Genomic DNA, 144,179 nt, shown 5'->3' with positions numbered 1-144,179 from the left:
GCCTCACGATGAGGAAGTCAACATGGATGAAGGTTCTTACCTTATAATAACGTCCACCTACATGACAGCCACACTTCTCCACAGAGACACACTCTGCTCCATCAAACAACATGTCGCCGTCACACTGGCAGCCCTCCAGTAAGGCCGAGGGAGCGGCTGAGTCCTGGAGGGAGGAGCAGGTGGAGGACGAGGTGGGGGCGAACAGCTCATAGTGACTCCCTGATGGACACGTCAACGCTGCAGGAACAAAAACAGATGCAGAGACTCAGAACTGAAGACATGGGAGGGATTTCTGTAGACTGGGTTCAGCAGCTTTTCTGGTTTCTGGTTTTGAAAGTTTGTTGATTTTATTTGTTTTTAAAAACTTGTGCAGCCTGACCAGAGTACAAACACCTGAGTGAAAAAACTCACAATCCAACATAATAAGAAACATTTATAGACATAATCTGTCAGAGCAATCATTCCATGCTGTTGGTAATGCAAAGAGAAAAAAAAGTAAATGATATCGCATTCAATTTTTTTCTGAGAGAATTTGATTTGAAAATCTATTTGGATAAAAAAAAAGAACTATATCTGATTATATAAAGAATTTATGTCTATAACTACCCACTGAGCTTACTGATATGTCATTCTTTTGATAAATCTATCTGCATTCAGCAGCGGTGATCAGCTTGATTTACACTTACGACAGAACTTGTCGCTCCTCCACTCCTTTATTTTGGCTCTGGCGAGCTGACAGGCGGTGACGTAACTCTCGATGTGTCGACACAGGAGCTTGCTGCCTCCTTTGTGCGTCGCCATCTCACTAAAAAGACAATGGTCACTTCTAATGTGCAGAATATGTAAAACATGCAGGGTTATGCTGACACTGTGGTGGGTAATTTGTCCTTACGTGACGCAGGTTTGGTAAAACTGATTTGGGTCTACTGTTGAGTGGCATTCCTCAAACGGGCCTGATGTGACTCTGATGATGTCACAGTCCTGTTTAGCCTGTGGAACCTCCTCCTTATCAGGCTCAGGACAGGCAGCAGCTCCACAGCTCACCTCACACTGCACGTTTTCGTCCTGTATGAGCCAAGCAGCCGCTGTATCCAACGCATCCTCATTGACCAGGTCATCAGACGGGTCGGTGTTGAAGTTTCCACAGAGACCAGTGGGTGCGCCTTGATAAGTGGATGGGATCCGTATATACACACTTCCCTTTGTGTCATAGGCCAGCTTTAGACCAAAGTCAGCTTCAACTGTGATGTGGCGGCCATTTTGTTGAACTTGAACTTTGCCCTCTTCCAGTGACCGAGGAAGGAAGACTCTGACGCCATCAACCTGAGAAAACATTGAAAGACATTAACAGTGGAGCTGCTTTTTATATTCACTCTGAGTCATGTCAGGAGCTGCTGCAGGTTATGAGGGCCAGTCCAGTCACTGTGAGATCACCTGGTGTGCTCAGCCTGACCTTGTGTTGACTCTGGTCTGTCTCTGTGTTAAACAGAGAAGTTCTTTTTGGATTTTACAGTTCGACAGTTTCATTTAGCAGACGCTTTTTCCCAGAACAAGGTACAAATATGTTTAATTTCTTCATTTATTCAAGACCTTCTAAGATCAAAGTGAAGTGAAATCACTCAGCTGTGCTCTCACTGGTTCAGATCAACATGTCTGTAAATAGGCAGATAATGTGGAGCTTTAAATGAAACCAGGAACTGGACTCCCTTCGCATCATTTTTTTATTCTTCTTTGCTGCGATTTGGAAAGTGCAGCGGAGGATTTAGGCAACAGAAAGTTTTAAATTCTTTCCAGAATCACAATGAAAAGATAATCAAAATTTAGACCTTTTTGTGGACTTTAATCAATTTACTCAAGTCCCAGACTGCTTAAAATATAAAGGGCAGACTTTAAAACAAGCAAATAAACAAAAAACAGAAAAGAAAAACAAAATCACAACATTGTGTTATTTTTTTTTCATTATCTATTTTTAGGACAGAACTCATTCAATCACCTCTATGAAGTACTGTACAACCTACAGATGTGAGTGTGTTTTGTATTCTGTGGCTCATCCCCACAAATATAACATCAGTCATACCTTAGCTTGAAAGGGCTTTCCTATTTCCATGGTGATTACTGAGCTATAAACGCTCAGTTCCACGCTGCGAGAGACAGACCCGTCTTCAGCAACTTTCTGTTGCAGTTTTACAGAGTAGGCTGGCATCTTTCCATTGTTCTCCACCGCTGACAGAGTGAACAGACAGTTTCCGTACAGAGGATACATCTAGAGGAGAAGATGCAGATTGTGGTGTTTTACTTCTGTTCTTAGGAAAACCAAGATGGCGTTGGCCAAACTACTAAACTGTAACAGGCTGGTCCTTCAACCAGTGGGTGCCATCACACTGTCGGGTTCACAGATCAAATACAGTATGTGGTTGTTACACTTCATCGTGAATAATGAGCTTACTTTAACCTTAAAAAACAAAGGTACTTCACCTGTCCGTCAAAGGAGCTGATGGTCCTTTCACCGCACACGGAACAGGAACCAAAACTTTTGGGCTGACAGGAGAAGGAGCCGTCTTTCAGAGCACACTCTTCATGTTCCGAACATTTGAACTGATGGTTACACTGAATCTGTCCTTCTGAACACACACACCGAGTGTCACAGGACTGTTCGGGGAAGAACACCTGAGGACAGAGGACAGGTGAGTGACAGAACCTGTTCATGCGTACATGTGTATTCACATATGAAGTACATCTCCAGGTGCAACACAGGGAAGGTGTTCAGCAGGTGTGTTACCTCTCCATTCCTATAATACTCCCCTCCGTACTCGCAGCCGCACTCTGCCAAAGGTACACATTCGTCGTTGCTCAGCAAGAAGCCATCGTCACACACACAGCCTTCTACGCAGTTAGCGCTTTCGTCACAGGCCTCAGGTATGGTGAGGCTGCAGGTCATCTGGCAGGCCTCGGGACACACCTCATAGTGACTGTTTGGAGGACAAGATGGAGCTGCAGGAAGTCACAGAGAGAGACTTTCAGATAAAATTCACAGAGACGATCAGTAGTTAAGATGCAGTTCAGTTGTCTTTGGCTTTTTGCTGCTTCAGTCATCATAACCCTCGTATAAGCTTTTAAAAGTCCACTCTTACTGGCTTAATTAACTAGTAACATAATAAGAAACATTTATAGACATAATCTGTCAGAGCAATCATTCCACGCTGTTGGTAATTCAAAGAGAAAAAAAAGTAAATGATATCACATTCAATTTTTTTCTGAGAGAATTTGATTTGAAAATCTATTTGGATAAAAAAACAGAACTATATCTGATTGAATAAAGAATTTATGTCTATAACTAACCACTGAGCTGGCTTAATTAACTCATGGCTTAATTAACTCATGTTAAAAACTGTAAAACAAAATATTATTAAACTGAGAAATATGAATACTGATAGATCGATGCACATAAAATAAAGGGATGACAGAAAGACAAATAATGGGTAAATGGATGTACAAAGAATGGATAAATGATCTCTGATGAAGTATGATGGATGTATGATGGATGAATGCATGAATGATGGATGTATGCAGAATGATTCTGCTAACTTACGACAGAAGTTTTCCTGTCTCCAGCTCCCCACCTTAGCCCCTGCTTCCTGACAGGAGGTGCTGAAAGCTGATAGGCTGCTGCACAGAGCGGAGGCGTGTCCTTCGTACATGCACATGTCAAAGGCACAATTTTCGAGGGACACCATGTAATCCAGTTCACTGTGACACTGACTGTAGAGACAGAGAAGCAGAGCGAGGACACGGACTGAAGATGACAAACAGAAATAAACTCCACAGAACTAAAAAAGTGTTTTTGGTCGTTACTGATTGATCAAATATCTGATGTTATCTGGTTACTGACTCCTATAATGTCTCACATGGCATTTGATTCTTCTCAGAAAGAAAAAGTATTTATTGTTTTAAAAAAAAGGAGAAGGTGATCTTCATTAGATACTGTGGAAAAAGGAGTCCTGGTATTTGGATAAAGTGTTTGTCAGAATTTAATTTCTTCTGCAGCTCTGTGTAATTTGCTCTCGTCTGGTGTCTGATTGTGGAGATGAGCTGTCAGTGTTTCTACTCTCTGCTGCACAGAGCTGTGCTGTGAGCTCTCGTTCTGACCAAACTCAAACCTCCACATACATTCATACTCCTATAGATGAGCCGGATGTGAAGCGTACACTTCTGAACACTATATTATTGACATGCTTCAAGACACATTTTATTAAAGAAAAAAAAAAACAGGTAAAAGCTTCACACTAACTTATGCCTGTATGTGAAAGATTTGTAGTGAGCAGTCAGTCTCATATCATGAGAGCTCGCTGATTATTAAACAAAATAAAACAGACCTGTGTCAGCGAGTCTTTTCAAATTTCAGTTATTATTCTCTTTAAGACAAATGTAGAAATAAAAAGAAATCTCAATTTCCCTTTTGGTAGAACCATTGGACAAGTATCTACCTGAAAGGTCCCTGTTTGTCGGAGATGATGCCACAGTAGTGCCTCTGCTGGTACTTCTGGATCGATGCAGGCTCACATTCAGGACATTTACCTCCTGGACAGTCACTGGTGCAGCCTCCAGCCGTGTCCTCTCCAACCTGTGTTCAATCACACCAACATGTGAGGGTATTCAGATGTAACTACCGTAAAACACAGAGCACATTCGATGCAGATATTGTAGATTTTGATTATTAGAGGAGCAGAGGATCACACAGTGAAGTTTAACTCTGATATAAAAGAAACACAAACCTTCCAGCTGCCTCCAAATTCATTAACGTTGTTTGTCAGAGTGCCGTCAGATTTCATGAAGTCATCAACTTTGTTGTCGTTAAAGTTTCCACAAAGGCCTGAAACAGAGAAACAGGAGACAACCACAGCAGTCAATAAAACAGAAAACTGCAGCTGCAACATCAAACAGGCTAACCACTGCACCACCATGTAGCCCTGTTGAAGGAACAGTTTAATATGCAATGTTAATCTGCAGTGAGTCACATCACACTCACCCACAGTCTCTCCAGAGTAAGAACCGGGCACAGTCAACTTGACGTAGGCCTTCCAGTTGAATTTGAGCACCAAACCAGAAGTTGTTGTTACCACACCGAACCAACCTCGTCTGTAAACACTAAGTTTCCCATCTTCAGAGGTGTATGGCAGATTGGTCACTTTACCATTCACCTGTGGTGGTGGTGGTGGGGATAAACAGCAGTATTAATTATTGAACACCTTTTTCCTGCAAGTTTAAGATTTAGGCCATGTCCACACATAGGGAAACTGCATATATTTCTATACGTTTACACCTGTTATCCACACGAAACTGCAGCTTTATGTTGCTAAAAACAATGTTTTCTGAAAACTCCAGCCAAAGTGAAGACTGAAAAAACAAACCGGAGGAGGGGGGTGCTCGTTTTTGAAAATACCCTGCTACGTGTGGACACGGCCTAAAATATCAGACGTGACCCCTTGAGTGACAGGTGGGAGCTGCTAGCTCTCAGATGTTATCTGAGCTGATTAAGCCACTGAACTTCTGGCCTTTGGGTTTTTGGTATTTGTGGGATTATTTAACAATCTCTCTGTGGGACACGTTCTTTTGTTGATGTACAAAGTTACAGCTCACAGTAGACAGCTCTCAGTGGAAAGCGTCTTCACAAGCAGCACAAGCGTCACTGTTGTTTTGCATCTTCACAGTTATTGTTTTTACACCCAGCACATACGTTGTGACAACAGCAAAATGAATTGGCATCATGTTATTCTCCAAGGGTGTGTTTGAGAAATTACAGAAACATTTCATAGATTTCATATTTCACCCCAACAGACTAAGTAGAACAAACCAATCACAGAGAAGCGAAACACATTAAAAACACTGATAAATAACTAAGCTTACCATTATCTTTCCTGGCATGGTGCGGCTCATGCTGACAGTGAGGTTTCCAAACACGGTGAGAGAGGTGGACTTGGTGTAGGACACCTTCGTGTTCCGCCCTCTGATCTCGTTGGTGACCAGAACCTGAAAGGGTTCCAGGTCCTGCTTGGAGTCAGGTTTCAACTTACTTAGGACATAGGTACATGTCCCCTGGAAATCCAACCGCCGCTTGTCTAAGGTCCAACAGTGGGGGTCTCCGCTACACCAGCATGAACCGTAAGTTGTTGGGTAACAGTCCCTGATCCCCTTCTTCACAGTACATTGCTCGTTCTCCTTGCAGCTGACATCTTTACACTTCATGAAGAGCACAGCACAATGTTAGATCACAGGGAAACAGCTGAACACAGAACTCATCAATAAACTCTGCTGTGCAGCATGTGTGTAAATAACTGCTATCTAGATATATTCAATGCTCATGAACCAGGATGTCGCACACACAGCAAACTGTAGTCTAACACACATCTCTCACAAAACCTCACACACGCACACTAACCTCGGCTTTCCCGTTCTTGCATTCACACCTGGAGGTGCAGGTGCTGTCCCCCCAAAACTTGGTGTCTGCTGGATAATACTTGCCCTGATGCTGACATCCACACTGAGCCTGAGGGACACACCTGAAACACAGAGCAAACACTGAGACCTCATTTTATGGTTTATTCTTCTCATTCCTCATATTCCCAAGGAGGCCATGTTCCTCTGAGATCTTTCTAAGGACATGAAGTTCAAATGTCTTCCATGTTTTTCTCATTTCTCTCGTTTGACCATTTTCAGTTGTGTAATGAACTCACCAGTTTTCCACTGATCAGCAAATAAAAAGAATGAAGTGTAAAAAAGGCCACCAAGACGTATTTCAGGCAAAGGCACATGTTTGTTTACCCATGAGCTACTCTAAGACCACAGCTAATATTAACATGAAAGCACTTGAGAGCTAGCACACTGCTACTGTGGAAATTATACTGTGTCCTGCACACAGAAAACACAGAGAGACCATCACTTTTAAGTTGTCTATAGCCTGCAAGATGGTTTGTTTTAAGGAGGCTTTTGTTTTATAGAGAGCTACTTTGAAGCCTGAGAATCATCATCATTAGTGGGTTACCTGTCCCCACTGAGTACAAGTCCTTCATCACAAAGACAAGCCTCCACACAGGGAAGGTTACAGGACTTCTCACTGTCCGGATCTGAGCAGGAGGCAGGACATGCTGAAGCACAGGGCTCATAGTGACTTCCCGCTGGACAAGAGGGAACTGCAGAGAAGACAGAGGGCATTGTTTTTTGTGGGAACCTTTACTGTTATGCAACAAAATGACCAGAGCATCCAGATTTTCTTTGTTTGTTTTTATCCTTTCATCTCAATAGACTAAAACAATGAAAGGTCCCACCAGGATTTCGAAAACCTCCAGTACACAGCTGGACCTGATATTTACTAATAAACCAGAGAGAATTACCAAAAGCTACAACTTGATCACAGGCTTGTCTGATCATAATATGACCCTGGTAGCCAGGAAGTTGACTAAAAATAGATTCCACCACTCCAAACAAATCGGCACTAATACTTTTTACTATAGGATACCAAAGTGTAACCAAACTGCATCTGACAATGAAATAAATGGACTAAGATGGAATGATGTGATCACCTCTGAAGACCTTGTGAGCTGTTGCAACAGTTTCATTTGTAAAATTAACTCTTTCAGGGAAAAATTTACTGTGGAAGTCCAGAAAAAATCTAAAAGGAAACACAATATACCTTGGCTTAATGAAAATTTAAAGAGACTTATGAAACAAAGAGATTCAGCTTTAAAAAAGGCCATTAAATCAAAAAGGGACACTGACATGATGATTTTCAGGGGCCTGAGGAATAAGGTGATCAGTGAGCTAAGACTAGCCAAATCTCACTTTTACCTTAAACTCATTGATAATGCTAAAAATAACAATAAGCTAATTTGGCAACAAATTAATAACCTTATAAGAAGGGAATCACCTCATCTAGGAGACCTACAACTCAAAGTTGAGGGGAATCTTATTCGTGACAAATTTCCTATTGCTGCTATTTTTAACCAATATTTTTTAGAGTCTGTAAGCAACTTAGGCAAAAATTTCAAAGAAAAGGAGTTGGACGTTGCTCCTGTAACTACTACAGATCAGGTTTTTAATCTGTTTCCAACAGATGCCACAGAGGTGAATAAAATCATTAGTTCATAAAAAAACCTCTAAAAGTAAAGACACTTTTAATTTTGACACAATTTTTGTCAAAAAACATAAAGATGTTTTTTCTCCACCTATTGCTCATTTAATCAATCTGTCACTTAAACAAAGTACTTTTCCCTGTATTTGGAAACGCGCAATTGTCAACCCGGTCTTTAAGTCTGGGGATCGTCATGAAGGCAGTAATTTTAGATCTATAAGTATACTGCCAGTTCAATCTAAGATTGCTGAGAAAGTTGTAGTCAAGCAGCTGACAACATATCTTAATACAAGTAATCTTTGCCTACATCCTATGCAGTTTGGCTTCAGACCCAATCACTCTACTGAAACAGCTACATTACATCTGATGGAGCAGATCAAAGGTCGACTCAACAAAGGAGGGGTGGTTGGGGCTGTGTTTTTAGATTTGCGCAAGTACAGTAAATCACAATGTACTTGTCTCAAAACTCTCTAGATTTAAATTTTCATCAGAGGCTCTGGCCTGGATGTCTTCATATTTATCTGACAGGACCCAATGTGTTAACATCTATGGAGTACTATCTGATGATATGAAATGTACAATGGGTGTTCCCCAAGGTTCTGTGCTGGGCCCTTTATTGTTTAGTCTTTACATCAATGATCTCCCACAGCAGTGTCATGGGATCGAAGTACAAATGTATGCTGACGACACTGTTTTGTTTACACATACAAAAACAGCTGAGTTAGCAGCAAAGAAGCTATCAGATGCCATGGAAAGGATCACAGCATGGCTCGACCAGTCATGTCTCAGCCTTAATTTAAACAAAACTAAAGGCATGTTCGTTGCCAAGACCAGTATGCAGCCTATCAACGCTAAGATTGTCATAAAGGCAGAGAAGATTGAAATAGTGAGTTTAAATATCTTGGCCTAGTCTTAGATTCAAACCTTAATATGAGGAAACATGCTAAGAAAATAATGAAAAACATCCAATACAATTTGGCAAACTTTAGACACATAAGAAGTTGTCTTTCAGTGAATGCAGCCAAAACTTTTATGCAAACCTTAAAGGTTTTAGATAAAAAATCAATGCAGTATCATCACTGTAAGATACTTGAGAAACACCATCTTTTGAGTTTTAAGAATTTCAGATGTTTTCAAATTTGTGCATGGTGTATAAGATTGTAAATGGCTTGGCTCCGCCCCCGCTGCTTCAGTTTGTTCATTTCCGCTCATTGGACTCCATAAAATCCACAAGGATATCTTCCTTTAGAGACTGCCATGTGCTGTTCCATCGTACTGCCTTTGGGCAGTCAGCCTTCTCTGTAAAAGCCACAACTCAGTGGAATGCCCTACCAAATGATATTAAGAACTGTGACTCCCTCATCAGCTTCAAAACAAAACTGGAAAACCTCCTAAAAGACTCTCAAACCTGTAATCATTGACTGATCTAAAGCAGTCTTAACTGTTGTATATTATTGTGTGTGCGTGTATGTGTATGTGTTTGTGTGTGTGTGCATGCTGCATGCATGTATGTGTGCGTGTATGTGTGTGGGTGTGTGTGCGTAAGCGTGTGTGATGTTTTAATTGTGACCTGCCAAGGGACTGCAGATGTAAACTAGCTCTAGGCTAACTCTGGTACAATGCATCAAATGGTAACATTTATGTCCAATATTGTACATGGTCCCTTTATAAAATAAATAACACAAAAAAAGTGTCAAAGACTGCTCATTTCCTGAGTCACTTACAGCAGCCAGACTGCTCTCTCCACTGTGCACCAAGAGTGACTTTTTTTGCCAAACAGGCTTCAAAGTAGGTCTGCATGCTATCACAGAGGGACTGTTTGGCACCTGGATAGGAAAAAAACACACATGAACAAATGTTTGTGTTTTGAAAGACAAAAAAAATAATGAGATAAGTAAAACAACCAAAATCCTAAAACACCAAGGTATCCCTGATTCAGCAGAACAGGACTGCCTTTGTTACAAGATTTTCAGAGAGGAGTTGCCTCACTGGAATTCAATGGAAATTAGTTCAGATTTAAAGGCAGCACCCAGTCACGCAGATGGTGGACTAGAGACAATCGGATCTCTGTGGCTCTAGTGCTCTTTTGCTACAGTTTTTTGTGTGCGAGTGCTCATGATGAGAATGTGTCTTCTTTTTGCAGACCTAATTTTGACCTTTTTTCTACACAAAGCCTAGTTTAGAGTGCTCCTAATGCTTTTAACGTTATATTTTCAGTGATATTTGTACCCTCATAGAAACAGACATCGTAGACACAGTCACTCAGGTATGCAGAGGGGGAGACGATTTTGTGGCAGGCTGCAAACGGTCCGTCCTCTTTGGTTATACGACCACAGCGTTCAGGGTCTCTGAAATGCTCCTGCAGCTGCACTGAACACTCAGGACAACTACCACCACAGTTATCAGTGCAGAACAGATCTGGATCATCCACCTTCCACTTCTTAATCATCTCCAGCACATCGGAGATCTTGTTACCTGCAAGATACAAAATGAATCTGTCAAGTCCTGGCAGTGTGAGTGAATGGCAGTGATTTATGAATACCAAACGTGAAACAAACAAGATGTCTATTCAAAGTGGGATTTAGCTGACGTTAATACCTCATTGTAGTTTTCTTTTCTGTCACCTCCTCACCTGTGGAGCTTGGCAGGTCGTCCTGTTTGTCTCCATTGTAGTCTCCACACAGTCCTCCCATGTGTTTGTAGAAAGAGGAAGGTACTGTGATATACAGCCTTGATTTCCAGTCAAATTTAACTGCCAGGCCAAACTCAGTAGTGAGGACAGCGTAGCTCCCACTCCGTACCACTTTGATTTTCCCTCCCGGCAGATTAAAAGGCAGGTGCAGAAGCTCTCCATCCACCTGGAGGAAACAACAAGTCATGTATGTTAACAATTTTCTCACCTTTGACACTGTTTACATGGTGGTCTAGAAGGATATGCATTTCTGACTGCTAAAAGCAAAACTATGATTCAGTCTACAAGGTATAAATTTTACAATCAAACAGTCATTTCTGTAAATTCTGAAGCTTTTTTTTTTTTTTTTACCAAACTGCTGATGACATTCAAAAACTCATAGTTTAAATAAATATTAAATTTAGTAATTCCATATGCACTCTTTTTTGTCTATTACTCAAAACATTACCAGTCTTATCACACAGCAGAGCATGCAGGTTAGTATCGGATCATGGTTGATACCCAAAGCCCAGGTATTGGTATCAGTAACAGGACCAGAAAAGCTGGATCGGTGCATCTCTAGTTGTAGCATGCCCTGTTTTGGAGCACTACATACTTGAATGTCAATACTCTTCCTAAACACTAGATAGCAGTGCTGTTAGTGTTTTCATCATAATGCTAGTTTCTTGCTCCTCTTTGTTGCCTACCAGTTTGTGCACAGGATTATTTTGATATCTTGTAATAAAATTATATTCTGAGAAACTGCATCAAAAAAGCCAGACAAAAATAGCTTTGTTCCCCTATTAACGAGCCCACAAATTACTGGTATAGTTTTGGTGTGCTGAGTTTACTAAACCACATATAAGTCACCTGAAAACTCATCATGAAAATGTTACTATAATGAAAACAATAGAAAGAAAAAGCCTGACAGAGACAGTCCAAAGGCAAACGCTGAATGCTGGAGTAGACCAGGGATGTCAGCAGCTAATGGTGCTTTCAGAACAGTATCCTGGGTGGCTGTTGTTTTCAGAAATAGCTCTACCTGCTCTGAATGATGTGACTGCCTCACACATTCAGAGTCTGAGCTGTCTGACGTCAGGGACATGAAGACTTCTGACATGAAGACTTAGCCCAGTGAGTATGCAGTTTGTTGGGTTGATATTGTCAAAATAAATGTGTTGGGGATTACAGTTACTGCTTGTTACAGGAAAGGAGTGTGTTACCTCTACTTTTCTTCTGTGTCCTCCGATGGTTATTTTGTGTCCATACACAGTGATGGTCACTTCCTTCACGAAACTAACCCGTTTGCTTCCTCTGTGGGTATTCTTAGTGGTCACATTGAAAAGAACAAGACCAGTCGCTGGTTTTGCAACTGTTGCCATAATGTAGGTACAGGAGCCCTGAAAGAGGTGATATTAGGTCATGAATTCCATAAACTGTGCAAACTTGGGGAGCTGTTTGGTAAGTTATGCTGGTTTTAGTCAGTGGAGGGAGTCATCACTGAACTTACAGAGCTTAACTGTACACAATCTGCCTCCAAATCAAGAAGCAAAAAAACAATATTATTTCACTTTTATATGGAGAATGGCGACTGATGTAGCTCTTCTTCTTGTGTCTACAGACACCTGGTTTATGACACTGTTTGGCTGTTGCTATAGGTTCTAATCTATATTTTTGAAACACAAACAAACAGGTCATGACTTAGAAGGCAGGTATTTCTAACTTCTAAAAAGGCACACTCTCTCAGCAGTTCCCATCTTACCTGGAAATCATAGCGTTTTCCATCAAACGTGACGTAGTGGGGGTCACCCGAAGCTGTGCATGTTGCAGTTGAAGTGTGGACACACTCTCCGTTCACACAAAGCTCCTTTTCTTTACACGTAACATCCTCACAGGGATCTTTGGTTGTCGGAGGAGTGGTTTCTACAAAAATGAAATGGGTGAGTGTGAATGAGCTGTTCTTGTTATTGCTGTCTGTCTCTGTCCTCTCTCTTTATGCAACCTTCTCTAGCTCTCTTTCTCTTTCTCTTTCTAACAGTCTCAGCAGATGTGTGTCTCACATGAGTCTGTTTCTGCCTGAGTTTTCCGCCTGTCAGAGAAAGTTTTTCCTTGCCACTGTAACTTCTTGATTGAAGTGAAGTTCTTAATTCATGGTGGATCAGGATGAGATCAGACTAAAACTTATCTTGTTTTAAAGTAAGTCTTTGTAGAACATGGCAGTAAAATCTATAGCTGCTTCTCTAAATATTTGTAATGAGTAAGTGCAGTGTAAAAAAAAGTGATTGAAATTGGAGATGTGAACCAGTTAGCTGCTCAAGTGAAGGAGAGTCTGGGTTTAGGAAATAAAGAGATAAATGGGTAGAAAGAAAAAAAACTTCAGATAGGAGAAGACAAGATATGTCTTGAGGTAAGTATCTGACCTGTAGAGATGCAGCCAACTGTTCCATCAACGATGAGACATTCCTCCCCCTCTTGGCAAATGTTGGTATCACAGGTCAGCACTCCAGACTCACAGGAACAGATCGTCAAACAGTCCTCAAACATTACTGATGTGCCGGACTGAAAAAAAGTGACTTTGGTTATACAGAGTTGATACCAGACATGACCCAATATGTCACTATTTCTAATACTACAGTAACTCTGAAAAGCAAAGCAACACCAGGCACAACCTGATCAAACACAGCAAATTAAATTGATGTGTGTAAAGGGTCTGGCACATTTCATCTCTGCACGTCGTTAACACTGTGAAAAAAAAGTCACTTGCTGGTAGCATGTTAACCCAGTCAGCTAAACATGGAGGATATTTCTAATATTCCACCCTGTCTTGCAATCCAGGCAGCAGGGGATCGGGTGAGAGTATCTCAAAGCTGCGGATCTCTACGATGTCACTTGAACCTGTAATTTAAGAGTTAGTGATAACAGGATGGACTCACCCTCACGAAAGAAAAACATATGTACCAATACATTTTTTGAAATGTATTGTAATATATTAGTGTATATTATGATATACATTGAATATCATATTGAGGGCACATAAACAATATATTATATATTCATGAAATATATTGCAATATATTGCAAAATATACAAATAATTGCCGCTTTCCATGGATTGCAATATATATATATATATATATATATATATATATATATATATATATATATATATATATATATATATATATATATATATATATATATATAACCTAATACACAACGTGATATTTTCCAATATGCTGCAATATATTTTTCTTTCGTAAGGGCAGATAAACCTCACCCTGCTATGATTCTAGTTCTCAAAACCACCTGCTCACCATATTTTTAAGTTTTGGGGCATTTTTAGGATAGATGAAGAGAGGCAGGAGCTGTAGAGAGTAGAAAGTGGGGGACCACAGCGTTACAGCTAAAACACATGGATGTGTCTCCAGTCTGGGTTGGCTATGTCATGGCATCAGATCAGAAAGGTTTTTATTCAAGTCAATGTGCCAAATTACACTGGATCCGCTCAGCTGCGGCCCTGCTGTGGCTAGTCCAGCAGGTCCCAGTTAATATGAGGTCATTCTATTTTTGCTGGATTCCAGAGCTGTGACGTGTCAGTTCACCATCGGAGCAGGACAGGGAGTCACACAGGGAAACTACCTTTTGAATTTTTCAAAATGAAACAAAACCGTGTCAGAACCAGACAGTGTCCAGCTTGACTTTAACAACAAACGGTTATAATGAGCAGAGCCGGACCAGGAGTCAACAGGTTTGAGGTTTTACTGCCAAACATGAATGAAGAGAGGCTTATCAATGGAGTGGGGAGCGCAGGAACTCCTTGGTCTCATGACTCCAGCTGTCGGTCAGTCAAAATTGAAAAAATTGTTATGATAATATTGTTTTTCTCAATCTTATGAACCCATTGTTGTGTACCGTCACACCCCATCTGAGAGGGTCACCAAGGCTCCACTGCCCTTTTTCCGGAGCATCTACCACTGTCCACAGGAGAGCTGCCTTGGTTTGTTCAGAAGTGTGAAATGCAGGAGCTGTTCTTTTCCCACTGCCTTCAATTCCTTTGTTTTGGGACTTTTTGTATCTTTTTATGTATTATATTATATATTATATATATTTTTTATTTATTTGGATTTTCTTTTTGAATCCAAAATCTCAGCACACCTGAAGGAACACGTGCGAAGGAAGACGGCATAACCCAAACGCGTCCACAAATCAAAGAAAGGCTCCAGCACACTGTATCGCTCTTAGTCATAGATTTATTGTTTCGGTCAGTGTGACCTTTATCAGACATCTGATGCGCGACTCTTTCTTTAATTTTTTGGCTTTTTTCTAATTTAGATTTTTGGCACACTTTGTGGACAGTTAAGAAATATTTTTATTGTACAGGGAAATATATTTTTTTACTGTGTATTTCATTAAAACTTTGAATCTTAAATCTTTTAATTATTGTACTGTCTAGCTGCTCTTTGTTATTCAACACAATTCTTTCCATAATAATCTCATTCATGCAGAGTGAAGTTATCCACAAACCAAACCATGCTCTGTAAGATTACAAACAATCAAAGATATCTCTGTGAAACAGTTCATCTTTGAACCTGATCATGAATGAGCCTCACAATGAGGAAATCAACATGGATAAAGGTTCTTACCTTATAATAACGTCCACCTACATGACAGCCACACTTCTCCACAGAGACACACTCTGCTCCATCAAACAACATGTCGCCGTCACACTGGCAGCCCTCCAGTAAGGCTGAGGGAGCGGCTGAGTCCTGGAGGGAGGAGCAGGTGGAGGACGAGGTGGGGGCGAATAGCTCATAGTGACTCCCTGATGGACACGTCAACGCTGCAGGAACAAAAACAGATGCAGAGACTCAGAACTGAAGACATGGGAGGGATTTCTGTAGACTGGGTTCAGCAGCTTTTCTGGTTTCTGGTTTTGAAAGTTTGCTGATTTCATTTGTTTTTAAAAACTTGTGCAGCCTGACCAGAGTACAAACACCTAAGTCAAAAAAACTCACAATCCAACATAATAAGAAACATTTATAGACATAATCTGTCAGAGCAATCATTCCATGCTGTTGGTAATGCAAAGAGAAAAAAAAGTAAATGATATCGCATTCAATTTTTTTCTGAGAGAATCTGATTTGAAAATCTATTTGGATAAAAAAAAGAACTATATCTGATTATTTAAAGAATTTATGTCTATAACTAACCACTGAGCTTACTGATATGTCATTCTTTTGATAATTCTATCTCCATTCAGCAGTGGTGATCAGCTTGATTTACACTTACGACAGAACTTGTCGCTCCTCCACTCCTTTATTTTGGCTCTGGCGAGCTGACAGGCGGTGACGTAACTCTCGATGTGTCGACACAGGAGCTTGCTGCCTCCTTTGTGCGTCGCCATCTCACTAAAAAGACAAAGGTCACTTCTAATGTGCAGAATATGTAAAACATGCAGGGTTATGCTGACACTGTAGGTGGGTAATTTGTCCTTACCTGACGCAGGTTTGGTAAAACGGATTTGGGTCTACTGTTGAGTGGCATTCCTCAAACGGGCCTGATGTGACTCTGATGATGTCACAGTCCTGTTTAGCCTGTGGAACCTCCTCCTTATCAGGCTCAGGACAGGCAGCAGCTCCACAGCTCACCTCACACTGCACGTTTTCGTCCTGTATGAGCCAAGCAGCCGCTGTATCCAACGCATCCTCATTGACCAGGTCATCAGACGGGTCGGTGTTGAAGTTTCCACAGAGACCAGTGGGTGCGCCTTGATAAGTGGATGGGATCCGTAAATAAACGCTTCCCTTTGTGTCATAGGCCAGCTTCAGACCAAAGTCAGCTTCAACTGTGATGTGGCGGCCATTTTGTTGAACTTGAACTTTGCCCTCTTCCAGTGACCGAGGAAGGAAGACTCTGACGCCATCAACCTGAAAAAATAATTCAAAGACATTTACAGGTGAGCTGCTTTTTAAATTCACTCTGAGTCATGTCAGGAGCTGCTGCAGGTTATGAGGGCCAGTCCAGTCACTGTGAGATCACCTGGTGTGCTCAGCCTGACCTTGTGTTGACTCTGGTCTGTCTCTGTGTTAAACAGAGAAGTTCTTTTTGGATTTTACAGTTCGACAGTTTCATTTAGCAGACGCTTTTTCCCAGAACAAGGTACAAATATGTTTAATTAGTTTATTTCATTTATTCACTAGCGTTTATTTTTATTTATTAATTTATCAAGACCTCCTAAGATCAAAGTGAAGTGAAATCACTCAGCTGTGCTCTCACTGGTTCAGATCAACATGTCTGTAAATAGGCAGATAATGTGGAGCTTTAAATGAAACCAGAAACTGGACTCCCTTCGCATCATTTTTTTTATTCTTCTTTGCTGCGATTTGGAAAGTGCAGTAGGGGATTTTGGCAACCGAAAGTTCTAAGTTCTTTCCAGAATCACAATGAAAAGAAAATCAAAATTAAGACCTTTTCATGGACTTTAATGAATTTACTCGAGTCCCAGACTGCTTAAATTTTGGAGGGCAGACTTTTAAACAAGCAAATAAACAAAACCAGAAAAGAAAAACAAAATCACAACATTGATTGTGTTATTGATTTTTTCATTATCTATTTTTAGCAAAGAACTCATTCAATCACCTCTATGAAGTACTGTACAACCTACAGATGTGAGTGTGTTTTGTATTCTGTGGCTCATCCCCACAAACATAACATCAGTCATACCTTAGCTTGAAAAGGCTTTCCTATTTCCATGGTGATTACTGAGCTATAAACGCTCAGTTCCACGCTGCGAGAGACAGACCCGTCTTCAGCAACTTTCTGTTGCAGTTTTACAGAGTAGGCTGGCATCTTTCCATTGTTCTCCACCGCTGACAGAGTGAACAGACAGTTTCCATACAGAGGATACATCTACAGGAGGAGACACAGATTGTGGTGTTTTACTTATGAAAACCAAGATGGCGTTGGCCAAACTACTAAACTGTAACAGGCTGGTCCTTCAACCAGTGGGTGCCATCACACTGTTAGGTTCACAGATCAAATACAGTATGTGGTTGTTACACTTCATCATGAATAATGAGCTTACTTTAACCTTAAAAAACAAAGGTACGTCACCTGTCCGTCGAAGGAGCTGATGGTCCTTTCACCGCACACGGAACAGGAACCAAAACTTTTGGGCTGACAGGAGAAGGAGCCGTCTTTCAGAGCACACTCTTCATGTTCTGAACATTTGAACTGATGGTTACACTGAATCTGTCCTTCTGAACACACACACCGAGTGTCACAGGACTGTTCGGGGAAGAACACCTGAGGACAGAGGACAGGTGAGTGACAGAACCTGTTCATGCGTACATGTGTATTCACATATGAAGTACATCTCCAGGTGCAACACAGGGAAGGTGTTCAGCAGGTGTGTTACCTCTCCATTCCTATAATACTCCCCTCCGTACTCGCAGCCGCACTCTGCCAAAGGTACACATTCGTCGTTGCTCAGCAAGAAGCCATCGTCACACACACAGCCTTCTACGCAGTTAGCGCTTTCGTCACAGGCCTCAGGTATGGTGAGGCTGCAGGTCATCTGGCAGGCTTGGGGACACACCTCATAGTGACTGTTTGGAGGACAAGATGGAGCTGCAGGAAGTCACAGAGAGAGACTTTCAGATAAAATTCACAGAGACGATCAGTAGTTAAGATGCAGTTCAGTTGTCTTTGGCTTTTTGCTGCTTCAGTCATCATAACCCTCGTATAAGCTTTTAAAAGTCCACTCTTACTGGCTTAATTAACTCATGGTAAAAACTGTAAAACAAAATATTATCAAACTGAGAAATATGAATACTGATAGATCGATGCACATAAAATAAAGGGATGATAGAAAGACAAATAATGGGTAAATGGATGTACAAAGAATGGATAAATGATCTATCTTGAAGTATGATGGATTGGTGATGGATGTATGATGGATGAATGCATGAATGATGGACGAATGCAGAATGATTCTGCTAACTTACGACAGAAGTTTTCCTGTCTCCAGCTCCCCACCTTAGCCCCTGCTTCCTGACAGGAGGTGCTGAAAGCTGATAGGCTACTGCACAGAGCGGAGGCATGTCCTTCGTACATGCACATGTCAAAGGCACAATTTTCGAGGGACACCATGTAATCCAGTTCACTGTGACACTGACTGTAGAGACAGAGAAGCAGAGCGAGGACACGGACTGAAGATGACAAACAGAAATAAACTCCACAGAACTAAAAAAGTGTTTTTGGTCGTTACTGATTGATCAAATATCTGATGTTATCTGGTTACTGACTCTTATAATGTCTCACATGGCATTTGATTCTTCTCAGAAAGAAAAAGTATTTATTGTTTTAAAAAACAGGATAAGGTAATCTTCATTAGATACTGTGGAAAAAAGAGTCCTGGTATTTGGATAAAGTGTTTGTCAGAATTTATTTAATTTCTTCTGCAGCTCTGTGTAATTTGATCTTATCTGGTGTCTGATTGTGGAGATGAGCTGTCAGTATTTCTACTCTCTGCTGCACAGAGCTGTGCTGTGAGCTCTCGTTCTGACCAAACTCAAACCTCCACATACATTCATACTCCTATAGATGATGAGCCGGATGTGAAGTGTACACTTCTGAACACTATATTATTGACATGCTTCAAGACACATTTTATAAAAAAAAAACAAAAACAGGTAAAAGCTTCACACTAACTTATGCTTGTATGTGAAAGATTCGTAGCGAGCAGTCAGTCTCATATCATGGCAGCTCGCTGATTTATTGAACGAAATAAAACAGATCTGTGTCAGCGAGTCTTTTCAAATTTTAGTTATTATTCTCTTTAAGACAAATGTAAAAATAAAAAGAAATCTCAATTTCCCTTTTGGTAGAACCATTGGACAAGTATCTACCTGAAAGGTCCCTGTTTGTCGGAGATGATGCCACAGTAGCGCCTCTGCTGGTACTTCTGGATCGATGCAGGCTCACATTCAGGACATTTACCTCCTGGACAGTCACTGGTGCAGCCTCCAGCCGTGTCCTCTCCAACCTGTGTTCAATCACACCAACATGTGAGAGTATTCAGATGTAACTACCAGAAAACACAGAGCACATTCAATGCAGATATTGTAGATTTTGATTATTGTAGAGGAGCAGAGGATCACACAGTGAAGTTTAACTCTGATATAAAAGAAACACAAACCTTCCAGCTGCCACCAAATTCATTAACGTTGTTTGTCAGAGTGCCGTCTGATTTCATGAAGTCATCAACTTTGTTGTCGTTAAAGTTTCCACAAAGGCCTGAAACAGAGAAACAGGAGACAACCACAGCAGTCAATAAAACAGAAGACTGCAGCTGTGCTCGGGTGTAGAGCATGTATGGTCCACACAGGAAGGCACCTGCCCAGCCAGGCGTTCAAAGCAGGGACCTTCTTGCTGTGAGGCAACATCAAACAGGCTAACCACTGCACCACCATGTAGCCCTGTTGAAGGAACAGTTTAATATGCAATGTTGATCTGCAGTGAGTCACATCACACTTACCCACAGTCTCTCCAGAGTACGAACTGGGCAGAGTCAACTTGACGTAGGCCTTCCAGTTGAATTTGAGCACCAAACCAGAAGTTGTTGTTACCACACCGAACCAACCTCGTCTGTAAACACTAAGTTTCCCATCCTCAGAGGTGTATGGCAGATTGGTCACTTTACCATTCACCTGTGGTGGTGGTGGTGGTGGTGGGGATAAACAGCAGTATTAATTATTAAACACCTTTTCCCTGCAAGTTTAAGATTTAGGCCATGTCCACACATAGGGAAACTGCATATATTTCTATACGTTTACACCTGTTATCCACACGAAACCGCAGCTGTATGTTGCTAAAAACAATGTTTTCTGAAAACTCCAGCCAAAGTGAAGATTGAAAAAACAAACCGGAGGAGGGGGGTGCTCGTTTTTGAAAATACCCTGCTACGTGTGGACACGGCCTAAAATATCAGACGTGACCCCTTGAGTGACAGGTGGGAGCTGCTAGCTCTCTGATGTTATCTGAGCTGATTAAGCCACTGAACTTCTGGCCTTTGGGTTTTTGGTATTTGTGGGATTATTTAACAATCTCTCTGTGGGACACAATCTTTTGTTGATGTACAAAGTTACAGCTCACAGTAGACAGCTCTCAGTGGAAAGCGTCTTCACAAGCAGCACAAGCGTCACTGTTGTTTTGCATTTTCACAGTTATTGTTTTTACACCCAGCACACACGTTGTGACAACAGCAAAATGAATTGGCATCATGTTTTTCTCCAAGGGTGTGCTGGAGAAATTACAGAAACATTTCATAGATTCATATGTCACCCCTACAGACTAAGCAGAACAAACCAATCACAGAGAAGCAAAACACATTAAAAACACCGATAACTAAGCTTACCATTATCTTTCCTGGCATGGTGCGGCTCATGCTGACAGTGAGGTTTCCAAACACGGTGAGAGAGGTGGACTTGGTGTAGGACACCTTCGTGTTCCGCCCTATGATCTCGTTGGTGACCAGAACCTGAAAGGGTTCCAGGTCCTGCTTGGAGTCAGGTTTCAACTTACTTAGGACATAGGTACATGTCCCCTGGAAATCAAACCGCCGCTTGTCTAAGGTCCAACAGTGGGGGTCTCCGCTACACCAGCATGAACCGTAAGTTGTTGGGTAACAGTCCCTGATCCCCTTCTTCACAGTACATTGCTCGTTCTCCTTGCAGCTGACATCTTTACACTTCATGAAGAGCACAGCACAATGTTAGATCACAGGGAAACAGCTGAACACAGAACTCATCAATAAACTCTGCTGTGCAGCATGTGTGTAAATAACTGCTATCTAGATATATTCAATGCTCATGAACCAGGATGTCGCACACACAGCAAACTGTAGTCTAACACACATCTCTCACAAAACCTCACACACGCACACTAACCTCGGCTTTCCCGTTCTTGCATTCACACCTGGAGGTGCAGGTGCTGTCCCCCCAAAACTTGGTGCCTGCTGGATAATACTTGCCTTGATGCTGACATCCACACTGAGCCTGAGGGACACACCTGAAACACAGAGCAAACACTGAGACCTCATTTTATGGTTTATTCTTCTCATTCCTCATATTTACAAGGAGGCCATGCTCCTCTGAGATCTTTCTAAGGAAATGAAGTTCAAATATCTTCTATGTTTTTCTCATTTCTCTCTCTCGACCATTTTCACAGTTGTGTAATGAACTCACCAGTTTTCCACTGATCAGCAAATAAAAACAATGAAGTGTAAAAAAGGCCACCAAGACATATTTCAGGCAAAGGCACATGTTTGTTTACCCATGAGCTACTCTAAGACCACAGCTAATATTAGCATGAAAGCACCTGAGAGCTAGCACACTGCTACTGTGGAAATTATATAATTATAAAATGTCCCACTTGGATTTGACTAAGCAAATAGATACGAGGCTCCTATTGGATAATTAATGCATTAGCAATTATCTTTCAGCCAGCCATAAGTTAATTAACCCCAACAGGTGCAAGAAATGCTTCTCTTTTCTCAAACAACCATGTGGAAAGACACATCCAGTGGTCGTAGAAAAGTTGTTAGTCTGTTTGAGAGGGTCAAATCTTTGGCATGCATCAAGCAGAGAAAACATCTAAAGAGATTGCAGAAACTACTAAAATTGGGTAAAGAACTGTCCAACTAGGGATGGGTACCGAATGTGATACTTTTACAGGTACCCATCCAAATTCTGTCAAAAGTATCGGGTACAGATTCACATAAAATCAAAAGGTACCATGTTTAGGTACCTAAACACATCCTTGTGACTATGAGGGAGTGGAAGAGTAGGAGATTTTCCATGCTGGACATGAACACAGCATCTAATGTTATATATTGAAGAATAAATATGCTAAAATGAAAAAAATAGAGATTATATTATTGAAAAAAATTGATACTTTTTTACCACATAAACACAAAAAAGTACCAAAAACTTGGTACTGTTGAGTACTGATACAGATTGCCAGGTATCTAGCATCGGTACCATATCATTTCAAATGTGAAAGGTGCCCATCCCTTTATCCAGTGCATAATTAAAAACTGTAAGGTTAGTGGGAACCCATCGTTTTTGAGGAAGAAATATGTCTGGAACAAAAATTCTTAATGATTGTTATTATTATTATTAGGGCCCGAGCCCCCGAGAATCGGGGGGCGAAGCCCTATTGTAACTGTTAGGATTCTTCTTCTTCTTCTTCTTCTTCTTCTTTGTTTCTGCCAATACAATGCCATTTTGCGTGCCTTTGGCTTGAAAAAAAGGCGAAATGACCTAGCCACAAAATTCAAACTCGGCGAAAAATTTATGATTCCACTGTCTCTGCAAAAATTCATCCCCCCTCGCGCCCCCTAGGGGCTTAAAACTGCAGCCCCTTGGTCTGCTTTCAGCTACAGCCTTGAAATTTGGTGGGTATAACAAGCATGCCTAGATGAACAAAAAAGTCTCTTATGACTATCGTGAATTCTCAACACGAACTTCGCTATTAGCACGTAAACATGGGATTTTCACGATTTGTAGCCTACGCATTTGAACAAACTAGTCCTAGGGCTTTTGTCACAGCAACTCCAAACTTGGCATGTGTATACTACACACATTGAACATTAATAATCATAGCTAAATTTACAGAATATTTTTCCGTTTGGCTAGGACACGGGCTCAAAGTTCGGCATTTTTCAACTTTGTCTAATCTGCACCAAAATCAAGACACATGTTCAGTGTTAAGCCCCGGACACAGCCATGTCATTATTCCCGCCAGAAATTACAACGCCTCCTGATGGCAATGGCCTGAAATTGCCAAAATTACGTTTATAGGCTATGTATTTCAATGAACTACTCCCAGGTTTGGACTAAGATGAACTCCAAACTTGCCTTGTGGAAACTACACACATTGAAGATGAACACTTACAATACAATTCTTATCATCTTGTATGGCTCGGCCACAAATGGCCGCCAAAGTTCACCATTTTGCTACTTCATGAAAATCTTAATAGCTCTCTTGTACAATGTTGGATCAGGCCCAAAATGCACACACATGTTAACTCTCCCATCTTCAACACATCCATATACTTCTTTTCTTCTAACACTACAGCGCCCCTTACTGTTAACAGGAACTCATGTCTTTTACTCTCTGATTTATAGCCTCTTCATTTTTGGCCATTTTCTTTTTCATTTAACTTGCAAATGTCTGGCACGCCTTCATAAAGCATTACAAATCAGCTCATGTCCTCAAGGTCAAGGGTGTGTCTATGGCACTAGCTTCACCTCGCTAATGTCAAAACACAGCAGGAAGTAGTACTAACTCAGTCATTTAAGGTCTAATTTCTTCCAAACTTCACACACACCATGAAAGTCCATCCCCAAACTCTTCTATAACCTCAAATCTCTGCTACTGCAATAGCGCCACCCACTGGAAATGCTTGATCATATTATTACATTCATTTTAACGTTTGCTCCAAATTTTACACACATGAAGTCACTCCCACTCCTGACTGCTGTTGACATGAATTACAGTGATAATGCTGCTCCCCCTATGGTACACTAATCATATCAACTATGCTTTCAATGTACCATGTATGCTTGCTTGCGGGGGAACAACCTCATCCATACACAGAGCTCTTGCTTGAGGCACATTTTGCTGCACTTAGCCCGCTTGGGAATTACCCCAATACGGACCATTTTCCTCGGGGCGAGGGCCCGTCATTGCTGCATGCAGCTATATTTATTATTGTGATTGGTGATCACTTAAGACTGCTCCTCTTGATTGCTGCTGTGACTCTTAGATTTCCCCTTGAGTGTATTCTATTCTATTCTATTCTATTCTATTCTAAAAAAAAAAAGCTTAAATTTGCTAGAAAGCATAAAAATTGGAATCTGGAGGAATGGGAGAAGGTCATGTGGTCTGAGTGATGGGCCATCAGGGTAAGAAGAGAGGCAGATGAAATGATCACCCATCATGCCTAGTGCCTACTCTACAAGCCTGTGGGGGCAGTGCTATGATCTGGGGTTGCTGCAGTTGCCCAGGTCTAGGTTAAGCAACAGTCTGTGCTCAAAGAATGAGGTCAGCTGACTACCTGAAAACACTGAATGACCAGGTTATTCCATCAATGTATTTTTTTCTTCCCTGATGGCACGGCCATACTCCAAGATGACAATGCCAGGATTCATTGGGCACAAATTGTAAAAGAGTGGTTCAGGGACTTCATTTTCACACATGGATTGGCCCCCACAGAGTCCAGACCTTAACCCTTTAGAGAATCTTTGGGATGTGCTGGGGAAGGCTTTGTGCAGTGGTCAGACTTTACCATCATTAGTGAAGGTCTTGGTGAAAAATGAATGCAACACTAGATGGAAATAGATCTTGTGACATTATGGCAGTTTATCGAAACAATGCTGCAGCAAATGCGTGCCCTATAGAAAGCTAAAGTCGGTCCAACAAAATATTAAAGTGTGTGACCTTTTTTTGATGGTGACTTTTTTGGCCAGCCAGTGTAGTATGTAGCTTGAGAATCATCATCATTAGTGGGTTACCTGTCCCCACTGAGTACAAGTCCTTCATCACAAAGACAAGCCTCCACACAGGGAAGGTTACAGGACTTCTCACTGTCCAGATCTGAGCAGGAGGCAGGACATGCTGAAGCACAGGGCTCATAGTGACTTCCCACTGGACAAGAGGGAACTGCAGAGAAGACAGAGGGCATTGTTTTTTGTGGGAACCTTTGCTGTTATGCAACAAAATTACCAGAGTATCCAGATTTTCTTTGTTTCTTTTTATCCTTTTATCTCAAAAGACTAAAACAAAAGTGTCAAAGACTGCTCATTTCCTGAGTCACTTACAGCAGCCAGACTGCTCTCTCCACTGTGCACCAAGAGCAACTTTTTTTTCCAAACAGGCTTCAAAGTAGGTCTGCATGCTATCACAGAGGGACTGTTTGGCACCTGGATAAAAAAAAAAAAAAAACACACACGCACACATGAACACATTTTTGTGTTTAGAAAGACAAAAAAATAACAAGATAAGTAAAACAACCAAAATCCTAAAACTAGTGCTGTCAGGCGATTAAAAATATAATCTAATTAATTACAGGACTTGTAATTAATAAATTGAATTAATTGCATTTTAATCTCATATCTGCTTAAGGTCCCAAAATAAAGAATTTGAATTTCAGGACATTAAAAGACATTAAAAAACATTAAAAAATAAGATGGGAACATATACAACACATTTTTAGGTACCCTGATGCATAAGGAACACATGAAAAAAGTTTTATGGTTCTATCTTTACAAAATCTACACAGTCCTGCACCTAAGATAAGCTGATTTGATTTTTAGGACGGATTTTTGCTTCTGTCACATTTTTACTCGATGTAGACTCAATTTTCACTGCATTATGAACTTCTATACTTCTATGAGGTCAGGAGAACCAGGGCTAAAGGCTACAAACTGTGAGGAACTATGTACAAAACTCTTAATTCAAGTTTTGGATCAAAGAAAAGTGAAGTATTTTCAGTTTACATGCTCTGAACACACAAACTGTTGCTCATTGGTGCAGAGCAGCCCCACGACAAGACACATGGAAGATGGAAGGAAATTTTCAAAAAATTCTTTAAATTTAAATACAGAACATATATTGATCATTCAGGGCTTGTTTAATGCAGTAAAGAGTGTAGAATTATCTGTTTTTTACAGAATTGAGCTAGAGCAAACGGTTGATTTTCTGCAGATTTTCAAAAAGGACGTGTAAATAAACGAGATGTGGACCCACTGTCGCTTCCCCCCGGTTTAAAGCATGTTGTTGACGTCAGGTGTGATACATTCAGGGACCGTTGGAAATTTGAAAATCTAATGAGAACACCACTTTTCCAAGTAGGACAAACGGTTTGTAAATGCCAGACATTTGAACATAAGTGTGTCTTTGAACGCCCCGCAGATTTTGGATCCAGATTAATCTGCGTTAATTTGATGTGTAATTAATTAATCTAATTAACGCGTTAAAATGACAGCCCTACCTAAAACACCAAGGTATCCCTGATTCAGCAGAACAGGACTACCTTTGTTACAAGATTTTCAGAGAGGAGTTGCCTCACTGGAATTCAAGGGAAATTAGTTCAGATTTAAAGGCAGCACCCAGTCACGCAGATGGTGGACTAGAGACAATCAGATCTCTGTGGCTCTAGTGCTCTTTTGCTACAGTTTTTTGTGTGCGAGTGCTCATGATGAGAATGTCTTCTTTTTGCAGACCTAATTTTGACCTTTTTTCCACACAAAGCCTAGTTTAGAGTGCTCCTAATGCTTTGAACTTTATATTTTCAGTGATATTTGTACCCTTATTGAAACAGACATCGTAGACACAGTCACTCAGGTATGCAGAGGGGGAGACGATTTTGTGGCAGGCTGCAAACGGTCCGTCCTCTTTGGTTATACGACCACAGCGTTCAGGGTCTCTGAAATGCTCCTGCAGCTGCACTGAACACTCAGGACAACTACCACCACAGTTATCAGTGCAGAACAGATCTGGATCATCCACCTTCCACTCCTTAATCATCTCCAGCACATCGGAGATCTTGTTACCTGCAAGAGACAAAATGAATCTGTCAAGTCCTGGCAGTGTGAGTGAATGGCAGTGATTTATGAATACCAAACGTGAAACAAACAAGATGTCTATTCAAAGTGGGATTTAGCTGACGTTAATACCTCATTGTAGTTTTCTTTTCTGTCACCTCCTCACCTGTGGAGCTTGGCAGGTCGTCCTGTTTGTCTCCATTGTAGTCTCCACACAGTCCTCCCATGTGTTTATAGAAAGAGGAAGGTACTGTGATATACAGCCTTGATTTCCAGTCAAATTTAACTGCCAGGCCAAACTCAGTAGTGAGGACAGCGTAGCTCCCACTCTGTACCACTTTGATTTTCCCTCCCGGCGGATTAAAAGGCAGGTGCAGAAGCTCTCCATCCACCTGGAGGAAACAACAAGTCATGTATGTTAACAATTTTCTCACCTTTGACACTGTTTACATCATGGTCTAGAAGGATATGCATTTCTGACTGCTGAAAGCAAAACTATGATTCAGTCTACAAGGTATAAATTTTACAATCAAACAGTCATTTCTGTAAATTCTGAGGCTTTTTTTTTTTTTACCAAACTGCTGATAAACATTCAAAAACTCATAGTTTAAATAAATATCAAATTTAGTAATTCCATATGCACTCTTTTTTGTCTATTACTCAAAACATTACCAGTCTTATCACACAGCAGAGCATGCAGGTTAGTATCGGATCATGGTTGATACCCAAAGCCCAGGTATTGGTATCAGTAACAGGACCAGAAAAGCTGGATCGGTGCATCTCTAGTTGTAGCATGCCCTGTTTTGGAGCACTACATACTTGAATGTCAATACTCTTCCTAAACACTAGATAGCAGTGCCGTTAGTGTTTTCATCATAATGCTAGTTTCTTGCTCCTCTTTGTTGCCTACCAGTTTGTGCACAGGATTATTTTGATATCTTGTAATAAAATGATATTCTGGGAAACTGCATCAAAAAAAGCCAGACAAAAATAGCTTTGTTCCCCTATTAACAAGCCCACAAATTACTGGTATAGTTTTTGGTGTGCTGAGTTTACTAAACCACATATAAGTCACCTGAAAACTCATCATGAGAATGTTACTATAATGAAAACAATAGAAAGAAAAAGCCTGACAGAGACAGTCCAAAGGCAAACGCTGAATGCTGGAGTAGACCAGGGATGTCAGCAGCTAACAGTGCTTTCAGTATCCTGGGTAGAACAGTATCCTGGGTGGCTGTTGTTTTCAGAAATAGCTCTACCTGCTCTGAATGATGTGAGTGCCACACACATTCAGAGTCTGAGCTGTCAGACGTCAGGGACATGAAGACTTCTGACATAAAGGGCTCTAATTTTGTGGCGCAGCGCAAAGGGCGCAAGCCTGGCGCAGCCTGCGCAGTGCTAATTTCGTGCAGCGCACCTCTGTGCGCTGCCAATTTGACAATTTGGTAGACCGTCTGCGCAGAGATGGGTGTGACGGCGCGCCTGGGGGAGTTGACGGCGCACCAGGGGGAGGTGTCAGCAGATTCATGTTGGCGCAGTGACAATTTTGTGCCAAAAAAGTCTGTGAAAGCTCGCCGGCTCCAACCTGGTCTATCCTCAGCGCAAGGCGGAGCGCACCCCACGCAGCTGTAATTTGGTGATAGGCCCACATGTGCGCACATGTCATCCAAGCCTCAGAGGCAGATTTCCAGAGTGTCAGGCACATTTTGATGCAGTAAACAATCACAGCAATCACTATTTAATGTAACTGTCTGAACCAGCATATACATTTGTATCTATATCAACTGTCCCAACACATCTGATGTCTGATTAAAGCCGTTTGTCAAAATGGAAAGTTAACCTGACTGCAGCTGGAAGTTTGATGCACATCTTACAATTAAACAATAAACAGCCTTAACATCTGATACTGAGTATATATCTGGTTCTCTCATCTCATTTAATTCAAAGAAAAGAGGGAGAGAAAAGACGAAGAAAAAACAGACAAAATAAATGTATGTCACTCAGGATTTACCCGTGATTTCCCATATTTCTCTGTTTTAGTCTTTATTTTTAACCTGATCTAAAAAGATGGAGTACATTATTGTAAGGAGGATGAGGTGGAGACACTGGGAGAGTATACAGTATATCACCAAAGGCTCTGCTTGGCGATGACAAACCAGGATTGCAGGTGGATCAAAAGTATTCTGAATGGATAAGCCAGCTGTGTAACTGCCTCTTAATTTTTTACTCCGGATAATGACAAAGGAACAGATTAAATCTGTCCAGGGAGCTGGCCCACATGGTGAGGCGCTTCTTGTCCTCCGATGTGCCCCGCTGTCCATTGTCCTGCTGCAGGCACAGCAGCTCTGACCGTCTCCGCCACCAGCACTCTGGTGCTGAGGCTCACTCAGACCAATCAGATGCTGCGCCTCAGTCGCAGGGCATTTAAAGGCGAGGAGAGGCGCTCATTTGATTGGTGAAAACAGCGCTCGGCTGTGTTAAACCCACTCACGGCTTTTCTCCTCCCTCTCTGCCATTTGCGCGGAGGGAGGTGTGGACGCGCAGCTCTGCGCTCATTTGCGCTGATGTGCGCCTGTACTGCGCCTCTCTTGGCACTGCAGGAAACTTGCAAAGTGCGCCGGTCACGCCCTGTGCGCACGGCGAAGGCCAGCGCAGGGCAGGTGCACCTGCGCCTGCGCCTGCGCCTGGTCTACGAAATTAGAGCCCAAAGACTTAGCCCAGTGAGTATGCAGTTTGTTGGGTTGAGACTGCCAAAATAAATGTGTTGGGAATTACAGTTACTGCTTGTTACAGGAAAGGAGTGTGTTACCTCTACTTTTCTTCTGTGTCCTCCGATGGTTATTTTGTGTCCATACACAGTGATGGTCACTTCCTTCACGTAACTAACCCGTTTGCTTCCTCTGTGGGTATTCTTGGTGGTCACATTGAAAAGAACAAGACCAGTCGCTGGTTTTGCAACTGTTGCCATAATGTAGGTACAGGAGCCCTGAAAGAGGTGATATTAGGTCATGAATTCCATAAACTGTGCAAACTTGAGGAGCTGTTTGATAAGTTATGTTGGTTTTAGTCAGTGGAGGGACCCATCACTGAACTAACAGAGCTAAACTGTACACAATCTGCCTCCAAATCAAGTCACTTGTACAAAAAACAACATTATTTCACTTTTACATGGAGAATGGCGACTGATGTAGCTCTTCTTCTTGTGTCTACAGACACCTGGTTTATGACACTGTTTGGCTGTTGCTACAGGTTCTAATCTATATTTTTGCAACACAAACAAACAGGTCATGACTTAGAAGGCAGGTAATTCAAACATTCTAAAAGGCACACTCTCTCAGCAGTTCCCATCTTACCTGGAAATCATAGCGTTTTCCATCAAACGAGGTGTAGTGGGGGTCACCCAACGCTGAGCATGTTGCAGTGGAAGTGTGGACACATGCTCCGTTCACACACTGCTCCTTTTCTTTACACTTTATGTCCTCACAGGGATCTTTGGTTGGAGGGATAGTGGTACCTGCAGGAAAAAAAAAGTTTTAAGGCTGAGTTCAAATGTTCACTTTTGATTCACTTATACAAGATTCAAATGTTTAACATTCTATTTAATGCTAGATATCACGTCATTTGAAATAATATTTTTTGTGTGTTTAGAGCTGTTTTGAATTTTTGGCAGTTGTACTTTACTTAACATGTTGACTTCAGCAGTCTTATCACTTTAAACTCAACATTTTTACTTATATTTATTTTGCAAGACATTGATTAGTTAACCCCAGCAGGGACAGTGTACAGCCATTTAGCTTAACCAGAGTTAGCTATTAGTTAACATACAAATTAAACCCCTGGGCAGCAGACAAAGACAATGCTTCTGTTAAAAACATCATCATACAGACTCACTACTCACTACCACTGTATAACTATACTTCCCTGTAAAACTAACACTACAATATCAAACGTTAAAGATTGGAGCACTTTGCCAAAACAACTACAAAACAATGCAAAATCCCTGTACAGCACATGTCAATGAGACTGACAAAACTAAATGTAACACTAAAACAGTTACACAGCAGCATCAGTTATGTGTATAGCAACATGCCTTAAAAACAAAATAAAACACCAACAGGATTAGAAAACAGATTTCATAAAATATTGCATGTTTACGTGTGATGTGCGAGTGATAGGGTTGATTCTAGCCTATTTTCACCCTGGACTTAAACTCAGCAAGTATGCAGAACTCTCTGATTTAACCTGGTGTAAGTTCCAGGGAACTGTTGCTCTTCGAGAGGGCAGATTTGCAGAATTCAGTCATTCTTGACTTTCATCTTGTGTGATATCTCTTTGAACTTTAGTATTTCAAATTTATTTTTGTAATTCCTGAATATGTTTAAACATGATGTCTTTCACAGGGCACAAACAAGAAAAATATTATACGAGTCACATAAATTTTCATGTAGCACTGTGGGGTTTATATTTAATTTAACAATCAGTGTATGAAGACTAGACTCCAGACTGTAAAACAGCACCTGCTCTCTTTAGATTCGTTTCACATGAGAAAAAAATGTTTTAGAGTGCTGACACGTGGGAGTACATGTTATCTTTTTTCAACTTCATTCTTATGTTTTGACTTTTCTTTCAGTTTAAACAACTCTGATCTGATCAAAGATGTCTGCTGTCTGTTAACCTTTGTCCTGACGCTATGACATTCTTGGTACTCTGGAGCGTGAGAGGAGAACTGCTGACCTGGACTGGGGGTGTTCTTTCCACTGGGGGTGTGGAAGGAACATTACCAGAATCCCTAAGGAGGAACTGGAAAGGGTTGATGAGGAGAGGGTGCTTGGGTCAACTTGACTGGCCTGATACCCAGCACCATAAGAAAGTGGATGGATTTGGTCTATCAGACAATATTTTCCCTTTCTGTTAATGTTTTTACTTTGTTGTCAACAAATCTGCATCATTTTCAGACAATTCTGTTGTTTGGGCATTATAAATCAGATATCCCACATCGTTTTTAAACAGTCTGGAAGTTAAATGTGTGTGTGTGTGTGTGTGTGTGTGTGTGTGTGTGTGTGTGTGTGTGTGTACCTTGTGAACAGACTCCAGCAATGCCATATCCATTTCGGCTCTGTCCACCATAAGCATAGACCGCAACTCGAGCATCACCCTTGACAATCACGTGTGCCTGCTGCTTCCCAGCATCCACATGAGACCACACCCACTTCGAGTCGCTTGTGTGCCAGTTTTGTACACTTTGACACGGTCCTTCAATACACACCTTCACAGTGCTGGCTGCCTCTCTCTCTGACACTATGGCGATTGTGTTTTCGAAGCCACTCATTGTCTCAACCCCCCAATCAGTGGACATCCTGCAGTTTGGTATCAGAGTGATGAGGAAGGGGTCATGTGGTTTGTTACTACTGAGGAGCAGAGTCATCACCTTCTTGTCACTCTTTATCACTACAGATTTTTTGTGACCCAGTTGTAAGATTGATGATTCTCCAGCAGTCTTTATAGTCCTGCAAGAGAGAAGGTTCAAGTTTAGAAAATGAAAAAGCACTGAGGTTGCTACTAAATGCTTTCTGCCACTCAGTGAAGAGAACTGCAGTGACACTGTCTGCCGCAGTATCACATGTATACCCTTTATTCAAAAGTAGGTTTAGTTAAAATGGGACCCTAAAAGTTTTATTAAAGCTTACTGAACTGGTTTCTTTATCTGTTAAGTTTCACTAACACACGCAGCCTTATAGCACGACCAAGTGTCATCCATCAGGCTTTGGTCTGTGTACTTTTTTGACTTTAAAACCAGGAACATATAACACGTCAGGTAGCCTGGTTTCTAGTAAGAAGAGAATTTTCTGAGAGTCTTTGGTAAACCCAAGCCAGTCTGCCCTTATTTTGAGGAGATGTTTATTCATTTCATTAATATGTGTTTGTAACACATCTACTTCATGTGTAAATAGAGAGTGAATAGATCCAGCAGCGTAGATGTCATGTGAATATTGACAGATAGAATTCTTGAGAGACTGATAGAAAAATCACAGAAGCTTTGACAGAATATAAATCATCATTTCACTCAACTCTTCATCTTTCCCGGTGTCCCTGGTGATCGTTAGCTTGGTGTTGTCTTCACTAGTGATGATTACTACATGGTTAGTCGTCTCTCCGGAACCAGTAGCAGGTACAACGTACTCTTTTCCCATTTTAGCCACAGGGAGGAGCTGATCATACACGTGTTCACACTTGGCACCCATATTAAAACACTGGTGGCCTGCTAACACAGCAACAGGCTTTTGTGACTGAATCCGAGTGCTTGTCAAACTCGTTTTACTTCGTATAAGATATGTGTCGTAGGGCTCCAGGGTGACTGTCACCGCCTCCCCTTTCTTCCAATCAACCCAGTTTTTGAGCTTTAGATCCTGGACTGGCATGATGGTGATTTTGTTCTGGCTGTCGCCGTTCACGATACCAACCAGACTGTCATAGTTTTTGTCAGATGGAGTGTAAACAATGTGCTCCGTGCCCAGATCGTCAACAGGAGAGACCACTGAGCCGTCACCTGTGTTCTTGCGGCGGTTGAATGAGACCACAGAGATTGGAGTGTTCGATGAGACTCGAACGGCTGACCTCTCATTAACAAAGGGCTTTTCCAGCTCTGCTTTAGATGGAAGAGAAACCCTTTGTGTTTCCCCAGCAGAGAGGGTCAGCTCTTTGGAGAACCCCAATGAAGCCACCTGCAGATGAATGGAAAGGCTTGAAAGTCACACACAGAATAAATACTCTCTCTATAGGAAAAGTTAGGTTTGCTGAAAGTAAAAGTTATAAAACATTTCTAATGGTCTTACAAAAGTTTGTCAGGATCTATAAATATTTTTTGAGAAATACAAAAACCCTACAGTAATTATCTGTATGATCTCAAACGTGGCCTTTGGAATATGCTTCCACCTGTTACCTCATATTTACAGGGTAAGCGATGGATAACTTAACTATTCAATAATGAATGCAACGAGTACATGCACTTTAGCTTTGACAGCAAATTCATAACTGTCCCATTTTCCAAACATGAAGTTAAATATTCAGCCCTACCTGTATGTGGACATTGGCCTCAAATTTCTGAGCGGTCAGAACCAGTTGCAGTTGGCGGTCTTTGTCTTCTATGACACTTTCCTGATAATTTGTTAAAAATGTTGTGATGAACTCTTTTCCAGTAGAACAACTGTGGCATACTGTAGAGAAGAAGATATTTTAACAAAGAAATGAAAAAAGAATAAAGTGTTGACTTCAAAGTAATTTGTTACTTGAGTATCTGACCCACCTGCTAAGAGTGCAGCAGCCAAACACAGTGTAAGAGGCCTTATATCCATGGCTAAATGAAGAGACAGTCAATGGTAACACTTTTAACAGAGGTTTTCATACATGTTTAAAGTTAGATTATGTGTTTTTTTTCTAAGATTCTCTTCATAAAAATGTGACGCAAATGAACTGTGCATTTTTATGTTGTGAAAAAGGACTTCTAATGCATTTTTGCCTGACCAATAAAACAGTTCACTGAAGTCAAATGAGAAGTAAGTCAATATGCAATTTTATATCTTGATACTTCACCTATTTTTGTCCCAATTCAAGGGAAAAATAAAGATGGAGGAGGATCCAAGTGCGAACAAGTGACAGAATTTTTCAAAGCAAAAAACAAAAAACATTTACAACGAACTGAGCCACAAGGAAGAAAAAGAAACACTGGAACACATAGGAATAGTGACATCAGGTGTATAAAGCATGAACTTGCAAGACAGGGAGCAGTGACTTAGTACACAGGAGGGTAAAATGCCATGGGTTGGAATTAAATGAGTGCATTCAAACAGGAGGGAAACACAAGAGCAGAAGGAAGAAGTAAGCCTGTCACCCAGGGAGCAAAAACTACAAACTACAACAGGAAACACAAGTGAAAAGAACACTAGACATGATCATAATGACACGATATGAAGGATAATTCATTACTCACAGAAACAAGCTAAGACACACAAGATAAATCAACCAAGGGGAAAAGGAAAACAAAGAAAGACTACAACACAAGGAATACACAGAACAAAAAGGACAACACATGGCAACTTTCCACATCAGCTGCTTTTTAAAACTGTTGTTAGACGAATATAAAAGCTGAGAGATTAAAAACCCAATCTAGTGAAATTCAAAACACATGATACCTTAAAACTTGGGGTATAATGACTTCACTTTTGCAAATTTAAATTTACTATTTTTGCCATTTACCACTGTATAGTCTTGAAGCCAAAATACCCCGCCATAGGCACGGCTACAGTCGTTGTGCAGCCAGAGTCAGCGCAGTAGAGGCTATGAGAGACTCAGAGAAAATCTGAGTGGAGCCGGGTGAAGAAAAAAAAAAAATTTTTTTTGAGAGTCTAATCTATTCTTGGCTCTCCCTCCCGACGTTTTTTACAATACCCCCCAAAAATGCACAACGTCAGCTGTCAGTCATCGTTAAAAGTGATGTATACCCTCGTTTTTAACCTCCTATTACAAATAAAAATGAAACTTTTCAGAAAAAAACAGGACCAGCCAAATGATATCTTCAAATCACCCCAACAATCAGATGTAAGAAACATTTCTACCAGGTGTATTAATTTTTTAAGTTTGACCACAGCCCATCTGGAATGACTAGATGTTTTTTTTTTTTAACCTGTACTGCAGCCAGTCACTAGGGGGAGCAGTTTTCATGGCAACCTCACTTCTAACCAAGCAATACCCCAAAGCATGGGCATGCGCCAAAAGCCCACCCACTTTCTGATGGGCCCACCTCAGACTTTTCTTTGCAAAATTATTTTTTATGCAAGTTAAAAAAACGATTTTAAAGAAGAATATAATAAAACTTTTTCACTTAACGCTCAGTTTGTTTTTGTTAGATGCCCTGCCTTTACAAAATGAGCCAAGTTTGACACTTTCAGCCTGTTGGTATTAAAAAAAATATGATTCATTCAGCCTGATGTTATACCGGTAGGACTAGAGAACGATTTTGGGAAAGGCTTCAGTCATTTATTCATCTTTGGTTAATGTTGCTGCTCTTACAGCCTGAAACACAAGGAAAGCTAAGGCGGCGCAGCGCATTGGTGCGCTAGAGAGCTGCACTTTAGCCGATACCATTTAAAGCCATTGCCGTCTGATGCACAAATTTGTCTCAAATATTCAAGGACAAAAAAGCAACCAAATCTGCTTCAAGACATAAATAGTAGCATATCTATATCTATATAGTAATGGTTATTTACTAACTTTTGTAATTTAAGGTCCCCCCAAAACTGAAACCCTGAAATCCTCCGGCCCTGCCCCACAGGAATTTAAACATACGCCACATCTTCTCCCATAGTGATAACACAGCTACCAGCTACAGCCATGAACGTATTTTTACTTAATATGAATTTAGAGACTATTTAATTGAATTATAAACTAAATAATAGAAAAAAATTACAGAAATTAAAATGTTCTGCTGATTCGAATGCATGAGCATTCAAATTTACGGTCAGGCCGAAACCAAGGTACAGTGTGCGAATGTTAAAATCCTCAAACTAAACCTTTCCATAGATAGTGGCGTTGAAAACGGAAACAGGAAGATTTCTACCCTGCGTATTCGTGACTATTCAATTAAAAATATCCATTGTAACGTCAGGTGAAAAGAAAGTTTGTATGCCGACGGTATCATCAGTCAGCTCTGCTTTGGAGCTTCGCTGCTGTAACGGGAAACACATCTTTTGACAATGGGTCGTGTATCACTCACTGCTGCTCACGGTTCGATGATAGTCGGTGGAGATGCTCTTACCAGCTGTGCTGCAGTTGACCTAAATGTAGGACGGGACCTGGCATCCAAATATCCATGTTGTTAAGCCTGTCCAATGATTAAGCTAAGAAACCAACGGTCCCCAATCCTAATGTTCACCGATACGATGATAACGGAAAGTAACGTTCAACTCCCCTCGCGTCCACCAACACGACGTTAACGGTGTGAACAGAAACTCAAGCGGCACGCGCTAACAGTAGTGTCGTTGTACTGCAGTTGTAATGCTAACTCATCCCAGTAGGCGGCAGCATTTCCCCAAGATCTCAGTGTCACCCGCAACAAACATAAAAAAAAGAATATGAACAGCTCCGTGCATTGTAAGAAGCAGAATGCAAGGTAGACTGGCCTATTGCTTGCTGAGAAGTTTTTCAGATCATTCGGACATACAGATATTTTTGGCTCACGTGCTTTTTCACGTACTACATACTTCATACTGCAAAAACAGGTTGTCAATGTAAAGTACGCAAGGGATAGCAAAACAACATAATAATTGAAATTTGGGGCCAGGACACGTTTTCCCTTTATGTCCCTTGATCACTTTGTCTAAATTATATGATTCAACATTCATAATTAATTCAAACCTCGTGCAAAGGAGAGTCAAAAAAAAAAAAAAAAAAAAAAAAATTAGGGGGAAACTGAAAGAAAGAAAAACGTACAAGTTAAATGCAGAAAAAAACAAAACAAAATGAGCCACTGATAAGTATTTGCAGGGTAAGACAGGCGCAGTTTTATACTTAAAAAAAAATAATAATATTGGATTTAAGACAAAGGTCTGTAATAATGACAAGTGTCTCAATATAGCTAACTTGCTGTCCAAAATTACCATACACAACAAAAAAGTAATAACTTGGTGTCAACTTCATTAAGAGGCCACACTGCAATAAGAAAACACAGTTAAGTTCTTCACATAAACAAATTGCCCCAATATACCTGAATCCACCCAATTGCTTGTTGTGTTTGTTGTCTGTGCAGCTTTAGTATTTTTAATTGAGCATTTTTAGTTACCACAAGTTGAAGGCATTCAAGGGACCAGCTGCCAAGTGATTAAAAGTCATTTACAATTTATCAGTATACTCCCTCCAAAACTGCCCAATTTCCTTGAAAGAACTATGTGTAACACTACATAGATTTAGGTTGATTAAGGCTGTTTATGCTTTCAGACTTTTATTTATTTATGTATTTTTTTTTTTCAAAATGGGTACCACCTTCTGAGTGTCTTACTTTACTTGTCTCTGTCTGTTTTTGTTTAGATTCTACTGTTTTGCCGTTAGTGTTCTCTGCAATGCTCCCCCCAGAAATCCTGTTTCACAACACACAATTCACAATACTATGAAGTCTGGATAGTTCCCTCACACAAAGTCCTTGAAAATATGAAAAACATGCTCTTACCATAGATGACTACTAACAGGAGTTTACAAATACAAAGACTCTGTAGCTTTAATCAACCTGAACATTAGGATTAAAAAGTGATAAGCATTATAAGAAGCTTTCGTACCTGCATTCGTACCTGCAGTGACCATGGGTGGTGCAAGGAAGGGAGGATGGTGGGACACTTATATACGAGAGAGGAGAGGGAGAAAAAAATCACAAGCTGCTGTTCTCCCATGGATGAATGAAAAGCATATTGGATATAGGTGTGCCGTGTTTGTGGTGTGGTTTCTTCAGAAATGACATAGTGCTGGTGCATAGAAAAGGTGGAGCTAGTGTGGAACTGTTTGAGGACTGTCACTTAGATGTCAAAAGTAATTAAAATATAGAGGAAGGCCCACAGTCACCTCTTAATCCTGTCACATGTCCCACTCATAACTCTGTTCTGTTCTCTGTTTATGCAGTTGTCATTTTGGACAACTTGAACTGGGGAGAACCCAATGTGGAAAAACAATAATTTAAATAATCAAGTATGTTATACACCAAACTGAGCATACTACAATGCATTAGGGTTAGTTGAACTTTTGTATGTTACTATTCAGTTTTCATAACAGAGTGCAGACTCATACATTTTTGCATAGTCTGATGTATTTTCCTCACATAGGGGTCTTTAATGAGTGCCAAAAGTTAGAGAAGCCCACTCTCATAACAACATGCCAGGCATTTTCAGGACTGAAAGCCGTTTGGCTCTTAGGCTCTGGAAATAGATATGCTGTTGCAATAGGTGCATATTGTGTTTAAGGATTGTCTTGCTAAAATATGTAGGTCTTTCCTGAAAATGTCATTTTCTGGATAGCCTTATGCAATTCACTAATATCATCTGACATTAATTGAATCTTCCAAGGTGTGTCAGCAACCCAAGCCATGCACTTATACATCACCATCAGGTATGCTGGCTTTTGACTGCTCACTGATAGGCCCCTTTTCTCTTTTGGGTAAAGGGCATGTCGTCCATGAGTTCCAAAAGGAATGTCATGTTTTTGTATTCAGTTGTTAGAACCTTGTTTGGAGAGGACAGGAAATGGATGATGTGCAGGAAAGGGGTCCTAGGCTAAAAGTGAGCTGAGGCTGCCCACTTTGTGGAAATGCAACCTTACCAGCAGGCCAAGACCGTGCCCAAGAATGTCAAATTTTGATCAGCCAAACCACAAGACAGGATTCCATACCCCCTCACTCTCCTGTAAACAGGCTCAGGCCAAGAGAACTCACAAAGGTTTCTGGATCATGTTTGGATTTGTTTCCCTCTTTGCATGATACAATTTAAACCTTCATTTGTTGATGCAGTGATGAACTGTGTTTATAGACATTTTGTGGAGGGAATTTGAGGTCATATGTGATTTCCACTACAGAGTCAGGCCTGTTTTAATGCAGTGCTGCCCAGAGTTGTCCTGAACTGATTTTTCCCCCCCTGAGTCTGAGTTTGAGTCATTTGGTTTTGAGTAACTGCTGATACTGAGTGTCGATCTGATACTTTTGTGCTCCCAGCTTCCGGTCTTACTTTGTGCTACCACATAACAGTAGTAAATACTAAGCTGTAATTTTTCCCCATTTGTAATAGAATATTACATATCCAATAAAAAATAATGAGAATGAGTATTTCTGATCCCTGATTGAGATTTAATATCATCTGATCGAGCCTGTAACCACATGACCATCCCTGATTTCAGATTGCTTGATCATCACATCCCTAGTGCTTGAAGGTCACAGCCATACTATTTTGGTTTTTGACCTTGTCCCTTCTGTTCAGAGATTCCTCCTCATTTTTTCTCAGTCCTTTCTTCACTGGGAGGCATTAAGAGCTGGGGTGTAGCTGCTTCTAGTGTGACAAAGGAAGTGTTATTTCAGAGCTTTGAAATACACGGCAAGTGTGTTTACGTCTCATATTGCGTTGAAATCAAATTGAATTTCAGAGCTGTTGTCTTTTGACTGTTGACTGTTCTTCTCGTGTAGACACTGCTTGAGCAGCAAGGTCTACAGCTGCTCCACACCCCAACATGCAACACACCTCAGCGAGGGCCAGCTCTGTACTTATTATTTATATTATTGTTATTATATTATTATGTCATCATGACAACAGTTCCTTAACAACACAGGGAGCATAAAGTCATGATGTCTCAGAAATTCTGATAAAAAAAATTCAAGCGCTAAATTTCCAGAAAACAGAAATCATGCAACACTTTTCAAGTCCCTTGCTCTTAAGTATTCAGTCTTTCATCAATGTCAGTTATAATGTCACTAGATGTATCAGGATGAATAACTGATATAAAAAATATACTATTTAGAAACCAATAAGGATTATGATCTGTTTCAAAGCCTGTCAAAGTGCTTTTTACTGATCAGTATGATTTTCTCCTTTCTGAGTTCCTCTTTTCTCTGAGCAGCATTAAAACATGTGTTATGCTCTGTCACACATATTCGCATTGCAGTACAAGTATAGTCTGTACCCATGTGTTTTTTTTTTTTAATTGTTAAAAATTTGGGTGTTCAGGATCACGGCATGTGCTGCACCTGGTGCGCACAGACAATTGTCTCTGCTGCGTGCACCTTTCATACCTCTTTGAGTTTTATCATTTGTTTTTTTTCTCCATTGTTACTCTGTTAGGATACCATGACGGTATTTCCTCCATTAGTCAGTCCCTGTTCGTAGTGACTCTTTCTTGAGACATGTTCTCATTGAGGTTTGGGCTTATTCTGTATCAATCTTATTTTTTTATTTCTTTGTTTTTGTACAGCACTTTGTGCAGCATTGTTCATTCATTCATTTATTTTCTATACTGCTTATCCTGTTCAGGGTCCCGGGTAGCTGGAGCTTATCCCAGCTGTCAGTGGGCAAGAGGTGGGGTACACCCTGGACTGGTCACCAGTCAATCACAAGGCTGACATAGACAGATAGACAACCTTTCACACACACACTCACACCTACAGACATTTTAGAGTGTTCAATTAACGTGGTGAGCTTGTTTTTGGACTGTGAGAGGAAGCCTGAGTAGTCGGAGAGAACCCACACATGCACAGGGAGAACATGCAAACTCCACACAGGAAGGCCCACAGACCAAGCTAGGAATCAAACTGGTGAGCTTCTTGCTGTGAGGCTGCAAGGCTGACCGTTGTGCCACCGTGCAGCCCCTGCAGCCCCTGCAGCATTATTGTGATATAAAAAATGCTTTACTTAAAAAGACTTGTTGACTTTTGGAGCACTTGTTATTATTTCTATTTCTTAAATCCATTTAATCTTAGCTGAAAAGTGGTTCCACATCAATCTGTTTCTGAAATATAGAGACTACACAAGCAGAACCTGCACTTCAGAGATAATTTCTTGTAAACTCTTCACATGCTTTGTATCCCAAATATCTGTTGAAGATAGAGGATTTGAAAATGTTTTATTTTTGCAGTTACACTTTTATTTCACACAAATTCATACCCGATTAGATGTGTAATTTCCAACAGAAGACGCTGTTTTCACTCCACAAAAACCCTACAGGATGCTGTCATCATTATCTCACTGAGAGAAGGCTCAGGCTGCAACGGGTCTGGCTACTTCAATTTAAGAGCACATCAAACAGGATTATCCATTAGGGATCACATTTCAGAGGGATTAAACTCTTTGCCCCTGAGGCTGTCATCATGCATGTGCTGTTAGTTTTCATTACCAGTGTTTTCTCAGTCACTTACATCTCCACCCACTGCTAAGTTTATTTAATGTTTTTATTTGATGTCTTTAACCACAAGATTAAAATTTTTACAGCAAACAAACCACTAACCTTTAGTCTTTAATTACAGAATAAATTGCGTCTTTGACTTATAACACCGACAGAGCTCCTGTCTCTCTGCACATGGTTGTTTGAGCACCTGAATATTAATTAATGAACTATTTGTAAAGCCATTTATTTTCATCTATTTGTTTATTCAAACAGGTTAAAAAACAAACAAACAAAATACAACAGAGGTGATGTATTGATGAGCAATGTAAAATGTATTTAGGTAGAAAAACAGAACAATTCAAGAAACAACTCTAAAAACATAGATCATCATACCTTGTTCAAAAGGGTGAAGGATAACACACACACACACACACACACACACACACACACACACACACACACACACACACACACACACACACACACACACACACACACACACACACACACACACACACCACTGATGTAAACACGACTGTTGCTCATAAACCTTTGCCCCTCAAAACAGCCCTGCGTAGGTCCGAAAAAAAAAAAAAACAATATGTTTGTTGCTCTATTTGTTTTTGTTGTTGTTTTTGTTTTGATGCATTATAGGTTACATCTGAGCAAATGCCACTTCAACCTAACAAATAAAATAAAACCTTGAGACTGTGGCAGTACTGGAAGACAACACAAAGCCTATGCGTGAAACAGCACCAATGTCCTGGTTTCACTGATGTATTAATAGACTGAGTTAACTGGAGGCCCATGCAGTGGAAATAATAAGTTAAACTTCTTTCCACTCCTTTTTGAAAATGTAAAAGACTGTAACTTAGGGATTTAAAATAGTACTATTATTATTATTACTACATATTTATTTATTTGATCTATTCTTCTTTCTTTTGTTGGCTGTTTCCATAACATTCTTCTTCTTCTACATTTTCAAAATAAACTTTCATTCATTCATTCATTCATTCATTCATTCATTCATTCATTCATCTACCACTTTTTCCTTTCGGGGTCACAGGGGGCTGGACCCTATCCCAGCTTTTTATTGGGCACAAGACTGATAAGAGAGGACCAGCTGAAGACTCTCAGCCAACTCTCTTAAAGAATTCACTCAGAGACCCCCTTCCACTGTCAGAATGAAGTGATGTAAGGATGTGCAGATAAACAAAAACATAAAAAAAGATAGAACAGCATTTTATTAAGCTAACAAAGCATTAGCAGTTAAATACTTTTGAACTGGACAACTCTGCAATAATAAAATAATAATAAGTTAAAAATTGCACGTGACCTGACGTCAATTTATTGTTATAAGGAATTTACTGAAGTAGGCCTTCAAGTGTCTTGAAGTGATAATAGCAATAATTTGAGCCATAGCCTACATGTATGCTTTTTTATTTTCCTATTGGAAAACATTTGTCTGTTAGTATTTTGACATTTAGAGTTCTGAGTATTGTTAACAGAGACTAACTGTGATATGTTTCTGTGATGATAGTTGAAATTCTGGTTTAAAGCAAAAGTTATATAAATATATGCTAACTGTTAGCATATTAATGCAATTACCCATATATATTAGCATCAGGCTAGCACTATTTTTTTGTCATATTGCTTTTGGTATATTTGGGGATATATAACATGTTGCATGTATAGAACAGGAACCTTGTGTGAACGAGTAAAGTACATTTCGTGTGTGGTCAGTTCTTCAGGAAAAATCTAAGTGGAAAATCCTTAATCAGAGTTTTCATGGGAAACTGTTATCCATTTGCTAAGCTAAGATTGCTGGGGCGTGAAATGAAAATGAGATCATTACACTAAACGGAGGTACCACCAATTCATGTTATGTTACTGGAGACTCGCATTTTATACATTCTTTTAAATTGAAGTGACACTATTGAGGAATCAGATTAACCAAGACAGTCAAAATGCAGAAAAATTGGGTGTGTCTACTCAATGTAACTTTGAAGACAACTTTTGTTTTGAAAATTTTACTTCATATCCTGATGTCACTTCATTCTGACAGTGGAAGAGTGGCTGAGAGTGGAGGTCTGCAGCTGGACAGTCTCGGAGAGACTCATACACCCTGAAAAGGTTGGCAGCCTATCATAGGTCTTACAAGTAGAAACACCCAAACATTCACACACTCATTCTTGTAGGCAGATTAGAGTGACCAAACAACCTGATGAGCATGCTTTTCGGCCATGGGAGGGAGTAAGGCAAGAGAGCTCTTAAATCCTCTGAGAGAACATGAAGATTCCACACAAGAAGGAGCCTGCCCAGCTGGGAATCAAACCAGGAACCTGCTGGCTGTATGGCAACTGTGCTTACCACTGCAGTCAGGTCCAGTAATTCATTTGGGAAGGACTGTGATGATTTTTTCTGAGATTTGAACCTTTTTTTTTTTTTGCTGAAGCACAATCAGAGAAACCATAATACTGTAAAAAAAATCAAATAACACTGAATGATGACATATGAAACACGCTCCTTCACCACAGCTATCAAGCAACACGCTGAATTTCAAAGTTGAAATTCAGTCCAAAAATGTAAAATAAGACATTGCAAAGATTATGTTACCGGAGTCCTGGGATCACTCGAGCCTGACTTGACTGTTATCAAACAATAAATAATAGGGAGTCTGATTTGGGTTTAGGTAACAGGAACTGACTTTGACTGAACTCACTGGTGACTTGGGCTTGAACACCAAGGATTCAGGACTAGGATTTGGAGACTACAACCCTGCTCCAGTGAAGTGGCCACTGACTTCTTTGAGCCCCATCTTTAGGGTCAAGGTCTTAACCTCTCTACATTTCATATCGTGGCACCAGGCTGCAGCTATTTTTTCAGATGGACAATGAAATGTATTCAAAGTGCCTCTAATATGCCAATTTTAATGGTGAGATTATTTCTCCGGTAAGCACAGAGGAGAAGATTTCAGTGCAAAATGTCTTGAAAATACCTCAACTTGTATAGAGTTCATGGTGCAATAAAATGGATTAGGACTATACACTTCTACGGTTTCATTTAGCAGAAGCTTTTGTCCAAAGCAATGTACAACACAAGCAAGAAATTAGACAAAAGGAAAAGCCTAGTTAGTGCAACAAAGTGCTACAAGTTGTTTGGCTGAACCAAAAAAAACCTTGGAGGCTTTTTTTTGTATTTCCTTTTTTCTGACGTTGAAGTTTTCCAAAGATTCTGACTTTGCACTCAGAATGATTTCCAAGATTTGTCTTATTGTTGTGAAAAAAAATCGAGAAATTTTAAAAAATTATTTGCGCCAGTTTGGTTTTCTTAAGTGTTTATTAACTGGGCCTTACAATAAAATTAAGTGTGCAATAAGTGGCTCTGAAAGCTGTGACATCTAATTGGTCCTTTATAACCCTTACTGGGGTGCAGGTGGCCTTGTGAGCTTTGTTGTGCCCCATGAGGTTCCCTTAAAACAACAACAACAACAACAACAACAACAACAACAACAACAACAACAACAACAACAACAACAACAAAACCCTACATTTATGTTTTATTTTAATTTACACTTCCAACTGGAGATGAGCTTCTCAGACTGAACTTGAAAACCTGCACCACTGTGTGTTGATTGTTTTCTGGGAACACAAAACTAATAGCTGTTGTACAGTGTGATCCAGTGCATCACAATGCAGCAGCCTATGGCTCAAACTCGTTACGTAACATTATGTGGCAATAAATAGTCATGCATTGCATCAGCAGTCCCCCTTTCATCTTTTCTGCTGAAAGACTTGGTTTATTAATTGTGGTTGTCTAAGAAAGCTGACAGGTTCTTCAGCTAACACCTAAAAGTAACACATGAGATGAAGAAGCCCACTGATTATTTACACGGCACACAACCTGACACATGGAAGTCTTCTTCAGAAGCTTGACATGTGTTTGCACAACGTGCAGAACAGAAAGAACATTTTAAAACCTCTATTTTCATGTGGTTTTCTGTTTACTGTTCGTACAGTTTTATGCAAATTAACAGTAAAACTTTTTCTCTCTGACATGGTTTGGACCCTTACATGTCTTTATTCATTTGGTGTAAGTTCTGGTGCTTTAGCGGTTCCTTTGTTGGTATTTTGTGCAGGGGTCTAGGCTTTTTATTGTTTCTGTGTTGCAGTGGCAGGAAGAGTGATGTGTGGAGGAGCCACGGTAACTACTCGCCGCTGCCCCACATCAGTGACAACGAGTGGCAGCTTTTATTCTCCAGCTCTGTCCCTGACAAGTAGCCAGTTTGAAACCAGCTAGCTGTGGTTTTAAGGCCCTCGTGTTTGTGATTTTTCCAGTGTTTAAAGTAGTATTTGCTAATCCTGTTTCTTTTTGCCTTCCAGTGTCCTCAACACTTCCCCAAGAGCCTCCACTGCCACTCTGTGACTCACTGGTGTTTTGAAAGACAAGATCCTTGCTCCATCAACTAAACCCACTTCACCTCCAACTACCTGTCTGTGCCTTGAACTCAGTCCACCTGGGTAGAGCCCTGTGCTTCATGTAATGTTGGTGCTGTGTTTTACAGTTAGAAAAACATCACTCAGAAAAGTTAACATGAGGTGAAAAACAGAACTTTACACTCTGAAACAACACATTTCAGCTATCAGGAACACTAAACACACTAAACAGGAAATTTCTATGTAAGTGGGTTATTAGATATGGCAGAAACTTATAATCTCACTAATAACCAAAGTTTTTTTGATAGTATGTTTACCTGGACTCTTTAGTGGTCTGTTTGAACTCTTTTAATTTTCACTTTTTTACTTTTATTAATTTATTTTACAGGAACCATGCAAAACAAAGAAAACTGTCAAGCTAGCATTAGCTATAAAGCTCTTATTCATCTGTGGTCCCAGGGCAGATGTAAATGGCATGCAACACAACTGATAAAAAAACATACTAGTATTCAAACAATACATACTGAACAATAACAATACATTTAAAATATAATTTATTTGTCTCTAGTTTGATGCATTTGAGGTATTAAATGGGTGATCACAGGTTTGTTTTTTCCTCGAGCCTTAATTTCAGTTGACTTTAAAACACACTGGGGCTTGTACAGTCTCCAAGTGAGTAGGAATTGAGTTCAGTTTATCTGCTGCTGTAAATGAAAATGCAGACTGCCAGACACAGTTTCCCTAAGTTTAGCTGAGCAGTCTCTTGCGGATGCCCTGGTCTGCTTAAGATTGTTCCTGCAGAGTAAGACACGTTGTTTAACTGGAGGTGGGGCCTGATCATGAATTAGTTGGTACATCAGACACATATCTACCAAAGAGAAGTGTCAGAGGCTATTAACTTATATTTCCTAAAGATGTTACAATGGTGGTGGCCCCTTTGTTTCTCATACAGAGTTTTCGATTATTTGTAGAGGGTGTACAGTAGTTTTAGCGTGGTTGCTCCAGCTTGTAACACAGTAGGCTAAAAGAGAAAAAGTCACTGACTTCATGTACAGTGTAGCAGTGGCCACAGGATCTGATGTCTGGATTTGTCTAAAGTTTATAAGGCTGGCTCTTAGATCATTTTTTGAACATGTTTCTTGAAATTTAGATAAGAGTTAATTGTTATGCCCAGAAATTTGAAACATTTATCAATCTGTACGACCTATCTGTTTACAGTTATAAGTTAATAACCGTAAAGGGGCTGTGGGGAAGTTTGAAAGTGATCTTGGAAAAGGCTCTCTTGTAGATATATGCCCGACCCTAATCCACACTTTAAAATGAGATTATCAGCGCCAATATTGGTTAATTTAAATACTGCTTCTGAGCTTCCTTATCAGGTCGAGGAAGACCAGATTGGTTTACAGCACGTCCAAGGCTCTATGACAACGCCACGCCAGCTGACCAAGTTTAGTAGTGAGAAGAGAGATCTGTGTTTTTCTCCGCTTGGAAACGATTTCTGTGATTAATTTTGTAGTGATGGTGGACACTGGGGCCTAACAGTCAGACAGAAAAAGGACAGAAGAGCAGAAGAAAGATAAACAGGAGAGAGACAGAGCACGAGCTAAAGGCTAAAGGGTTTAACTGTTTGTGCTAATGTTGATTCCAACCCACAGTCAGCAGTTATTCTGCAGTGGTCTGTTCAAACTTGAGAGTCTATCAATAAAATGAAGAGCGAGGTTACGTTAGCTCTGCTTGGTAGATGACTGGCAGGACATAGCTAACCAGGATTCACTAACTTAACACATTATCAACACATGTCAGCACTTGGCCGTCAGCGCTCTGTACGAGGGCTACTAAACTACTGAACGAATTGACAGTTTTCTTGTTGACACGTTAGCCTACAGATACACACCAGGCTGCTATTAGCGCTACATTTAGCCGGCTACTGCAGTGAACTGATAAATACCTTACCTTGTCACGTTGTATCCGGTCTTGAACAAAAAAATACTTCCAAAACAAACACACGCCTGTTTAAAAGTCACATTTTTTACGATAGTGTGCATAAGACTCCGGGTCAGAAGGTGATGAGGCAGTCTAATTAAAACAGATCCTCCTCACAGCATCTTTAAGTAAAAATAATGAACAAGAAAGGTCATACTTCAGGGAAATGGGTCAGAGCTTTGAGTGAACCACACCTTTTACAGTACCACAGACCACATATGTTAACAGATAATTGGTCTGGCATTACTCAAACATATAGCTAGTTTGAAGTGAAAGTGCACAGGTGGAGGTGACATGGCCTAAACAATCCTGTTTGTTGTTTTAGTTTTCCTCAGCTGACGTGGCGTCTGTTGTTTCACTGCACGTAAAACTAATATGTGTGAAAGGAGGAGCCGGGTAAGCCCACTGCTTTTATACACAAGGATACGCATAATAACGCAGATACACACTCTCTAATCCTCTTAATGTACTTTGAATTACACCATAAGTCCTTTATTATGTCTGCATCACATCGATGACAGGTTGCTGTTTACTCTGGATGTCCACGCCTTCACAGCCGCAAAGTTCTGCTGAAGTCACCCCAATCATTTTAAACACCCACACCCACACCCACACACGGTTTAGGTCTAATAATGTCAAATTTAATTTCCTTTGTGTGTTTACTGATGAAATGCCAAATGAAACGTCAGGGATAAAATGTGTCTTTGAACCCTTTGAAATGAGTTTTTAATTTAACAAACTATAAACCTGTTAGTATCAAACTTTTCACTTTTCAATTATTAGTTTAACCACAAACCTTTGATCTGACATTGCGTCAGGAATATGACCAGAAAAGAAATGAGATTGTGATAATTAATGACAAAATGATTAATTTTTTCTGTGGTGAATGTCTCAAACATCCACAAACATTAATCATCATAAGCCAAAGATTCAATGTAGTTCTGTCTGGAAAAGTACTTTTTGATGATGAAAGACTTACACTTGACTGTGATGCTACCTTTAGAGCACACATTTTAAAGTTTGTTATTCTCTTTTGTTTTTTTAAAAATATACATCTTCTTCAAAAGAAGTTTAGAAAAATTTTAGCTCAGTGCTTAGGCTAGAAAGCGTATACACTACACAATCATTAATGTGGCTGCTAATAACCTTGACATGATCTTTTTGATTGAGTTCATCAGCTGATTTTCTCATACATGTATGTTGTTGCTGCAAACTAAAATAAGACTGCATGTTTCACATCTTGTTTACGTTTTTACATATCATGCAACAATAAAAGAGGTCTGCAATAAATATTAAACAGACTTAAAAAAAAAAAAAGAAACCGATAAAAAACTGGTGAACTTGGAATCACATTAGAAACAACATTTGCAATAATAAAAAATAGACAAACTAGCAAGTGTTGAATAAGCACCATCACAGCAGACTAAAGAAACACATTGCTGTTCATACTCCTCTGTCGGCATCATGTGGCTGTGGTCACCTGCACAGGTGTCATGACAGCAGATGATATTCCAGTACTGTTTACACAGCTCAGCATGAGTGACAGGAAGCAGGCATCAGAAGAACTAGACTGTCATCAAAACTTTATTAGGACAATGGATGTAAAAATACTCCCATAAATCAATAAATAAAACACATGTGACACTTTAAGGACACCTGTCCCTGTGTGACGTTTGGTTGAGATGTGACTGACTTCTGCCATGTGTCGTCATGTTTTTATTTTTGATCAATGTCTTTTTATTTATTTTTTAAATACTATCACAGAGCGAACAACATGAACAACAAAAATGTAGGACAGTCGGGGTCAAAAGACACCCCTGTCCTTTCCCCCCTTCTTAAAATACAGGGTCCTCAACAATAGACACAGGAGTTGGCACTTGCCTGCATAACCATTGATTTTGATGGCTGCAGTCATGTGTCTTAGCATACTCTCCACCAGCTTCTGATGCTGCTCTGCTGTCACAGCAGCCCATTCCTGTTGCAAAAATTCAAACAGATCTGCTTTGTTTTTGGGCTTGTGGTTCTTCATTTTAAGCTTGATGATGTTCCTCAGGTTTTCAGTTGATTAAGATCTAGTAATTAAGCTGGCCAAGGCATGGTTTGAATGTCCAGGTTCTCCATCCAGGCTTTGACTGACCCTGCCGTGTGGTAAGGGACATTGCCTTGTCGGAAAATCCAGTCATTTGAGTCAGGAAAGAGTTTTCCAGCTGAGCCCTGTACGTGACCTGGTTCATTCGCTCTTCACACAGTTGTGTTTGCCCTGTTCCACCCAGACTGAAACAACCCCAGACCATCACTGATCCACCCCCATGTTTTACTGTAGGGGTAAGACAGTCTGGTTTGTAGGCTTCTCCAGGTCTTTAACTAACTAGTAAGTTGGCTGGAGTGGACGTCAACTCAAAACTGGATTCATTACGTAAGGGAACCTTCATCCAGTCATCAACAGTCCAATCCGTGTGATTTGTAGCAAGGAGTAACCTGGCCTTCCTCTGCCTCTCGTTGACAATGGGCTTCTTCTGTGCCCTGTGTGACCTCAGAACAGCTTTGAAAAGTTGGTTTCAAACTGTCATTGCTGAACAAGTGTCATTTCTTGACAGTTTCCACTCATTTTTAAGGTCACTGGAGGTCTGATGATGATTCCTGACACAAATACAAATGGGTCCATGGTCATCTTGTGTGGTAGAAAGACGTCTCCTGCCTCGACCAGCTAGCAATTTGGTAGTACCAGGCTCGGAGATATTCAGTTTATTGGCTTCCTGTCTCTCACTCATGTCAATTTCCAGCAGTGCCATGATGGCTGCCTTCGTGGCTTCCCATAATTCTTCATAAAATAAAATAAAGGATGAAATTTGAATATTTAAATTTGAGAAAAAAAGATTTAGTTAAAAAGATTGGTACACACTGAACAAATTTAGAAATTTAGGAAGTATGTTCATCTAAACGATGTTAATTTTTCCCCCTAAAGAGAAAGGTAAACAGTGTCCCAGATGTTAGATGGGCTCAGTAGATTAGCTATTCCCTTCTAAGCGGTGACTTTCCATCAGATGTTAACAAACTGTGGTCCTCAGGTTTTTTTTCTACTTGTATAGTGTTTTTGATAACTTTTCATTAAATGTCAAAACTCTATTAGAAATGGGGTTTTATGGATTGACACTCTGTATCATTGATACTGGATTTGATGCTGTGATTTGTCAGATGTGGAGCTGCATGACTTAATAGGATTCAGGCTGTTACCATCATTTTTCCTCATGTCCCTGATGTCTGTGTTTTAAACTATGCACACTTTGAGGAGAGTTAGAATTCACACATTGCAGATGCTAGAAATTTGTTGGGAAAAAAATCACTCAAACGTAGTGGAAGAAGTATAGCCTACTCTTGGTGTTCAAGTTGAACAATGTTACACATTACATAACTTCATCTTGATGCACAGATTTTTGTAAAATACCAACAAACATACAGAGATATGCAAGTCCAGGATGAGTGTGTCTCACCCAAACACCGTGGTTATGGCCCTGTAACGAGCTAATTCTCCCTGCTGTCACGTGCACGGCTGCACAATGCTGCATGGCTTATTATTAGAGGCAGCTGAAAGTCATGTGGCTGACTTATTCCCACAGGGAGAAACCGGGACCGTTACACACACTCCGTCGGTACAGACAGGAACAGAAAAGCTGCTCCGTGTGTGTTGATGACTTGAAGAAGCATTGTGACTCGCTGTTCTCGAGCTTTATCATCTCTCTGTGCTGATTCTGGACCCAGTATCACGCTGATTTTTCAGTCAGCGTCAACTGACGTCGGATTAGTGCGGTGAGCGTGTGACGTCAGTCGGGCTGGGTTTATTGTGGTGTAGAAATACTTGAGGAGCAGCAGACAGTGCCGGAGCAGATTTACAGTAAAGTAAGACATCATTATAAGCATTGATTTTATTTTTCACATCAGTATAAGCTATCCGTGATGTGATGTGATGTGAACGGATCTGAAGCTGCCAGTGATTTCATCTGTTATAAATGCTGAATAACAACGCTCTGTTGGTATATCTAGATTTAACCAATGCTGCTATAATGTTGAATCTCCGTGATATTTGCTGTGATTGCGATGACAACACGCTGGGAAATGTGAAATCTACAATATAGCCTAGAGGTGGAATATCTCGGTCAGTCGTCGTTTTGTTTTGCTCTCAGGATGATCAGTCAGAAGATTAATCCACGTGATGGCTCGGGTTTGGCTCCCGCCGGGCGCCTTCTCCCTGTTTCAGGCTCCAGCCGTCACTAGAGGAAGATCAGTCAATAAAAATCTGCCTCAGTACCTTTGTCCTAAAATAGATAGAGCTTCAGGAACAGTAGACCTGAAGTGAGGAAGAAGGAGTCAGAAGAAAAAGGAAAGGAGGGCAAGGGTTTTCATGTTTTACTGAGCTCGACTTTGATGATGAAACAATAGCTGTATTTTTTTTTAAGTGTTTGGATGTTCCATGTGAAATATTTATAAATCAAACATTACTAATAGTATTGAGAAATAAGTTGTTGTTTCAGCAATAAAACTTTCATTGAAAAGACACTAGAGTAAAGAGGTCAATAATTAAAAAAAAATTGTACATCTGTAATAAAGCATGAATTACTATGATGACAGTTGTCATAAACTGTAACCATGATGTGATTATGGTTGGACCTGTGATGCTCATAGGACATCAAATATTTATTGAACTATTATTATCAAATAGGGATGAAATAGTTACAGTGTGTATTTCATGTCTTTTAATAATTAGTGAAACAAAATATCATCAGTTAGTGCTGCAGCCTCACTACAAGGTCTCCGGTTTGATCCTGCTTGGCTGGTGGGCCTTTCTGTGAGGAGTTTGCATGTTCTCCCCGTGCATACGTTAGTTCTCCCCGGGTACTCCACCTTCCTCCCAAAGTCAAAAAAACATGCTCACCAGGTTAATTGAACACTCTAAATTGTCTCTAGGTGTGAGTGTGTGTGTGAATGGTTGTCTGTCTGTCTCTGTCTCTCTCGCCCAATGACAGCTGGAATAGGCTCCAGCCACCAGCGACCCTTAACAGGATAAGAGGTTCAGAAAATTAATGAATATATCGCTTTTCAAATCTTAATGAACCTTAAACTGAAAAGGTAAACTGTAAATTTTTAACTGTTACTAAAGTTTGTAAGAAATATGAGTTATATCAACCAACAAATAACAGTAAAAAGAGATCATGGTAACTTCTAATGGGGTCTCCTCTTTTCATTTCTGTTCCTTCCAAAAACATCAAAAAAGACAACAAAATCGTTAATGGGTTCCATCTGTCGAATTCATCCATCCATCATCCTTATATACAACTATCCATCCATCCATCCATCATCCATCCATCCATCCATCCATCCATCCATCCATCCATCCATCCATCCATCCATCCATCCATCCATCCAACTGTCTGTCCCTCCATCTAACCATTCAACTTAACAAAACTCCATCCAACCATCTATCCATCCATAGTAAATTTAAATTTAAAGTCTAACTCTAAAAAATGATTTAAATAAAAATATGGATATTTTCTGTAGATAGTTTATCTATTTTAAAATTGACGAGTCTTCAAAAGGCTCCAACATCAAAATCATGACCTAGAGTTTTAGTTCAGGAACTGTAATAACTGAGGAGACACCAAGCAGATTACTAGCAGCTCCCACCTGTCAGTTGGAGACAACAGCCACTTAATCAACCAATAAAAAACTGTGCAGTTGTGGTGGACAGAGGAATACACTTAAGAGACCCAAAGTGTTTTTTGTCCGTCAACATTAGTTTGTACAACAAAGATGCACACGTATTTTGGCAACGGAAGCAAATTTTAGCATCAGTAATTCAAACAAGTTAGTTTTCTTTAATCTCTGAATTAAACCTGGAAGCAGCATTAATAATGTGTGGTTAACAGGATTGAGACCATTTGAATTAAGAGTGGGAATAACAACTGGTGAACCTTCAGCGAAATGATTTAACCAGTGCTGCTTCAATGTTTAATCTTCCATGACAGTAGTTTTGACTGCAATAACAACACACTGAGATAAGGTTCGATAAGATACAGAGGTAGAATATCTTGGTCAGTTGGCGGTTGGTTTTGCTCTCAGGATGATCAGTCAGAAGATTAATCCACGTGATGGCTCGGGTTTGGCTCCATGTTTCAAGCGCCAGCTGTCACTAGAGGAAGTTCAGTCAGTAAAATCTGCTCCATTACCTTTATCCTAAAATAGATAGAGCTTCAGGAACGGTAGACCTGAAGTGAGGAAGAAGGAGTCAGAAGAAAAAGTATTTTTATTTGTTTTGCTCTGAGCTCCCTCTTCATAATGAAAAAATATCTATAATTTTTGAGTGTGTTACGGTGTGTTACCCCAGGTCAGCTCGCATCGAAGAGACAGAACATAATCAAACAGTCAAGAGTAACAAAGTTATTTGTGTTTATTGAGGGAAAAAAAGTATAATGGTGACCAGATAAAATAAGAAGAAACATTATTTAATAAGCCCTAACTAAACATTTTCCCCTTCCATCTAAAGGAAACTAAAAGCTGTTAGTTTCATGTGAAATTCTGATAAATCAAACATCACTGATGTAATTATGAGAAATTAGTTGTTGTTACAGAAGTTAAGAAACTATCAACAGAGAGACCACAGAGGAAAGAGGTCATTAATCAAAAATTGTATAACTGTAATAATTAAAACATGAATTACTATGATGACAGTTGTCACAAAAATGTTACCATGATGTTATTATGGTTGGACGTGTGATGTTCAAAGGACATCAAATATTTATTTAACTATTACGTTGGACAACTTGTGATGAAATTGTTGCGGTGAGTATTTACTGTTTTATAATAATTAGTAAAATAATTTATCCATCCACAAATATGAAACCATTTTAGTCAAAAATGCTCCTTCAGGAAACTTAAAAAAAGTGTTTTCCATTTGCTCATCCTTCCACCCATCCATCCATCCATCCATCCATTCATCCATCCATCCATCCATCCATCCATCCATCCATGCTTTCAAGCATCAACATGAGAGTGTAACTTGTGTCTTCTTCTCTTCCCATGGTAGATTTCAGGTCGTGTTTGGAGGCTGGTGAACTGAAGTCAGGATGTCCTACATGCGAGCAGACAGCAGCTGGTCCCAGCCTGGGGACTTCAACAGCCTCATTCAGACCTGCAGCTCGAACATCCAGAAGATCAGCCAGAACTGTGAGAGCAGACACTGTTCATATCAAAGTTTGACACCCCTCTGTAAGATTTCACTTTACTGAAGCTGTCCCTGTTTTCCTGGCAGCGGGTCAGATCAAAAATCTGCTCTACCAGCTGGAGACAAGGCAGGAGACCTCGGAGGTGCAGGAGAAGCTGTGAGTCCTGGTCTAGTTTTGTTATGGTAGATTAAGTCTGTGTGCTGTAGTTTTCACAATGTGTGTATGTATGTGTTTCTGTGCAGCCAGCAGCTCCAACACTACACCAACCAGCTGGCTAAAGAGACAAACAGACACCTGAAGGAGCTCGGCTCTCTGCCTCCACCACTGTCTCCATCTGAACAGGTGAGGTGACCAGGCTTTGATGTCTGCAGCACTGTCTTCTATGGATCAAAGTGTGTCAAACAAAAGTCTTCATTTTTTTCCCCATAGGTTTAGATTGTTAATCTCAAACAGTCTGATGTTTTTATATTTTTATTTTTAATCTGTGTTAGAGAGAAACTTTAAACTTGGATCAAGCTCAATATTTGTGTACTGCAGAGTGAGAGATATTAGATGTAAACCTGCATTAATGGGACATGAGATAAAGACACAGATGTTATGAAAATGAGGAATAATGTGTCCTAGACCACCTCAGAGTGATCACATCCCAGTGAATCCTTGGTTTGTCCATTGATTGTCCTTTGAGTAGATGTTATTGAAACTTGGATCTGAACGGTGTAATCAACTTCAAAGACACTGATCTGTAGGCGTGGAAAGTCTAACATCTCTTAAAGTCACGTGACAGAAAAATGTTTGTCAATTTGTCGGTCTTTCTGCATCCCCCTCATATAATATGAGTTGTGTCTTATGTTAACATCACCGTTAAACACCAAAGGTTTGAGTTTCTAAAGGATAGTGTTACTTTGTCACCCTTTAAATCTGGGTGCTGGTGAATTCTCCGCTAACTATAACATCACTGGACTGTTTAAGCTTATCTAAATGAGACATCATGGGTTTATTTGAGTGAAAAAATTAATCTTGTCAACATGGAAATAAACCTCATAACAATTAATGTTAGTTAACGTCACAGAGGGGAAATATAACAGTGTTACGCTCATGTTAGATGATTTTCAATGGCCTGAACATCAGGAGAAAAACATCTTTAAATATGTACATAAATAATACATTAGAGAAACTAGAAAAAATGAACATCTCTTCTCCTTCTCCACCCTTTCTCCTCTTCAGAGGCAGCAGAAGCTGAGGAGAGAGCGTCTGATGAATGATTTCTCTGCAGCTCTCAACAACTTCCAGCTGGTTCAGAGGAGAGCAGCTGAGAAAGAGAAGGAGTCTGTGGTCCGAGCTCGAGCTGGATCCAGAGGCCTGGTGAATAACTGAGCCCCAAAGACAGCGATCAAACTGAATAAATGACTGAACATAGATGAAAACATGAGATGTACTGACTTTGATTTTTCTCTTCATGTCTGCAGGGAGATGGAGGACACGTGAATGAGCAGCTGGTCACATTTGAAAAGTATGTTGTTGTTTTTCTCTTTTCCTTTTGTTCAACCTGTTTGTCATTCTCTGCCCACTGTGGTAGTTTTATTACCTGGGAATAATCTTTGAACAGATTAAAGCCTGTTGTTGAAATAAACTGATACATGCTGAGAAAAGTTAGAGGACATATATCGGGCATGTCTCTGAGACATGAGAAACACACTCTCATACTTCAAACAGTCAGGATCTGTTTGTTCTTACTTTTTTAGAAATCCTTAAAAAAGGGATCTGTGTTAATGTGATAATTTCAGTGAATATGTATATGAAAACTTATCTATATTCTAAACACTGAGTCTTAACAAAACAATGCAAAAATTGATATCTGAGCAAGTGTTCTTATTTTTAATAAAAAATGGTTTCATAAAAAAATAACACATAAACACTATCCCTATTAACAATGACTTTACACCACAAGTACCGTAATCGCACTTAGAGAAGAGAACTATCCCTTTAAAGTGTAATGAGTGTGTATGTGTGGTTGTGCAGAGAGGGTGAGTGGGGTCAGAGCCTGACTCAGACTGAGGAGCCTCCCATCACAGAGGAGGACCTGGAGATGATCAAGGAGAGAGAGACCAACATCAAGCAGCTGGAGGTATCAGAGGAGGCCCAGCAGTAAAATAAAAAACCCACTGTGACCTATTTTCTGTTCACAAGTTAACTCTGCTCTCTTCAGGCCGACATCATGGATGTGAACCAGATCTTTAAGGACTTGGCAGTGATGATCCATGATCAGGGAGAGACCATCGGTCAGTGATCAGACACTCGGATTAACAGATTTGATCTCTCAGACGTGAGCGTGCATGTGAGGCTCCTGTGTTTTGATTCACAGACAGCATCGAGGCCAATGTGGAGGGAGCAGAGGCTCATGTGGACCGAGGAGCGGTCCAGCTGCAGAAGGCCTCATACTACCAGGTGAGACACAGAAACAATACAGGAAGAGGTGAAGGAGAGGATACAGGTGTAAGAGGAGATCATTTTCCTATCTGAACATGTTTAGACCCAGATATTAAATGGGAAAAATGATACCTAGATCAAGTGTCTTGAACAGAGAATAATGTCTTAAAACAAAAAAACTTAACATGCAACTTACTCTCACCCCATTGGAAGGTTTTAAAACTCTTCAAAAACAATTCTAGCATCATTCCTGTCCTTTGAAATGTTGAAGTAAGACAGCCTGCACCTTGGGACGGATGATTTTATGATTTCTTGACAGTTATTAGAATCTGTTAAGCATGAAGGATAAAAATGAAGGTGAATCCACTGTTGGCTGAAGACTGATGATGTAAAAACGTGACCTGTGCCCTGTGTCTGCAGAGGAAGTCTCGTAAGAGGATGTGCATACTGGCCATGGTGCTGTCGCTCCTGCTCCTCATCATCATCATCATCATCTGGCAGGCCATCAAATGAGGACAGGCCCCCCCCCACTGCCAATGACTATGTGTGTGTATGTGTGATTGAGCAGAGAGTTTTTATGTATGTGTGCATGTGTTACAGTCCAATCCTAATCTCCACCCTCACAGACTCTGAGTTTGATCCTGAGTCCAAGTAACAGTAGGAAAAAACTAAATGTGAACAAAGCAAACATGAACTGTGAAGTCAGAAATCCCTGAGAGGTTAGATGATAAGCGATTACTCGTCCTGTTTTTCCTAAACCCACACACTGTAGCACCACACACCTGATGTCTGAGGGTCTGAGAGGGTTTGGTGCTCAGGACTCTGAGGGTGGAGTTCAGGAGTAGACTCATGAAAACAAATCACACTCTCTCATTTGAAAAATCCTCAGAGTAACTTTCACCTCTGCTGTAGGTCTGTGTCTTATGCAATGTTGCACAATTTTATATGCAGTAACTCCATACACTATCAACCCTGTGTGTTCACAAAGAAATGTGAGTGCTTAGTTTTCTTTTTGTGTCTCTGCATCTGTCACTGTAACAGTTTGACTTCATAACACCTGTTGATGATGATGTTGCACTGATGTAATGTCCCATTTTGTCCACCAGGGGGAGAGCTAAGCATGGTCAGAGACTGAGGTCTTGTACTATAAATGAGAAGTGCATGCAGTCCCAGTACAGCTGACGTGTTCATTGAAAAATTCAGTTTCTGGAAGTTAGTTAAGGAGCAAAAACGATGAAAAACATAATCTTTAAGTTAGAACTGGTCTTAAAATGCACAGACATCATTGATTTTTCTTTGGAAATACAAGCAAGTGTGTGAAAGTAAACTTTTGTATACCTCTATAACCAAGTCAATTTGTTTTTTAAAGCTTTCATGATATCTCCCACTAAAACCGTTATTTAAAATCTGTTTCTTCATATTTTATCTTGTTTTTGAAAGAAATAAACCCTATGTTGTTTTCTTCGTGGTACAAAGAGTTAAATTGTTTAATAACACATTTCTTGATATAAAGCGATGATTAAAGTCATTTACATGAGATATTTATCTGAATGAGAATTTTCTGTGAGATAATTTATAAACTGTAAAAAACAAACATTTATCATTGGGTATCAACTGTTTTATATTTTTTTTTAGGGTTGTGGGAACCTGGTGTTGAAAAATAAGGCCAGTGATGTAACTGTTAAAAGTTCACTAGAGGCTGACTCAAAGTGCCCTCGTACAATATGACAGGATATAATACCATACAGCAGGCAATAAAAGAAAATCCTCACCTGTAGTTGAACTCAGAATGATGTCTGACTCCATTTCATGCGGCGACATCAGACATGAAAACCTGTAGATGAGTGTAAGTGAAGCACACCTCACCTCTTGAGCTCAGCTGATTGCCTGGACAGTGTAAAATCAGCTCTGTAGTGCTCTCCTGGGCACTGAAGTGAAAACCCTTTCTGTTATTTAAATCTGAAAGTACATCTAGACTCTGCAGCGTTACCTGTCCCCCTGCCCTTTTATCTGACTGTATGTTGATCTGTATGAGCTGTTTATGTAACTCATGATGCTTAAATGAAACAGCAGATCACAGTGAGACGTCTGAATGAGCGTCCTGAGTGGTGACAGATTATCTCAAAGGTGAGTGATGAGAGTCAGGTGGGATGTAAGGATGCTAACATCAGGGTTGTCCTGGTTACAGCTGCCTTGTTGCCTTGGAGAAGTACTGAGTGGTCCTCAACATCTCCTTAGGACCAGGAGGTAAGGACACCCCCTCCTGTCATGATTCACTGAGGGACGTCTTATGTGAAGACAGACTATAATTAAGGTTAAGCAGCTGTGATGTCACCCACTGTTACACGGCTTGAGGTTGAAGTTTGGCTCTTTTGAAGCCGGAGGTGGCCATGTTTGGAGAACAGAGCTGAAGAGAATCAAAGGCTGACACACACTGACTCAAGAACTAACTGTGGGATTAATGGAGATGCTATTTCTGGCAGGTTTAAAACAGACTCATTTTCAAATTCATTATAGGCTACATTTAAAAACAACAGGGACACTACACTACATTTAAAAGAGACATTAAGATACTAAATTAATGAAAAGTCAACTTATCTGACTTTTGAAACTACTTGATATTAAATAAAAATATTCATTACCTCTGGGTTCTAGAGATTTAGAGCATAAACTCATCAGCAAAGTATTCACTGAGAGAATATCTGACTCCATCGCCTGTTGGTGTAGTCCTCTAAAGAGCCTTGGCCCACTGCTAAAGAGAGCACTGAACAGGGGGGTGGCTGAAGGAGCGCCTCAGGGGGCCCAGGCCCTGGACCCAACTGTGCATCTGGGGTATGACAGAAGCAGTTGCTCAATGATGTTGGTTAACAACTGTAAACATTGTTAAAAAAGAGATTCAAAACATGAACTCTGGATCATTGCCAAGGACACTTCATCTGTTACCAATGAAACAAGGCTGTGATTGGCTGAGACTCACCGACATCAGGTGTCCTCGTAAAGTTGAGTTTCATTGTGCCTCTTTGACTTTCTATGACATTCGTTCTTCTACAAAAAAAATAAAAAATAAAAAATCAGGCCCAAGTTGGAAGCCAAAGGGCCGGCAAGGGCCATATTATAACCAATATGATTGGGAACAAAGACAGACCTCGGGTCGCTGAGGACCCCGTTATAACTACCAATTTCTTCTTAAAATGTGACATTTAAAAATTCATGGAGAACAAATATATCTAGAGTTAAGTGTTAAAGACATCATTTGGATTAAAGAGATAACACTGACTGATGGATCAACCATTACAGACATATAAAAGCAATATCCTATTGATTTAGGGCAGGGATGGTAAACATCTTATACTGGGCGCTGGTCTGATGAAGTTGCTGTAAATGAAGAAAATAAAAGAAAAAAGATAAACCATGTGATAAAATGAAATTTTGAAAAAATACTGGGTTATAAATGTGTTACAAAAAAATAATTTCAATCTTTCAAAAATGTATTAAATGTCTGATGTGAAGTGTTTGCACTGTACACAGTTTACACAAATACACATTTGGAGCAGACAGGAAGATCAACAGTACATTTTAACCATGCTGATTCTGAAAACTGATAAATCACCTAACCCAGTTTTCTCTCAGTGTTTTAATGAAATGTGCTGGTCTCCTGTCTGTCTGTCTGTCTGTCTTAGCGCTTACATGAAGCCTTGAGCATCTTAACATCTCACAGAGCTTGTACCCTCGTCTTCCTCTCCTCCTCCTCTGGCCTTTAGAGGAGATGAAGTCCATGTTTCCTGAATGAAAAAACATCTCAAGGGGAAACCTTGGACAAAGAGTCTGATAAAAATCACCTGTCTGCTCTTTAAATGGGACAGGAGAGGACAAAACGAGGACAGGACCGCTCTCTATATTCTCTTTTGTTGAGGATGAACCCATCATCTGAGCCCTCTTTTCTTTCCCACTGTCGTTAAGACTTCAATACGTCATCAGATCTGCTCTATGCAGCTGATGGAAAAAAAACTCACAATGACTACAAGAGGAGGTGACAGGAGCTCTTCTAATGAGGGGTTTGAAGATGAAATGAGTTTCTATTGTCATGTGGAGGCAAATTTCCGGCCTCTTACTGGATATCTGAGGGTGAAAAGTTTTTCAAAAAGGAAGAGGAAGCATTCCTGTGCCTTCATCTTGACCATGCACATTTTCATTTCATCATCAGGTCTTTTTTTAAAGACTGATTAATGCTAGTCCACCTGATTCTCAGACTCTCACCTGCTGCCTACTTTCAGATATCACCCTGAAATCACCTCGCCCACGCACTGGAGCCCACTTACATCTCTCCACAGAAATCTTGTATGACACTCTGTAGCTCCTTGTAAGGACCTGCACCTGTTCTTCCGACTATTAAAGTTACAATTTTAGTCCGTCAGGGACAAACAAAAACTTTCAGTGGATACACACTGTGTGAGAAGTAGGGTTTTTGGCAGTCATTGTTACAGTGGATTGTGGGGAAAGATTTAAAGGAATTTACAGTCCAGGCAGATAACTGCTGTTCACTGACAGGAAACAAAGACTGGCAGCAGATTGGGAGCTCACTCCAATCCAGAGGCCAGGGTCAATTTCATTTGTTAAATTTGAAACATGATCAGCAAAAAGATAAGACTTCAAGAAGATAGCTTCTTCTCTCCAGTGGTAAAGGAGCTTTCCTGAAAAAAAACAAAACAAAAAACGACAACAATAACAAAATAACAAAAACAAACAAACAAACTAAAATAATAAAAAAAAAACTAGAAACAAACAAACAAACAAACAAACAAACAAACAAACAAACAAACAAACAAAAAACCCTCTGAAAAACAAAATGTCTCTAAGTCAGATATTTTCTCAGGATTCTAACTTTAGTTTAGAGAGGACAACAGGGGCGGTGTTGTGGGGCCCAAAGGTCCCAGGCCCACCCACTTCATAACAGGCCCACTCTAAACTTTTCTTTAATTTTTTTAATGCATATTTTGAAAAAAAAATCAGTTTAAAAAGAGCATTATAAAATGTTACAAAAAAAGTTATGAAACATTCAGCTTCATGTAAACATTTTCTTTGGAAAGACTGTAGATTTTTGTTTATTTTATTCAAACATGGTTAATTTCCTTGCTCTTACAGCTTATAATGAACTGTAGCGGTGCAGCCTACTGATGCGTTAGAGCGCCACTCTTTGGTCAGTACCATGAAGAGCAACTGCAGGTAGATACATCATACTCACAAAAGGGTTGTCATAAACTTAAAGAAGAAAAAAAGCAACCAAATCTGCCTTAAAACCACACATAGTGATAGTACTTAAATTAATGATCCCCAAACTTCTGTATCTTAAGGCCCAGCCAAAATTTGTCTGGCCCACCCACAAATGAATTCCTGGCTCCTTCCCTGGAGGACAAGATAGTGCATGAGCAGAAAACAAAGTCAGAGTAGGTAGTGACATAAAGGATAGGTGCTGTGGGGTTGGATTCAAACCCTCATGTTGCAGGAAACCTACACTGCTAAGCTACACTAACACACAAAAGAAGGAATTCAAACAGCCAGGTCAGAACTCCAAGGTTATAGAAGTCATTTTTGGGTCAAAGAAAGAGTCGCACACACCAAGAAAGACTTTCAGTTTGACTTTTTATATTTTTTTAATGTGGAGTTCACAAGCTGTAAATATAGAGTGTTATGAATGTTGGTGACATCACAAACTTAGAAGTCGGCCATGTTGGAGGCACTGTTACAGCTGAATGGAATTGAGCCTGTAAGCATACAGGATTGTTGTACTGCAAATTGGTAGATTATTGTCGGGTTTTTGGGTGCACTACTCTGTTGGACAGAGAAAAATATCTAAGATATATTCGACTACCAACAATGATCACAAATTGGGGTGAGAAGTGCAAACAACTGTCCAAAGAACAGAGGAAACTGTGGCTAGCCAAGCTCCTCTAGGGTTTCTATGGCAATATTCCAGACAACTCGTATGGGTCTCTCCCACCCATTAGCTGTAGTTTCTCACAATTTCCCTCTTCTTCTTGCTGGCCAAGTCCTCCTTGATAAGCTTGAGCATTTTTCAACATTTTTGTTTGCAGATGAGACATCTTAAAATCATATTTGGCCATGAACTCTAGTCTCAGTCCATTCGATTTTGTATATGCGTATCTCCAACATGGCTGAGCAATGAGGGTAATTGCCCAAATTGTAACATCAGTGCTAACACTACACAGAAACAAAAATGTACACTTGTTGAGAGCACACCTCTGCACAGCCTCTTATTACAGCACTGAACAACAATAAGGCTAATTTCACCCTTTCCTTTTCAAGTAGTGGCTAGTTAAGAGAAATGATAGCATAAGTCCAGTATGACTTAATGCACACAAGAATACTGTGACTCCTTTTTAACATATTAGCATATTCAGCACATTCATTTACAACTCAACAACTTAATTTCTGAACAACGTGCTTTAGGTAAATAAACGTATGACATCCCCACTCTGCTAGTGACCCACTGCTTTTACATCTGTGTGTGTTTGCAAATATGAACAAACAGAAACATAAGGACTCACTCTTGCATAGGTTTGGATTTGGGAATTAAAAAAAAAGTGTAGCTAGCTAAAACGTTGACTTCAAGCAGAGGAAGTGGTGAAAGTGGGTACAGATAGGTAAAAGTCTGCAAAGTCAGAACTCTAAGGTCAAAGGCTGTATTATAGTAAATGCATTTTGTACATATTGAATAAACACAATGTACATAAAACGTTAGATTTTTTAAATAATGATATAGATAAAGCAGCAGTACACATGAATATGTCTGTCTGGGACAAAAAGAGGAACTTCTCATGGACACACTTAGATCCGTCTAAGATTATGTTGCAGGCATTGAAGCCTGTTTACCTGCTGCAGGAATCTGAAACGTTGTAGACCTTTAGGTAATCAGACCCAAAGATTAGCAAGTAAATGAGAAGTTAACACATATATAAGGTTCAGGGTCTGTGTTGGGAATGATCCAGCTGACTTTAAGTTTGTTGCTGAGGATATTTTTACGCTCTGATAGCTGATATTTGTGGGACTAAACTCCAGCCCTCGTGACCAGATTCCTGCAACTGCTGCCCTGTTAGAGAACCCGGGTCTAAAAATAAAGGCACACCACTGGCAGACAACAGCAGGGCTCTTCTAAAGAAGATTAATTATTTCTCTCAGGACTGTGTATTAGAGGCAGAGAGGCGTCTGATTGGACACATCTGCTCCGACCACATACGTTTGATTCCCTGCATACTTCGTGCTAATTGGCTTCTTTGTATGTGTGGCTGTCCGAGCTATCAGTTTACACACTTGAAGCGGGTATGCACATGAGCAGACACACTCTACTTGTGTACTGTGTCACTCTTTCTCTCTCTCACACACACACACACTGTCTGTAAATAGCAGCTGTTGGATGTCTGTGAAGAGATAAATGCCTTTTTATGAATCTAATGAATGCACAAACACAGATCCAGGGTCATTCATGAGTCTTGTTTCTGTTTTTCTTCACTATGAAAACAGTAGGGGCATCAGACTCAACCTATATGTTTCTGAAATAATGTCAAATGTACTCCAGGGTCTGTCTGTCTTTGCTGCCCCAGATACATCAGACACACACTCTTTACCATCCAGGAAACACTCAAAGTCACCTTCGGCACACACACCAAGGGAGAGCTGCTTCTATTCTGGTCCATAAAGATCTCACACCTCCCACAACCCTCCACTGCTCTGATTAATGAGCAGGAATCAGTTCATCTGCTCAGAAACACGTCCTCTTATCACACTTCAGCTGAGGCCGACTCAGTAACATCACTTTTTATTAAACAAACTATTTTGCTCAAAGTGGCCTTGATCCATTAACAGCATCTCTAATCAAAACTACACGATTAAAATTGTGTCAGTCAGCTTAAAAAAAATTCCAAATTTAACCCTTTCAGTCCAGTCAGTGATTTGACAGCTCCCCCCTTGTGCACTATTATGTCTTTTGTTGGACACAAGGTGACTTTAATCTGACACCTGTAGTCTCATTTGCACTGTGGCTGCATTTCACATGATCATTTTGTGGGTTGCTACCTTTTTTAACAGGACAACTAGAGAGAAAGAGACAGGAAATGTAGGAACAGAGAAGAGGATAACTTACAACAAATAGCCAACTGAACAAACCCAGCCTCTGTACATGGGGCGCATGCTCTACTGAGACTGACTGTGTTTTGATTTCAATGTATCGCAAGATGTTGAATATTTGATTTTTTGTCTTTCTTTTGTTGGCTTCATTTTTTTGCCTTTGTGTTTGAGATTTTACCTCATAAGTAAATGTTTAAGCTCCAAAATCTGGAGGAATTTGAACAGAAGAGATATAAATTCATCAAAAGATTTGGGCCAAAAAAATAATTGTGCATCATTTTTCCTCTTGATCTTCTTGGTCTTGCAGTCTAATTGACAAAACACATTGCCCAAGTAATATTCAATTGCTAACAAGCCCATACAGCTCTGCAGTCTCTGTGCAGTTTGCTCTGATTTGGTGTCAAATCACTGATATGAACTGTCGGCATCTCCGCTCTCCGCCGCAGGCCATAGCTGAGCTGTGTGCTCTCTTTATTTACAGTAATGTGGTGACTCTCACCTGTTTTGGCATGTTGCGTTTGAATTTTTTTCTTGTTCAATGTACGAGTAAACACTTGGGTTAATAAAACCAAATTGTACACAGACAGGCTGCCAAAGCCTGCACCTGTGTGGAATGATACCAAGAGCACACCTGCTACCTCATCACATGAAGGATGCAAATAAATGAACTGATTTTAAAATAACCGAGAAAAAATAACATAAGTACAGCTCAGTATTTCAAGGGTATTACAAAATGATTCTTTATGACACAACATATTTTCACATCACAAGAAAAGGAATAATTTGCACATGAAATGAAAAATAAACACAGAAGTGGACACTTGTTTTTGGGTGTGCCACAGCTACAACTTTTTCAGGAGAAAAAATACATTTTGCTTTTTTTGTTACTTGTCAGTAAGGGTCAGGGGAGACTGGGTTTTGTTTTCACACTTTTTACCCTAGTGTGAACTGCTCATTATAAAAACTTCTTTCAATAGTCGTTCCTACATTAAATCGATCCCCATTGTGGGGGTGTTTGTCACACACTATGGGGTAGTTTGTCACAGTGCTATTGTAATGGGAAAAATGCTTTAAAAAGGTAAGAAGGCAGAACTTAAGATGGAAGCTTAATTGCATTGACAAGTTGACAAATACGTAACTCATCTTAACACAAAATCAACATGGGACATAAACAGGAAACATATCTTTAAGCCAGCATACTGTATATAACATGAACATGTGACGACAACCCCAAAGACAGTGTGAAAAGGTGTAATAACCAGTCACCTAGATCATAACAACCTAAGTTATCAATTTCCCTTCCCACTTTCTGAGGGTAAAAATTGTTTTATTAACGACCTACTGAGCAAAAGCCAAGAAGAAAAATACAGAGGAGCTGAATATTTACAAGTTGACATGAAAAACACTTAAAGCTTTCTTAACTCAAGTGCAGCTGTCTTACACCAGAGAAGACTATTTCTTAAGTTTCCAGATCACAATTTGAGAGACAGCACCCTCTGGTGGCCAGATATAATGAGTGTTATGTGTATATCTAACCCTGTTCTCCCCTACACCTGTGCACTCTGAGCTGACTTTTATCCTGACAAATTGGTCTGATTACAACATTAGAAACACGTGTTCAATTTTGAGAAGTGTAAAAAAATACCAGTTGTGTTCAAGTCCTGTTAACATTTTGCTGCCAGTGTTTAAAGTACACAAAGTACACCATCGTGTAAAAAGTGTTTCGTGAATGAATGCATATTTAAAAGAAAAAATACAAAACATAAACAAAACAAAAAACAATAAAAAACAAAACAAACAAAAGCACACCACCATTACCACCACCACCAGCAAACAACAACAACAAAAATCCAAATCAAAAAATACCCCAAAACAAAAAAAGAGTTTTGCAAATTGTTTAGGTTTGGCCAAAAGAGTGTTTGAAAAAAAAAAAAAAAAACAAATTGATAGCCAACCCTAACATAATGGAATGTATTTGATGGTTTATAACCATCTTCTTGTCTAACCTTGGAAAGTGTGCCAACAAACCCGGTCTCCCCTACCTTGTAATGGACCAGAGTCCGCATTATTCAGTGTGGACCTGGCAAAGATAAACACCTTGTGTCAGAAAAATGATTTCCTGGGTTCAAATTCTTTATTCGAACGGAACATAAATTTTATGTCTGAAGCTGCTCTGATCCCCCCTAAATAACCTCGGTGGGTTTTTTCTCTTGTAGTTTACACCCGGTCTATTCCCGGTGTCCCCTCAGCGCTCCCCTCTCAGGTGTCAGTTTCTCTCTCACATGGTCTCCGCGTCCTCCTGACTCCTCCTCACTCTCTGCTGGACACAGACGCACCATTCAGGACTCTTCGTGGTCAGACCATCAGCTGTTTTATTCCTCTTTGCTCAACATGGAGCCTCCGGACTTTGAGGCCATGAACTACACCGTGGACCCGGGGCCGCCGGGTTACCCCCTGTGTGAGGCGTGGAGGGAGGGCGCGGAGGGCTCGGTCTTCCACCTCTCCAACATCCTGCTCTTCTTGGGCTTCATGGGGGGCAGCGGGTTTTACGGTCTCCTGTACCTGTTCAGCTTTCTGACTGTGGGCTTCTTCTGCCTCACGCTGTGGGCTTGGTCCGACATGTGCACCACGGACTCGTTCCTGTGGAGCTTCGCGCTCTTCGGGGTGTGTTTGGGCCAGCTGCTGTACAGCTCCTACCGCCTGAGGAGCGTCTCCTTCGAGAAGGACTTCCAGGACCTGTACGCCTGCATGTTTAAGAAGCTCGGGGTGTCGCTCACACACTTCGGGAAGATCGTGGACTGCTGTGAAGGAGTCATCCACACTTTGGAGAAGGACCACTGCTTCGCCGTGGAGGGAAAAACCGCCATAGACAAGCTGTCTGTGCTCCTGTCAGGCAGGTGAATACAGCCCCGCCCGCAGGGGAGGGTCTCAAAGCAAACCCCACGAGAAAATCTGACACTTTTCTGCAGGGAAGTTAAATGTGACACTGAAAAGGGTAAACACAACATTTAACTTATCCTCACCACCACAATATACTCACCGTCTGACATGATTCACTCAGTGTTCATGACATCCTTCTTTTCAGTCTTTAAGGTGAAAGTGACCCCTGTCAAAGCTTTAGAGACAATTACCTTATAAAAAACGTATTTATTTTCCTTTTCACTGTCTTACACCACTTGAACCAACTTTATATGCTTTATATTTATATTCATTGAAAACTGTTTGTACAAAAGTTTAATCTATCAGGATGCAAAGAGTTGCTCCTCAGATATCAGTTTTAGGAGTGGATGAAAACAGCTCAAAGCAGGGTAAAAGTTTAAGATGTGGGCTGCATTGGTGCCTCTTAAAGAGACAGAAGCTCTAATGATGTCATCTGATTCACATCCTCCTCTGTTACCTGTAGAGCTGCTGTGGAGACACTAGCTGAGAGAAATGGAGATATTGCACTTTCGATACTCTTTCTTACTTTTGTTTTCTTAAATGCTGCGCCTGCGGTGACTCCTGAATTTCCCCTCAGAGATAAATAAAGTATTTTCTATTCTATTCTATTTACATATATTTAGCACAAAAAGTAAGAAGATTTAAATTTGGTAGATTATTTCTTCTTTTTCTTCTAAAATAAATCTTAAATAAATCTTAAACAAATCTATAATAAATGAATAAATCCTGGTGTAAAGCCTGCTTATTTCTCTTTAAATGTCTCTTTTATTTTCTCTGCCATGCCACTAGTCCTAAATATAGCAGGCTATTAAACTACTGTACAAACTGAGTTTAAAAAGTTTGATTGTTGTCATGGTTCAAACAACAGCACTACAAAACTATTGATAAAGGCGTTACCTCGTGGTGTGGGATCCAGTAAAAAGTTTTCTTGAACAACGAAAAGTAGTGTTAAAAAGACGATCAGACCTCCACTCATTTTTCCAAACAAGCTTGGTAAGTGTCATGTCTCTGTGAAAGTGTGAAGAAAGTGCTCGTAGTTGGCGGAGTCTTTATCCGCCAAACGTTTGCTTTTCCAGAAACTCCTCACAGTCCCTTTAAATGAATACATTTTTAATACGTTAATACGTCTTGTTTCTTGAATCAATGGAAAAGCAGAATAAGCTGTTTGGCATTGGCATAAGAGATTCGGCAAATTTCTCATGGCTGCAACCCTCATCCTCAGCTTGGCTGTTCATCCCAGACACGTCACTTATGTTGCTTCATTTATGCTTCATTTTGCTGTTAACATTATATTTACAATAGTTTTCAAGTTTTTTCAGCTTTCACACATCTCTACCTTTGACGGCGTTTTTTTTTAAAACATCACTTTCAGTGACCTAAAACTCTGGTTCTGTGTGAAAGTCAGGCCGGAACAGAGAGAAAGAAATACACTTTCAAAAGTACCCACATGAGGGCGGGGCCATGTCTAATGCCAGTTTACATCCAGACTGTCAGAAGGATACAAAAACAGAGCCAGGTCTTCAGAGTCATCATGGCCTATATTAGACGGAGACGGCAGAAGAACGTCCTGTCGATCTCATTCCTGCTGGAGCTCAGTTTGATGTGACTCAGTCTGTGCTCGCAGAAGCAGTGTTACATTTCGAACAGGTGACATGATGAGAGCTGAGACTGGCAGCCATGTTGGCATCGCTCACTCCTCAACAGATGGATAGAAGAGATGCATAATGGGGTTGTTCAGACCATACACTGTGTAAATCATTCTAATTATTCTAATCCTAGTCTCTTGGTTTCTGAAGAGGCGTCGTGAAGCTCAGTGATGTTGGCCGCCATATTGGAAACGATGACTCAGCCTAACTTTCCATCTTAGGCAAAGAGGTGGAGCTGAGGCTGACCTTTAGCCTCCAAGCAAACAGCTACAATGCACCCACCTGTCAGTCAACTCACCATGTGCATATGTGCATAAGTCTTCATTTTACAGAGACGGATGAGTATGAGCGTTCACACTTTGCATCTCCAGAAACCAAGCGATCAGAGCTCACCTTCCCACTCTGTATGCTAATGAACACAGAGCCTGGATCACCTTCACCAGCCTTAAAGAACATCGCTTGAAAAAACCTGTGATGCAGGGCAGGAGCACAGAGAGGGAGATAGATCTGCTGATGGATAACCAGAGTGCCAGGAACTAAGTAATAGATTGGAAAACATCCGTTGTGCAAATATTCTAATAAGTGCAGATCATTAGTTTTTTATATAGCACTAAGTCTGTCTTTTTTATCTCATATTAAAACAGTTTTTCTCTTGCTTTGGTTGCTTGGGCAGTTGTTATTTTGCCTTGTTTTATGGTTTATTGTTTTTTTGGGTTTGCTGTAAATGTGATGTTCAGTTTCCTGCTTCATATCTTTCTTTTGCAGCAGGTCTTCTGTGGATTTGATTTTGTTGATTTGAAGTTACAGTTATTTTTGATGTAACAGCCTGTTTCTCTGAATGGAAATGTTTAGAGGCGCTGCAGTGGCTTCATTTAACTCTAAGCATGACTTTGTAAAATCAAACCCAAGAAAGTTAAGGTGTTTAGATATGATGTATGTGTAACTCACTTTGGTTGTTCTGTTGGCATTTTACAGTTGTGGGCTGCTTTTTGAGTTTTAGCTTGTATTGGAAAGCAGATCAGTTGATGCTCTCTCTGTCCTGTTTCTTGTTGATGTTTTTCCTTGTTTGTCCTTTCATTTGCTCTGTAATGTAGGTCAGCAGCAGCTTGTTAGGCCATTAGTTATCTTTATTTACAGTCTGAATAAAAATGTGAACTATACTCAGGAGTCAGAGTTTCAGATTAATAAACATTCTGGTATATGTTGGTAGTATGAGCACTATAATGCACTGAATGAGGCCAACTCTGGCAATAATGATAAAAAAAGTCAGTAAATGTCTTTTAAAACTCAACTGTAGCAATCAATCGGAGTGAGAGGTGATCACATGTGAAGAAATCACTCTTTCAATCGGTGTACACAGCTGGCCTCTGTCATGAGTAAGGTAGGGTATCCAGAGCCGATTATAAATGTACAAGGTTGATGGAATTGATAAGGCACATAAATTTGGTTCAGCTTATCATTTCTTGGTAATTTCATTAAATTTTCAGGATTAAACCTCAGTAATACTTCGACAGACTGTCTCATTAGCCAGAGCTTTATTTATGTCTCATATCAGGTACTGGAATTGGTAAAGCTGATATGATACCCATCCTAAGTCATGAGGATTTATTTGTTTATTTGGATTCCCATTAGCTACTGCCAAGGCGGCAAAGACTCTTCCTGGGGTCCATTCATGTAAATCTGCAATTACAATAAAGATTACATCATTAAAAATCTGCAAAGGCAATACTTACTTTAAAGATAAGTGTTACTTCTAGAAAAAACACTGCCAAAACCCTGAATAGTACACAGAGTAAAAAGAGAGAGCAAAAAAAAAAAAATCTGTTCAGGTCAATATAATTTTTTGACCAATCCGGTACAGCAGGCTTGGTGTTTTAGGGGAAAACAGTCTGTATGGAGAGCAAAAACAGGCGGTCCAGCTTCTTGAGTTGGTAATTGGACCGTAAACAGTACAACGCACTGCAAAGCAAGTCTTTGCTGGATGTGGTTTATTGCTAGTTAGGTTTAAATTGATTTCAAATGATGGCTGAAAGTTCCCAACATGAATATCGTTACACAGCAAAACTTGAGCCCATTGCCCATATTTAAAACACTGCAATCCTTCTTTAAGCAACACTTCAGCCAGTGATGTCACAGCAGCTGTTTTACCACCTTATCTGTTAAATCAAAAATCTGCTGGTCAGTATTGTGCTGTTGTATTGGGTCAATGTTTTAAGGATTAATTAACAGCAGTTTTTCCATCATCCTCCTGCAGGATCCGTGTGACCGTAAACGGAGAGTTTCTACATTACATCTACCCATTCCAGTTCCTGGACTCACCTGAGTGGGACTCTCTCAGACCGTCAGAGGAAGGGGTGTTCCAGGTTTTTTCTTTTCTTTTTTAATATGTGCATGTGCAAAAATAGTTCATGCTAATATCTATCTATTTTATTGTACTAAAACAATCTGTAAGAGCATCAGACACATATGTTCATCCACTGATACACTAATAAACAAGAGGGTCAGCAATAATGTAGACCATTTGTAAATACATAAAACATAGATAGATGGTTGGTAAGAATAGATCGTGGCTGCTGGTCTGTAGCTGTGTGCAGTTTGCTCTTGAGTGTTGAACTGTCAGCATCTCCACTCACTGCTGTGATCTATTGATACTAAGAGCAGTGCTGTTAAATAAAGTTTACTTTTATTTCTAAAAGAGAAATTCTTGTTATGAAAACCAGTAGACCTGATTGTTATTTTGTTCCTCATTGTTTCGGTGTCTTCAGGTGACCCTTCGGGCTGATAACCCCTGCAGGTACGTAGCATGGAGGAGGAAGAAACTCTACCTGCTGTTTGCCAAACATCGCTACATTGCAAAGATCTTCGCACTGGTCGTGCGTAACGACATCGCGGACAAGTTGTACTCACTGAATGACAAAGCCTTCGACAGCTCTGGGCATCGCTATGATCTGCGCTTGCCCAGCTACTGCCACACACCGTCAGAAAAAACGGATGTTTTCCTGAAAGTGCCAACACAGGGAGGGCGGACGGCCTGAACACACACACACACACACACACACACACACACACACACACACACACACACACACACACACACACACACACACACACACACACATACAGATAAAACTGTCAAGATTATCTCTGGATTCACACACTGGGTAGCAGGAGGTGGCAGACTTTCAAACACATGGTTTAACATCTGTTTACATGTGTTTGCCTCAGCAGCACTGAAAACCCCAATTTGTAATCAGCTGGACTTAAAATTTGTCTGTCTCTGAGCTCTAACAAGCTTCACAGACAGGTGTCTGTGTTTTACATTGTTGTGTTTCCAGTTTTTTTTCTGTTTCTTTCAGTCTGATTTAAAACACTGACGAGTAATAGCACTTGCATCAGTTTCCACATGCTCTCAGAGCAGAGTTTGTCAGTGTGTGTTTGTGCGAACAGTTTTGGGCTCATGACAATGATTGTACTATTAAACACTTTATTAACTATGGATCATGCCTCGTAGTTTATAACTTCTTACTTAAATGTATTGATACATGATGAATGTAGATTAAAACAAACAGGCTGCAGCAGATGTCTTATTTGATGTGCAATAATGAGATGACAGTTCGTTTTGTGCCTCTTGTCAGTTTGACGTGATGTGAATTTAAAATGCATTTGTAAATAATCTTAAGTGTCCAAATGGTGTTGTGCAATAAATTATGTCTTGTCTAACTCTTATATATCTTGTGCTGTTTTCAGGACATGTTGTGATTGATCTATTATTGCAAAAAGTAAGACAAAGACAGTTTCACAGTAATGTTGATGTGAGGGTCTAAAAAGTATAAAGAAAATCCATCAAATCTTTGTTGCTAAGGAAAGTTTTTATTAAAACACAGTTCAAAACTGTTCATGTGCATTTCATGTTTTATATTACAGGAGACAATAAGGGCCTTTTATTTTTGAGTTTGGAAAATTTTTTATTACAAATTCAGCCTCTTATTTCAGAGATTCTTTTTAATAATTCTTTTTTAAAATGAACTTTTATCACAAGAACACAGTAACGGTTATCCAAACCTTTAACATCTATCAGATCCAGTTTTCTTGAGCACCCCAATTTTCATGTTGCCTCCTCTTGAATTTAGGGCAGGAATAATGTGGCAGCAGAAAACATCTAATGATGTAATCATCTGTAGTTATGCTAAAAACATATCTCCCAAAGCCAACCTTGATTGAGAGCACCAAACAAGACAACCCATGTGCACAAATTGCTGTTTCTCAATAAATCTGCTGCCACTGATGCTGTTGTTATCCTGGTTTATTCATCTCTGGGGGGTCCAATACCAAAATAAACCTCTATTTTTTAAATTTATTTTTTTAAATAGCAGATGTGAAATGCAACTATAAATATTTTTTGATTTTAGAAGGCTTTTCTACGGTAGCTGGTAGGTGTCAGCCAATTTGCAAAAGCAACAACTCGAATGCAAGAGCAAAAACACAAATGCAAAACCTGCAATACAAAGACAGTACAGCCACAAAGGAAGTTAAGAGAAAAGTTATTCTAACGGACACAGAAAATTTGTAAAAGGAAGTAAATGATTGTTTGTTTTTGACCTTCAGCTATGATAAATGTAAAATTATGCTAATGATATGGATTTATAAAGCTAAATATGAGATAACATATTTTTCTGGTAAATAAAGAAATATAAGTACTATAACGGATATCACAAGGTGAGACCCTGATGAAGCTTTATCATAGTTGAAGTTGAAAAAGAAAATAATTTACTTACTTTTGCAACTTTTCTGTGTAAGTTGGGATAACTAACTGTACTTCCATTGTGTTGTGTTTACATTTATGTTGTTGCTTTTGCATTCGTGTTGTAGCTTTTGCATTCGTGTTGTAGCTTTTGCATTCGTGTTGTAGCTTTTGCATTTGTGTTGTAGCTTTTGCATTTGTGTTGTAGCTTCTGCATTCATGTCGTGGCCTTTGCAAATCATCTGACACCCACCAGCCACTATACATTTCACTACCCTGCTATCAGTGTTTCCCTAGTGTTACCCTCTTTGGGAACCACTGATCTAGATCTCTGAAAACAATATGAATAAGGTCACATAAGGTTGCATTGCAGGAATCACGAGAAGAGCATCCGGACTTTCACAATTTGAAGTAATCTTGTCTCTGTGGTTAAAATGTGTCTGAATGAAATCTTTTATTGGACTTGAATCGTGGCATACCTCTCTGGTGCAGTAAGACTGGGCTGTTAGACTCTGAACAGGTTTGAATGTGCTCCTTTTTAGGTAATATGAATATTTACAAGCTAAACTGGTATCCCAATAAATGTCACCGCTGCACCCTAAACTATTGTCAACCAATGCTATTAAAGGTAGCAGTAGTGTTAGCTTATGTTTGAACTCTTCCAAACCAAGAGGAACCACTGTTCTTAAAGAAAGGCTGGAGCAGAAGTGTTGAGAAATCCAGTTCATCCAGAGTCCACTTGAAGCTGGCTGCAGAAACTCTGGAAACCCCATGCCCACCAAATCAAAATGGTCAGAGTGTACAGCATCAAACAAACACATTTACAGCCTGGTTCAAAAAAAGATCTTCTTGCTTTTTTTTTTTTTATCAGCACACACTGTATGGGTTGATTTAATCTAGACTCTTAGACTAAAGGGGTTTACATTATTCTGCACTGACCAAAGTTAGGTTGAGTCAGCTTTTCTAATATATCAATCCTATGGACTGTAGGTTTCATCACTCTGCATCTGTCACAAATTTATCAGGTCATGGTGGCTACATTTGCAGATGTGATACAGTCTGAGTGTCTAAACAAACAAACAAACAAAACAAACAAAGAAACAAGCAAACAAGCAAGCAAGCAAGTAAACAAACAAACAAATTAAGAAACGAACAAACTAATAAACAAAACAAGATGGGGACATATAAACTGTAGAAATTGAGGGTTTAAAAATTAAGACCACAAGTCAATGCTATTGCATATGGAAGCTCATTCTTGCCAGTAAAATAATTAGATGAAAAATAGAGAAAACTACTTAATCATTATAACCAGAAAACAAGATCCAAAGTCTTAATTTTGTCACATAATAATAAGATGCTAAGTCATTATATGAAACACTATCCTTCTGACTTACTATTATATTTATTTATTTATTTATTTATTTATTTATTTATTTATTTATTTATTTATTTATTAATCTATTTTTTATTAATTACTTTTTCCTCTTTGGCTTCCACAGTTTTTTTTTCCAAGTGGTGTCCATTTTTTTTTTAAGCCAAGACCAAGCAGCAATCACCATTCTGAAAATATGAGGCAATGCAGAAGAGCTATAAATCTGCAGTTTGTTGAACATCAACTTGAAGCAGGCTTGAAGTCAAAAAGCCACAATTTCACTGCATTTTTTTAATCTAATTTTTTTTATTTTTTTCATTTTTCATTTTTTTTTTTTTTTTTTTACTGCTGGCACAAAATGTATCAACCTAAATACCTCATTTCACAAATGGTTCACTTTGGGTGGGGGCGATGTTTTTTGTCTTAATCAGCAGTGTAGAAGATATAAAGATGACACCCAATCAGAGACTCAGCTCTACTGACTGGGGGCCAGACGTCCTATAGTTGTACGTGTGGAGCCTAAAAGCCTGCCCCATTTTCAATATTTCTGCAGTGACTTAGCTTCAAAACTCCATATCAGAAACACACGAGTGACGTCACGGAGACTGCGTCCGTTTAGTATACATGGTCAAACTCCTTTCCTTCAAGACAGACTACTTCTCACAATGAGCTCTTTAAATAGCTCATTGTAAATTAAGAAGGTAATTACCTTCTTTGATTAGTTTTTTAATTTGATCATAGATCTTTAAACTGTTTCCCTTCATATTGTGTCAATTAAAAGGTTTGAGTAAAACTTAAATTAATGTTTCCTATGAAAACAAAAGCAGTTCATTACTATTGGTAGTATAATACAGCGCCTGTGAGCAGTACCCGCTGTTACTGTGTGCTCTGTCTCCCCCTGTCGGCGCTCCGTGTCCCTGCAGGTGATCTGCTCACGCCTTTCTTGCCCATTTTAGTCTGTCCCTGTCAGCTGTGAGGAATGTGCGACGCACACTGTGCAGTCCCCCCATCTCAGGGTCCAGACTACAGCCTCCTCTGCTGCCTCCAGTCTTTTACTGGAACCATTCCCCCTTCTTCAGACCTTCATTCCGGCTTCCTCTGCTGCTGATCGGTGAGTACTGACACGTTTTCCTCTCCACACTTTGACGAGCAGTCAGAAAGTTGTAGCTGTGAGAGATTCCTGCTGTGAGGGGGCTGCATGTGTCCCCTCTTCTATTTTTACATCAGAGTCCTCCCAGAGCTGCACAACATCAGGCAGAGTGAGACAAACAGCACAGACTGCCACAGGACAACACGGCTGAACAAGCTGTTTATTAACAAAGATCTGAATATTAAGATGTTAGTTAATGTTTTATAAATATAGCTGGAGGAGAGCAGGTACAGATTTATATCTAAACAGATTTTTACCGCAGGCCTGATGTGACATGAAACAGGATGTTCGCTGACATTTCACAGAAACTGCTCTCCCAGATCAGAACTTTATAAACATGAGCAGCTCCTGTCAGACACATGAACCACATCTAGTTAGACAATGAATAAAATGATGGACATTATTGCTGCTTGGATATACAAATGAGAAAAACAAAACATTAAGACAAACAATGAAGAGTACACTTTGGAGGTGGAAGATTAAAGATTAAGATGTAATTGTCGCTCAAATTGGGGTGTTTTGATATTTTTTTTCCAGGGCTAGGCTCTGTTTAACACCATGTAAAACTATATGCAAATGACACAAAAATAAAAAGAACAATGACCAAATAGAAGAGCCTGTAATAAACTGAGTAAATATGTTCTTGACACCTGTGATGTCTCCTACTCACATATGGACAAACATGTGGCGACCAAACCTCACACCTCCTGACAATAAGATAACAGGAGAGCAGGCTTTGAAACCTGCTTAGTCCACATGACATTATAGTCCAGTAATAGATATATATTCATGTCTATTAAACCCACAAACAGAAGATTTTTTATTTTACATTTAGAAAAACAGGACCATAGTGATCAGTGTGTATTTTTGTGAAAGTATCATCTTCTATTTGTCATCCTGCTTTTGTCCTCAATGCAACCTCTGCTATAACTTTTAGGTGGATTCAACAACACTGCGTCTTTACAGTGATGTGTAGACTAATTCATCTGATTAAATCAATATCAAACCCTTTGTACAAATGTGGAAGATACGCAGTCATCTCCTGCATGAATGTTTTTAAGAGCCAAGGGGCTGAAACGATTTGCCTTGTAGAGTTGTGGGATGTCACACCTTTTTCACGGACTCAACCTTTACCTTGTTATTGTGCGCCCACAGGTGGGACTAGTCCACAGTGGATCAGACTCTCATGTATGCTTGAAGCAGGCATTGACAGTTATGAAAAGTTTGAGTCTTGTGTTCGTGTTTGTTACGCTTCTTCTCATTGTTTGTCCTCTACTCTTACACACAGCGCTGCAGAAGCTACACTGGTTAGCAGAGCTGTCAACCAGTCCTCTTTTTGAAATCAAAGAACTGACCCAAACTAAACTAAACCAGAAAAATAGGGGTGACTATTGTGCTGTGCTGTCAAACATAGTGCATTCATTTAAAAGCAGCTGTAAGGGTCTTTTAGTTTGTGAGGCTCACAACGTCCCCTGTGGATGAAGTATGTAGTGTTTAGAGGTTGATCTGATCCACTCCTTTGCTTCTTGCTCCACAAATCAGTCAGAGACGGAGCTTTGGGCAGACCTTGGTGTTTAAGGTCCACATCTGTAACGTGTCACGAACCAGGTCTTAATGTGATGACCTCATCATTTCAGCAAGGCTTTTGTAGGTTTCATGAAGATCTTGTGCAGGATCTTTTTTTTTATCAGTTTACAGACAGATTTGGGGATTTGAAAGTCTACATGTTTGGTGTGAACACCCAACACTGTTTCTTTATACTCGTGGTTATAAGCAGAATTACCCCTCTTTAAAAGCTTAATGTTGCTGAACAAATGTTAGGAGGCTACTTGTCTGTTGCCGGTGTCCCCTGTCTAACTCTTCCCCTGCTTCCTGGTCTCTGTGAAATGAAATGTGTTCAAACTTTGCCAATTAAACACCATGGTGTCATGAAAAAGAGTTATTGTTAGAGATTGAGACCATAAAATTATTCAGGAAGTGTTCAGAGTAGGAGTATTTTTGAACGGGGCTCCTCATAAGTAGAGAACACGGATCACAGCGATCCCGTCAGATCCAGAACTATCCATCTTCCTTCGGTCACGTGTCTTCTAACCTCGCCCTCCTCTTCAAGGTGACCCAGCTGCAGGATGTCCTCTACCCCGGAGCTGCCCACCCTCCCCTTCACCATGCTGTCCCTTCTCCCCTCCCCCTCCCCTGACATCCTGGAGCCAAACGCCACCTCCTGCCAGGAGTGGGAGCAGGCCCACCACCTCCTCTTCCATCTGGGGAACCTGTCCCTGCTGCTGGGCCTGATCATCCCCACCACCATGAGCCTGCACATGATCCTGCTGCGCCTGCTCCTCATGACAGGTCTGTCACTCCACACAGACCGCCCCCCCTCCATAGCACATGGCATTCCTGTGGCGATAACTGGAGCTGTGGGCACAAATAACACAAACAGGTCTTTTCTCATTGTGCATCAGAGTTTGTGGGTTATACAGAAGTTGAGGACCCTGTGGCTAGTTGATGAAGTTTAAACTAGAGGAGACAGAGATGAGTGAAACAGATGAAAGTGTGCAAAAGGCTCTGACAGCAGCAGATAGAGGACACAGTGTGTGGTGACTGGAAACAGAACCTCTACATGTTTATCTTCTGCTTGGACGCAGAGTGGGGACAGGAAGAAGCAGGAATTATGGGTAATGTGGTTGATATTTTGACAGTTCATTTATTTATGTTGTCCTCTGGAGCAAGCTGGCCCCTGAGGGTTTTTAAAGAAACAAAAACAGAAAGAGAGAGGAGAGGAGTAGGGGAGGAGGGGGGAGTAAATGATCAGGGAGACCAAAGCTCTCCTTAAAAACATCTGGCTGAGTATATCAAAAAACATTTTATATTGTTGTTGAATATTTTGATGCTTTGATTCTTTTCAAACCAATTGATTTTAGAAAATACAGTATCACAAACTCAAAGTGTAGAATAAAAACAGCTCAACCTAAAACTGCTGCAGGATACAGAGAGAGATCAAGATCAGCAGTGTTCAGTCACATTAAAAAGATTTTTTGAAGTGAGATCTGATCTGATCTGATCTGATCTGATCACACTCTTTTTCCTATATCAAATTAATCTGCTTTACTTTGACAAAAACACATATTTTCTGACAATACATACACTTCAATAGTACCTAAGGTCTGTTCTCATGTAGCCCCCAGCTTTTATCTCACTGTGTGTTAAATATGGCTCTGAAATGAATCATGTTCTAAATTGTGTATGTTTACATTGTCTGTCAAGGTAAAAAAAAAAAAAAAAGTTTATTACATAACGTCCCACTGAACTGCATCTGGGCTGTACATAGGCTTCCTGTATAAAGCTAAAGCTCTGTACATTCAGCAGGAACTCAACAGCTGACGTCTTTTAATGAATGAATTCATCATGATGTGAAAATCAGAGGACATGAGATAAGATATATTTGGGTCCAAAAGTGTTGTTTGGGTGAAAAAAAATCTGAATATGAAAAACAATCCTGATCAAATCCAGATCCTGATCCTGCCATAAAAAAATCCTGATCCTTTTTCCCCCATGTCGCCCCCTAATGGAGAAGCAGAGTTTGCTGATGTTTACACAGCATTCAACACTGCAGAATTCTGACCACTCATCATCTGGTATTAAGGGACAACTGAGGTTGGATTTATAAGTCTGTATTGATGAAACAAGATTGTATGAGTACGCTGAGGGACTGATCTTTACAGAAATCACTGAAAGAAATAGTTAACAAAGAGAGCATTCATATTTTACTTTAGCAGTTAGTAAAGATTTTGGTAAGAGCTGCTGGGCCTTGGTTATTAAAATTTTTGAAGGTTTATCTCACAGACATTACTGTCTGTTCACCTGCTGCTGGATGAAGAAATCTGATGGAGGAACAAAACTTTTAGCCCCATCAGTCATTAAGAGCTCTAAATTTATGATGATAGATTCTCCACTGCAAAGAAACTGAAATCTTATCAAGTGTTTTTTGTCTTATTTTCAGTACAGAATGTCTTTTTAGACTTGATATGAACCGCATACAACTGGCCAGTCCAGAAAAAATGTCTTGTTTCAAGTTTTTAAAGACAAAAATTAGGTCAGAATTGTTTGTAGAAAGTAAAAAAACAATCTGCCAATGGAACTAGAGAAAAATTACTTGATTAAAGACACTATTCTAGATTTAAGCACATCTTCAGATTTTTTATTTGTTACAACGAATCGAGACCTGTTTTTTTGTCTTTAACAACTTGAAACAAGACATTTTTCTGGACCGGTCAGTCAAATGTGACTCATATCAAGTATAATAAGACATTTTTTTACTTAAAATAAGACAAAAGCACTTAATAAGAGTTTCTTCCTTTTTAGGATCCATACCTAGCCTGTTTCTCTTTGATCTGTTATCAACCTTTGACCCTGCAGGCTGCGGTCTCTTCATCGCCTGGGCGACTCTGTACAGGTGTAACCTGGATGTGATGGTGTGGAACGTGGTGTTTCTGGTAGTGAACTTCATGCACCTGTTCTTCCTCCTCTACAAACGCAGACCTGTGAGTTCCACGTCTACATACGTCCATTCAGTCCCCTATGTGAAAGCTGTTCAGAGTTTCTCCTGATTCAGATAGAGACCTCAGAGAGGAGAAGAGGCAGAGACAGCTTCTTTAAAGGCTCAGAGTTGAGTGACTCTCACAGAGCAGCAGATCCTCCTGCTGAGCTTCTGATTTATGATAACAACATGCAGATCAAATCCACAGGACGTCACAGGGGAGTCAGTGTCAGAGCGGGGCCACAGATGAGCCGACGGTCACACCAGAATATTTCTTAATGAGACAGGAGAGCTGTTCCTCTGTCACTGCTCCCGTACCAGTCTCTGATTTCACATCTAGCTCGATGGCTTTACCGTCTCAAAGATGAATATCATGAATCTGTGTCTCTGCTCCCTCAGATAAAAATTGACAGGGAGCTGAGGACAGTCTATAGGCGCATGTTTGAGCCCCTCCATGTGAAGGAGGCTCTGTTTCAGCGGCTCACGGGACAGTTCTGCACCATCCAGACCCTGAAGAAAGGACAGGTCTATGCTGCTGAGGACAAGACGTCTGTGGATGAACGGCTCAGCATCCTCCTCAAAGGAAAGTACGTACTGTTAGCCAGAAACTGAACGCAGCATTTGCATGAAATTATTTTCATCACTGATGTATGTTCTTTGTAATTTCTGATGTCTATGTGCGACAGGATGAAGGTTTCATACAGAAGTCATTTCCTCCACAACATCTACACAAACTGCTTCATCGACTCTCCTGAGTTCAGGTCCACTGAGATGCACCGCGGAGAGAAGTTTCAGGTACTGACCCAAAAACAAAAGCAGACATCTTATTTACTGTCATTGCTTAACAAGTTATTAATGAACTCATCATTCAACCATGCTTTCTATCTTAACTTTGGTCAAAAAGAAGAAAAGGAGGTTAGAGCAGAAGAAAAATAAACCGGAGAGTGATAGAGCACGAGCTAAAACAGGAGCTAAACTGTTTGTGATAATGTTCACTCCAACCCACAGTCAGCAGTTATTCTGCAGTGGTCTGTTCAAACTTGAGAGTCTATCAATAAAATGAAAAGTGAGGTTACGTTAGCTCTGCTTGGTGAAACTGGAGTTGGTTTGAGCACTAGTAGGGCTAGGGATGGATAGGGATGGGATGGATACTTTTATAAGTACCAGCTGAATTCTGTCTGTAGTACTGAGTACTGATTCATGTAAAATCTAAAGGTAACATGTTTAGGTACCTAAACACATCCTTGTGACTGTGAGGTAGTGGAAGAGTAGGGGATTTTCCAGGTTGGATGTGAACACAGCATTGCAAGTTTATATATTGAGAAATAAATGTGTTAAATTGAAAAACTCTGAGATTTTATCATTAAAAAAATTAATATGCATTACCACATAAACACGCAAAAGTACAGAAAATTGGTACCATTGAGTACCGATACCAAATGCCAGGTACCGGGTATGAGTACCATATCGTTTCAAATGTGAAAGGTGCCCATCTGTAGGTAGGACATAATCTTGATTCACTAATGCTACATGTAACCGTGTTGTCTCAGAGTACCGGGCTGTGATTAGCATTAAACAGAGAGTCTGCTCACCTTCTGGACACCAACCTAAAAACTGAGTTTACAAAGTTTGATTGAACTACAAATAAACACATATCCTCATCACTTTGCATCCTGGGAAAAGTCAACTTAAACAAAGAAAAGTAGATTTAAAAAGATCTGCTCCCAAAAGCAAACACATGCCCTGGTAACAGTCACGTCTTTACGATAGTGGATGCAATTGCTCATGGGTAATGAAGTCTTTATGCCTATAAACAATAATGATTCCAGCCACAGGGGTCACTGCAAGCAACACCAAACAGATAGTCCCCACAGAGTCTTTAAAAATGCACCATCACCTCCTGTCTTCATCAGATAATAAAAAAGATTTTGGAAGTGGATTTGATAAAGACCTGGGTAATTAAAAGACTTGACCATGAAATAAATAAATTACAGATCCCATCCCTTGCTGTGATACTTCTGTGAAATTATGAAGCTGAATTATCTGCATGTATGAGTGCAGAGTGTCTCTCTGAATATCTAACAGACAGTCTCTCTTCTCTTTTACCTCCACTTTTTCACTCCAGTTTTTAAGTCTGAATTATTTTCCTTTGGCTTCCTCTGCTGACTGTCCATCTGCCGGCTCTCATTTATATACATTTTTATTCATGAGGTGCTGTATGTTGATCTTCAAGGTGTGATGTGGGCGTGTGCAATAAAGAGGCTGATCCATGTGTGCACAGTTAGAGGGTAATATAGAGTGTTAAAGTGGACATTGTGCACATGAAGCAGCTTTTAAACCCCAAAACATAGAATAGAATAGAATAGAATAGAAAATACTTTATTTATCCCCGAGGGGAAATTCAGGAGTCACCGCAGCATTTAAGAAAACAAAAGTAAGAAAGAGTATAGAAAGTGCAAAAAAAGTCCATAAGAAATTAGATGACGACATCCCGTCCACCACTCGTCCGCCACTCTCCAGCCCAGCCAGTCTCCACCTCCACAGGGTCCAGGACTGAGCCTCCCCAGCAGTCTGTTCAGTCTCTGTCTCCTGGATCCTGTCTGCTCACAGCAGGCGAAGCTCCTCCAATGTGGCGCCGGCGTCCGATGTCAGCTCCGTCAGGCTCGTCCGTGAACAGCACGATGCCGCTGGGTTAGCACAGCTAGCTCGTCCATCCCCTGGGGCTAGATCCCACGTTCCCAACAAGGATGGATGGAAGGACAGGTCCACGTCGTCACCTCCCAGCTCACATCCGAGAACCAGCACGTCGTCCTCACCTCCTCCTCCTCAGCTCGAGGGAAATCATCAAGCCCTACTCTAGTTAGCATTGACATGCTACAGGCTGCTAACAGCTAATTTCACATGTAAACAATGCAGCCATGGTTACATGTAGGATCTCCAGACAAACACAGGAGAAAAGTAGTAAAAAATACCGCCGAAGCCACAAAAAGTTTGGTGTCCGCGACCGACAATGAACCATACAAAGTGATGATCCACTCCCAATACAAAGATTACGAAAAAGAGACAAAAAAATTACAAGAAACGGACAAAGACGAGAGAGCTGCCGCAACAGGCAGCTACTTGGGTAGCGCCTAGCAACGGAATGTCAAAACATGTCACACAAGGCAAAGGTTACAGGTACCAAAGTTCATCTATCGAACTCTTTTACCTTTCACTGGATGAGGTTTTGATTGTTGATGTGTTTAGGTGACCATCATGGCCGAGGAGAACTGTAAGTTTCTCTGTTGGTCCAGAGAACGGCTCACCTACTTCCTGGAGTCGGACACCTTTCTGAACGAGGTGTTCAGGTACCTGATCGGAAAAGACATCACCAACAAGCTGTACTCACTGAACGACCCCACTCTTAGCGACAAGGTGAGTCTAGGTCTTCTAAATGTGAAACCAGACAAAGGAACTAGTGAGTGATTACTAATGAAGGTGATGATGATGATGATGATGATGGTGATGATGATGATGATGATGATGATGATGATGATGATGTCCCAGGCGGTGAAGAAGATGGACAGACAGCCCAGCCTCTGCTCCCAGCTCTCCATGACGCAGATGAGGAATAGCATGGCGAGCACCAGCGACACCGACGACGTCCTGAACCAGATCCTACGAGGAGGGTCAGCAGGCTCATCGCTGCGTGAGTGATCAGCCCACAGAGTGTTATCATGGGTTTAACAACAAAACACCAAAGTGGGGGGTGTGTGGGAGGTTATAACCGTGCTATGCTGAAAACTGGTTTATGGGTTAAAAAAAACCTCACAATAACAGCGATTAATTTTCACCAGTGACATCAATGCAGAAACAACCCCATCACACACATTATATCAAACCATTAAGCAGAAACTGTCTGTTGACACTGTGACACAAAAATGTTTCTGTTAGCATTCTATTTATGTTAGCTGAACAACATCTTGAATTACATCCTGTCCTGCAATCCAGACCACATTAGCAGAGCTGGTGAAAGCATATATAAGCTGCTGGACTCTACAAAGTCACTAAAACTATAAAGGTTGGAATTGAGAGCAACTCAGACGTGTAGCCCACCAACAGGTTAGTAACAAGACTGAGCATAAAGGACAAATATTGAACATTTATTTAACTAGGAGAAAACCTCATTAGGTTGAAATTTGATTTGGTTGAGTGTCCTAGCCAAGACAGCAGCTGTGAACAGTATTTGCCTTTTACTTCATCAATGTCATAACTCAGTATCATAATGATATAACGTAATTCACTGCCATGTTACCATGTAAAACTGATTAAATTTCTTTTATTTCTGGCATGGCAACAATATGCTTCTGTACAGAAGTGTTCACATGGTGTTTGTTAAAAAAGATTGGATATAACACAGTGTTAAGAGTGCCTCTGTACCAACTCTTTAAAATGTGTTCCTAGTATAAAATGAAATTCAACACATCATTTTTATACAGTAGTCAAATTTTTAGTTTCAACATTTGACATGTTGTCTTAGAACCTTTAACTAAGAGATTTATGTCTGTTGGCCTGTTATCAAACTATTGGTGTTGATTTTTTGATCAATTGAAACTTTGTCACAAATAAAAACAAGAACTTTTGGTGGACACTACCATGATCCATTAAAGATTCTCACAGCCTGTTTACCTGCCACTGGATGAGAGAGCTACCAGAACAGTTCAAGTCTTTATTTCTTCATTTAAAGCCCAAAACAGCAAAAAATGAGGCTTAGAGTTTCCCATTATGGCTTAGATCAGACAAACAACAATTCAGATTACCCTGATGGTTGAAAATTGACAGTCATTAAAAACACTTTGATGAGAAAAATGTGCAATTCTTCTTTCATTTTCACCCCACCTGGTGATTTCCCTCCGAGGCTACCTAAATAGAGAGAAAGCATTACATATAACAAAAAGGGAAGCTCTGGGAATCCAAACAAATGTCTTTTTGTGTTGTGGACTGACAGCAGTTGCAGAGGAGTGCAGCTCTTCAGGATGCATTAGAGCAGCTCTGTTTCTGCTCTGCAGAGGAGCTCTCAGAGTTTTAATGCAGAGCCTGTTAGTGCTAATGGAAACTACTCACCCAACTCCACACTCTCTGTTCACCCTCTCACTGTGCCCAATCAGGATGTTTATGGACACACTTTTCATAATAACCCTCTCTGCTCTGAATGTTAATGGCATGTGAACACTTGTGAGTGTGTTTGGATTTATTTTTTTATCCATGAGTGCCCATAAGCAGGAAAAATAACCAGTTGATGCTTGAAACTCAGTATGGATTCATTTTTATACACTCTATTTTTTATTTACTTTTAGAAAAATCACCAGGAACCAAGACCTCTGCTAAGATGAAACCCATTGCTGAAGGCCTGGAGGATGATGTTTTTGTGGAAACTGCTCCTGCTAAATCTGGTCACCTGGGCAGCACCTCCAGTGAAGAAGTTTAGACAGCACAGGCTCCACCCAGCTGTCTTCGTTTCACAGATGTATGAATATCTTCCTTTGTGTTGGCTGAGGAGTAAAAAACCAATACCAGCTTTTTAATATTTCTGATATATGTTTGTGATTATCTCAACTCAGATTTCATGTCATATAGTTAAAGAGTGCTGAAACTTGAATTTTGTTTAAAAGCAGTGATGTCAAATAAGTGTCCGAAATTAGCAGAGCTTCGTCTGACCCTCTGTGATATGGTTGCACGTGTGTTAAAGTTATATAAGTTATATCAATTTACAATTCAAAAGAGATTATTTTTTCTTGTTGGACACACAAGTCAGATAAAGAGTGGAAAGGATGTCTCATACCTGGCCTTTTCATGTATTACTACACTGCAGAAACCGAAATTGAAACAAGTCTTTTTCTTATCTCCAGTAAAATTTGTCTCATTAGCCACATTCACCTGATGAGTCCTGAAAAATGTCTCAAACACCTGAATTGCTTTTTTTTGTATTTTGAGCTCCATTTTTGTCTTTTAATATCTTAGAATTAGACATTTTCCAGGACTTGTCAGATGATTGTGGCTCATATTGAGTCTGAGTTTTTGCAGTGCAATGCAGCCAATGAGATTTTTTTCTTTCTGCTGTGCTGCCAATGCAAGAGTAAGTTGTGAAATACAGTTGTAAGCAATTTCACACCAATAAACGCATTTTGTAAAGGATAATCATCAGCTAATGTATTTAAGTACCGCATTGTATGACATGTCATGATGTTGCAATGTTGTTAAAAACTGAGCACAACTTTTCTCCTTCCTCCTGCTACTAACTGTCCCTCATCTTAGCTCACCTGCAAAAGAAAGTCTTTCTCTCTGTTTTCTGAAACTCTGACAATGACCCAGCCTTTGACTTACTCTGCTCCCCCTTCTGTGAATGAAGTCAAATTTAAAAAATATGTTGGCTTGAATTAGTGACAATATGCACATAAGAAAAAAGCAATATAACAGTAATGCCACATGTATTGGCTAAGCCCCCAATCATGGCAGATCCTAGCTCCGCCTCTTGTGCAGGTACATGGGTCTTGAGTCAAGTTGCCCTTTCCAGAGTCATAATAAGTGCATATAAATGGAAAGGTACCTTGGTGCAGATGTTGCAGCCAGATGGATGCTGGGAAGACGTTTCACCTCTTTCGACTTTTATTTATATGTTTCATAAATTTATATTTTCTGCATCTCTCAGTTAATAACAACAACTCTTCTTCCTTCAAAACGTCTGAGTTGTTGCTTTGCCCATGAGTCACAGGCACTACTTTGTAATGGGATAAATGTCACAGTGCATATCATCTACATGGAGAAACATCATAGCTGTCATAGTGTGCAGAGTGTTGTGTTTGAAAGGGTGTTCATTTTCATTGTATATATGCATTTTTCTGTTCCACGAGTGAAACTTTCACAGAGAAGTTTCCTCAGTTACATATTCATTTTAAGAAGGTTGAAAGCAGTGCACGTGTGTTTATTAAACATGTAAAGAGAAATGTCTCTCAGTGAAATGTGTGGTTGAATTTCCAGATTTTACTGCGATTCACTGCTGTTTTACATTAAATGATAAAACTGTGATGAGTTATCCTCCCCTGTCTTGCCTTACTGCTGCTTTACTCAGCTTGAGACCTGGTAAAGTCAGGCTGATGTGTGCCGTTTGATTTGTAATAGTAGAGTGCCCCCCTGTGGCCAATAATGAGCACAACATGCTTGAGTTTTCACAGTTAAATTTTTTTTTCAAATGAATTATGAAACCGTAATTCATTAGCAGAATACGTTTAGGAAAAATATATTATCAGCAGCAGCGCGAGATGAAATTGGATGTACTTTCGTTTCATTTTGTATTTCAGTGAGGCTCTGGATTCTACAGCACTGCTTCTGTCTGTTCTTGCCAACTGAAAGTTGCAAAAATATTTTCTACCTCTTCTAATCAAACGATTGTGACTACGTGGTTTATTCTCTATGAAGTGTTTATCTTCTTAAAATTGTATTCATCAATCACTTCCAGACATATCACAGTGAGAAATAAATCGGAATTAATATTAATCTTTACCAACTATTTATTTTATTTTATTTTATTATTTTATTATTTTTATTTATTTTTTTTTAACAATTATTTCATTAGAAGTGGTAGAAAATTTTATTCCAACTTAATGGGCAACAGTGAGCGGTTCGCCTGGTTACATCCAGAACTACATTTCCCACAGTGCTCCGCGCGTGGTTGTCACCATAACAGGAAGTGGCAGAGACTGGATGATAGGGTTTGAAGTGTGAGGGCAGAGCAGCAGGAAAATATGAGTCTGCTGTAAAACAGAGTCGGTTCCCCCTCAGGCAGAGAGACAGCGCCCATGGACGGCTCTCAGGGACAACACAGCACCTAAATCCGCCCCGAGAGGCTTCCTTACTGCGGTCATCCCGGTGAACCGCTCACCTATGATGGAACGAGCGATGGAGCAGCTAAACGTACAGCTCAACCGGCTGACCCGTTCCCTCCGCCGGGCCAGGACCGTGGAACTCCCGGAAGGTAAGGAGCTCCGGGAGGGGCAAGGTGTTAGCTTAAAGACAGTAGCAGTGTTTTAATAATACAGTCAATAACACGGTCTCTGTATACACTCACTGGTACAAACACACAGTCTGAGGCTACAGGAGTGTCTGCTGGATTAATAACAACACAGTGTGTTCACAGCTGTGACTGAGGAACATGCAGGATCTGAGGTCCAGTGTTTGGATTTACAGTCTGACTCATGTCCATTTCCGCCAGTGTGATCAGACAAAAACAGGCTCTGAGATACGAAGATGAATTCATATTTCAGGACAAACATATTAATTTGGAAAAAAACCCTGTCATGTAATATAGACATTATGTCATGGTATACTAATTATTATACCAGTTTATAGCACAGAGATTAACTGAAAATTATAACTGTAAATATAAAATAAAATAAGATTAACCACTTTGTTGAAGAAAATTAAATTGATTAAAAGATTTTATGATAACAAATATAAATCTGAAAAGTGAGTAGTACTTCTAGACAGAGAAAGATAATGCACGAAAGAAAGAAAGAGAAAGAAAGAAAGAAAGAAAGAAAGAAAGAAAGAAAGAAAGAAAGAAAAACAATATAAAAAAATATTTTCAAACAGTAACATAATTTCTAAAAAAATTGAGAAATATCTCCAAATAGAGGGTAAATGTCTGTCTCCTAACATCTGCAGGGTTAATTTAAACAGGTCAGCATCAGACAAAATAAAACTGTCTTGACTGTTTTAAAAATAAGTGTGATACTCAGAGTTGCGTCAGTTATTGAGATAAAATAAACATTATTGAGCCCTAGCATGAATTCGCCATCAGCATGTAAAACTTCCTGTAACATGTAGAAACCTCAGACAGAACCAGACTCATTGATAACTGTCTGATGAAGAGATGATGATCCCAACATTTTTCAAACAATAGCTGTTGTTCCTCAAAATAACAAGAAACACCCTCAGATGTGATGTGTTTGAGTTTCTTTCAATACAAATTTTAATAACTTGATTTTTTTTTGTTTTTCTGTGTAGACAATGAGACTGCAGTGTACACTCTGGTGCCCATGGTCATGGCTGACCAGCACAGGTGAGCATCAAGGGTGTATTAACACTGCTGCTCTTTGATTTCATCATGAGGTAGAAAACATTTAGTTTTATGTTTCAGTCTCTTCATGTTCTGTGGTCTGTTACTCATGCAGTTGTTATATTCAGGAATAACTGTTGATTTGTCCCGTTTTGTCTCTTCTGTTGAAGATCGGTGTCAGAGCTGCTGCTCAACTCAAAGTTTGATGTAAACTACGCGTTTGGTCGAGTGAAGAGAAGTCTGCTGCACATTGCCGCCAAGTAAGAAACACGCCACTGGTTTAACCTTAAGACTGCTTAGCTGAACGTCTCAATCATTTGCTGTTGTGACTGAGCATCTAGTATAAAATATATTTCATGCCAAAAAATTAACCTGTTCATTGGATTAGATTAAAGTCACAAAAATAACAGTAGAATAAAACATTTTTTAAAACTTTCACTCCAGATCCTTTTTATTGAACTTGACAAAGTCTCTAAGAGAAATTCCTGAGCAAGTGTTAAACATGTTTTTAAAATAGAGACACGTATCAAGCAAAGCAACAAAAAAATACAAAACCCTTTAGAGCTGGACCATGAGAGGACCACTATTGTGTTTCTGCAGTTGTTTGTTTTCAGATGTAATTATCATTATTTCACCTGAATGAGGTGTGAGAGAAAGTGTGTGTTGAATAGGTTTTTGTATAGTCCTGTTAGAAGATAGACACTGAGAAAGTGGTGATAATTTAGTAGTTTTTCACTCTTGGTTATTTTTCGTTTTACCCACACAAACCTGAAATCAACACATTTATAAGAAAACATCCATGAAATAATAGACAGTTTAATTTCAATGCTTTGCTTGTTTTCATTTCATCCAGTTGATTCATTTCCCAGCTGTCAGAGAAATCAACAAACCCTTATCTATCAGAGGTGATTTAATGTCCGTGCAGTCAGCTGTTTTCTCTGTTTCCTGCTCAGCTGTGGATCAGTGGAGTGTCTCGTTCTGCTGCTGAAGAAAGGAGCTAACCCAAACTACCAGGACATCTCAGGCTGCACCCCGCTGCACCTCGCTGCCAGGAACGGGTACGAGCCTCACACACCACATCTGAACCCATGATGAGATCACTTTTTGTTTATGGTCTTAAATCTCCAGTGAGAACATTTTTCAACACCTCAGGTTCTCCAAATACAGAACATTTACCTTCCTCTGCTAAATTGTCTTGTTCAGGTGTTCTACTGTACAGTGACATGACACGCGTTCAGCTACTCACAGGGTCACTAAACCCTCACAACACTTTTTAACTAAAAATCCTTGGTATATGTTCAATTTTTATACATCAGTTAATCAAATCTAGTGCCAAATCCCCAAATCTGAGTGTGGAGTATTACAACATAGGTCAGAATCCTCCGTCAGTTCTCCTTTCATATTGGATGTGGGAGTATTAGAATACATCACACTTTTTATATTATAATATATTTTAACTTATTCTATTGGTTTTTGCCATGGACGTCATCTCTGTGACGTCCTCTTGTTTGTTTCTGAAGCAGAGTTTTGAAGTGAGGCTCTTCGCTAACAGCTTCACTGAGCTCACCTGGCAGTTCAATCAGCCATTCCTCTAATTATGTTAAAAATATTAACACTATTGAGTTTTAAAAATAATCTCCCACTCTTTACTTTTTGTATTCACAGCCATGTGTTTAACTCCACCTCCTACCATTTCCTGCTTAACTAGAAAAACACTCAGAGAGCGCAGACCTTCTCTGAGCATATTGTGATTGTTATGCAGCCCTTTAGTCCTACTTTAATGTTATACTCCCTTTCAGCAGACTGTCTGCTACAATTTGGTGTTAGCTGCAGGTTTGTATGATCATTTGTTTCCTGACAGTGTTAAAAATTATGATGACCAGTACATGTTTCATATTCTGGATCTTAGTATCCAGAATATTGCCAGGATCTGGATCGTTCTTTTACATCTGTCAGAAATGATGGTGACCTTGTCTTGTATTGTTTTGTAAAGCAATCCGACCATTTATGGTGGAGTTATATACACATCTGGTGAAAACAGCCCTATCTCACAGTGATAAAGAATCCTTTAAAAAAGTCCTGGATCCAGACGGTGATCCAGATCACCTCCAAAATGTAATCGCTTCTTCCTTATCACATTTTGAACATTTCCTGAAAGTTTCATCAAGATCTGGTCGTTACTTTTTGAGTTGTGTTATTCACAGTCAAACAAACAAACTCTCCCAAAAACCAACCTCCTTGGGGGAGGTAAAGATGATAACAAAAGATTTTATCTAAAAGTGCCTTTCTCAAAACTCAAGGTCACTTGAGTTCCACAAGTGCCATCCACAACTCTGGTTGTGGATGGCCTTACAATTAAGTCAAACAGAGTTAAGAAGATAACACAGTAAAAATAAGTAAAAACAACAAACAAAAGTAACATCAAGTGAAAATGAATCTGTGAGATTAGAAAATGCAGGGAGGAACGGTTGGGTTTTGAGCTTCGATTTGAATGAGGCAAGAGAGTCAAATTTTTGTTTTTCTTTTCTTTAAGTTTTTTAGTGGCTTTTATGCCTTCAATCAAAGAGGAGAGAGCAGCGGATAGAGCAGGACTCAGGGCAAGACCGGGAAGCAACATGAGGGAAAGAGGCCACAGACCGGATTTGAACTGGGGCCACCTGCATGAGGGTGAACCCTGTGGAGCACAACCCAGACCGCTAGGCCATCTGTGCTAAGAGAATCAATATGAGTGAGTTGGGGAGCAGAGCGTCTGAAAGCTCTGCTCCCCAGGGTGCTGAGATGGGCAGAGGGCATAGAGAGGTGTAGGGAGACAGGGTGCCAGTGTAGAGGAGATCAGATATGGGGGGTGAGATTGTGGATGGCCTTAGATGCATACAGAAGAATTTTGAAGGTGATTCTGAATTTAAACGGAAGCTAGTGGAGCTGCTTTTTCCTTTGTGTCTGATCTTTTGTTGTTGTGGATGTTGTCGTAGAGGATGAATACTACTAATCTTAGACGTAAGGCACTGACACATCTTGCTGTTTTTCCTCAGACAGAAGAAGTGTATGGGCAGACTGCTGGAATACAACGCTGACGTCAACATCTGTAACAATGAGGGCCTGACTGCTGTGAGTCCACTGGAGTCCTCCAGCTGTGTTTAGTGTCTCAGATCACTGTAAACATATGATTCAGGTTTGTCTGGGTCAGTGTCTGTGTGATGATTGTTAGTAAGGTTATTTCTTTCCTTGTGAACTCAGATCCACTGGCTGGCTGTGAACGGGCGGACAGAGCTTCTCCACGATCTGGTTCAGCATGTGACCAACGTGGACGTGGAGGACGCCATGGGACAGACGGCTCTACATGTAGCCTGTCAGAATGGACACAAAACCGTGAGACTACTCATTATAACAAACTACTTAAACAGTAATAAACAAGACCTGTTGAGAATATAAGGCACAGTTAAATATGTTTACACCCATGAAATAAACAGAAAAGATAAGGAAAAAACAGAGATTCTAACTAAAAACAGAAAGAAAAAAAAACCAAGTCAGGTTAGTTTTTTTAAATTCTACATAAAAACTTTAGACACAACTTACTTGCATCTAAAATAATGAGACATGTGACTCAGGAGATTGTTTTTGTCAGGAGTAACAGTTCATGTTCACTTGTTGTTTACTGTTGCTGTTCATAATCAACATCTAGTTAATCTTGTAGTCAGTAGGTGAGTTCAGTGTTTTCTAGCTTGTGTTATAACTGTTTTATTTCCTGTCAGACGGTGTTGTGTTTGCTGGACAGCGGAGCTGACATCAACAGACCAAACGTCTCTGGAGCCACGCCCCTCTACTTCGCCTGCAGGTGAATTAGTCTACAGAGACATAAAATATTCAAATTTTAATAGGGGCAGGGGACTTTTCTACCTCTTTAAAGGGTCATTCAAGTATTTTCAAGCCTGTGGCATTATTCAATTTTGATTTTATTTTTTGGATTTAAATTATGAACAGTTAAGAAAGTTCCTAATTACTCCAGCAGCACGCTTTAGCCTGCAGCTATGAGACAGGCTGTAATGACTGCATTATTAGAAAGGTAGTATTGGGCTTTTTCAGGCTTCACACAGTCCTTCTGGGCTCCCTGTCGTAGTTTCACAGAATTTACAGCTCAGATCAAAGAATTCTCATTTTTTTTTCACGAGTGTTTCATAAAACTGTGATTTCAGCCTCTGTCTGAAACGCTTCTTTTAGCTCCTGTCTCTCTAAGGCTACCTGCTCCACAAACCCCCTTCTCCCTGATTGGCCAGCTTCTCTGGAGGCATGTCAGGGGGAAAAGCTGTGGGCAGACCTTGGTGTTTGAGGCCCACTCCTTTAGTGTGTCATGAACCAGTTTAGAGATCCACATGCGATGACCTCAGCATCTCAGCAAATCTCATGAAGATCACATTTTTGTTTTAGGGCGTAGTGTTTTGATCAGTTAACAGAAAGATTCAGGGATTTCTCCAACAAATGTACATTTAGAGGTTTGAAAATATGCACAGGTTTAGTATGAACACCTATCAAATGTTACCTATGTAAAATTGTAAGTAGCCACAATGTGTAGAAAAGCATCTATATCAAATCATAGGTACAAATGTTTTCTAGCTGTGTGTAGTTCATCTAATCCAATGAAATGTGACTATTTGAACAGTTTGAATTAGGTAAACAAAGTCTGTTTTGTGTACACTGTGGCAACATTATAAGATGCTTCTGTAAAAATAAATTAATTACATCCATAACAATTGAAAACACTTTATGGATTTTTCCGGAAGAACAAGAAGAAAATAGAAAGTGGAAAGCAGTTCTTTGTATGTGCTTGGTAAAACAGAAAATTTTGAAGATTAAAGAATTTTAGGAAGTGAAAAAGAAACCCTTGTGTCAGGAAAACTGCTGTCAGTGCTGGTGAACTGACTATGTCTGGTTTTATGTTGTCATAATGAAAAGTACTCTACATTAAGAGTTTTTCTTCAGTTTGGCTAATTATCCTGTCAGTAAACTGATTGATTAGTTGTTGTTGTTTTTTTTTTTGGCCAGTTTTGATTTGCCATTGGGCTGGTGTAGATCTTTGAACCTGTTTTTGTACCTCTCTGCAGTCATGGTCAACGAGACACGGCTCAGATCCTGCTCTCTCGAGGAGCCAAATACCTGGCTGACAAAAATGGAATCACTCCTCTGGATCTCTGTGTGCAGGTGAGCATGTCATCAGGGCGTCATCCCCCTGTACCTGTTGTTTTTATTTACTCTGGTCACATGTGGTTACTGTCCCTGTGTATGTTTGTGTGTGTGTTTAGGGTGGATATGGGGAAACCTGTGAGATCCTCATCCAGCACCACGGCAGACTGTTCCAGACGCTCATCCAGATGACACAGAACGATGAGATCAAGGAGAACATGGTGAGGTCAAGGCCCCTTTATAATAATAATAATAATAATAATAATAATAATAATAATAATAATAATAATAATAATAATAATAATAATAATAATGATAATAATAATAATAATAATAATAATAATAATGATAATAGATTTTATTTGTAAAGCACCTTTCATCATGGGATCTTGAAATGCTACAGAGAAAAAAGTGAAAAGCTTTTAAGGAAAAGGAAAGGAAATAATGCCGCATATGCTGACGCCCAGCGACACCCGGTGACACCCAAACAGCTTGAAGAAAGCGCCTCACTCCATAATTTGAAACCTCCATGCTGCTCAGAGATGCACTCAGTCATGAGCTTTTAAGAACTGTGGGACGCCTCATACATTTAGAAAATCAGTTATCTAAAGGAAGTTGTTTTTCACACCAGAAAACTAAAACACAGTGTAAATACAACATTTTTATGTCTCCAACCTCACCTTCCTGTTCATGACTGAGGAAGAAATCAACACTTCAAAGATGATAAAGTATAGCTTCAGGGAAGCCTGTGGCTGCACATTCAGAAAAATTATGTTTCCTGCCAGAATGGGGGATTATAAAACAACAGAGAGAGTCGAACAGAGATAGGAAATAAGGACAAGTTCAGATGATCTGAAATGAGTCTGTGGCTTTCATTACCTGTGTCAAATCATGAATTCGTTTTCAGTATTGAAGTACCAGTGTTTGAATTGAGTGTGTCTTTGTTTGTGTGTGTAGCTCCGTCAGGTTCTGGAGCATGTCTCTCAGCAGAGCGACAGTCACTATCAAAGGATCTTAACCAGTCTCGCCGAGGTCGCTACGACAAACGGACACAAGCTGCTCAGGTATGTTTTCCAACATATCACTTATCATCATCATCATCATCATCATCATCATCATCATCATCATCATCATCATCATCATCATCATCATCATCATCATCATCGTGACACACAAACACTCCTGAAAGTTATCCTCCTCCTCCTCACTTCATCTGATATTAATCCACATTTACATTTGCTAACCACTTTTTCAAGTCAGGAGGTTCAGCCTTTTTCCAAATCCTCGTGATTTGCTTCAATTCTGTTATTCTTAGGATCCAATAAAGGTCCAGTTCGTTCTCTGAGATTCTGGGACGTATTCCTATTAGCAGAGTCTGTCTTTCTGTGTGCTTTACCTAGTATTTGTTCAATTTCATATAGGACTTCTGACCAAAGCGTTTGTAATTTTATGCATGTAAGGAAGATATGTAGATAGTCTGCATTATCTTTCCCACATTCTCTCCAGCAGCTAGCATTATTCTGTGTATACCTGGACATACCAGTTGGTGTCCTGAAAAACCTTACATTTATCTTCCAAGCATGTTCCTGCCAATATCGTGACTTTAGGTATCCGTAGATGTCTTTGAAACTTGGATTCCAGGCTCTCTGATTTTAAGTTTTTCCTGTTTTTTGCGCCCCCTGTTGACAGAGCCTCACTGTGCTGTCTTTAAACAGTCACATGTGAAACTCATCAAGGCTCTGTGCTGTGTATAAAGTAAAGAAAGGTCATATAGAGGCACTATTATTAATTTCAGACTGATTCACAACATCTCTAATCAACGTCTTTTCTGATGAAATCTGCAACAATCACAAATTTCAATCATCTCTGTTGAACACCTTCACTTTATCTGAATTGCTCCTGTCAGAAAACTTAATTTCACCTGTTTGCATCATAGAGCAGTGGTTAAAAGCTGGTGAAATGTTTGACAGTCAGTTCTTGTCCCTCTGTCTCTCCTCAGCCTGTCCAGCAGTTATGAAGCTCAGATGAAGAGTTTGCTGAGAATCGTTCGTATTTTCTGCCACGTCTTTCGTCTGGGTCCTTCATCCCCGAGCAACGGCAATGACATGGGCTACAACGGCAACAAGACGCCTCGCAGCCAGGTCTTCAAGGTCAGCCCAAGTTTATAGTCACAGGAAATGAAATTTGGAAGTGATGTGGGAGGAGATGGACTCCTGTAAACTTGTCAATATTTTGTGCTCAGCCAGAACAGTGTGACCTTCAATTTAAAGTAAAAAGGAATCGACACAAGACTTAACAGTAAACATCTTATAAACTTCTTTAAAATGCAAACCAGAGTTGTGAAAAAGTTTCAGAACATAATTTTGACAAACTAAAATAAAATTTCATTTCTTTCAGCCTAATTCAAAACAGATACAGGCAGTCCCTCTCTGGTGTAACAGTTTTCAGAACTCTCGAGCTGAGTAATGACACACTTTGTATGCATTAAAGACAAATCAATAAACCCTAATAATTACGGACAATTTGAAGTTCTCATAAATACTTGAGAATATAAAAAACAGGAATTTTTAAGAAATTCAATGACATAAAAAATTGAATAAATAAAGGTGAAAATGAATAAAACAAATCAAACACGACATTAAAAAGGAATCATTAGAGAATCATTAGAGAAGTATTCCCCAGCTCTCTAAACGTGTTTTGAGCTGTGCTGATTTTAACAATTAAAGATAGTTAGATTTCATGAGCAGAGTTGAATTAACATGCTCTCCTTTTAATGTTCCTAGTTAAATATACATGGCTTTAAGTATTTGCTAAATACACATCTTTATTTTATTCTCAATATATCCAACCTCCCAACACTTCTTCGAGTAGGGTTGTTTGAGTTTTTTTTTTTCTAATCAACGCCAGAGCTGAAATAAAAACATCCCACAGATTTCACACGTCATTATTTAATCTCTTCTACTTACAAAAGCAGCACGTCAAATATATCTTCTCTAAAATTTAATTTTACAAGATCTAGGTCATACATTTCCATTTCATTCATTATGCTGTTGTTTTGTGGACTATCTTGAAGTGATACTTATGGCTCACACCCTGAGTGTTACAATTTGAGCAGTCCCTGAGAAACAACTTGAAACTTTGTTTTTAGTGCCACTTCCACCTTTCCACCTGTTGAGACAGGAACATGTTTAGAACATGTGTGTCATCATCTCTTCTGTCAGCAACCCTCTATAAACATTTGTGAACCTAGGAGACCAGTTAATGGGGCTCAACAGTGAAATGTACCATTCTTGACTAATATTAGAAGATTTTTGATTTTGTGACAACATTTCACTTCCCCAACTTTAGAAACAGAGAATGAACTGTGTACCCGGAGAGCATTTTAAACTCACAACTGTCACTCGATGCTCATGACTGCATTATCCATGGACACTTACCAGATTGCGACAGACCAGGACGTAAACATGTGTCAATAACTCAGAAACCCTCCCAGACCAACAAAAATCATACAGACTGCTTAGTCTGAGACCTGGTTCATAATAAAAGAACTGGAAAACTACGCCCGGAGAAATGCACCCAATCACAATATTAATGGTTGTGTATTTCAGGGTTAATAGACTGGTTCATCATTCTTAAGGATGTCTAATGTAAGGGATTTTTGATTTAAAACAGTCTGATGCCTAACAAAACACAGTAGCATAAAAAACATTGTCTATAAGGAGCAGGTCATTATCAGGTTGGTATTCCTTTGCAAACATTTTGAATTTTCTGCTGTTTAAATGAACATTTCATTTGGGCTTGTAACAAGGTTTCTCTGCTTTTTGCAGCGAACATTTCATGCTGCAGATTTATGCACCTTCATACTGGCTTCATTTACCTGCACTGGAGGTTTCTGCTTGAGCCAGGAACAGAAACCTCCAACAGCTTCACTTTTTATGTTTTAATCCATTCAGAATGAACAATTAAAGGGATAATGCTTTGTTCTGGGATATTTCACATGAACGATCTGCACGTATTTGTGTATATAAACGTGTTATAGCAACCCCTTGAGGAGGATAATAAATATTGATTCCATTGGTTTCAGATGCGTGTTCCACTGAAGGAGGTAACGGTGGTCCAAAAAGATGGCTGTCCCTGGACAGATTCTGCTGTCCTAGATGTGAGCTTGTTCACACTTTTACCAGTAAATTTGAAACGTCTAACTGTGGAGTACAGACAGGTGACAAAAGGATGGGGTCTTTGACCTCACAGTGAGGGGGTGTGGAGGCCCTGCAGCACTCTCCACCACAGACACAAAAACACCAAATACAGCTCTGAAGATGCTGTTTCTCCCCTCAGCCGAGGTCATAGACTCACTGAAGCAGTTTTGTCGGCTTCTTCTCTAATTTGTCACCTGTCTGCACACGCACATGTTGAGATTTGGGAAAAATGATCTCTGGAACTTTTCTTCAGTCTTATAATCATTTCTGCTCACTGTTGGCAAGGATGTTTAAATTCACTCAAACTAAATAAAACTCTTCTTTAATTCTTCTCGAAAATGATTAACACCTGGGTACTGGAGGTGGTTTGGACTGTAAGGGGGTTTGAACAAATTCTCATGTTTCTATTCGCAGTTTTAATTAATTAAGTTTGTGCTTGCATTTTTTTCTGAAACAGCATGCAGAGCTTTTTTTAGTTCAGGCTGCAGCCACGGATACCAAAATGTTTATTAACCTTTGTTTCTTTTTAACTTTTAACTTTTAATTTTCCAGGGAAAATCTTTCTGCTGTCCAACCAGTAGCACAAAATCTAATCATAATAGCAAAATCTCACTAGAGAAGCTGTTATCACCCAGGTGAAATCCTTCTGCAGGAAAATAAAATCTGATAGTTCATTGAAATTGGTGATTCATTTTCACCTGCTCCTTTTTGAATAAATCAAGTGAAAAAACACTGTTTTTTCGTTGACTTCCATACAATCAGACTCCTGCAGGTTTATCATACTTTGGCTTCACTTTTCATTCTATGTCATTTTCATTCAAATTTTCATTTCGACAACTTCCCATCATCCCATTTGCCTTTTGTGTAACCATGAGGAAGCACATAAACCTAGTTCAAAGAAAACTAGGATATCTAAAAGTCTGGAATGATATAAAGTAGCAAACAGGCTCCAAAACAAAGCTTCGGTAAGGCAAACTAAACCAACGCTGACAAGCAGATGAACCAAAAGGAAACTCTCAGGTAGACCCAGAAAAAACTTCCTAATGAAACGAAAAACTACCCAAGGCGCTTTGAGGGTGAGCAGAACATTTTTGATGATAATAAACCCAGCTATAAAAAAACACAGTTTGAGAGATTTAGAAACTGATAAACAGCTCTGAGAGAAGGTAACAGACACACACTGACAACACAGGAGGACACAAAGAGAACCTCAGACTATCTGTGGAGGTGAGACAGTGAATCAGCACTGGTCACTGGACTCCAGTGCTGTGTCCCCAATCACCTACTTCTGCATTAACACTTTGTATATTGAGTGCATAGGTGTGTTCACACTGACAGTATGGAAAAACACAGTGCAGTTTGATTTATCAGCTGAAGCCCTCAAACGGTCAAAAAGTTGAGTGTGGAACAGTGGACACTTTTCACACTCAACAGTCAGCATATTGGCTGTGTAGAGGAAACAGTTATCGATGGATGTAATAGAAGAATTAGTTTCCGCTTAGTGCAAAGCTGCATTGTTTGATTTAGGACAACACTACTTGTAAGATTTCGTGCTCTGTTCCTGTAAGTGCAGAGTGTACACAGTGCACTTCATGGACGCAATTTGGGACACAGCACAAGAGTCTTCATAAGTCTCCTCCACCTGCTTCAAATCAGCAGCAACCAGGCACTCAAACACACACTTACACACACCTGACTCTGCTCTGACAGGATGCCCCTCACAAATACAATGACAGTACTTTGGGGCTGGACGAAAAATTGCTATATGATATATTGTGATTTTTTTCTGTTTTTTTTTTTTTATAATATCAAAATCGGGATTCTCTGTCAAAAAAATCTTTTTTTTCAAATTCAAATTCTTAATTTCAGTCTTTGTTTATAAACTGAATCAGAATAAAGTTACCACTTTCTCCAGCAGAGGGTGAAATATTTCTCTCTGACTCACATGATGTGTGTTTTATGGGGAAATATGACTCCTTTTACAGTCTGTAGAGATCATCACCATTAAACTTTTTCCCCTGGTCTGGTGTTAGAAAAAAACAAACAAAAAATCTCGAAAATCGTTTATTTCAAAGAATTGCAATTTAAATCGAATAGGCACCCCCAAAATTGTAACAGAATTATGAAAATAGCACATCGTCCCAGCCCTATAATACTTCATATATGTAACAAATTGACATGGGTAGATATAATACAATAATGTTATACAATATGATACTATACAAAACTACAGGATATTTAAAACACACACACATTACTTAAGGATATGGTTCATACCACATCATAATAATCTGATTTTATGGATTTATTTATAATTTGAACCCTTAAGCTGCCTCTGCTACCTGTTGATCAATAAAGAACAAACGTGTTAACAAACACACATATGTTTTAAAACCCCATGACATGCAAAAACATTGTTAGTACAAGGAATCATCTGAGCCTCGTGTTCATGCTGCCTCTTTCTCTTCTGTCTGTCTGTCTGTCTGTCTGTCTGTCTGTCTGCAGCCTCTGGAGCTGCTGTGGCACTCCCTGGACGAGTGGCTGGTGCTGATTTCCACAGAGCTGGACAGGAACAGGAAGAATCCGTCCTCTTCCTCCTCCAGCAGCGAGATCGCCTCCCTGCTCCTCAAACAGCGGGAGGTCGACCCCTCCGCCCCCACGCCAAAGCTCCCCTCCTCCCTGCTGGACTCTCAGATCGTCATGGAAACAGAGGTTAACCCCAATGGAGAGGACGTCATCTCCATGACAGCCAATCGTCTGAGTGCTGTGATCCAGGCCTTCTACATGTGCTGCTCCTGTCAGATGCCACAAGGGTCAGATTACATTCGTTTATATCAATAAGAATATAAAATAAAATATTGTGTTATTGTTATTAATCTTATTATTATCATGATAAAGACAGTACTTTAGGAACTGTTTTTCATTTTATTTGAAAAAAATCTGTCTTTGGATATACGTATGTATATTAGTTTTCTCATTTATGATTTTTACATTTTTTTAAAAAATTTATTTTATTTTTATTTTTCAAATAACTACAATCATTTTACTAGTTTTATCGTTATTTCTTCACTTATTCTTGTTTATCTATCGATTGTTGTTTACCAAATGGATATTTAGCTGAAGGTCTAGACTCTAGAGGAACCATGACTACATGACATACTCCTAAATTGACAAAGGAAAATTATTTATTTTACTTTATTTTATTTTATTTTATTTTATTTTATTTATTTATTTTCCTTTTTTTAATCTATTCCATGTTAAAACTGTTAAAAATGAATGGACAGGGAGGATGAGAAAAAACCCCCAGGAAAAATAAACACCTACGTCGTAATGATACAGCATTTCATCAAAAAGAATTAAAAAAGGAACAAAGAATATAAAATAAAAATGACTCAGAGACCATTCAACAAAGACAGCCTGTTTAAAAATATGTGATTTAAAAAACTCCAAACCTCAACACAAAACCCCGGCTTTCCTGTAGAGCTGGTTCTTCCCACCGGGGCTCCTGCAGGTCAACCTCCCTCTCTGATCCTCCTTTCCAGTGTCTCCCTCTGTTTCCCTTTACTCCTCCATATTGCATTACCTTGTCTCCTTCTGAGCTGCCGTGTCTCTGGGGGAGGAAGAAGTTTTCTGCTCAGAGCTTCTCCTGTTTCACCGCTGCAGGCTGAAGAAATCTGAAGCAACTCCAACATTTCCAGCCCTTCTCAGTCATTTAGACATCACTTCAAGCTGAAATCTTACCTCCCTGTTCTTCGCGGCTCATGATGAAATCACTGTTGTTTGACTGAAGAAATTAGATTTCACACTGCTTTAAAAAAATCAAGAGGTGGACGTGTGTTTATGTGCAAATAACGCTGTGATGGACTTGAAGGGGACACTGTGCACAGAGCTGCTTCTACTCAATCTGTTCATCACTTAGAGAAGTGACAAGGACGGATAAACACCTACGTCTTTATGGATCATCTGCATTCATAAGAGGAACTAATAAAAGTGTCACTATTTCTCTGTCAGTATTTATTTTCTCAAACTTGACACATCTCCCACTGTGAGCAGTCTTACCTCATCTACCTCCTACCTTTATCTCCCTTTGTGGAAACCGTCTTCAGGTCCATAATTATTCACAATTAGATCATTAAAGCTGTCAATTAACATCCATTAGAGCCCTGTGATGACTTTATGGCATAAATAAGTCGTATTTATTTCTGTTTTTGATGCCTTCACCCTCTCAATCAGCACTTTGTTTTTAGTGATGTCTGCTCAGACTTTCAGTGTTTTCAGTGGAGACTTTGCTCATTCAGACTGAGAGAAATGTCAAAACAGATGCTTTTTGCTGTCGCCCATCATTTCCCCTCTTCACTCAGTCTTTCCCTCTCCTCTCTCAGGATGACGTCCCCTCGTTTCATCGAGTTTGTCTGCAAGCACGACGAGGTGCTGAAGTGTTTTGTAACCAGGTGAGTCAGCGTGTCTCCGTGCCATCCTTCACCTTCCTCACACTGAGCCCCTGAGACGGAGTATTGATCCACAAACTTCGTTCTCCACTGAGTTTATTTCCACTTAAGTCTCTTTGTCTTGTTTCCCTGTTTTTTGATATGTCTGTCTCTTCTGCCTCAGGAATCCAAAGATCATCTTTAACCATTTTCACTTCCTGCTGGAGTGTCCTGAGCTGATGTCACGCTTCATGCATATCATCAAAGGCCAGGTGAGACATGACAGAGTCCATTTATCTCACGTTTTCAGGGACTTTATATGGAGGAAAATTTTGGACACAGACAATAAGTACATAAATAACACTTTTAAATTTTGTTGAACGTCAACCGGTGAAAGGTGAGAGCCAGGAGTCAGTTGTGTTTTATATTTATCTGTTTCTGAAAAATAAACTAAAAAGGTCAAATCTCCAGCAACACTTTCAGTAAGCAAACAGTTTTATTTTATAAAGTAAAAATAAATGACGTTGTTATCTTTTCTATAACTGCTGCTGGAGTTCTGACCTTTTTAACTTTTTTGCCTTTATGCACCTTGGTAGTGGTGAAGTTGTTTTGAAACCCTCTGCTTAAAAACAAACTCTAAGATATAGGATAAATAGATATAGAATACTATAGAACATCCAATATTTCCACATGTCAATATGTCAGGAAGTAATGGAGGTTAATATTTCAGGTTTTTAGAAAATGATAATTTTACTGGCCTTTTACAGACAGTGAAGTTCCCTCCAGCATCACACTCAGGGTGTGAATCTAAGTTGTTTTCATGCTGTAACATGTGAACACACTCTCCTGTGATGTCACCCATTTGTTTCTAATGCAGAGTTTTGAGGCCCATTGTTGCAATATTGCAAATGCTGAACTAGCTTTGCTTGAGCTGGGGTGAGGTAAAGAGGGCGGGCCTTTAACCTCTTCACAGACAGCTGCAGGGTGCCCGCCTGTCAGTCATGCCCTTACGTGGACAACACTGACAATTTTAAAACTTAAAAAATATTGACTCATGAAAAAATTAATTCATACTTCCAGATATATGCCTTACCATAATCCATAATTAATAATTTGCACCAAAATAGTTAATTTTAATAGTTAAATAGTTAATAGATAGTTAATTTTATCCCAGAGCTAACACAGGGGCTAATCTGTTTGTGCTAATGTTGATTCCAACCCACAGTCAGCAGTTATTCTGCAGTGGTCTGTTCAAACTTGAGAGTCTATCAATAAAATGAAGAGTGAGGTTATGGTAGCTCTGATTGGTAGATGACTGGTAGGACACAACCAGGATTCACTAACGTTACACATTACAGACATGTCTTAGAGCACCAGGCTGTAGGTAACACTTAACATTCTGCTCACCTTCTGGACACTGAACTACAAACTGAGTTCACAAAGTTTAATTGATGGCACGATTTAAGTGTTACATGAATAGAAAAATTACCTTGTTGCTTTGCATCCTGGGAAAAGTTGTCTTGAACAAAGAAAAGTTGTGTTATAAAAAAAGATCTGATCTCTATTCATTTGCTTCCTAAGCAAATGCACGTCCTCACCACAGTGGGTGTTAGTGTTCATGGGAAACGGAGTCTTTATCCTGGAGAAACACTAGCTTTTCCTGATAGTCCTCACAGTGCACTAACTACGCCCTAAACTTGCCTTTGTGGTTTTGTGTGCTCATGGTTTCTGGTCTTTCTGCATCCAGCTTCAAGTGGACAATTAATGAACTGCAGTTTTTAGCACTTCCACCTGGGCTTTATATTTTTGGCTAAGGCTTGATGTAGAAAGGTCAAAGGTCGCCCTCACAGTGACTTTAATGGTCCTTGGAGACACTTTTATATATTGATTTATTATTTCTTTAGATAATTTGTGAGACCTTTAATGTTTTGATTTAGAGTGATACATGTAGGATGGAGTAGCAAAGGAACCAGGGAACTATGGTTTAGGGTTAGGGTTGAATTCAGATTCTTCTTTCAGGCACATTCTTCTGGATCCAATACCTTGAGCATTTCTAGAAAACTTTAAGTTTATAAATAAATTTAAATTCAGTTGAAACACCAGACCAGGCTAATCAGAGGAAGGACTAAAGTCACCATAATGTCATGTATTTTTTTAGTCTTCAAACTTTGTTTAGTTTTGGAGTTTGTGTTCCTTTAGTTTTTCTTGTTAACAGATTCAATTCTCGGTCTTGAACTGTCTTTCTGTGGCAAACACTGATGGATGAAAGAATCTATTTGACTGGTCAACTGAAGCATAAAAGTATGAGGTGATTATTCCGGTGAAATATTCTCACTGTCAGGCTGCTCGACAGTCACTTCCTCCTTTTTTTGCCTCCAAGGTGGAGATTAGAATTTATCCAAGCAGCAGCTCTGCTGGACTTTTTCTCTCTTTCGCAAACATCACCTTGGCTCCTGAAGTCCTTCCTCCTCCTCCTCCTCTTCATTGTCTGCTCTGACAGGTAGCTCACACTCCATCCCTTTCTCCATGTTTGTGTCTTCGGGGACTTTATGGAAGTGACTTTGAAAGTTCCCCGCCTTCTCTTCAGCATCATTTAACAGCGTTACAACCGCGGTGATAACACTTGTCTTAAGTTCCATTTACACAGCTTCATAAATTTTAAGTGCCATTCTCTGGCTCTTCAGTATTCATATTTGAGCTGCAGCGTTCGAGCCTCGTTACCCGTGGATTATGGCTCGCCTGGGAGACGGCCCTTGTTTTAATTACAGACTTTAACCTGTGAATTTGATTCCTTCTGCTGATTCGTCTCTCTGTACGCCAGCAGCCCCAGGGGGAGATGCCGTTCTCTCTTTTCCACGCTCATCCTTCACTCTACCTCCAACGCGCTCAGAACAAAGGCATATATTATGCAAATAGACCTCAGCCTCGTCTCTGTGTTACAGTGGAGGTTTCAGCTCTGAAAGCTTTCCAAGTCGTCTGTTGGAAGAGAAAAAATCCACAGTGTGAGGAGTTGAAAGCGCAGCAGAGCAGTAATTAGTTGAAGAAAATGCTGTGCAGTGTGAGATGAAGTCTTGTTTTCCCTCCTCAGCCCTTCAAGGATCGCTGTGAGTGGTTCTACGAGCATCTGCTGGCCGGGCAGCCCGACTCCGACATGGTTCATCGTCCGATCAACGAGAACGACATCCTGCTCATCCACCGAGGTAAAACATGTCCCAGACAAGGCTCACAACACTCCCACTGCTCATGTGTGAAGACAGCACCTTGAGGAAGTCTGATCACTGAGAAAGTTTACAACCACATGATTACTTTTTGGAAAATTCAGGCTGGCTGCCAGTTGTTAGTGTCAGTGTGACTCAAGAAACCCTCATTCAAAGCTAAGTGTTGACCCCCCTCTATGAAAGTGAGCCTCAATTAAAGAAACATCAGAAACATCTGTTTCCCAAACACTGGCGCTTACAGCCCTGAGCAGTTCAAGTTATACTTTTTTCTCTGCTTTTGGGTTCCTGTGCTGTAGTATTTACAAGGGATTTTATGCTCAACCTCCATCATAACCATAGTGTCACCTTCGCTAAAGATAACGTGTGTGAAACCCAGGTCAGGTGTTGAAACGTGTTTTCTCACATATGTTAACATAATCTGAAGCTGCCAGACACAACTGATGTTTAAATGTTGTCCTTGCTGACTCAATTCAGGGATAAGTCTTAGTTATAAACAGTCAAATTTGTGTCTGCAGCTCTGTGCAGCAGAGAGCAAAGATGCTAAAGGTTCATGTTCAACAATCAGCACGAGAGCAAACAGTGTTTAGCTTTAACTGTATGGGCGTGTTTTTGCTTTGATACCATTAAAACTAGAATGGATCAATTAATAGCTTTTTCAAATAGTCAGCATCAGTTGAAAAATAAAAGATTGATTTGATTATCAATCAATCAATCTATCTATCTATCTATCTATCTATCTATCTATCTATCTATCTATCTATCTATCTATCTATCTATCTATCTATCTATCTATCTATCTATCTATCTATCTATCTATCTTTATTTTATTTTATTTTACATGCACATAGGGATGGGAACCAAATTAAGAACTTTTATTGGTACCGACTGAATTCTGTCAAAAGTACCGGGTACCGGTTCATGTAAAATTAAAAGGTACCATGTTTAGGTACCTAAACACATCCTTGTGACCGTGAGGGAGTGTAAAAGTAGGCGATTTTCCATGCTGGACATGAACACAGCATTGCAAGGTTATATACTGAAGAATAAATATGTTAAATCAGGGTGTCCGCGGGGTCTTAAAAAGTATTAAAAGTTGATAAATCAATTTTGGGAAAATTAAGGGCCTTAAAAAGTATTAAAAAGTCTTAATTGTGGTTCTATGAGGTATTAAGTTTCATAGGTATTCAAGCTTTGACCCAAAAAATATCCATGAATATTTATTTTCCTCCTTGCAACTGTCCCCTGATTGGGACGTTAAACAGTCAGCAGATAAAGTTCTAAAATAGAATCGAATAAAAAAGAATAGAGTGACTTAATTGATCCCAAACTGGAAAATTGTTGTGTTAACAGCAGAAATTGATGGAGTCAGTCGAAAAATACAAAAATAAAAAAGAATAAAATAAAAAAAATACACAAAGACTCTAGTTACAATAAAATACAACAATAAGGATTGTTAGCGGAATAAACACCAGCTTTAAATTAACGTAATTTCTAGTTTCATAAAGAGAAATTAAATACGATATTGAAGCAAATCACACTATCTCTGGCACATATCCTACGTTTTAAAAATGATAAAATAATTTCTCATTTTCTTCAGCAAGCTGGCCTTGAATAACTGCTGTTTCTTGTTGTGGGAGTGTTGATAAACCTGCCTTTAGTTTCATTTGTTCTTTCAAGCTTTATTCCTCCTTAGCTTAAATCATTTCTGTAAAAATGTAAACTACAACTGTTAAAAAGTAGATGCCAACAACAACTGAAAGTTGTGATAAAGTCTTAAAACTTTTTTAAAGGTTTTTGAAAAAGTCTTAAAAAGGTATTGAAATCAACCTCAGGATTTTAGCATATACCCTGTAAATTGAAAAAAAAAAAAGATTTGAATAATAAAAACAATTTGATAGTTTTTACCGCATAAACACAAAAAAGTACCGAAAATTGGTACCGTTGAGTACGTGTACTGATTGCCGGGTACTGGGCATCAGTACCGTATCGTTTCAAATGTGAAAGATACCCATTCCTATTTGGACCTAACCTTTCTCAGGAAACACAACTACAGTCAAAACACAGCAGCTGGAACCACACATGACGATGAACAAGGTGATCAAATAACTGAACTAAAAATAAATTTACTATAAAAGGAAACAAGAAACAGTTAATTACTTAAATACTTTACTCAAACTTTTTTTAAAAGCAGAGTAGAGGCTTCTGTTGCTTAGAGAACATTGCCAACTTTAAATGTTTTTTTTTGCAACAAATGCATGTTTCATTCCCTTTTTTGACATGCTAATAAACCTCCTTAACCTCCTGCTTCTCACAGCAAACACAATAAAATCTGACTTTTTAATATTAAATGGGAGCTTATTGAGTTTAAACCATCTGCAGCTTTCACCAATTCCTGATTTGCATTTTTAATTTGAGTGTGTAAGTCAGTGTGGTAAAATCCTGTTGGTTTAAAAGGAAAATGTACACACTGATGTTATGATGTATTGAACCATGTAGTTTAAAAAAAGTATCAGTCATATTTTGAAACCTATAATGATACACAATGGGTTTTTGTGTTTCATGACTTAGAGTTCCAAAAGACACGTTACTGTCTCAGACAACCACAGATGGAGTTATGGATCACTAGGCGTAGCACGCATACAACACATACTACTCATACTACTGTAGGTTTTCTGTTAACTGAATATTTTCCATGGTGGACCGCTCTACTTTTTTTTTAATGACAGAAAAATCCCAATTTTGACACACTTCAACTCACACCTGACCTCTTGGTGATGACTGAGCACACTAATCAGCTATTGTCTCTAAAATTACTATTAAACATGTATTTTTTTAACGGTTTAAAAATCCTACAGCAGCTGGAAACAGCAGCAAAGTTCATCCAAACACAGCTGGTGGACAGATATTTGTAGGTGTGTAGACTCCAGGAAGATGCCGGGGGTTTGTTTACAAAAAGAAATGACTGGAAGAATGCAGAAATGTGTATTCTAATCATATTTCTGTGTTTCACTGACAGACTCCATATTCAGGAGCAGCTGTGAGATGGTGTCAAAGTCGACCAACGAGAAGCTGAAACAGGGCATCGCTGTCCGGTTCCACGGAGAGGAGGGCATGGTGGGTTTCCCTGCAGCTGAACCTCAGCGTCTCTTTAATCCACAGCGGTCAGAATGTTGTGCTTTGTGTTACAGGGTCAGGGTGTGGTGAGGGAGTGGTTCGACATCCTGTCCAATGAGATCATTAACCCAGACTACGGCCTGTTCACGCAGTCAGCTGATGGTACGAGATGTTCTTCTTTTTAACAGCAATGAACTCCAAAGCCAAAGTCTTTCCTCTTGGTTTAACTGTGTTTCTCTGTCTGTGTGTGTGATCTGCAGGCACCACCTTTCAGCCCAACAGTAACTCATCAGTGAACCCAGACCACCTGAACTACTTCAGGTTCGCGGGTCAGATCCTGGGTCTGGCTCTGTATCACAGACAGCTGGTCAACATCTACTTCACCCGTTCCTTCTACAAACACATACTGGGTAAGAGACGGTGGTGAGGCTTTGTGTGGAGCTGTGTGAGGAGCTGTGTGAGGAGCTGTGTGTGGGGCTGTGTGTGGGGCTGTGTGTGGAGCTGTGTGATGATGGTTTGTAGTATTTGGTCTTTAATCCTAAATGATTTCTATCACAAATGACCTTTAACTTCAAAACACACACACATTGCTGCAGTCTTAGTGATTTCTTAATTTCTACTATTCGAACACTGAAAGAGAAACAGAGTCAGAAATAATCTGCAGTGTCCAGAGGAGTGATCTGGGATCCAGCAGTTCAAAAGTAGTTAGACCAGACTGCTTTTGAACTAACTGGATATTAGGATCAAAATGTAAAAGTGATAAAAATAACATGTTCTCAATCAGATTAGATGAGGGATTCCAATATTGTTTATCAATCAGGTAAAACCTCCTTGTACCATGGTCTGGGTGAATACTTGATTCTGATTGGCTGCAGGGTGTCAGTTAAAAGGTGATAATGGACACCTTGAACAGAAGTTCTGGTCAAATAGTCTGATTGTTCTAAATTACTCTGCTGGATCAAACAGTAGTTGGTAACCGCAGCAACGGAAACTTAACATCGCCTAGCTCATAAACAGTAGACAAAATGAACGATAATCAGAGTGAATGGTGGATATTTATAAAAACGATGTAGGATGAACTGACTTTCTTGATTGCACATTTAATGATCAGAGTGAATGGTGGACAATATTTCTTGCAATAAAAACAATTTAGTAAACTATCTGTTGACTTTGATTCTTTGCAAAAAAAATTGCATTATTCTCTGGATACACAAATGATAAGAGGTGCACTCGCCCTCTGAAATCACACTTTTTCATGTAACAGGGCTCATTGTAGACAAACCGAGTTATAACAACCTACAGAGCACAGAAAAGATTCATGATGGATGATGTTTGACCGCCAAAAGACAACAGATTCATCAGCAGATTAAATCCTGATCAACCAAGCAGTGAAATTATCTGTGTCCAGAGGGGGCGCCAAAAACAATGCAAACCAGAAGTTCCTCACAGGAGCTTTAAATAGATCAAAGGAAAAAAAAACATTTATTCAAAAATGTTGATTCTTTATAAATTTTATAACAGTATTTTAATAACTTTTATTGTAGTATCATAATATCAAATGTAGTGTGTTTGGTCCAAAAGGGCTGAGAGAATCTGTAGATTTGTGCTGAAGTCAGTGCCCCTTATGATAAAAATTATAGATAATATTAAATGTTGAAGGACTTTTCAACACACGGTTTTGCAAAATAAAAGAGGAAAAAACTACAAAAGTTAAAAAACCAAAACAATTCAAATAAAGGAAATTATATATTCTGCCTGTGATTTGGTCTGAGAAGGAATAAAAGCAGCTTTATGTAAAAGTATTGACAAAGTGTGTCTGTATGTGGATCAGGTTAATCTAAAAACACTCAGGACTAATAGGATGTAGATTTCTAAATCTGAATTAAATTGACTCACATTAAGTCATTTAAACAGCTGGATCTAACGGTTATATTTTATGTACCATATGAACAATAATATTTCTGTGTGTGTGTGGTTCAGGTATCCCAGTCAACTACCAAGACGTGGCATCCATCGATCCAGAGTATGCTAAAAACCTGCAGTGGATCCTGGACAACGACATCAGTGATCTAGGTCTGGAGCTCACCTTCTCAGTGGAGACCGACGTGTTTGGAGCGATGGAGGAAGTGCCGCTCAAACCTGGAGGGATCAGCATTCTGGTTACACAGGACAACAAGGTGAGGAGGCGTGGGCTGAAGGGGAGCTGAGGGCGAGGGGAAAGTCATGGGAAACATCACAACTCAAATGGTTTTCTTGTTGGGAGTCATAGCTGAACACAAAACATGCCAGGTTAACAGATGATCAACTCAGGATCTACTTTATTTAGAGCCATATCTGTACGCCTGACTTAAATTAGTCATGGATAAAAACTTCTTGACTTATTTAATTTTTGCTCTTCAGCCATTAAAAGTCACTTATTAAAGTTTTTACCTGTTAGGAGTCAGGAGAGAGCTTGGAGTTGTAGATTTAAAGTTTGCACTGTTTATGTGTCTGAAGGTGTCGTTAATGACCAGCTGAAGTTCTCCTGCAGTATTTTCCCCCTCAGTTTGTCTCCTGTGAGCGATTGATTTTTCTCCTGCAGCTCATCGTCTGGAAGCTCCTAATTAGAGCGCGCAGTACCACAGAGATCCTGCAGAGGGCACTGTGATCTTACAACAGCATGAGCTCTCTCTCCTGTTTTATCACACTCTGATCTGTGTGTGTGTGTGTGTGTGTGTGTGTGTGTGTGTGTGTGTGTGTGTGTGTGTGTGTGTGTGTGTGTGTGTGTGTGTGTGTCAGGCGGAGTACGTCCAGCTGGTGACAGAGCTGAGGATGACTCGGGCCATCCAGCCTCAGATAAACGCCTTCCTGATGGGCTTCCACACCTTCATCCCCCCATCACTCATCCAGCTCTTTGACGAGTATGAACTGGTGAGACTTACTGCTCCTCCTCATCCTCCTCCTTTTCCCTCTCCCTTCTTTTTCTTCACTTTATCCCTCTTCTCCCTTTCCACTTACTTCTTTCTCTTCCTTTCCATCTCATTGTCTCCTTTCTCCTTTACTTCCACCTCTTCAGCCATGTCTTGTCTTCATTTTCTCTCCCTTTTTTGACTTCCTGTCTTCCTTCCCCTCTTCTTCTCCATCCTTTCTTCCTCTTCTTGATTTTTTCCCCACCTCCCCAGTCTCCTTCTCCCCACCCTCTCACCTCAGACTGCTCCTTTTCATCACCTCTCTCCTTGTCCTCTCTCATTTTTTCGGTCATCGTTTCTCCTCCTCTCCTCCTCCTTCCCCTTTTTCTACTTTTCCTCACATCAACTTCCACAGGCCTTGCCCTTTACCTCCTGTACTTTCTTATTCTTCTTTACCTCCTTCTTCTCCCCCTCTCCTCCTTTTTCTCCTCAAAGCTTGGTTCCTTTTCCTCCTCACCTCTGTCATCACTCCTCTTCCTCATCTGTCACCTGCTCTAGTTTCCCCTCTTCTTCCTCTCCTCCTCTACCTTTTTACTCTTTCTCTTCCTTTACCATCCTCCTCACCCTCCCACTTTCCTCCTCCATATTTTCTTCCCTCCTCTCCTTCCACCTTTCCTAAACCTCCTCGCACACCTCTTCCTCCACTTCTCTTTTAAGCATTTCCTCCCTTCTCCTCTTATTTTCTTGTCATCTTCTTCTCCTTCTGTCCATCTTCCTCTTCTACCCATCCCACCTTCTGCCCCCCCTTCCCCACGTCCTCTTCTTCTATTCCCACTCATCATTTCCTATTTTTCCTCCACTTTCACCTCCTGCTCTCAATTTCCTTGTTTCCTCACCTCCTTTTATTCCTTCCTGTCATTTTCTTTTCCTTCTTCTTCTGTTTTTATTGCTTCCTCTCTTTCTTCTCTGTTGACATCCTAGACTTTAACTCCTTCTCCTCCTTCTCCGCCGCCTTCTTCCTTTTCTTCCTTCTTGCCTCATTCTTCTCTTTTTCTTCCTTCACCTCTTCTTCCACTCATTCCTCTGTTCTCTAACTCTTTAATAATGCTTCTTTTCACAAACTTCCTCTCCATCCCTACTTTTCACCTCCTGTTCCTACTTTTCTTTCACCCATTCTTCCCCTCCTCAGTTTCCTTCTCTTCCTCTTTTTTGCCTCCTTCAGCTTCACCTTTACCTCCTCCTCTCATCCTTCCTGATCTCTTTCCTCTCACTCTTCCCTCCCCTCTGGCTCCGCCCCCTCTGGGCTGTGGATTGATTCGCCGTGTTTTGGCGTGTTGGGCTGTGCTGACCTTGAAGCCCCTCCCTCTCGTCTGACTCCATTAGATTTTTTTTTTCTGTGTGTGTCGGCAGATTTCCCGTCCTGGCTGCGTGAGGATCGATAGTGTAGCATGATGATTATCCCGTCCTGGATTTGTTGGACATGTCTCGGTCATTCTGTCATTGCAGCAGGACAGCTGTTTGTCTCTGATCAGCTGCTGTCAGCACAGCCACACTCTGAAGGATAAAGAGGAGGACGCACTTTATACTGTACTGTTCGTGTGTCATAACACCCCAGGTTCAGACTGAGACTAACCGGGTATCTCATGAACCAACAGAGGAGACACAGTTTGAGCACATTTTTTTCTGTGTCTTGAGGAAAATGGCACAGCAGGAAATAAAAGAGATGACGTTGAGTCATTCTGTAGATCGTATACCAGACTGTAAATATTTCAAGCTTTGCACAACAATGCAAGCTTTGACTTCAAAGTCAAGATCAAAGCAATGATTAAACAAGTTTCTGAAAGCATGCTTTGGATGAAACCGTAAAGATGACGTCAAATTTCATCTTTTCTGGAACGTGTTAGTGTTTTTTCTTTCATTTGATAGGATTGCACAAGATAGCACAAGATAAACAACAAAAGATAGAAAAATAAGAATAAGAAGAATAAAAATAAGAAAAATATTAAAAGGGAGAAGAAGAACAACAATTATCATGATAATAATAATAATAATAAGAAGAAGAAGAAGAAGAAGAAGAAGAAAAAGAAAAAGAAAATAAAAAGAAAAAGAAAAAAAAAAGAAGAAAAAAACAGAAACAGAAAAAGAAAAAGAAAGGAGTGGGGCCTGTGGCTTTATTCGACTCAACATGGAGAACCTCACCCCGTCCAGGGTCTGGATAAGTGGTTGCTGCCACAGGGGGGCTGGTTATCAGCTCCAGGTTACCCAGAATCACCAAAAAAACACAAACTGGAGCATAAAAACCCCAAAAGGTTCGTTTTTTCTGGCCTCAGTTTCATGTGAAGGTCAGGTTAAAGAAGACTCTGTTAGCAGCAGAATGTCAAAATAAGAAAGATGCAGTTATCATCGTTTGATTGGCTAGTGCTTTAGGCTTCACATCCCAAAAGGTTAGCCCTGGTTCAGAGTTAACCTACTGTCATACCCTGCTCTCATCCTGACTCCAGCTGACCAACTCCTAACTGTGCTGTTACTCGTTTTGACATGTTTTTAGCAGGATTATTTCCTCAAACTGTGTGTATGTGTGTGTATGTGTGTGTTTGTGTGTTCTCAGGAGCTCCTGCTTTCAGGGATGCCAGAGATCGATGTTCAGGATTGGTGCAAGAACACAGAGTACACCAGCGGCTACGATCCTCAGGAGCCGGTCATCAAGGTGAGACTTTCTCCTGTTAGACTGTCGATGATCCTCTCAGGTGAAATCATCATGTTTCAGTTTCAAATCTGGATTTACAGTTTACATTGTCCAAATGTTAGATGGTGTTTGTTCGATTCTTGCAGCTCATCGAAATCTTTTAATGTCAGACCACAGAGATAAGTTCATTCAGACTTTTCTGAATCCTCCTGTGCGTCAAGAGTGTTGATTTTTTAATGTTGTCCAGAAAACAAAGTGTCATTAAAAGCTGAAGCGCTGGTTCAGTGTTCAGAGTCTGTCAGAAGGTGTTTGTGTTTATTCAGGGAGTGAGATCTACCTGCAGGGTTGATACTTACACTCTTATAAGACTTTAGCAAAGTTTACACTCTTTTATTTTTATTCATTTTCATTTTTTTTTTAGTGTGGGTGTGAAAGGGATTAACGAGGTGTATAAGAAGCCTGACAAAAACTTGAACAGAGGCTCATCCATCAACTTCTGAAACGGTTCACCACACGGATCGAGTTATTGATTTATTTTATTGCATATACAGAAAATGAAACAGTAAGTTCGGGAGATCTACAGGAAAGGCCATCCTAGACTTCATGGAGATCATTTGAGAAAATCTGACCCTAACACCAGTTTTGTTTTACTTTGTCTTCAGAGAGCCCATTCCTTTGGTAATATTCTTTGACATACGTGTGGTGTTGGGTGTATTTCTTTCTTTACAACATGGCCCAACATCTGCCCCTTGTTTTCTGCTTCTCTGAAGTGAGCTCAGTGAGATTTGGGTCTACCCCAGTAAGACAAACCTGAAGGACCTTTAAAGAAAGGCATTCATTACACATCTTCATCAAAAGACTCTTCACTCTTCACTGAGTCTTTTTGAGTGGAAGGACAGTATCTCTACTCTGAGCTCCTGATCTTTGCCTTCAGGCCCAGCCCCCTCCTCTACACAACAGTGCTCTTTTAACCATGTTGCTCTCTATAAAGACACAGGATCGCACATACAATAAATTAATGAAAGAGTGGGTATTCTGCCTTCTTATATTTTAAACAGGGATGTAAGGTTACAATGGTGGATGTTCAGACTTAAGAAGTGCAGATTTTGTAACCTCTACATGTTCATTTGTTGTAGAAAACCCTCAATCTGTCTGTAAACTGATCAAAACACTCCTTTCTGAAAGTAGATCTCCATAAGACTTGCTGAACTGTTAAGGTCATCATATAAGTATCTCATAATTGGTTCATGACAAGTTTGAGGGTTGGGCCTCAAACACCAAGGTCTGCCCTTAGTCCCTCCCCTTGACAGGCCTTCAGTGGGATGGCCAATCAGAGGGAAGGGGTTTGTCGAGCTGAGAGAAATTGGGATTTTTTTGAGCTGTGAAAAATGTAAAGCTACTACAAGAGTATCAGAGGGACAGAATAAAGCCCTTAAAAAAACAAAATACCCCCTATTTAAACACCACAGAGAATAGTGTATTTAGAACAAGGGATGAGTGGTGCACCAGATTCAGTAATAGCATCACGTTCAGTCATAACTTTGGGTTTTGCTTGTGATCAGCATGCATTGTACTTTTTGTAAACACAATGGGGAGTATCTTCTCTTACCACAGAAGCAGCTGTGACAGGTAACAGAGTGATTTGTGACACCTCTCTCCTCATTCACCTACATCTTTTCTTTCAGTGGTTCTGGGAGGTGGTGAAGAGCCTGACTCAGGAGGAACGAGTCCTGCTGCTCCAGTTTGTCACAGGAAGGTGAGTTTTTTTTTTAATTTTCACTGTTTCTTCATCTGGAAAAAAAGTGTGTTTTAGGAACCGTCCTTCTCTATCAGTTCCAGAGTTCCTCACGGGGGCTTTGCCTTCCTGATGGGGGGAAGTGGTTTACAGAAGTTCACTGTTGCTGCAGTGCCGTACACCTCCAACCTGCTGCCTACCTCCAGTACATGGTAACTACTCCTTCAGTTTTTTTTTTTTTTTTACATCTGTGCGGATATAAAGCTATAATTCAAGATCCAGACAGTTATTAATAAATTATTGTTAGCATCTGACAGTTTAACACCGAGGTTATTACATTTTTCAGCTGGTGTTATTCTCAGAAGAAACAAAATGAAATGACCCCGATAAGCAAAAGTCGTGATGTTGCTCTGGACTTATCCAGATTTTTAACCTCAAGTCTTGTGAGCCGTAGATATGTGTGGTGACATAATTTGAATTAAGGGGGGGTGATAAACTACAAAATGAAGCTATAAAACATTCGAACATGGACAGGCTGTTTTTGTGCTGATGTTTGTGTTGAGTTTGATCCATGTCAGCTGTCTGTGTTTACTAGTTCAGACTGTGCATGTGCTCCTAAGTACTTTTCCACTTTAGCCCCCGGCTAATGTTACAGCCAACAGTGTTGTGCTCATATATTTTCATCTCGTCCCTTGATGTGATGACAGGATGCTCTGTGTCTGTCACTGACACGTTGTGATCCCTCAGTTTATCAAAATTAAGCTTCTATCAAGAAATGGAGAGACAAAAACATTAAAGACAGGCTGACGTCTTTGCTGTGTACACTTGTGTCTGTTTCACAGAAAGTTTTGAAATGTGCCTTTCTGTATTATATCTAAGTCTGTTTTTTTCTTGTAATAATGTTATAATAAACAAAACAGTAAGCATGAACCATATTCATCAAAAACATTCAAAGCCCCCACAGACTGCCTGTGTGCAGACTCCAACTGCTCTGCAGTGTTGAAATGTTGCAAAAGTTTAATTCATTAAAATAATGTGAACATGAACTACAGGCAGATTCAAAGTGGTTTATAGAGAAGACTGTTATTTCACATTACCTTCAACTATAGGTTAAGTGTTGATCAGTGAATACAGTCAGGTAGAGTCGGGAGTGAAAGCTTTTTAATCTGATGTTAATTTCTTTTGAAAACAAAGAGATGAAACTACTATACAGCTCACTAACACTGCTGATAAAGAGAAAAAAGATTTGTTGAAAACTTTTTAGAAATTATCTTCTGGAGGTCTAGAAAACATTGTACATCGGCTGTTTTATATTTGTTGTCAGATACCACTAAAACAAAGTTTAAAGAAATAAGGTAAGGTTTTTACTTTTCATTTTTAGATCCAGGAGCTTTTTTATTCTTGTATATTCCGATTTTTTAACCTGTGGCTGTACTTGAGAAGATACAGGAAAGCGTTTAAAAAATATGCCATTGGCACAGCCTAATATGTTAAAACATGCTCTTGTGGGCTGTTTCTTCTGGTAAACAAAACTGTTTAAACTTCAGCCAGATCTGTATAAACACTTATTTCTCTTGGTGTTTTTTCCACCTTTGTCACCAGTTAACAAAAAAAAACAAAAACAAAAAAAACACTGCTACAGTTCAGTTTCAGCTGCTCCGTGGTGTCAGATTTTAGTAATTTCCTGGATTAAGGAAACAAAGGGGTTGTGGAAAATATTTTCATTTTAGTCATACCTCTCTTCTACTGTCTGAAGTATTTCCGTACTGTTTCTGAACAGTCGATGAAATCAGCTGTTTTCTTTATGCAGCTGGAGCACTGAGCTCCCAAAATATTAACCACAGTGTGAGATTCCCTCAAAAAGCTCCACACCAAAATAAATCCACCGTGACCAAAAGACTGAAGCAGCAAGAAAATATATATATTTAATGTTTTTATTTGCCCTACAAACCTCCAGTTTATTACACTCTGATGTTAGATTTAGTTGAAAAGAGGTCAGAAAAATCATCTTTTATTTGCAAACTTATTCCAATTTATAAAACTGACAGAGCATTTCTGGACATGTGAAATAATCTGTCCTGACACAGACTCTCAGTGCTGCCCAAGCTGTAGCTCACCGTCATCCTCACGTATATTTCTGAACACCAGAGGGCAGTGCGTCTCTTCTGTGCAGAGACGGCTCAGTTTGAAATGAGGGACGGGTCTGTGCGTGGCGGAGTGTGCAACAGGTCATTCATCTCTCTGCACGTCTTTCTTCAGGAGACGTTAGAGACATCAGCACTCCTCCTCCCCCCTAACCGTGTCCTCCTCCTCCTCCTTCTGTTCTTTCTCTCCTCTCTGCAGCATCAACATGCTGAAACTCCCAGAGTACCCGAGCCTGGAGGTCCTCAGAGACCGGCTGCTGGTTGCTCTGCATTGTGGGAGCTACGGGTACACCATGGCGTGATTATTACATCACTTCCTGCTGTTGGGAGTGTCTGCAGAGCCATGTGACACTCTGATTCTTCTCCTGCTGACTGAAAAAGGGAAATCCAGATTCATCTGAACACGCTGCTGGATGCAGAGGGACAACAGACTGATCAGGACCTGAATCAGGATCTGGTTCTGGATCTCACCTCATCATACCTGTGCCAAATCTTCTGGTATATGATCGAAGCTGGTATCTGGTAACTTATGCAAAAAAAATCTTAAAGTCTGACAATTTTCATGTATTTACTTATTGAAGAGAAAAGAGCATTTATACCAGGATTCCTCCTCTTACAGAATATTTATCACAATAAATCACCTGAGCAGGATATCTGAATGTACACTACTGATTATCTATGTAAGACCTTTCATTTTCAACCATGCAGTCAATCAAAATGCGTTGCATCCATATCACAGATTCCTTTAAAGGGCCAGTGGCAGATCATCACATGTATAGAAACGTTTCCCGCTTATTTTCCCTGCTTTTGCTTATTTTGGAGCTTTAAAGGTACAGAAAGTACAAAGACTTGTTCCTGCAGCAGCTAGACAGGCTGTAATGTCTGCAACATAATCCTTAATCCACTAAAAGTTCTTGTTGTTGTCATTTACAGATTTAGATTGTTAATCTCAGTGTACAGAAAGAATCTCTACAGAGAGAGGAAGGGACTTTTAGAAAGAGGAAAAGATTTTCAACTCAGACAGCTGTTATGTCTTTCTCCCCATTCATGCTAAACACTGGTGTTAACAGGAACTTTACCTCCTCTCTACCTTTGCCTCAATCGGTTGATTTAATCGTGTTATCATGCCATTAAAGTATCGTTTGAAGCCAAAATGATCTTAAAGAAACAAAGCCACAACATCACTGAGAATACCTGATCATTACTTTTGAATCAGACAGGACAAAACCAACACCTCCTGATTTTAAGGAGGGAAGTCGCTGTTTTTGCGGATAGGGTCTGTTTCCATGAAACAAGTGATGTAACATCTGGTAAAGAAAAAGATCTTTTCCCACAGGAATCCATTCTGTAGGTTTCTTGTGACGCTTGGCTCTGAAGTATCACTTTGCAGCCATTACAGCCTGTTTTCCTGCTGCCAGCTGACACTGACTGAAAGAGCATTTCTGAATATTACTGTACCCTATCCCTTTAAGACCCCAAAATATTTAACAGCACAGTCATCCAGTAGGAATGAATAAACATCAATGATTTAATACTTTTAATACATATATTTATTTTGTCACTTTCTCTTTGTTTGGTTATTTCTTGTTCTTTTGGGGCCAGCAGCTTCCCTCCAAACACTTGTCCAATGTTTATGCCAAAATCTATTTAAGCCCTTGGTTTTCTTTCTTAAAAACTTATTGCACTTATTCAAAAACAACAACATTTTTCTTTATTTTTGTTGAGCCAAACATGTCCAATAGACTAGTGTTTGAAACATAGATCATCTCTGCTTTGTAGAAAAAAACTTTGTACATACTCAATGGTAAAGTAAAGAGCGATGAGAGGACGATGAGAAGAGACTAAACCTTCTGCAGCAGGGCCTGTGTCCACTGGAAGTTCTCATTTTCATTCCTCCGTGCTTCTTTGCTTCTTGTTGCTGGGTTAAGGAAGTTATCACACAGCATTTGGACTTCTTTGACAGTCAGTTCTGTTTTGAATAATTCAGTTTGCTCTGTTTTTTGCTGTTGTTTGAGGGCATATTTTAAAGAGAAGACAAAGAAATTGTGTTTGTTAGCAGCAGCTCTGGAAATTTTTCACCTGGTTATGCAAGTTTGATGATTTCCCCCTCTGTGGTTTTTGACGGTTAATATCCACAGTTCTGTCTTTTCAATGACTGATTATTTGAGTGATCATTTAGATGAAGTGTAGGAAGTGAAAATACTGAACTGCTGAACTTTTTGGGGTTTTGTATCAAGCTACCGCCACTAAAAAGGAAAATGCTGTTAGTGGACACAGGCCCTTACTGTGTTGCTGTGACTTCCTCCTCTTATCTGCTTTCTTCAGACTGCACAAATGTCTGTCGAGACTGCTAGACCAGTGTGTTTCACTACTTTGGAGCTGCAAATTTAGCATTTGAGCCTTCATCATCTTGATTTTGGAACTAAATTTAGGCAAAGGGGGAGGGGCTTGAGAGGAGCATATCAGCATAGCTAACTCAGTTTAAGCTGTATTTCTCAGTAGCTGAGCATTTTTTTTAAGTTGTTCCCTTTTGTTTTAGCAAAAGACAGTTGATTAAGTCTGTGTTCTCTCTCTGAATTTGTTTGTTGGGTTTCTTTCAGACAAACATAAAATGGAACTTTTGTTTTATTACTTTATTAATTTTTAGAGAAAAAAAATCAGAGAAAATGAAACCAATGTGTGAATGGAAAGTAATTGTAAAAGCAGCTTTTAATTTCTAATTCTAACTAGATGAGCAAAGTCAAACACTAGAAAATGAAGTGAAATGTCCAGTTTAATGTACTGAGGATTTTGAGAAGGCATTATAAGTCATATCTTTAAAGAAATGATACAAGTCAGGCTATAGGACTGACGTAAGAAAAAAGTAGAATACAGGTTAAATTATAAGTTTGAAAGTTTGAGGATTGAAAGTTTGATGAAGCAGAAAAGGTGAATCTTATTCTTAATTATTTCAGTTCTGACCCCAACATTAAAAGTTTGGCTTCATTATCAGTGTGTCAGTTTTGTTTTTGTTCTCTTTAGATTTTCACTTCGATACTAAAGATAACTTAGTTTAATGATGGTTATTTTTTTGAATCCTAGTCCTGAAACTCTGGGCTGAAAGAAGAGGGGTCCAAATGTGTCTCATTCTTTTAAAATCCTGATTAAATACGTGAGCATTAAAGCTGAGGCCCAGTTAACGTGTTTTTGTACGTCCAGACTGAAGTTGGACTTTACTGTATCAGAACAAAAGAGAAGGGGAAACAAAAGAAAGGATGGACATTTGGTTTTGGACCCTCAGCTTTTCATTCATTTGCAGTTCCTCCCTGCAGCATCTGATGCACGCACCATGTGCTTTACTGTATGAGATATTTCTTTTATTTGTAGCATTTTGCTGTAATCTGTATCTGTGCTTCATGAATGAACATCAGTCTCCCTCTGTCACGATTACACCTGTTGAGTTAACCAGAGGCCATAAAAGGTTTCTATGTGACACGTTTGGCGTGCTGTGCCAAACATTAAACGCTGGATTCGTTTTGAATTGATTTGTATTTCTGCCAACAAAAGCATGCTGAAAATCTGTATTTGTTCCAAAAGAGACAAGATGTTTGTGTTTTACTCTTTGGTTTGTAAAGGAAGTGTACATATTGGTCTCATGTGATCTATCAGTATTGTTTTCAAAGCCCGGACTGAACTGCTTTTGTAAACTGCCTTTATACATATTTCTGTAAATGTCTTCAGTATCAAATGACGTATTTTACCATGAATAAATGTTGTACTTCAAAATTAATCCAATAAGGATGTGTTTTTTGACAGACCTGCTGTTCAGTGATGTGAAGAGAGGAGAAAGAAATGGCCTCATGTTTGTGTGAGGAGAGGTTATGAGCAGCTGTGTGTGTGTATGTGTGTGTGTGTGCAGACAGACATATGTGTCCGCAGCGTGAGTGCTGTGTTGGGTCACCAGTGAAGAGCAGCAGGTCTTCTGGTGCTAAATGGCCCCTGACGGTCTCTCAGAGTGTGGGGCAGCTGCTGCAGGTCTGCTCTGACATCACATTACACCCACTGAACCTCTGCTGCTGCTCCCGCTGCACACTCTGACCAGCACGGCTCACTGAGGACCAGGAAAATACAACCACCACCACCATTGCTTTTGTTTCAAACCATGCTTCACAGGCTTACATAAAGATATTTTTCTTGAGCTTCTAATTTAGTCATCTGATTTGAAAACTTCTAGGAGTACTTAAATATTGCAAGAAAATGGAGAAATATGGCTTTTAAGAGTTCAGTTATTTTCCTGCATCTTTAACCTGCTGAAAATCTGAAACTATCTATCAGATTCAGTCTTTTTTTCTGTTAGTCATGACAGAGAATCAGTAAAATAGGAAAAATTGAGTTGAGATTAAGAGGGAAAAGTACAACCCCAACCTCAAAAGTTGGCATGTTGTGGCAGATGTTAAAAAAGTTTGTTGTTTTTTTTCTAACAGTTTGTAAATCATTTGGAGCTTATATTTCATTAAAACAGTGCATAAACAATGAATCAATTGTTGAAACTTAAAATGTTTTGATTTTTGCCTAATGGTTCATCAAACAGTATGAACTAAATGTAAAAAAAAAAAAAAAAAAAAGTGTTTTTTTGGTATTTCCATGAATATTTATTGCTTTTCATACTTAAAAAAACATTTTAACTTTGCATAGGCCTGATGTTTGGACCTGAATAGGTCAACAAAGAACGCTCATCATTGTGAGACTTAAAGCCAAGTCTGTATTTCAAAACATCTCCAACAAGAAAAACATAATTATTGTGAGTCTCTTTAGCTCTTCAAGATTGCAGGACTGATATGAACATGCTTAAATGTTTGACTTCTTAACATGTTAATTGTTATTTTTTATGCTTTGCAAAACATTTAAACATATTTTTCACATATTTTAACGTTGTGTTGGAAAAATGCTTGGTGTTTCATGATATCCACTTTGGTGGACACATGGTTAATCATGCTCTTCTGATTTCCTAAAATCATAAAATAATACTTGTACTTCGATGGTACCAGAGGCATGCACAGACATTCAAAGGGGCAAAAAAGAATAAAAAAATAAAAAAACAAAACAAAACAAAACAAAACAGAAGGGCTCTTTAGTGCACATTTTTGCAACAAGAGGGCAGTTTATCATGTTTTAACCAACCAAAGGGGGCGGCTTAAGCTGCGTTTCCACCAAGCAGTACGGGTCGGTTCAGTACGGTTTGGGACGGTTTGGGACAGTAAAGTCTCATCCCGTTTGTGTTTCCACAGCAAACTGTGCCCTCTCGTGGTGGGCGGCGTGTAAGCCGCATGCCGGAAGCCACAGCTGGTAAACAATAGCGCGACGCCGTAGCAGCTTACCCCGCGATTAAATCCAACAAAGAAGAAAACGCGACACAGTAAACAAAGAGCACGGATGGAAGACATGGAGCATTTCGTCCTCTCTGTGATTATCATGTAACTCTCTGTTACAAAGTGTCATCAAGCTTCGTTTCAGAGAAGTCTGTGTGCCGCAAGGAGAAATGCAGCTGCTGTCAGGGTAAGTAACGATTCTTTTGACCAATCAACAGTCTGCAGTGTGTTGCTCCACCTCCCGAGAGCGGATCGGTTCAGTCTGGCACCCATACGAAAGGGTCCCAAAAAAGTGGGACGGCTCGTCTCGGTTTTTAGGGATCTGTCCGGGGATGAGTCTGTGGAAACGCCGCTAAAAGCGCACCGTACCGAGACGAACCGACCCGGACTGCTTGGTGGAAACGCGGCTTTAGTGTGTTTTGGCTCTTTAGCTCATGTTTATCAACAATTCAGCCATGTATGTTTTTAACCTCTAAAATTCTTTTGGAAGACAAAGATTGAAAGGATATGCTAGCAAGGGTCCATAAGTGTGGCTGTCTGTCAGACATCTTGGAGTCAAAGAAAATTTAGTTGCAGTTACAACAACTGACCACTGAGTGGAGTTCTAAAGAATGGAGCAGCAGAGAGCACCACAGAGGCTGACATGCAGCTCCACCATAGAGACCATTGTATTTAGGAGAAAATGACTTTAAATAGCTGTTCACTGCAGTCACTCCTATGAGTCAGAGGGATAAAGCAGGCGGCCTGGCTTTGATTCCAGCCTTTTCTTTGAATGTCACTCCACACTATATCTCTTGATTTCTGGCTCCATGCACTGTCCTATCCTCTCTCAATGAAAATATAAAAGCTGAATAATATGAAAAATACCTGCCAGCAGCAGGTTTCAGTCAAGTTGGGCAGGGACAATGAAGTTGTGTAATACCAAGTTTGGACTGGCTAAGAGACTGAGAGACTGTGTGAGCAAATAGTTCAACAATTTCAGAACAATGTTCCTCAAGGTACAATGAGAATCTAGAGAAACCTCTGCACAGAAGGGACTGGGCTGAAAGACAGTACTGGATGGATATGATCTTCAGGCAACACTACATTAAAACACGCCATGACTGCAATAGAAATGACCCCATGGACTCAGAATCACTAAGACACATCACTTCCTGTGTGGGCGCTAAGTAACATAAGAGTTTAAGCAGTAGTGTGCTCAGGAGGGGGACAGGAGGGGGTGTTGCCTCCCCCTCAGGGCCTGTTTGTTGAAAAACATGCTACAAAGTGCCCTCTCTGGAGTCAAAACACATGCTAAAGCGCCCTCTCTGAAGCCAAAACACACACTAGAATGTCTTTTTTGGGTTCAAAACGTACTTAAGCGCCCCCTTGACCCAAACTTTTGCTAGAATACCCTCTTAAGAGCCAAATTGCACACTAATTTGTCCTCCCAGGAACCAAAATGTGCACAAAAGTGCTTAAGCCATAATCTGTGATATGGTACCCTCTTAGGAGCCACAATGCATGCTAATGGGCTCTCTTTGGAGCCAAAAATGCTCTGAAGTGCACTCTTGGGAGCCAAAACATACATTCAAGTGCTCTCTTGAGCTAAAACATGCGCTATACTGCCCTCTTAGGAGCCAAAATGCAGGCTAAAGTGCCCTCCGGAGAGTCAAATGTTAGCTTAAGTCCTCTCTTAGGGACCATAACCTTGCCAAAGGGCTCCTTTCGGAGGCAAAACCAATCTAAAGTGCCTTCTTGGTAGCTGAGACGCACTCTAAACCGCCCTCTTGAGTTGTTAAAACACACGCTACAGTGCCCTTGGACACAAGCAGAATTTATTGCCCTCTTCAGTGGTGAGAACATGTCCATGCCCCTGTTCTGTTTTTTTCTGCCCCTGCCTTTCAGAAATTTTGTGCACACCACTGGGTTAAAGGCCCAGCCTCATACACAGAGTCTGTCGTCTTTGTTGCTGAAGTTGCTGGTTTGACCTCTGGCCACTTCCCCATTGCAGCATGTCCTCGCCCTCTCTCTACTCCCCCAAAATACTATGAATTAATGACAATAATTGATTGCAGTTTCTTTGCATGCAAGTTTAAACTGTCCGGACAGACTGAAGACTTTTCTGCTCCAAGGCCCGTTAAAAGAGAAATGTCCCATGGTCCAAAAACTCAAAATTTGACATTCTTTAAGAAAATTTCAGATGCTGCTTCACCCACTCTAAAGAAGAGTTTAAAATCCGGCATCCCAGATGCTCTGGTGAGGGCATGGGTCACTCAGACATCTGTGAAGGCTCCTTATCAGATGTCTGAGCTGTCAGTGAACAACACTGTAGCAACTTGTGCTTCTATCCATACAAAGCCTGCATCAGGGAAGAGCTCGCACCATTCATCTTGGATCCACACATAAAACAGGGAAATAATTAGGGATCAAACAACAACAACATAAAAACACAAACATAAAAACCCATTAGAAGTCTCACTTCTCTTTTCTTCATTCTTCCGGTATCTTGTGTTTGGCTGTTGTTCTTTGAAGCTTTCTCTCCTGTAAACCCATCAGTCTCACCTTATTCCTCACCTCAGCACCTGTTTCCCATGGCAACACTTTCCCTTCAACAATAAACGCCTGCACTCCTCTTTAAAAAAGGAGGCTCGCCATGGCAACAAATTCCTGACAGCATTAGTTTGTAACGTCATGGTGACAGTTTTATAAAGCCTTTGGAGACACACAGCAGTCACCTGTGACAGAAGGAACACCTGAATCTTCATCAGCTGTCAGTCAAAAGTGTGGAGGAACACATGCAAGAAAAGAAAAACTCTTAAAACTTTATTTCAATCAGTTTTGCCTGATCTTTGCCTCTCTTTTTTCTTTTAAGGATTCTACATCTTCTCAATATTTCAGTCTAAACTAAATACACAAAAGTTTATTTTTGTTATTTTATTGAAGTCACATAAACAATTAAACAAAGTCAGAAAATAAAAAATGACTTGTTTTAACATGGCTTAAAGGTTTTTAAAACAAGTCATACCCGTCAAAAAACTTAGTTTTCCCGAAAATTGGACCCGAAACCCGGTTCTGAGAAAACCCATTGGAGACACTCCTAGGCACCTTACGGACGCACCGTAGAAGTTTCAGAGCCCTGGGGCTATGATTTGTGGAGTTACGGCCCATTTAGTGAGAGGCTAAAAACAGGCCTAATTTCCCCCGAAAAACAGCGCGCGAAAAACTGCGTTTCCTGAAAATTGGACTCGAAACCCTGTTCTGAGAAAACCCACTGGGGACGCTCCTAGGGACCTCACGGACCCACCCTAGAAGTTTCGGAGCCCTGGGGCTAACTTTTGTGGAGTTATGGCCCAGGTTTTTGCGGGCTGTTTTTCGAGGCAAATTAGGCCTGTTTTTAGACTCTTACCAAATGGGCCATAACTCCACAAAACGTAGCCCGAGGGCTCCAACACTTCAAGGGTGCGTCGGTAAGGTCCCTAGGAGCGTCCCCAGTGGGTTTTCTCAGAACAGGGTTTCGAGTCCAATTTTCAGGAAACGCAGTTTTTCGCGCGCTGTTTTTCGGGGGAAATTAGGCCTGTTTTTAGACTCTTACCAAATGGGCCATAACTCCACAAAACGTAGCCCAAGGGCTCTAACACTTCAAGGGTGCATCGGTAAAGTCCCTAGGAGCGTCCCCAATGGGTTTTCTCAGAACTGGGTTCTGGGTGAAATTTTCGGGAAAACACGATTTCTTGTGGGAGGGTTTCGAGTCCAATTTTCAGGAAACGCAGTTTTTCGCGCGCTGTTTTTCGGGGGATATTAGGCCTGATTTTAGCCTCTCACCAAATGGGCCGTAACGCCACAAAACGTAGCCGAGGGCTCCGAAACTTCTAGGGTGCGTCAGTGAAGTGCCTGGGAGCGTCCCCAGTGGGTTTTCTCAGAACTGGGTTCAGGGTCCAATTTTCAGGGAATTGCAGTTTTTCACGCGCTGTTTTTAGGGGCAAATTAGGCCTTCTTTTAGCCTCTCACCATAAGGGCCATAACTCCACAAAACGTAGCCCGAGGGCTCCAAAACTTCTAGGGTCCGTTGGTGAGGTCCCTAGGAGTGTCCCCAGTGGGTTTTCTCAGAACCGGGTTCGGGTTCCAATTTTCAGGAAAAAGCAGTTTTTTACGGGCTGTTTGTCGGGGCAAATTAGGCCTGCTTTTAGACTCTCACCAAATGAGCAACTCCACAAAAGGTAGTCCCAGGGCTCCGAAACTTCTAGGGTGCGTCAGTTAGGTCCCTAGGAGCGTCCCCAGTGGGTTTTCTCAGAACCAGGTTCTGGGTGAAATTTTGGTGAAAACAGTTTTTTTGTGAGATGTTTTTCAGGACAAATTAGGCCTGCTTTAAGACTACTACCAAATGGGCCATAACTCCACAAAATGTAGCCCAAGGGCTCCGAAACTTCTAGGGTGTGTCGGTGAGGTCCCTAGGAGCGTCCCCAGTGGGTTTTCTCAGAACCAATTTTTCGGGAAAACGCAATTTTCAGCAAATAAGACTGCAGTCACGGAATACATTCTGGGTCTTCACCAGTGTCTCCAGTTCATCCTTTTTGTTGGGCAGAGAGTTGACATTCCCCATGAAGACTGATGGAAGAAAGGGGAATCTGAATACAGGGATCTGATAAAGGCTTTCTGTGACTGAGAAATTGTCTCCTACTGAACACCTCAAAAACAAAGGAAATGATTGTTGATTTCCGAAGGTCTGGGCTCTGCCATCAGCCAGTTAACATCCATGGGGTGGACGTGGAGGTGGTGCCATCCTACAAATATCTTGGTGTTCATCTAGACAACAAGTTGGACTGGTCCCTTAATACAGACGCACTCGTTAAGAAGGGGCAGAGCCGTCTTTTTTTCTTAAGGAAGCTCAGATCTATTGACGTCTGTGGAAAGCTGCTGCAGATGTTTTATCAGTCTGTGGTAGCCAGTGCTTTGTTTTATGGTGCAGTCTCATGGGGAAATAGTTAAAAGCAGAAGGACAAGAGGCGACTGGACAAACTGGTGAAGAGAGCTAGCTCTGTGGTTGCATCCAGTTTGGACTCACTGGAGGCTGTGGTGGAAAGGTATACATAGAAGAAAGTCATTTTATTCTTTGTTCTTGTTGCCAAACTACGTGAATTTCCCTTTGGGGATTAATAAAGTATTTTATCTATCTATCTATCTATCTATCTATCTATCTATATATCTATCTATCTATCTATCTATCTATCTATCTATCTATCTATCTATCTATCTATCTATCTATCTATCTATCTATCTATCTTCTTTAGCTGTGGTCAGGAACAGCGTGGATAATAACTGGAGCAGACTAAGCCTCTTTCTCTCCCTCTTACTGAAGAATGGGGCTTTCCTTGTTCTATTTCTCCGCCTCTCTGCTCCACCTTCCCTTTCCTGCCTTTACCTTTCACCTGGTGGTTTCAGGATTTTAGTTTCTGTCTCATTTCACTCAAAAGGCAGCGAGGAGACAGGTGCTCAGTGCATCATGAATGATGCTGTGATGTCACATTTTGTAGCTGATTCTATTTTAGCTCCAAAACCCAATAAGGTGGTCAAAATGGTGAAGTTATTGGTTTCCAGTCACAGCGAACTATCCAGAAGGTGGCATCGAGATGGCTGTGTGTAAAGCACAGTCAGACTGTAAATCCTCTCCAGTGATCGTCTCTCTGAGCTCAACTCCAAACTGCTGCTTCTCTGTCTGCGGGCCCAGGTTTCTCCTGATTGCTCCATGTCTCTGTGACAGAGACAGATTCACTTCTGCAGCTTTCCCCCTGTGGAGTTATTACCTCTGCATCCACACACGCTGATTACATCTGTTCAACCCCGCGCTCACACACACAGGAACACACTCAGGCTGCTGCTCTGCTGTTCAACAACACCCTGCTTCATCCAGCAAAACATCACATTTTCCTCCTCCTCATCCTCACCCACCATCAACTGGCTTTCCCTTACACACACACACACACACACACACACACACACACACACACACACACACACACACACACACACACACACACACACACACACACACACACACACAAGTTTACCTTATCAACAGTGAATGATCTTAGTGTACCTGTCTGTGGTCATATGAAAAATAATAAACTGAATACCAAATTGACGGTAGGGTCTTAAGCTGAAGGTCAGTGAGTACGGTGTGCAGATTGTGACACAAGACTGTAACCTCAACAGGATGAGAAGGACCACAACAGGGATTCCTCCACAGAAACAACCCAAGTGCAACCTCTGGTCTGTTTAAAGGAGCCGGTGCAGAAGTGCTAAAAACTGGAGTTCATCGAGCCTCCACTAGAGGCTGGCTGCAGAAACATCAAAAACCACATACACAACCGTTCAAAAAACTATGTTTTACAGAACATTTACAGCCTGGTTAAAATAAAAACAAACAAAAAATACAGCTCGTGTGTGAATACCTGTTTTTCTTTTTTTTTCGTTTTTTTGACACACTCTGTATGAGGATAAATTTTGACACCATATACTGTTTTTTTAAAGGTATACATCATACAGCATGTTTGGCCTAAATATGAGTGTGGCAGAGAGGCAGAGTTCAGGCTGGCTTTGAGCTCCTGACAAACAGCTATCGCAGGGGTCCCCAAACTTTTTCCCATCAGGGCCAAACAATTTTTCCCTTCTCTGATGGGGGGCCAGGGTCAGTTTGTAAAAACAAATCGTGTGACAATCGCAGAGGTGTCCAAACGCAAATATTTATTGTTTCCTAGAAATCCACGCATAACCAAATATTAACAACCCTTGCTGGGATCTTGACAGGAAAAAACAAAACAAAACAGAAAATAAATAATAACACTATTAATGAAATATATAACACTATTTATGAAATAAAAAATAACTCTTTGCAGCTCTCTCTCATTAACTTCACTGTGAAAACCAGAAAGCAAGCAGGCTAAGAAACCAAACTAAGTGATAGAACACCTACCAGCACAATACATTTCACTACCAGTTGCTTGTATGACAGGATTTTTTTTAAGGGAGGGGTTTCAGATCGGGCACAAACTGCAGAAGGGTGGTATAGAAAGTTACGTTCTTTGCATGTGTAAGTCTCGATTACGTAGCCAAACAGAAAAAAAAAATCATAATGCTCCTCTGGAATTGTTCAGGGGGCCGGGCAAAATGTGGAGGTGGGCCGTATACGGCCCCCGGGCCATAGTTTGGGGACCACTGAGCTATCGGGTCTCTAGCACCTGTCAGTCAGGTAAACTGTGCCCCTTATTGGGGAACTCATGATCTCAATATCTTCTAAACTGCTGAGTTATTGAGAAATTCAACCCCCCTTTACAGAAACTACCAGTCATTTGGTAATAATAAAAATAATAATACATTTTATTTCAAGGCACTTTTCAAGACATCCAAGGACAGTGTACAAAACATAGTTAAAAAGCATTTCAACAGAAATTAAACCAAGAAAATGGATAAAAGTTTAAAAAGAAAAATGATTTAAAAATAAGATGGATGGGGGACAGTCAGGTTGAGTAGGCCAGGTGGAATAGATGGGTTTTGAGGCAGGATTTGAAAACAGTCAAAGAGTTAATATCTCGGATGTCTGGTGGGAGGGAGTGCCAGGGACGGGGAGCAGAGCAACTTAAAGGGATAGTTCAGTTTTTTTGAAGTGGGGTTGTATGAGCTCTATGTGACCACTAAGGACATTAGATACAGTAGAAAGGTGTCTCCTCTCCCTCAGTAAGACACAAACTGTAATTGATGGTGACGAGGAAATAGACGCTAACAGGGAGAGATGGTACCAAATTCAAAGGCTATTTTCTCTGCCAACAAGAACTAAAATCAAAAAGTAATACCACACTGTAAGAGTACGCTAAATAAAATATTTTTTAAGTGCATTAAGTCTTCGGAAATATAAACATTTATCCGGACCTAACCAACTGGTCATGTGTCCTTCCGCGCAGCACTAGTGCGCTCCGTCCCCCCTCCTCCTTTCAGCTGTAGGGAATGTAAACAAGCTATGGTTGTAGCCTCGTGTAAGTTTGATCAAGCATCGTAATTCTTTTTGTACTCTAAGGATTTTGAGGCAGCGTAGGAAATTCAAAATGAGTGACTACGACAGCGACGATGAAGTTTCATTCACTTTGGAACCAAAAGGATACCTGTATGAACCGGAGCACACAGAAGAAGAGCTGCTACAGATAGCGACTGAAAGGAAAACAGAGGAAACATCCACATGTCCGTGGATGTTTCCTCTGTTTTCCTCTGTATTGCTTTGGTTGGTTAGGTCCGGATAAATGTTTATATTTCCGAAGACTTAATGCATTTAAAAAATATTCTATGTAGCGTACTCTTAAACTGTGGTATTACTTTTTGATTTTAGTTCTTGTAGGCAGAGAAAATAGCCTTTGAATTTGGTACCGTCTGTCCCTGTTAGCGTCTATTTCCTCGTCACCATCAATTACAGTTTGTGTCTTACTGAGGGAGAGGAGACAACTTTCTACTGTATCTAATGTCCTTAGTGGTCACATAGAGCTCATACAACCCCACTTCAAAAAAACTGAACTATCCCTTTAAGGCTCTGGATCCCATGGTGGACAAGCGGGCTGGGGGAATGTTGAGGGTGAGGGAGGATGAAGATCTGAGACACTGGTACACAAATAGCTATGAGAGTATTTTTTGTAACAGGCTTCAGACATGTCTATTATTGCTGTCTAAATTACCTTTAATTAATTCGTCTGTATGTAGTCAGCCAACTATGGACGAAACCTCAACGAACTGCACTTTTCAGCATGTCCTCATCAGCTTCATTTCTTATGATGGAGGTTGGTCCTAACATGTCTCTGATCTATTTTTCACTAAGTATAGGCTTTGAGTCGCAGAGCATCAACCTGTATTGAATTGGGGTGGAACACCCTCTCATGCTGACATTATCATCAGTGTTATATTGGCTATACCTTAATCATTGAAAACATTTCTAAAACATTAGTCATAGTCATAGTTATTATTTTAAAATCTTTTGGTCACATAAGGTGTTCTCACATTCAGCCCTCTGATGGAATCAGGGTAATGTACGTTGAACTGCAGTGATTACATGATGAGGGTCAGAGGTCATTTAACTCAAAAACAGAACTGACACCCATCAACGTCGACTTATACTTTACTTTTGACTCACAATGTCAATGAAGCAGACTATTTTCCAGTCTGTAAAACAGCCATTGGGATCATAATAAAGAAAATATTTAATGCTGTGAAGAAGCTTCAGTTTCTTAGTAAAATCAGGGCAGTATCTCCAAACTTTTCAGATCAGCAGCTCAGACAGAGACTGTTTCTGATAGGACGTCTCAATCCATCACACTCCAGCTGCCTGAGTGATTATCTCTGCAGACAGCTCAGCTCTCATTAGAGACGACTGAACGGACTCCCTCCGTCTCTCTGGTACGTTTGATTGGACTGTGGGTGAAAGACACTGAAATGAGAGAGAGAGTGTGTGTATGTGTGTGTGTGTGTGTGTGTGTGTGTGTGTTTTCATGGAAGCTTAGTGAATATTTAGGAGAATAAGATCCACAAAGAAAGTCAGCAGGAAATAAAACAGAGGGTTCACATTTACATGGAAACATGAGGCATTGATAAAAAGATGACACTAAGATAAATGATAAAATAAACCTACCTCTAATTTAGAGGATTAACTGTTTGGAGTTTGACTTTACAAACCCTGAAACCTGTCTGCAGCCATCCAACAACAATCATGCTCTTATTAGTGTCCATAAACAGATATATGCATACGACAGCAGCTAAAAACTGATCTTATGATGCTTTGGTTGATCTATGACTCCACCAAAAGGAATGTAAACAAAGGCAACACACTCAAAGAGAAGTCTTGGTTGGATGGTCTTTATCACAGGCTCACAGGATGTATCCCCCTCAGATGATGGCCTGCTGGTTCCAGGAATGAAAGGCTTCATACCAACAGTGGTTTTCAAATCAAACCAGAGCAGGACATCTTTCTGACAGTCATCCATCCTTCATCCATCCTTCATCCATCCATTTTCTTCTGCTTATCCAGGGTATGATGAAGGAGGCAGCAGCCTGCACAGGTCGACACTGACATCGCTCTCTCCAGACAGTATCCAGCTCCTCCTGGGGGATTCTGAGGTGTTCCAGGGTCAATGGGATGAGTTCTGGGACTATCCCCAGGGTTTCCTGGAGAATCGCTGTAGGGAGGAATCAGGCGCCTGAACCATCTCAACAGGCTTCTTCCAGTGTGAAGGAAAACTACTGTAGTTTGCTCCAGGGCTGAGCTCAGCCAGTGTTTTGGTGATCACTCAGACATATCTGCTTCATTCTTCCGTGCAACGTCTGCATTGCTGCTGACGCTGCACTGCCATGTCAGTCAATCTCTGGATCAATTTCACCCTCCTCCTCAGAGGGACCCACGCACCATCTTCTAACAGGGAACCACAGCCTTGACTTAGAGGCCCTAACTCACATCCACCCCGCTCTGCACTTAGCTTCAAACTGTTCCAGTTCTTACTGGACTTCATAGCTGGGATGATACTTTGATGCGCCAAGTCTCAGTCGTTTGTTTTGAAACAATGAATGAATGATTGAACCTTTATTTCATTCCTGTAGATGACAACTTAAACAGTGAAAAATACAAATAAGTGAAACTCAGAAAAAAAATGAAAACAAAACAAGACAATCCCTTATTTAAGGTTCTCAGTTTACACAAGTAAAAAGGAATAGGAAGAAATATCAACTTATCTAATCCTAACCCTTTGAAATTTGCTGAACTAAAACTATAACAGCCTTAGATTTGCCAAATTTTTTAAACATGCACAGTGAACAGTGAATATACAACATATCATTTATAGAAAACAAACAAACAAACAAACATAAACAATCATACCCATGCCATCTTCACAAATATATTTACTATATCTTGTAATAATTTGTTACAACAACAAGCTAACACCTTGTAATTTTTATCCATTAATGTACTTCTGAAGAGCTTTCTTGGTTTTACTAGCTTAGGATTTTTGTTGTTGTTTATATTTTGATATACACACTGAAACAGGAAATTTGACTTAATGAGAAGTATTTTTGTTCAAAGTTACTTATAAAAATCAGGTGATCATCGTCATAAAGAAGGCTCAGGCCAACCCTCCCGATTTTCCTGGGAGAGTCCCAAATTTCAGTGCCCCTCCCGACAATCTCCAAGGCCCACAATTCTCACGAATTTCTCCTGATTTCCACCCGGACAACAATATTGCTACACCATCCTTCTCTTCTGACTGGACGCCGTTTCCGGCCGGACATTAATAACAGTTACACCTCAGCTCGAAGTCAAGCGTGGCAAACAGAACAGAACAGAAGAAGAAGAAGCAGAAGAAGATATGAGTAAGAAGAGAAAGTACTCGTGTAAATTCCAGAATGAGTGGAAGAGAGAATTCCTGTTTGTCCGGGACAGCGTGAAGGGAACGGGATATGCTGCGTGCACATTTTGTAGATCTGACTTTTCAATCAAACTCGGTGACCGAATGGATATCACAACACATCAATATGACCCCCCCTTGTCCTTTTGAAAATCTCCCGAGTTCTGAGGTCTCAAGGTTGGCAAGTATGCCCCCCCTCCTCTGGGTGTTCCTCATCGAAGCAGACTGCAGCCCTCACTGCTGCTCCTCGCCATCGTCCTGCAGCCTTAACCTGCTGTGGCATCCTCGTTACTGGAGCTGCTTTCACTCGTTAATTCACCCTGAGCTGAGCCAGCCAGGACTCTCAGATAGGATCTGTGTGTGTGTGTGTGTGTGTGTGTGTGTGTGTGTGTGTAGGGGGCAGGTGTGGCACACTTCTAATATAAAAACACACTCTGCCTCAGCACAGCCCTGTCATTGCCCTGACTATCATGGACACATCACTCTGCCTGCTTATGGTCTACACAGTTTCACAGTTTTTACACAGGACCCAAACACACACACACACACACACACACACACACACACACACACACACACATACACACACACACACACACACACACACACACACACACACACACACACACACACACACACACACACACACACACACACACACACTCTTTCTCCCTCTTGTCCTGATGAGCCTGTTCTTCCCGTGTAAAATGGACTTAATGCTTCATCAAACACTGAGTGAAGAGTTAAATGTTGAATTGAAGCCATGCGCTCCTTTCTGTGTTCCAGGAGCCTCTTGGTGCTCACCTGCAGCCGGTTAAAGCTGGGATATTTACACACTGACTAACACACGGAGGCGTAATGGTGGAGCAAAGTTGTTCCGCCTCTGATCCTCCCTCAGATGTAGTGACAGAACCAGAATGGGGCGGAGAGAGTGGGGGTGTGTAGCGTTGGATTCAGCAGGGTGGAAAAATGTGTTTGTGTGTGTCTTCTACCATGTGTTTAGATACCAGGCTTCAGCACTGCTGTAATGGCACATGATACCACACAGCAAAACACAAATATGAGCCATTCAGGGTTTGAATCATCATCAGTTTGTTCATTTGAAGGTGTAAAGGCAGAACTGCATTCTGGGGCCTTAGAGGAGGGGCAGTGATTAAGGGGCTGTTGCTTAAAGGGGGTTCCCCATGGAGAGCCCTACCCTGGATCCTGGAGTACATTTGACCCAAATTCTGATTTATTGATCAGTATAAAGACAGGACCAAGAGATGTGTACACCAGCACAGTCCACAGGAGATGTACAACCCTGCTGTACTCTCATGAGGCTGCCAAGATGGAGTCATAACTATTAAATCTGTCACTTCAGAAGCCTGAGTCCTCACCAAGCAGAAAACCACGGCTGCAAGAAATGAAACCAATGTGTAGGTGCTAAAAACTGCAGTTCCTCAAGTGTCCACTTGAGGCTGGTTCTGGGAGTGCCTGACATCACATACACACCAAGCCACAAAGCCATTTTCACAGCAGGAATAAACATGTTTACAGCCTGGTACAAAAAAATCACTTTAACCTGAAGAATTCATATCTCTGAAAGCCCATGCTGCACAGGGGGTGATTTTTTTCTGACTCAGCAGTTAAAAGACATAAAGATTACAAGTCTTCCTAATTACAGGCTCAGCTCACCTCACACTACCTCTTAAGAAGTCAGGTTCAACGTTTCCAATATGGCCTCTAATGACAATAGGCTTCAAAACTCTGTATCAGAAACCAACAGATGATGTCACAGAGACTAACCATTTTCAGTCCATTGCCCTGACACACGATCTAATGATCCAGTGAGTACACACGAAGAGCAGTGCAACATGTTTTCATGTAGGATGAATTCTACTGGAGTAACTTTATCTAATGGAGAGATGTTTCTTTCAAGACTTCTGCAGATGTAAATAGAATATGCTGAAAAGTTAACTTGTTAACGAGTTAAGATGTTTTTCAGTGACCCTCAGAAACAGGTCTGGTTACATGGTCATAGTGACACTAAGGGTTTGTAACTCATTTATTTTTGTGCGAGTGTGTGTGTTTGCCACAAGCTAAATTCTAGAGTACAGTATGAAAGTAGTTCAGAAGCCTTTTTAGTAAAACAGATTAAACTACTTGAGCACTGCTGCTCATTAATGTCACTTTACCTTCAAACAGTCACTACAAAAACTCAGAATTCAGAACGTGCTGGTGTCGTCTCATGCAGTGGTTACCAAAGCTGGGGTCGCAAAACACCTTCAAAACTCATAAAATGACTCACAATTACACATTTTATCTGGTCCCAGAATAATATATCCACAACTAGTAAAAAACAAACAGAAAAACTTTATCCCCCCACATTTCTTTGTTGCCAGAAGGCCCCCATGGTGACTAAACCAGGATAAAATACATATCAGTGGCAGCAGGTGCATATAGAATAGAATAGAATAGAATAGAAAATACTTTATTTATCCCCGAGGGGAAATTCAGGAGTCACCGCAGCATTTAAGAAAACAAAAGTAAGAAAGAGTATAGAAAGTGCAAAAAATGTCCATAAGAAATTAGATGACGACATCCCGTCCACCACTCGTCCACCACTCTCCAGCCCAGCCAGTCTGCACCTCCACAGGGTCCAGGACTGAGCCTCCCCAGCAGTCTGTTCAGTCTCTGTCTCCTGGATCCTCTCTGCTCACAGCAGGTGAAGCTCCTCCAATGTGGCGCCGGCGTCCGATGTCAGCTCCGTCAAGCACGTCCGTGAACAGCACGATGCCGCTGGGTTAGCACAGCTAGCTCATCCATCCCCCGGGGCTAGATCCCACGTTCCCAACAACGATGGATGGAAGAACAGGTCCACGTCGTCACCTCCCAGCTCACATCCGAGAACCAGCACGTCGTCCTCACCGCCTCCTCCTCAGCTCGAGGGAAATCATCAAGCCCTACACTAGTTAGCATTGACATGCTACAGGCTGCTAACAGCTAATTTTGCATGTAAACAATGCAGCCATGGTTACATGTAGGATCTCCAGACAAACACAGGAGAAAAGTAGTAAAAAATATCGCCGAAGCCACAAAAAGTTTGGAGTCCGTGACCGACAATGAACCATACAAAGTGATGATCCACTCCAAATACAAAGATTACGAAAAAGAGACGAAGAAATTACAAGAAACTGACAAAGACGAGAGAGCTGCTGCAACAGGCAGCTACTTGGGTAGCGCCTAGCAACGGAATTAGATATATATATAGATTATATGGATTAGCTTGTTGGTGTATTGGCAGTGTTGCTTTTGTGGATGCAGTATGAAAGTTTAGGAGCCCCTTTTATATTTAGCACATGCTGAAACCTGGACTTAGTTATATTTTTGTAAACACAGGTAAGAAAAGGGGCAGCCTGATGCATACTCATTCTTACAAAAGGGAACTCTACTCCAGAAAAAATTGCAGACAGTTTAAACTTAAGACTTTAGAAAGGAAAAAAAGTGTCTGAGCTTTTTGTTGTAATGGTTTCTGGCGTGTTCTGTAACACTTGCAGCTGATAAAAGATGCTCAGTTTGTAGAAATTAAATCTGTCATAATTCAAAGTAACAATCTAATGACTCCCTGTGAGACCGAGCGGAGGAAAAGGTTCCCAGGGCCAAGCTCTGGCATCTCCAGGTGGCAGCCTTGACTCAGAGGATCTGATGTTCACATCAGAGGGCGCAGAGGTTGTTTCCTTATGCACGAAACCTCCTCCTCTGGCCTCTTCCTCCCCCTTCTCTCCTCCTCCACCTCCTCCTCTGGTCTCTGAGGAGGGGTCAGGGTCAAGCTCAGGGTCACCCTCCTTGTGTTTTTTCCTCTCTGCCTGCAGCTGGATGAGGGGTCAGCCCATCAAAGCGTGGATTAACTACTGTGTAATGTGTGTGCGTGGATTCTCCCACACCCTGGCCTTGCCTCTCTCTGCTCTGCAGTCATGAATACACATTAGAGCCTCGGCGTTGGAGGGGTCGCCGGTTCATAGCAGTAATCATGTTTCCATATTTGAACTCTCTCCACCTCTGTTTGACATTGGCTCTCATGTTGTTTCTCATGCTGGGAGCCGGGCTGTAGATTGATGCTGCCATGCTTACCACTAACCTTAATCTGTGGATCTGGGCCCTGGGGCGTCTGTGTCAGGCCTGCAGGCCACTGACATGCTGTATTGATCTAACAACTTCCTTTTTCAAAGACCTCTGAAAGCAAATATCCACCCTGCCATGTGACTGGCACAGGTCCAGCTTAAATATGATCACTGCCTGCTACTTATACATCTCTCATCACGCCCTCTTTAGCAGCGTGATGAGGAGTTTGAAACTGGTTCTTAGTGAAAGTTTCAAACTTCAATCTGACTTTAGCTTGGCTTTCCTGGAGATAAAGGAAAGTAAAACAGGAGGCAGGGAGCAGGGGAATGGATTAGCATTAGCATATGTAAGAAAATGACTGAGCCTCGGTGCTCTGAGAAAGATAACAGCAGCAACCTTTGACACTTGTTTCCGAGCTGAGGAAAGGAGTATGAGCTCCTTTCTTTCTTGTTTTCTGCACAGGAATATGCTCACACTCCTGCAGAACAGGGGGAGACGTATTGTCCCATGCAGAGCGGCGAATATCTGGCGGAGCGCTTTTGATCCGCGGAGATTGTAACCGAGCTCTGATAAATCTCCCTGCTGCCCGACGTCCTTGGCTGTGCTGAAAACTCCGGATTAAAACATCCTCCTCGCGCCAAGGTGATGAGTGGATGGAGGGTGTAATTGGGCCTCAGAAAGCAGAGACACCCTCTCCTGCTGCTTCACTTTCCCTCCCCCTCTCCTCCTCTTCCTCTTCCTCTCTCGGGGCTCCAGGCAAGATAAAAACAAAATGGATGGCTGCAATAGTAATGAAACAACTGGCTGCAAAGACTCAAGATGGGCTGAAGATGGACGTGAGAGCAAACGAACGACAGAGTAAGTGAATCCCGTGGAGTTAAATCACCTCTGGATTGTCTTATTTTCAGCTTCTCAGGGTTTTTAGCTTTGCTCATTACCTTATCATCAGTCTCACCCAGAGAAAAAGTAAAATATGCTGATGACTTCTCGGAGGTTGGGGAGTTTTCGGCGGTCTCAGGAGTTTCGCGCCGATCGTTTACCACGTGAAGTCATTATACAGCGAGCGGCTCTTTTGTTATCTTGGCGAGGCAGTCTGTTGTAAATAGCTCTGAAGTTATCTGGGCGGCACAGTCACTCGGAAAGGAGTAATTGGATAATTAATTTAGTCGCGGACAGGTCAAACGGATTTTTGTCTCCTCTGCCTTTCTGTGAGTGGAAGGTCTCATGGACACATGATTGATGTGTGTCAGGGTAATTAAAGCACCTCTGTGCCACTGCTGTGCTCATAATAAGAAGACATGAACGGTGACTCAAGTGGGATCTGGGGATGTTGACCATAAATCAAGTATCGATTCATTGATAGATTCGCACTTTAAATGCATGTTTTTGTTTTCGATTTTCTGTCACATGTATCCAACAACCTGTAGTCTCATATTTTAAGGTGTTTTAAGTCCAAAGGATGTTACAATGTGAAGTTACTGGTTGGAGATGTTGTGTCTGGTTACCAGGAGCAACACGGAAACACAGGTTAAAGGGATAGTTCAGTTATTTTGAAGTGGGGTTGTATGAGCTCTATGTGACCACTAAGGACATTAGATACAGTAGAAAGTTGTCTCCTTTCCCTCAGTAAGACACAGACTGTAATCGATGGTGACGAGGAAATAGACGCTAACAGGGAGAGACCGTACCAAATTCAAAGGCTACTTTCTCTGCCTACAAGAACTAAAATCAAAAAGTAATAC

The 144,179-nt window shown here is 40.3% G+C and overlaps 3 protein-coding genes across 5 annotated transcripts; all 3 read left to right on the top strand.

Moving 5' to 3' along the window:
- Positions 1-52,387: 52,387 nt before the first annotated feature.
- Positions 52,388-59,853, top strand: LOC141800893 (syntaxin-12-like). Of its 2 annotated transcripts, none has more exons than XM_074683742.1 (10): positions 52,388-52,634; positions 55,803-55,940; positions 56,026-56,095; positions 56,182-56,281; positions 57,164-57,301; positions 57,406-57,449; positions 57,959-58,064; positions 58,146-58,218; positions 58,302-58,384; positions 58,787-59,853. In XM_074683742.1, the coding sequence occupies exons 2-10, from the start codon at positions 55,841-55,843 to the stop codon at positions 58,877-58,879; spliced, it is 807 nt and encodes a 268-aa protein (XP_074539843.1). In that variant the 5' UTR covers positions 52,388-52,634; positions 55,803-55,840; the 3' UTR covers positions 58,880-59,853. The 2 variants fall into 2 exon arrangements, with proteins under 2 accessions (XP_074539843.1, XP_074539842.1); XM_074683741.1 differs by having other exon boundaries at positions 52,390-52,619; positions 55,801-55,940; positions 58,787-59,851.
- Positions 59,854-68,604: 8,751 nt separating this feature from the next.
- LOC141800560 (uncharacterized) lies at positions 68,605-89,868 on the top strand. The gene is made up of 11 exons (XM_074683165.1): positions 68,605-69,405; positions 73,349-73,457; positions 73,860-74,116; positions 78,164-78,318; positions 80,470-80,706; positions 82,774-82,898; positions 83,294-83,481; positions 83,581-83,689; positions 86,141-86,308; positions 86,441-86,582; positions 88,231-89,868. Exons 1-11 carry the CDS (start codon positions 68,900-68,902, stop codon positions 88,359-88,361), a joined length of 2,127 nt encoding a protein of 708 aa, XP_074539266.1. The 5' UTR covers positions 68,605-68,899; the 3' UTR covers positions 88,362-89,868.
- A 759-nt stretch (positions 89,869-90,627) lies between these two features.
- Positions 90,628-125,303, top strand: hace1 (HECT domain and ankyrin repeat containing E3 ubiquitin protein ligase 1). 2 transcript variants are annotated; one of them, XM_074683834.1, is made up of 25 exons: positions 90,628-90,905; positions 91,937-91,991; positions 92,159-92,248; positions 92,942-93,046; positions 95,021-95,096; positions 95,226-95,357; positions 95,741-95,823; positions 97,088-97,184; positions 97,286-97,387; positions 98,124-98,230; positions 99,166-99,316; positions 101,251-101,325; positions 103,871-104,178; positions 105,748-105,816; positions 105,977-106,064; positions 108,881-108,992; positions 112,027-112,124; positions 112,199-112,286; positions 112,385-112,534; positions 114,105-114,301; positions 114,903-115,034; positions 117,621-117,719; positions 119,384-119,454; positions 119,532-119,645; positions 121,777-125,303. In XM_074683834.1, exons 1-25 carry the CDS (start codon positions 90,815-90,817, stop codon positions 121,877-121,879), a joined length of 2,793 nt encoding a protein of 930 aa, XP_074539935.1. In that variant the 5' UTR covers positions 90,628-90,814; the 3' UTR covers positions 121,880-125,303. The 2 variants fall into 2 exon arrangements, with proteins under 2 accessions (XP_074539935.1, XP_074539936.1); XM_074683835.1 differs by lacking the exon at positions 101,251-101,325.
- The last annotated feature ends 18,876 nt before the right edge of the window (positions 125,304-144,179 follow it).

This window comes from Halichoeres trimaculatus, unplaced genomic scaffold (assembly GCF_033239565.1).
Source record: "Halichoeres trimaculatus isolate MK-OKI-2021-1 unplaced genomic scaffold, fHalTri1.1 fHalTri1_scaffold_12, whole genome shotgun sequence".
NCBI lineage: Eukaryota > Metazoa > Chordata > Actinopteri > Labriformes > Labridae > Halichoeres > Halichoeres trimaculatus.
Note: the sequence above shows the minus strand (reverse complement) of the source record. Positions and strands in the feature narration are given on the sequence as shown.

Excerpts from the sequence above, each read along its gene's own strand:
- LOC141800893 (XM_074683742.1), top strand. The coding sequence starts at position 55,841 with ATGTCCTACATGCGAGCAGACAGCAGCTGGTCCCAGCCTGGGGACTTC. Across the intron at positions 56,096-56,181 it reads TCGGAGGTGCAGGAGAAGCT|CCAGCAGCTCCAACACTACA; the intron begins GTGAGTCCTGGT and ends GTTTCTGTGCAG. Across the intron at positions 57,450-57,958 it reads CAGCTGGTCACATTTGAAAA|AGAGGGTGAGTGGGGTCAGA; the intron begins GTATGTTGTTGT and ends GTGGTTGTGCAG.
- LOC141800560 (XM_074683165.1), top strand. The coding sequence starts at position 68,900 with ATGGAGCCTCCGGACTTTGAGGCCATGAACTACACCGTGGACCCGGGG. Across the intron at positions 73,458-73,859 it reads CAGAGGAAGGGGTGTTCCAG|GTGACCCTTCGGGCTGATAA; the intron begins GTTTTTTCTTTT and ends CGGTGTCTTCAG. Across the intron at positions 82,899-83,293 it reads TCCTCTACAAACGCAGACCT|ATAAAAATTGACAGGGAGCT; the intron begins GTGAGTTCCACG and ends CTGCTCCCTCAG.
- hace1 (XM_074683834.1), top strand. The coding sequence starts at position 90,815 with ATGATGGAACGAGCGATGGAGCAGCTAAACGTACAGCTCAACCGGCTG. Across the intron at positions 91,992-92,158 it reads GTCATGGCTGACCAGCACAG|ATCGGTGTCAGAGCTGCTGC; the intron begins GTGAGCATCAAG and ends CTTCTGTTGAAG. Across the intron at positions 106,065-108,880 it reads TGCATATCATCAAAGGCCAG|CCCTTCAAGGATCGCTGTGA; the intron begins GTGAGACATGAC and ends TTCCCTCCTCAG.